Below are 125,061 nucleotides of genomic sequence, written 5' to 3'. Positions count from 1 at the left end.
TAATGTATTTTCCTTCCTATAAATATTCATCCATCAACTATTGATATATTTGATATCATTTATTAATAAGGCAGTTACATACTGGACCCAGTGTCAGGATGCTTATTTTACAGAGATCACAAAGATGAGATGCTTTCTGCCTAAGTTAAGGTCTTTTGGCAGCAAATATACTCAAAGACTGTTTTTTTGTTTTTGTTTCTGTTTTTGACAAAGCTTTTTTTGAAAGTTGTATAAGGAGAGAGTAGATTTTTTAAAAGAGACAGAGAAAGAGGAAGAGAGTCTTAGGTAGGAGTTCTTAGAATGAAACCCTGAGAGGAGATTTGTGGGCAGGAAGTTTACTGCCCAGTGCTCACCCTGCGCCTTTCAGGAAGTATGGAAGTGGCATGCAGTAAAGGAAGAGCTGCTGGTATGACAAAAGATTCAGGTGGTTCTGTGAGAAGCTCAGGAGCTGAGATGGCCTTACTGAACTATTCTGAATTGTGGCAAAGGAGGCATTTCTGTGTCCTCCCATTGACCAGCCATTAGCGTTGGCTACCCCTGGACAGAGGGCATAGCTTTGGGTGAGCCATTTCCTTTCTGCCACGGGCTCTGCCCAGAGAGGGCCTCAGCTGGGCGCTTTGTGTGCCCATCCCTCCAGCAGCTGAAGAACGCCGCCCAGGGTGCTAAGAGGGCATCTAGGTGGTGCACTTCGGTTTCTTGGGCAGAGGAGGGGAGGGAAGGGGGAGAGGAAAGAAAAGAGAATGGGAAAAAGGGAAAGGGAGGAGAGTGGAGCACTCTTGTCTTTTCTTTTTCTTTCTTTTTTCTTCTTCCTATCTCTTACCTACTCTCTTTTCTCCTCCCTTCTTTCCTGTAGGGGTCTCACTATTTTTTTCTTATAGGCGAATATTAAGGGATGGGGTATTTTGTAATAATTTATCTGAGGGCAGACTTATTTCCATTTGCCTACAAAATCTGTGCTAGCACATTGAAATTCTAGAGACTGACTGGGATAGCTGTTGTAAGTCAATTTGAGTAAGAGGGACGTGAATGAGAGCCGGATCATGGCCAAAATGTTGTTGCGTTCTCTCATGTCCTTTAATAATAAGACAGCATAAAGCTGTAATATAAGTAACAATAGTACGTTGAGATTGATGGGAGAGAAACAGCCATTTTATCATGCCTAGCTGAGGCAGCAATTGACCGATTAACCCTTTAGGAGGTGCCTAGAGTTGGAAAACAGAACAACTACCTGGGGATTTACAGTCTATTCTGAGCTGCCTCTCACTGATACGCCGATTGATGAGGTCTAATTCTGGGAGAGCCAGGGTGGGCGGCATAAAATTCTAGGGGAATTTAGAGCAGCGTCACCTGTTAAGGTGTTGAATCAATTAGTAAGTTGGTAGGTGGTAATTCCTAGGCTAGGTTGAATCCAGTTAACAACGCCTAGCAGTTGTTGGAGGTTATTAAGAGTTAACAGTTCAGGTGGACTGATTTGGCATATTTGAGACTGAATTGTCTGGTGAAAAAGAATGTGCCCTAGGAACTTCCAAGGCTCAGATTGCTGGACTTTTTCAGGGGTAATAATTAAGCTGGCATGAGAGACTGCCTCTTTTAAGTAAACATAGGTTTTGGCTAGTGCTTCAGAGGACGGAGCAGCAATTAAAATGTTGTCCATATAATGATATATTATCAAATTAGGAAACTTTTCTTGGACAGGTTGTATGCTGGCAAAGAGTCGGGCTGTTTAACATGCCTTGAGGCAGAACTTTCCATTGAAATCTCTGTAATGGTTGAGAATTGTTAAGAACCAGAATGGAGAAAGCAAATGGTTCCCTGTCCTTTTCAGCTAGGAGAATGAAAAACAGCAACCTTTTAAATCAATGACTAAAAGCGGCCATTCCTTAGGAAAAACCCGGGGATCCAATCTGGCTTGCTCTTCAGGAGGGTCATATTGACTGGTCCCAAGCAGTGTATTAAGCCATACCGGGTTGCCGTTCCTGTTGTTCTCTATGGCCTGTCGGTGGGGCAGCGGTCAGCATATTCTGAATGCCACGCAGCACACTGAGCTGGGGTCAGAACAGTCCTCACCAGGCGATCCAACACAAGGGGCTATTCGATAGCCATCAGTGATGGCAGAGATAAGCCCCAAAGTGTAGGGTGACTGAAGCCCATTGTCTTTGATGCTCTCCTTTAAATCTTTATATATTGTAAAAGGCAACGGCTCATGGACAGGCTGTCCACGTTACCTACTGACAACTGGAAAGGCTGGCAAAGCTTCCCAGTCTCCTGCCCCTGCTGCTTCTCTAAGACATTGCTGCGTTGCAGGGGTGGTCTGAGTGAATGCCGGAGGAGACTTTGCTGGAGGAAGAGGCAAAGGTGGTAGATCCTCCGGCACACTGTCCCCAGTCCGGGTGGGAGGAGGGCTACAACAGGAGCCGTCCTTCTCTGTTTGTGGTGGTGGCTCCCTGCAATTAGACTCAGTACTCATGCCTGCATTTGCCCTATGGGCCACTCCCTTTAAGTCTGAGCTTTCCTGATTACAAGGATTTCTAATGTGAATAGGGACAAGAGCTCTTCTTTTTAGGCTCCAAGTTAATAAATTCTGATATCCTATAGAGGTCCCATTTTCCTGAAGACATTTCAGTTTTTTGCATGATTTTTTCCCCAAATTTCTAAATCCAGAGAACCTTTATCTGGAAACCACGGACAGTACTTCTTTACTGTCTGCAATAAGTTGGTTAAAGTTTTCTCTTTAACCTGACATCCTGAAGCCTTAAGAAGCTGCTGAAGCAGTTGAGAGTAGTCTTCTGCTCCCTAGAAAGTCTCGAGCCCATTTTTGCAGCTCGGGTGCTGTTGTTTTTGTTTTTACTTTCGCCTTCTCTCAGTCTCCACACCTTATCTAATCTTGTAAGCGTTCTCCCATTAACTGCTAGGGAATGAGTTCAGTGTGGTGAATCAAAGTGTGCTGCTTACAAAAAGGACTTCCAAGGGTTTAACCCCTTGGTTAACCCTAACTCTCTTACCTGTCTCGGTTTCCCTGCTAGGTGACCAACCCTTATTAGCACATCCCTGAGTGAGCAAAGTTAATTACTGGGATTGGAATTCCCTGTGAGGCCCCTGAACGTTTTAGGAATTAATCCCAGACACTCCTGTGAAGCCCTCACTCACATAAGGACACCCAAGTGGACCCAGAGCCTGAGGACCCTGAGCCCAGCAAGGCTGTGTTTCTTATCTTTGGAGCCCAGCTGAGACCAGAGCACTCATTCAAATCCTGACTATTTAACTATTTAATTGCTGGAAACTTCATAATTATGTTTGGAAGTGGAGGGAGAGGAGAGAAGAGGTCTGGAAAAACCAGAACTTTTTGCTCCAAGCTAGATTCTTGCTTTCTCATCTTGAGTACTAAACCTAGGTGGGAATGTGCCGCAGGGATGGGACTGGGAGTGCTTTTACAGTGTGCCTCTCGTTGCCTGGACTTTTGCTTGTGGCTGGAGGGAAACCTAGGGTTCTGTCCTTGGCCACGTCCAGCTTATCCTTTCATGGGAGACTTTACAGTGGCAAGCGCCCTTACAGCTTTTAAATGTTCGACCTGTGCCTGCTGAGGTGGCCAAATTCTTAAGGGAGAGAAAGAAAGATCCTGCAAGGAGTGTTTGGATTCAAATTGAACTGTCAGGTGTTATCTGAGGCAGAGAAAAAGCAGGACAGAAATTAAATGGGCACAAAGATGGCCCTAAAAAATGGGCACAAGAGATGGCCCTAAAAGAAATCCTTTCCCCTTGAAATACACACACCCAAACTATAACCAGTCAAGCGATGGTGTGGCTGAGTCCTTACCGGGGATGAAAGGCCTGCCGAAACTCCTATCCAGTAGGTGTGTGGTCCGTGACAAAGGCTTGTAGCCACTTAGGCCGATCCAGGTCTCGAAGGTCCCTGTTTGGGAGCCAGCTGTGGTGGGGGAGGGGCTCTGGTTCCACAGAGCCGCTCCGGTTTGCCACGGATGGGGAAATAAATTGTATCAGACACAATTCGCCTGTCAGGAGAAGGGGCTGGTGATTTCCTCTAGTGGAGAATGCCCCGAGCCCTTCCTTAGAAATAGAAATTTTTTGAGAATGATATGCTCATGGGTATACAGCATGCATGCAAAGCCTATCAATTTACATCAAAAGACTATAGATAATAAATTGAAGAAACACAGAGCTTTGTCTTAAATCAAGGTCTGTCAAACAAGTTGGCACCAGATGCTCATCAAGGCAGAGTTTTCAGGGTTCAGAAATTATCTCCTTGTTGTGAAGTAAGATACCTGGTTTTTCCTTATCAGGGCAGTGGGAAGCAGAGCAAGCTTCAGTGGATACAGTGTGTTCTTTTGCAGGGCTACAGTTCTCAATGCCTCACAAAGTGGTTCCCAGTATGGGTACTGACTAACCTGAGAGCATTCTTAGCAAAATAAGTTTCAGAGGATTTAATGCATTCCTTTTCCAGGTCTAATTGTCCCCGGGAATTGCCCGATCCAGTTCAGGGCTGTACCTGCCTTTAGATTGTTTCACTGACTGGCCAGGCAGCTGGGCAGAGCAGCCAAGAGAAAAGGAGACTTCTTATAGATAGAATGAGGACTCCGGCCAAAACAAAGCTGAGAGGGAGGGTCTTTTGCCATTTTTCCATGTCCCCCAAGTCCTTTCTTTATGGCTCCCATGAGACTGTGACTGTCTGAGGTTGCCCCTGCCATTGAAGGGTTCTACCCATTGCTGACTAACCAGCCATCCTCTGGGACCAAGCAGAGGCAGGGGCTGTGCCCCTGCCAGGGAAACAGGTTTTGTCTCCTCAGTGGCCTATTTTCCAAAGGCCTCCTGGCTCAGCTCCAGCTTTGGGGCCCTCTCGCCTGCTGGCAAGGCTACAGTTCCTGAAACCAGGTAGGACGGTTCCCAACACTTTCCTTTTCCCCCCTCTCCTTTCCTTTTTCCTTCCTTCTTCCCATTCATAGTTTATTCCTGAGAAGTAAAATGATGCTAATTAAAAGGGGAGGAGGGGCAGGAGGATCATTATGTCCCAGCAGAAATCTTAGCCAGCAGCCAGCACCCATCAACCACCTCCTGTGTGAATGAGGCCATTTTGGACTTTTGAGCCATTTCAATTGTCCTCTGACTACACCCGCTTCAGTGAGCACAGGCTAGAGGACAGCAGAGGAACCTCCCATTAGCACACGGAATTGTCAGAAATAAGAAGCTGATGTTGTAAGTCACTAAGTGCAGGGTTGGCCTGCTGCACAACAAAAAGGATCAAAAGAGGAGCCTCATGTATCTGATGTTCAACAAATAATATTAATCATGTTATTAATATTAGAATGTTAATCTTCTAATATTAAATTAGAATAAAGTGGAAGGGAAAATTAGAATAAAAATTCTCAGGCCTGCAAAGGACTGCTGTGATCCGGTAGAACACGTAGCAGCCGGGAAGATTTTCTGCTCCACTCCTTCACCCTCCTCACTCTCACGCGGTCCCCACCCCAGGCTTCACCCCCACACAGAATGCAGCCTCAGCTGGATGCATCCTAGAGTAGCTGAGGCTTGGATCATTCTTGTCAACTCAGATTTATTTCTTTTTAATTTGATTTCAGCATTGATAGGGGATCTTCTGTTGGCTAATATCTATTGATTCAAGTGCTTTAATGAACTGACTCAAATTTTTAATATCCCTGGGATCTTCTATATCAATTAATTATATGACTAAGTTGTGAGTGAACAGGGCGGGTAGCACATGAGGGTCATGTCTTTTTTGGTCAAAACTGCTAAAAACTCAGCACGGTATGGGCAAATATGCTCTTGAATCACCCATCATGAAATGGGCAAACGTGCTAAAAGAGTCTTAAAAAGAAAATCACTGAAGCCGAATGCAGCCTCTCACAACAGCGCCAGCTGGTACACTGATACAGATGGGTTCCTAGAACACTCACCTAGCAGGGGAAGCCTGTACTACAAGGGGCCCGCCCTCCAGAAGGTAATTCCATTTTGGGGGTGAGAAGGCATATCCACCCTTATCAAATCTAACTGTATAACATGGGAATGCAGCACAAACAAAAGAGCAAGATGAATAAAAAAAAATCTAAACATGTTATATTTTTAAAAATGTTTATTTTCATGTCATTTGTAAAAATGTAACAGTAGTTTTCACTTCTCTGTTCCAAGACAAAGAAATCATTGCAAAATGAACATTATACAAGGCATTGTGCCTTACAAGGAAGACATAAAATGTCCAAGGGAAGCTTCAACATCAAAATGTTGACCACCTAATGAGACATCGTTTCAATAAATAATAAGTGACATTCATTTAAAAAAGTACAAAAATAGATGCGCAACACCCCTTCCCCGACTCTAACAAGTGGTTTCCCTGTGCCGTTGCTTAGACTCCCGCTCCCACACCTGGCCTTCCACCTCTGGCACAGTGCCTGGCACTTAATGTCTGCCAACAGATACTAGTTTAATGAGACACTTGACACGCATCATCTTCAAATAAATAACAGTCAGAACTGCGTTACGTGTGCTGAAACACATTCACACCTTCCACACCTTTAAATACTAACTTGTGAAATGTTAACATACAACCTTTGAAAAATAAATACACATATGAATAAATAGACCTCCAATAAATAAAAAACAGCCACACACAGTAATCCCTTTGTAGTTGTTGCAGGAAGCCATTGTTCCCTTCTTCATTTGCAGTCCCCTAAGGGCAGGGACCTCCTTTCAGGAAGTGCCACCAGGAGCTTCTCCTCTCTAGGTCAGTTGGTGCTGTCCCTAAGGGGAGGAAAGGGTCACTGTTACAGGTGTTACAGGAAGCTGCTCTCCTCTCACGCAGGCCCCTGAAGCTGGCGGCTTTCTCCCTGGAGACCCTGACCCAGCCCTGTGCCAGGAGAAGGCCCCGCCGGACCTTCTACCCTGCACAGCAGAGGGCTCGCTTGCTTTTTGTTGAGAGAAGTGAGCCTGTGGACTCTCCTTTGTCGCACTGGGCTATACACTACATGCATGACCTCACTAGTTCTCTTCCAATACAAGGAATAGCTACTCCTCCTACTCCTTCTGGCTGAAGCTTTAATGGGATTTCAAAATCACCTTCCCAGGGGTCCTAGACTTGATCTGAAGGTGGTCTTGCTGCCAAGGCCCTGCTCTTCCCCATTAAACTGCCCAGGCCCACACTGTCCCAGACCAGGGAGTCCACGTCTCAGCTCTAAAGCCAGTGAGAGACTGAGGTAAACAGGAGCAGGAGGCAATGTGGCATCGTTGACTACATATACTTCTTCTTTTATGAAGACATATTCACCCACACTCATTTGAACAAGGATGGAAAGCGCTGGAAACATCCTGTGGCACCAGAGCACAGCAATTACCTTGGTACCAAATCTAATTGTGAAACAATAATGATTTTCATTCCTTCAGCTAAACCCTGGGTTTCCCTGATATAACTTTCAGGTGCTGATGCCAGTCTCTGTCCTCAATGACTCTAGTCACATAACTCACTTGTTTAGCATCTTTTCGATCATTTTCTTCACCATGGGGGCTTCGGGGTTGAGGCAAGCTTTCTGCCCATTCTTGAACGTGGCTCTGCAGAGAGAAGGGAGAACCCACGTGAGACGGGAGATGGGCTGGGGGTCAGGGTGGGGGCATCTGGATTGTGGAGGTGACAAGGACTGTGGTAGCAGCTGCAAAGCCTCCTGGCACTTACATGACTTCGGTTTGGGCGCAGTGGGCTCCTGGGGACGTCACCTCCACACTCTGGATCTGCTTGAAGGGAATTCGCTGCGAGGTCTGCAAGCACTGGCAGCGAAGTTCACTGGCCACGGGCGCCCCTGCGGGGACAACAGACTCGGTTAGGGGAGCTGTCCCCCACGCTGCCCCACGCGTCGTCCCCTGTCCCGCCCTTGGGTCCCAGGGCCCCGAGTCTCACCTGCAGCGCCCCGGCAGGCGGCGACCAGGAGCAGGAGCAGCAGCGCGGCCCGGAGGAGTCCGGGGGCGCGGGGGACGGCGGCGGTGGCGGTGCGGGCCATGGTGCTCAGCTCGGAGGGTCGGGGCGGCGGTGCCTGGAGCGCGAGAGCTGGCGGGAGAGCTGGCGGAGCGCGGTCTGTGGCTCCCCGAGCCGGACGAACCCCTTTTATCCATAGTCGAGGAGGAAAGTTGGCAGCCCCTGATCCCGGGAAATTCCCGGACCTGCATTTCGTACTTTAGTCGGGAAGTAAGAGACTGCCCCGCCCCTGGGGGGAGTCGGAAGTGTGGCGGGTGCAGGGAACTGCTGGGGCCTCCCTTGCTTGACCGTCCGCGGGAAGCGGCGGACTCTCTTTAGGCTCAAATCCCCAAAGCTGGAACGGGTCGCCGCCGCGCTGGAGCTGCTGTTTGGGGGAAAGCACCGTGGGCGCCCAGTGACCCCAGTGCGCGGGGCAGGGAGGGCCCACCTTACACTGATAGAGGCTGTGCCTCATACTTGGGGGAGAGAATTACTTCTCTCAAAAAAGCCTTTGTTGGAATTAAAGCAATTGGCGGGAAATGGTAGCCTCTGATAGCTATCCTCTTTTTTTTTTCTTTAATGTAAAATATTATTTTATTTTTATTAAAATATTTTACGAATGACTACATGTTCTAACGGTTCTCTGGAAATGCAATATTTTGAAGTTTGGTTTTTTATATTTTTTCAACTTAATAACTATATATTATAAATATAACTGTTAAACAATAAAGTGAACATATTTCAAGAGAATACTATTCTGAATTTGGATCTATGTATGCAACCATTAAACCATCAATCAGCACAATCAAAATAATGAATATATCCACCATTCTGGAAAGTTTCCTTAGCCCTTTTATAATCCCCTCCCACATCGTATCCACTTGCCTTATGTTGAGGCAATTACTGATCTTTTTGTCATTATAAATCATTTTGCATCATTTAGAGCTTTTTATAAAGGACTAATGAAGCACGCATTTTTGGCTGAGTTCTTTCATTCAGCATAATTATGTTTTCTTTTTTTTTTACATATTTATTTTTCAATGAAAGTTTACATTCAATATTATTCTGTGTTAGTTTAAGACGTCCAGCATAGTGGTTAGAAAATAGTGTTATTTTCGGAGTGGTCTTCTGCCCTGTGTTTCAAGTGCCTGCCAGGCTCCACACATAGTTATTGCATATCGTTGATGAAGTTCCCTTTGCTGTAATTTATATCTCTGTGACTACTCTCTAACTATCACTTGGTACTTCTCAATCCCTTCACCTTTTTCACCCAGCCCTCTAACCCTCCTCCCATCTGACAGCTGTCAGTCTGTTCTCTGTATCTATGAGTCTGTTGGTTTATTTTGCTCTTTAGATTACACATATAAACGTATAGTGTTTGTCATTCTCCGTCTGATTTATTTCATTTAGCACAATACCCTCTAGAGCCACTCATGCTGTTGCGAAAGGTAAGATTTAATTTTTTTATGGCCAAGTTATATTCCATTGTATATATGTATAATATACATATTTTTAATCCACTCATCTAATGATGGGTTTTGGGTCTGCTTCCAAATCTTGACTATTGTAAATAATGCTGCAGTGAATATAAGGATGCATATATTTTATTGAATTAATGTTTTTGGTTTCTTCAGCTGTATTCCAGAAGTGAAATCACTTGATCATAAGGCAATTCCATTTTTAATTTTTTGAGGGACCCCCCACATCATTTTTCATAGTGGTTATACCAGTATGCATTCTCACAAACAGTACACTACAGTTTTATTCTCTTCATCTTGAATTTGTGTTTTGCGCATTTTATCCACCTCTTTAAGAAATGTATTCTTTAAATATACATCTGTCATCTCAGATTAAATATAATAATGTTTGTTTTTGAGCTCATAAATCACACTTTGTGCCTTGGTTTTTTGCAGTGACAGCTTGGGGTCAGGCGAGGCGGAAACCACTGCAGAGGTTAATTCAGTGTTTATTTGGAGATAACAATGTTATAATCCCTCATCTTCTCTCTCTTTGAAATTCTGGGACTTCCCAAACTCTCCTAATGCCAGAAGCAACACTTTTTGTTGTGTAGGAGGCTTTTTTCATTCATGACAGCAATTAAAATCTGTGAGGGGCTGTGGTAGGCTCAGGAAGCCCGCTTTTCTAGCGCTGTCCACGGGCAGAAAAGACTATAGACATCAGAAAGCAACTCCTGCCATTACTCCTGTGAGCAGAAAACAGATGCATTTTTTAAGTTTATAAATACTAAATTACTAGAATATGTCAATCCATGTCATCTGAATTTGTCTGCCTCGTGAGGTTCTTTCTTGAGAAATAACTGTCAATGTACTTTAGATTTCTAAGAATATCTATAGAGCATTTCAAAATCTGTGTACCTGAAGCCTTCTCAGTGAATACAGTTGGCCCTCTGTAGTACTGGTTCTGCTTCCTTGGATCAACAAATTGCAGATAGAAAAATACATATTTTTAAAATGTTGTTGTCTTTGCTAACAATTACTATATAATTAACCTACCATGTTTGTGTCTGTACTGATGTGTATAGACTTTGTTTCTTGTCATTATTCCTGAAACAATGCAGCATAACAACTATTTACACAGTGTTTGCATTGTATTCAGTATTATAAGTAATCCAGACATGATGTGAAGTATGTGGGAGGATGTACACAGGTTTTATGCAAATACTATACCATTTTATATAAGGTACTTGAGCATGGTGGGAGGGGCATGTCTTGGAACCAGTCTTCCATGAATATGGAGGAAGGAATGTAATTCGCTTTTCACCATCAGCTTCAATATTTCTTTTAGAATTAAACTGTAGATGCTTTAAGTTGCTTCTCCATGGTAGAAGCAGACCTCTGGGGTGGGGAAGATGTTCTGCCGGTGCTGCTGTGAGAAGGCCAGACGTGCAGATGTTCTGCCTCAGGAGCACAGAGAGTTTGGTAAGGCTGTCAGCTACAATCTCAGCTACACACTTACTTGCAATCTAACCACCTGATCATAGGCAATTTATTGAAGTTCTCTCTGCTCTTGTTTTTTCTCTGTAAAAGTGAGCTAATAATAGCGTTCACCTCGCACAGTTGTTATGAGTATTAAAGGTGTGAACATTTGTAAAACATCAGCAAATACTGAGTGCTATATAAATATTTGTTAAATAAACACAACAGAAATAGTGTTTTTCAACTTGACTGTTATGGACTAACTGTTTATGTTGAAGCCGTACACCCCACTGTGATAGTAGTAGACAGTGGGGATTCGGGGAGGTAATTATGTTTATACTGAAGTCATGAAGATGGGACCTCATGGTGGGATTAGTGCATTTATGAGAAGAGAAAACAGAGAGCTTATTCTCACTCTCTCTCTGCCATTTGAGGACACAGCAAGAAGACAACAAACTACTTGCAAACCAGGAAGGGCAGCCTGACCAGATCCCCAATCTACAGACACTTTGACTGTGAGCTTTTCAGCCTTCAGGACTGTGAGAAATAAATGTTTGTTGTATAAATCACCCAGCATATGGTGTTTTGGTATAGCAGCCTGAAGTGATTAAGATGTTTAGCTAAACAGAAACACTCTGTGGTGAACCTTTATGCAAATAGAAAAGAAGTATTTTCAAGGAAACATTTTTTCATTTATCTTTAACATTTTTCAGCATTAGGAATTTTGCAAAGTGGGTACACCTGTATTCTTTGGGGACCTTAGAATATATTTTTAAAATGCAATGCTTGTTTAAAATTTTAGTTTCAATTGTTTCCCACAGAAAATGGGAAGAAAAGAAATTCTCACCAATCTATTTATGGGAAAATATTAAAAAGTGACTGTCTCTCTTCCTTAATCATCAACAGCTGGCTGCCCAAGCAGTAAAAAGTTCTAGCTGTAATAATTCCCAGATACAACCCCAGGTATTAACATAAGCAAATACTTAGGGACAGACAGTAGGATTTTGATTTTTCTACAGTAGTAGGCTTGTTAAAAATCAACCTATTATTTATGGAATTATCTACAATGTGACACCTAGAATTTGTTTAATCAAAATCATTAGCTTTCACAAAGGAAATAAAACTTTTTTTCTTTTATAAGATACCACTTTTCATGATTTAATTCATGACAGTCCCAAACTCAGGAAATTTTAAGAGCACCAGTGCTATGAAGCCTATTGTGACAAACAAATTGCTTCTTGTTTTATTTAACAAGTGCTGAGTGCCACTTTTATATGCAGAAGCTATAAATGCATGCAATCACTAACCCAATGAAGTTACTTCTAAAAATAGAAACTCAGTTTATTAAATTCCATTGTACCCTTTAATTTTTAGTGTATCTTTCATATTTGACTCATACAATACGTCTTCAAAACCTAGGTTTTGTTCCATGGTTCCATGGTGAGCACTGACCTAATTAACCAGCAAGAATGAATAGGTATGGCTCTGCTTTATCCTGTCTTGCCTTGAGGACTTTATTGACGTCACTGTCACCCTTCCCTCCTCATTTCCTAACAGTTATAGTTTGTTGTATAATGGTTTTTCTCTGTAGGGAGAAAATGAAGATGCCTGAACATGTCACCAGATTTCAAGATTGCCCATCCCTCTGTCTCAGAGCACTCAGTTTAGTATCATTGTCAACCTACTTTTCCAATCTCCACTACATCTGCAGTTTTTACCTATATGACACCCAACCTTCCACCTACTTCTTATAACACAACACTGGTTTTCCTTTGGAAATGCTTATCAGTCCATGTAATTAAGATAAGATGGCTTCGGTTCTGAACTCAGGACAGAGAGTCCATGACCCTAAGGTAGAGTTGGCCTCTCCTTCCAGCCTGTACCCCTGCCCAGGCCAAGAAGGGTTCAAAGTGGCTGAATCAGAGACAATGCCGGTGTATAGGATTGAAGGGAACTGAGAGGCTCTTACATCTTGCTGGGATTGCTAAACTGGTCAGATAGAAGCCCAGAGACTTGTCATTGTCTGGGGAGAGCCTGCCTGAGAGTTGTGCTGGCCTATGCAATAGGATCATTGGGGACATTATTTGAATACCTGAATCTAGCTTTGCCCTACCTAATCCATTAACTTTTGTTGTTATATAGCAATAGAGTCTCTTACCTTATTAAGCAGTTTGAGATCACTTGCAGTGAAAAAGTCATGAAAAATGCATCCCATTTTTCATATTCCTGCTAAAATTATCTATCTAACACAGATTTTTTTTTTTTTGCTATTTAAATCCTTCCTTCCCTTCTTCATCTATTCATTTGTTAATTAGCATTTATGAGTTTGGGATCAAGTTAGGTTCTAGGAATACAAAAAGGTAAAGGATGTTTTCTACTACCACCAAACAGTCTAATAAGAAAGGCAGACCTGTAAACAGAAACTTATAAAGTAGCCTGGTAAATCCCATGATGGACTATGCCCAGGATATGACAGAAACACAGAGATGGGACACCTAACCTTGCGTCTCAATGGAGTGTGCTGAACTTTTAGACAAGAACTTTAGAGAAGTCTCTGGGGGTTGGCTCCCCTAGAGTTGAGTCTTAAAGAATGGATGAGATTTTTCCAGGTGAATGAGAAGATTGAAGAGTGGGAGAAACACTCCAGAAAGAGATGACCAAATGAGCAAAGCCATAGTGGCAAGAAGGAGCATTGTGTCTACTAGGAGCACATGGAAGTTTATATATCGGAGGCTTAACTTACGAGGCAGGTAGAGGGGAGAGATGGAGGCACGAGTAGGAGTAGGGGACAGTGGGGAGTAAAGTTTGCTTCTCTAGAGGAACACATCAGAAAGAAAGCAAGTTATGATAGTAAATTTCAGAGTGAGATTTGATGGAGGCTGGGGTACAGTGCTTTGAAATCACAGAGCGGAAGACAGATTAGCCAACATTGTTGATAACTAAGACTCAGTAACCCTAACTCTGTTTATGCTTGGTGATTCCTTTGCTTTCAAGGTTTGCTGCCACCCACACAAACCTAAACACTGGTACAATCCCTTTGATGTGTCTGACTTGATGAATAAATAATCAACATGGTTACATACCGTGTTTATTTTCTTATTTTTTTTTTACCCTAAAGAGAAAGTTAAGACAGGCTCTCAATTACCAGATATGCTGTACTCATTTTAGTCTTATAAACATTGTGATTGACAAGCTTTTCAGGTTTTTCAATTTGATTTTTTTTTTTTTTTTTTTTTGTGCAGGGGGAAATGCAGTTTACATTTATTGTGCTAAATTTTCCTTTCCTGACTGTAGCACTCGGTTGTGGTTCTGCTGAAGAAAAATTCTTACCTGTCTGCAGGGTCTTTAGTGGGTTGCTTGTTAGCTCGGGAATTGGTAGTCATTGTTGTTTGATAATGATATGTGTCCTGAGGGTAAAGCACCAAAGGAAGGGAAGGAGAGGAATATTTCTTAGATCCCAATTCTGTCTCACATGCACTGCCTGAGCTTTTCATAATGCCACTTTAATAATTTCAAGAATAGTATGAGGTTGTTATCATTATTCTCATTTTATAGAAGAGGAAAGTGGGATAGAAGACCTCAAAGGTGGAGTTAAAATTCAAACCCCAAAACTGACCCAGAAGCCCATTGGCCCGAAGCTGGTCTTTCTCTGGCCAAGGAAAGAAGTGATTGGGGGAAGAAAGAAACCATGTAAATCTTATTTCTATCAGTGTGTTTCATTTTTAAGCCTTCCTACAAAACAATGCCCTTTAAAAAATATATAATCTAGCTTATACTAGGTACCTAACAGAAATGTAGGGGCGACAGCCACTACTAGCCCCAGAGTGTTGACAGCCCAGAGACTTTCCTACATATTGCACCCAAATGCTTCTGAACTCCAAATGCTTCACTTTATGAAGTGTCCAGAGACTTCCCACGCTAGGTCAGATGTGATAATTAGACTGAAGGTAAATGACAGGCAAGGTGCATAAAGGGCCTAGCTGGTCTAAGCATCCTATCTCTACAGACTCTTCAAGTATCTTGGAAGGCACTAACAAGGACCTTGTCTGCCAAAGCTTGGCTCTGCCATCAAGAGACTAGAGCAATGCTTTTAAGCTACAAGTCATAATATATTAGTAGGTCCTAAAATCAATTTTGTAGGTTTTATTTAGTATTTTAAAACACAATGGAATTTCATACAATAATATAAAATAAGAAGAGACTATATCATAATGCATCATATAGAATTAGCTTATTATTTTGTGACGCTTCTGTTTATTATATGCATGAATAACTGTGTAAAATTAAATTCTTGATGCAAAAAATGTAGAAAAAGAACTTCCACAAGCAAAAATATCCCTTCAATGATTTTGTTTTATTGATTGAGGTTGTGACTAGATAATAAGTGCCTAGTTTGTAGGCGTTATCTGCTGAGAATTTCCACTCAGAAAAAAAGGTTGAAGAAATGCCATTTTAATTTCATCACTCCCTGAAAGTTTGCAAAACAGAGAGCTACAGTAAATTGATGTCCAACCTGTCTTTTTTCCAGCAGGAATGCTGGATTCTGATACTTTTGCTGATAAGGATGATAGCTTCACAATGTTCTCAACAGAGTTCATCTAAAAATATTTGAACAAAGCAAAATTTGCTTTGGCCACTTTACTTACTAATTATATCCAACTAAGGATGTTTTTTGTGGCAGTAATACAAAGGGAACTAAAGAATAAAGTAAAACCATAATACCTTACCACTTGTACACCACTTTCCAGTGTGCTACCTTTTTAAAAAGTTAAAGTACTTTAATTTCAATTTTAACACTTTTTGCTTATTTTCACCAGAACACCTCTGCGAATCATCTTATTCAGCTTCCCAGATTGTCTATGATAGTACAAAGAATAATAATAATATAATAATTACTAATAACCATGAACGTTTAGTAAAAACATACCATTTTATATATGAAACAGGGCTGAGATTGTTGTGTGTATAAAAATCTTTGTACAGTAACCCAAGCAACCAAATAAAGATATTCAAAATATACTCATTTCAAAGATGTGGAGAACAAGGCATATGTACCATGCTAAGAAATTTGGATTTACACTAGGGGCAAAAAAAGAAACCTTGAATGTTTGTACATAGATGAGCACATCATGATATTTGTATTTTAGCAAGGTAATCCTTGTGGTATTGAAGATGAAATATAAAAAGGAAACTCAGAACTGGGGCAAAACTCTTTGAGAAATGATTGTCTATTCTCTCTCCAGTGTAGCTCTGCCCCATCCCTCACATATACTCCATCTGTGGGGAACGATAAACTCTGCCCTTACAGAGTTATGCATGGTTATGCAGTAAACATACATTGCTTATTGATGCTTGAGTGTGTTTGCATTCATTTCTCCCTCTGTTTGCCGTTCTGTTTTTCTCTTAACCACTGGTAAATTCCAACTCTTCTTTCAAGATCAAACTCATCTGTTGGCACCTGTATGAAGCAATTACTTACATGCCATATGCCGATATGAGTAGCATGATATGGTGGAAAGATCAGGTGGTTGAGAATCAGTCAAATTTTCTTTGCCCCTTACAAGTATGACCTTGAGCAATTTCCTTAAGGTTTTAGAGATTGCTTCCTCAATTGTAAACTGGGAAAAGCATTACCTACCTTGAAGAGTTATTGGGAGGATTAGAAATGATCTTTGGCATCTAATAAGCACTTATGAGGTGGTATAATTTATGATTATGGGGGTAATGGTAGAAAGAATGGATAAGTAAATGAAAGCCATATGACACTGCAGGTGAAAGGCAATGACTTGTGGGTATTTTCATCAGCCTTATTGAAAATTTATTTACCTTTAATGACATTGACCATTTTTAAGTGTAAAATGTTATGAAAAATATAGTTTATAACAACACCATACACATTAAAGATTATTATATTCTCTTGAATAATTGACACTTTATCATGCGAGATGACTCTTTTTAACTCTAGCAATATTTCTTGCTCTGAATATATATAGACACATATGGTATGTCCAGAAAGTATCCAGCTATGTAATATGAAAAATAGAGACACTTATTGAAGACATAAGATACAAGAAACATTGCACATAAGACAATGACACCTCAGTCCCATTCAAAGTAGTCACCCTGGGACCTCACACAGTTCTCCTAGCATCTCTTCCACTGTTCAAAAAACTCTGCAAAATCCTTTGTTGGAATCTCCATCAGCTGCCTCATTATATTTTCCCCAATCTCATCAATGGTCTGAAATCTCTTTCCTTTCAAAGGTGATTTTAGTTTTGGGAAAAGCCAGAAGTTGCAGAGCACCAAATCTGGGCTATAGGGGAGCTGGGTGATCTGATGTTTCACCAAAAAACTGCAGGAGACATGATGTGTGAGCAGGTATGTTGTTGTGAGGAAGTTTCCAATCACCAGTTGCCCATAGCTGCAGCCTTTTTAATCATCCAAATAGTTTCTATGAAGGAATGGTCATGCTTGAAGCAAAATCTGATGCAGATTTATTTCTCTACTCAGTCATTTTTTAATGCGACGGCCACAGAGTACACAAGCTCACTCAACTGCATCTACTGCCCCCACTGACTAGTACAGTGAAGCTGTCATTGTTCACACATGTACATTCCAGTACATTCTCCTTGGCTGCCAGGTAACATTGATGTTGCACAAACTCTTCTCATTATGTTAACAATGGTTGGATTTTTCCCAGGCAGACCTTGTATATATAGTCATACAGTTTTACCTTTTTAATTTGATTACTGTTAATATGATTACTCTTCAATATGTTTATTTTTAAACTATTTGAGTCTTCATATTTAAAGTGAGTTATTGTAGATAGCATATGGGAGTTTTGCTTTTTTATGTAGTTTGATAATCTAGGCCTTTAGTTTGAATATGTATTCCATTTATGTTTAATATGATTCTCAATATAATTGGGTCTATATTTACTATCATGATATTTTTTAGTTTCTTCACCTGTTTTCTTTCTTTTTTATGTCTTTTCCTGCTGGTTATCTTTGGATTGAGTATTATTTTATTATTTTATTTATTTTCTATCATGCCTTATTGGTTATACCTATTTTTTTATTGTTCTAAGATTTATCAGTGTCTACTTTAATATAAGACAACTTCACAAATAGTGTCATGATCTTACAACAGTATAGTATCATCTCCCTCTCCCAGGCTTTGAGCTGTTGTTGTCATACATTTTATTTCATCATATGTTGAAAACTCCATAATACATTGTTGTTACTTTACTCATCTACGTATTTTGTATTCTAAACGTCTTTACTCTTTTTGCAGGTCCAAGTTTTTATTTGATATCATTTTACTTCTGCCCGGAAGACTTCTTCTTCTTCTTTTTTTTTTTAACATGGTGCGCTGCTGACGATTAATATATTTTTATTTTTGGTATGTCTGAAAAAAACTTTTTTCACCATTTTAACATATTGTTTTTGAGTTTAGAATTCTAGGTTAAGCACCTTTCAGAATTTTAAAGATGCTATTTTATTGTCTCCTGGGCTGCATGGTTTCTGATTAGAAGTCTGTTGGCATATTGCCTTTACTCTTCTGTTCATAGTTTGGCTTTTTCCCTTTGGCTCCTTTAAGTTCACTCTTTTGTCACTGCTTTTTTTTGGGGGGGGGCAATTCGATTACAATATGTCTTGGTTTAATTTTATTCATTTTCCTACAATGGGATTATTATGGTTTTTGATAAAATTTTTGTCAGATTTTGTCAATTTTTGGCTAGTATTTCTTAAAATATTTTTTCCTGGCTCCCTCTTGCCCCCAACATTTTCTGAGGCTCCATTTCTATGTATGTTAGGCTAGATGGTGTTGTTTCATAGCTCATGGATGGTCTCTTCATTATTTAAAGTTTTTCTTTTTGAAGAATCAGTTTGGATAATTTCTATTGCTATGTCTTCCAGTTCACTATATTTTTTTTCCTGCAATGTCTAATCTGATAGTAATTCATTCAGTGTATTTTTCATTTCAGCTATTGTATTTTTAATCTCCAAATGTTTACTTTGGATAGCTTTTATTTCTTCAGTTTCTTTCCTCATCATGCTCTTTCCTTCTATTTTCTTGAATATATGGATTATACTAACATAATGGCTTTAACATCTTTGTTTAGTAGTATCTGTGCTATTCCTGTGTTTGTTTCTACTCTTAGTTATGGTGATGTTTTTCTGCTACTCTGTATATTTAGTTTTTTTTTGGATGTAAAATAGTATAAATTTTATTGGGTATGGATTTTAAAGTACTTATTTTATATTAGTTTTAATATTTTTGTACTTTATTCTGTAATGCAGTTAGGTTCCCCAGGATCAGTTTGACCCTTTCAAGGAATTCAGAATACCCTTTGGACAAGGATTAATTTGACCTCACCACTGAGGCAATACTGTTATGAGAACTCTACCTTTGAACCTGAAGTGTCCTTTGAATCCTTCAAGACAAATTTTAATCCTCTAAGATATTGAAGATGATGATATTCTCTGTTTCTGATATAGGATTTTATTAATTTTATTACATTTAATATAAGTATATATAAGATAGACATAGAAAGCAAATAAAAAATCTTTTTTTACAAAAAAGATTACAGAGAAATTTCTGTACTAATATGTTTATCTTAGGTGTAATCCTTTCTCCCCAGAAGTCATTTTTCTCTCTCTTGTATAAATACTTACCATAAAAATGGATGAAAAATAGGCAAAGGTTTACTATACAAGAGGCAGTTAGTTTTATTGTATTCTGTGACAGTTACAACAAAAATAAAGTCGAATTAGGGGTAATATTTAAATTCTGAGCTCTCAATTTGCCCTTACAGAAATTTAATCTCTATTGTCCTTCAAGTTACATTCTTGAGTCTTCAAGCACTGGGCACTGAGTCTGAATTTTGCTGCATAAACTTAAGAATACAGGAAAATTTAAATATCTTTATTTTATTTAAACAGATTAAATCTGACCCTATGCCTTCATTCCACCATAGTGAAAATTATTCAATCTCAGTCATTATTGTGGTTCCCTAATCACACCTCTCGGTAATGCAAAGTCGCTAAAGATTTCTGCAGAGCCAAGCATATAGGAGTGTCTCTCTGGACTTTGACTTAAACTTGCTTTCTCCAAAAGGACAAACATTGGCATGCTCATTTGAAGTATAATGCCGTGCAGCTTTTTCCTATTTGGTAGCACAGAAATGTTTGCTGAGGTTGGTAATTCTAGTGCTTACTCGTCTCCTCTACAGAGTACAGTCATTCTTGCAAAGTCCTGTTATCTCCCTAGAAAGAGAATACTAAGAAAAGTTACAAAATTGTTCATCATGGTAGGGTGTAAAACACCATGACAGCCCATTTTCCCTTCGCACTCTTCCATCTCTGTGGTATCCAGGAAGGAACTAGGTGGAGATGGAGGGTTGATCATGAGTTCAAAAAGAAGGGGACACCCTGAGAGTAGTGATAAAATGGGAACAAAAGATTAGTTACTTTGAAACAGAAAATGAGATTAGAGGTAGCCAAATTGTGGGATAGAGACTGGGAGCTACTTCCGTATTCCAATCCCCTTCTCGTTCTATATTTCTTTTTGCTTCTTTTGTGGGACATGGACTATATAGTCTCCTCTCCTCCACATGAGGGCTACAGCTCTAAGGTTATATATACATTAACCAGTGGACTCATTTATTATACAGTGATCATGTTTCCAAGATTGAGTGAGGCACTGATATCAAGAAATCAAAATTTCTTTACCTTTCTTCATAAGAGCTACTGGTTGAGCAGACTTAAATATCAACAGACAATAATAACACAGTATTTATGGCAGACATTTTATGTACATGAAGACTTAGAGATAAAAAGAGTAAAATCCTATCACTTACGTATAGACTTTAAATTCTAAAAAATAGGCTAGACAAAGAAAAAAATTGTATTGTGTTATGGCCAATTCTACATGGGGTCCAACACTGCTCTTACACTTGAGAAATAAGGGCCCACATCCTTAGCCAAAGCTTCAGAAAGTCTCCCTTCACACACATACACACACACACACACACACACACACACACACACGTGTTCCAGAGAACATGGGCACCTCTGTCACATGAGGAACCAGAGCTCAGTATAGACATCAAATGACCTTTAACATTTTAAAAATCCTTAATCCTAAATATCCACTCTCTTGACTACTAAAGTTTAGTCTCAAAGCTGAGTGTCCCAGGGTAACACTAGAGAAGCAAATGAATAATAAAGGTGGTGTCTGGGCTCCCTTCCATTCTGCTGCCCACAGCCTCCCAGGAGGAGCTGGAGGTATGTTAAAAACAAAAGATAACAAATAAACAAAAAACAAAACAAAACAAAAAAACAAAACAAAACCAGAATTTTTATATGGGACTTGACCTAAGAAGTTTGAGAGAAATCAAGAGCCATGTACTGTTGTGATCAACAATTTTAGAGCCCTCTTTTCAGAAATTAGTTAATAAGCACAACTCTAAGGAATCTATTCATCTGCTGTTTTCTCATTTATTCTGAAAGCTCAGTGTTGAGACTATTTATCATAGGCAACTTATTACAGTGTTTGAACATAATGTGAAATTAATGGTTCATTCTTAATCTAAAAAATGCTTTAGAAAATTTATTGATAACTCATACCACTACATTAGCAGAGTGAAACCTCCAAATTAAGTTAATAATAAAACTACCTAAGAATTAATGATTCAAGTAGATCTAATTTGGCCTGACTGTCTATAGAGCCCAAATTATGTGAAAATTTCAATTATAGAAATTTAGAAATTGATTTTGCTGAAATGAAGCCAGTAAAAATAAATTGTATATCATAAATCATAAGTTATGCATGTCTTTATTTTGTGTGTATCTAAACATGGCCTGTACAATAACAGTCCATCCAGATATATAGAATTTAATTATTTTGTTATCTTTGATATTTGGCTGACATTTATCATGTAAAATCCATAGCTTTATGTATTTCTAAAATGTCATTAATATATATTTATCAAGGCATATTTGTCAAAGTAGGAGGATAAAACTATCTTTTTTAAACATTCTGTTAGCTTGTTTAGAAAATTTCAAACATTTAGATGGAGAATGTAGCCCTGTTTTTGAACTCTCCCTTAAGACCTCACAATTGTTAGAGAAGGACCTGAGTTCATAGATATTAAGAAATGTATTTGGAAAAGAATTTTTGGGAAGGCAACTTTGAACAGATGACTGAGGGGATGAATTTTGTAAAAAAATTTGAGTATTATAATAATATTATTAAATTTGTGCTCATTTTTTTACTCCCTGAGAGGACCACTGATTTTTGAGAAAAAAACTATTTAGTTTCTATTTATGTTTTTGTCTACACACAGCACTTATTTTATAGTGCTTCAAATCCAATAGTGCTTAATGATTTCAAATAGGATGATCTTGGAAGAAAGAGTAATGAAGTATAGATATAAGTTTTAATGGTTAAGTCAAATGGAAAACCATATTACGGGATAAAATATATGCTTTTTTTCCAAGTATAATTTCTTGGCCAATTAATAAGGTGCTATTTTAATGATAATCAGTTCTTGATAACATAATGTGATATGGTTTTGTTAGGAAAAAAACAAAAACAAAGAATTATTGTCTTGCTTTCAGTGTTTCTTCAAAGTATCCTTGAAAAGCTGCTCAATGGGAGACTGGCCTATTTTTTAGTGGTTTAAGAATCTGACTATTTACTGTTCAAAGACAGTGAATTTGGTCTAGTTTTAATCAAGTCTCTTTCACTATCAAAGTAAAAACCATTGGTTAGTTACTTCAGTTTATTGAAGTACTTCCAGGTACAAAAATTTCAACAGCAGGAAGTTTATTTCTCAACTTGCACTTTTTACTCAAGAGGCACCAACTTGCTCATAACAACAGGACAATTGTCATTTCCTGTCAGGAGACTTGCATAGTTAGGTCAGACATCTGAACTGATCACCATGTGTCAGGATTTGTATGCAGATAGCTGAGCCCTGTGTTAAATTCATATGAACACTGTTACTGTATTAAGTAGAGAAGAATCCAGACCTTGGAGCAAGAATGTGGAGTCAACATGGTCTTGTTAAGGGCATCTTTGGTACTTAACCTTTGGCTACAGCTTCTCTCTGACTGAGCTGCAGCAGGAAATGCTGCTTTGTGGTTTGAACAAGCTGTGGGACTCATGGCTCAACAAACCAAGATATAAGCAAAATGAAATTGTGTTGCACAATATACATCACTTAGAGCACACAATACTGGAAAAAACTTCAATGGTATTCAGCCAACAGCCTCAGATCTGCCAGCCATGAGTCCCCTAAGAGGAGCAGAAGTGAAACAAGATGAAATAATCTGACCTTGGCTGTAAAGAACAACAGGAAGCCTGCAATCCCAAGGCTATGCTGTTTCCCTTCTATTGAAATGGCTGGGCTGTGACAAATTTATGCAAATATAACATGGAAAGTAATTTCTCGAAGACAACTTCTTCGTGCCAAATGTTCTCTGGTTTTCTTTGGCCCAGACTATGGATAACATTGGCTTATTTAGAGTCTAGCTTCTCCAATTTCCCTGCAAACTAAGGCCAGGGAATGTTTACTTCATAGAAAGGAAGGCCAAGGCCCTACAAGCAGAGCTTGGAACAAGAGGCCCCAGGGCAGGGGGGGAGCACAAAGCTGTTTCACTGACATTCTTTCTATTTCTTTCTTTCCCATGGCTTCCTGTCTCAGAGTGGCTAGGGTTCACCTAAGGAATAGAAATTATATTAAATCCTAGGAACAGAGATGCCTGAAACTTAAAGTGTATATCCACTTGATTTTATTCAAGCTGCCACTCAAAACATTTCTCCTGATGAACAGGATATGAACACAGACTCCCTAGAGTAAAGCATAGTCATAGTTTCATTAAAAGAAAAACACAGAAATAAGTCCCATGTAATTGAGCAGTTATCATCCCAAGGGTCCTGTAGTCAGTTATGCTACAAATCTGGGCTTGCTTTTTTTTTTTTTTTTGAGACAGAGATAGAGAGACATGTAGGCAATGCTCTTGAATGCTGGGTGAAGCCATGTGACTCCAAGTGAGGGAACAGGGCCACTCTTGAAGAAATCACAAAGCAATGTGCATATGCCACTTAGAAAATCATAAACTGATCCAGGTTGTGTAGTGCCTGAAGCTCATCCAAATATAGAGCTGCTCTAAAAGAAAAAATACAAAGTACAATGTAAGCTTAGGTGCAAAAATGAACATTTAGATTGAATAAGGAAAAAAATAATAGAAAAGTACAAATATATAAAACTAAAAAAATCCCACAAACAAAAAAAAATCCAAAAAATAGCATTTGTTTATTAAATAACTGCCTGCAACACCTCTAAAATATTTTTATTTTACATTTTGATTACATACTTTTGATCTCCTCTTCATGTAAAAATAAGTTTAAAGATAATCTTCTATAAAGAAAATATGTTTATTTTTTATTTTTGGATAGTTGATCAAAATTCGTTTTTATTATGGTTAGCTGGATGCATAAGGACGTGACTTCACATTTGGATGTACTTACTATTTGCCATGCTACTGCAGCTGCATGCTTTACAAACACAGGGATCCTGATAGAGTCTATATTACATGATTCCAGTCAAATAGAAAAAAGAAAAGCATGAAATGCTGATAATCATATACCTTGTGTTATTAAGTATATCCCTGAAACGAGAGAGTCTGTTTTGTCTAGGGTTGATGTGAACTGAATTCTCTGCTTGTAACTTTTTATTTTGATGATTGGAAGAATTTTTCCCAGGCTCACTATGGGTCTGTGTGTTTCCACCTTTTTTCTCCCATACCTGCGTCATTTGGTGCTGTGTACCTTAAGATGTGTTCTGATTTCCTCTTTAGAAAGCTGGGTGAGTAGGAACGGTAAGCAAGGGGATATTCCTAGAAGCTATTCCCACACCAGGATGGCTAGTAAAAACAGAACCACTCATAATGTGACTGTGAACCAGTAAACATATATTCTGAAACCTGAAGTTAATTAAAAAATTTCAACTCAGCTTTTCCTTAGCTGAGGAAACACATATTTCAAAAACACAGTTCCATCTACAGATGATATATTATAGATTTGTGCACCTGAAACCTACATAATTTTATTAACTATGTCAGCCTAATAAGTTCAATAAAAAAAAAAAACCCAGCTACATAAATGTCCAATACAAGAAGTGTAAAAAAGGGATATGGGAGTAAAGGAAATAAGCAATCGTATGAATTTGGTTAAAATATATGACTTCAGCAAATTTTATAAAAGTATGACTTTTCCTAGTACCCCTCTCAAAGCCTTGAAAAAAGGCTGAATTAGTGAAGGATCCTGGAGCTTAAGCTAATTAGCTTCATGATACATCCATCTATAGCTGTGATGAAGTTCTCATGTATCTGAGCGGCATCATTGCTTAAAGCCTATGAAAATGTTCATCCTATGTTTAAGTTAATAACTGTGACTCTAATAACTGATAACAGTGACAAATGTAAGAGGACCCTGCAGTACTGTCAAAATGGTGAATCAGATCTAGTTCACTGGAGTGATTTTACAAAAAGTTCCCATTAGTGTAGGCTCATAAAGATTTTTCTTTCCTTGCCATTAAAGTGGTTATTTTGCATGAGTCATAGACATTTCTTTCTACCTTTTTGGATTTTTACCCAAACCATGCTTGACCCTGCTGCATTAAAATTTTTGCACATTAAATCTTAATTCATCAAATTCATAAACTAACTCTCATTTCATTTCTTCTTTTGTAGTTCCTAAGCCCAAAGTTAATGAGGCAGATTTTTTAATAGATGCTTTATCCTTAGAGTAACAATGACCTATTATTCTTTTTCTCTTGAGTCATCTTTGATGGAAATGCTGGGAGAAAGGGATTTCAAAGGGAGATTCTGAAATCCTTGGGAAATTCCACAAGTAGAAAAGACTTTAGGCCCGTGTCAACAAACGACGTTGTCCAGATTAGTGAGTCATGTATCAGGCATGCCGACATAGAATGGATCCACCAGAAGAAGCTGGCCCATGACACAGGAACTCCTGACTGCTGAGCCAGAATCACCGTGAAAGTCATCCGCTCTTCAGTGGATTTTTTTTGAACGTTCACTCTGTGTGAGAGGCTTGAGGTTCAAATTCAGCTCCTGTTGTTAAAGGGTAAAAAGCCAAGAAGTTACTTAGGAAAGGTACACTGGGCTATAGGAAGGCTCACAGGCAGGAGAAGGCAGACCTGGAGATCTGAATCCACATGGTGAGGTCGATGTTGAAAGGATGAACTTGCAGGAAGTGGACTAGGCAATGTTACACTTGGGAATACTTCACAGAAGAAAGTAGAAGGGGAAATAGAAATTACTGCCAGGGCAATCATGAAGCAGAAGTACTGACTGATGTTAGGAAATTCCAACATCAACAGAAAGTGAAACAGTGAGGGCATAAAATTGGAGCATGCACACAACACATGAGATTGAAATGAAACGTATCAAAACCTTAACAGCCATAATCTCTACATAGTGACAGGACAGGTAATTTTTATTTTCTTTTTTGTACTTTTCTATACTTAAAATGAATCCTATTTGTAATGCAGAATATCTTAAGAAGGAAAGAAGGTTGGAAGAAGAAAGGAGGAAAGGAGGATGGAGGGAAGAATGGAAAGAGATTTCAAAGCTGTTGAAAAGATACTCAGTGGTGTATGGGAAGTAAGAATCGTCCTGTAAAGAAAGAGAAAGTTACGGTTCCTACAGAAGCCTCTTCAACTTAACCCGTTGTCGAAGTTTCTACAAAGCAAGCATTATAGGCTATGGCCCTAGGTTAGATGTATAGTAGATAGGAGATGTAAACATGAGGTGGAAGCTGAGGTACAAGTGTAATTAAACCGTGTCCTCACGATTGTTCATTGGTTCAGCTATGGCTGCTGAGGTGAGTAGAAGGGGAGTATGTGCTGTAGGAAGGCCCCAACCTTTGAGTCTGATTTCTGTGGCAGAGGCTGCCCTGCTGAAGTCGGATCCACGGCTGGCCACCCAGCTCTGCCCAGTCCCTGTCCAGCCCCAGGCTCTGCTTCCCCAACTCAGATCACTTGATGTCCTGGTTATTGGTATATGTTGATAATTTGAATGTTTTGAACAGAGCATTGTAGTAAAGATCTAGTCATTAGCTACCTTGGCCATTGCTTATTTTTTTCCGAGTCCTTGGAAAATAAACTATAATAATAGTAGTAATAATGATAATAGTGACAATGTTAATAAAAAGTGGGCAATACAATGTACTTGCCAATGGAGCTAGGAGTAATATCAACAGCTCGACTGTCAAATTTTTGGGGTTGTATTTTTCCAGGAAGAGTCAGAAGGTAGCCTGAAATTCCATGCAATAAGTTCCCTTCTGAGCTGGCTCAGTGCTTGCGGAGCAGGAGGATGTGGATATACATGCTCTCCATTTGCTTTGCCTCATAGTGAGCTATTTAATATAGATTCCACCTATTCCCCCACCCCAAACACACACATACATGCATACATATACACATGCTTTCCACGAGCAGCTGCTTACTGCTGCACTGAGCTCTAGAAAGGAGGAAAGATGACAGATGAAAATAAAGTATTTATTGACTATAACTACTATAAAGACTCTTGGACAGATTTACTGAGGTGCAAAATCCTTTGAACTATTATTTGTGCATATGGAACTAGGGATAAATACTTTTATATGCAATGAAAAGGACACAACATCACCCTGAAACGTGGCTGCCCCAAAGGAATCTAATCACGAAGAAACATCAGACAGATCCAAACTGGAGACATTCTGTTCCAGAATAAAGGAGACAAAAGACATTTGGCAACTAAATAAAACACACGATCCTAGATTTGGATCCTGGAATAGGTCTCTCTGTCTCTGTGTGTGTCTCTCTCTCTCTCTCTTTCCAGCTATCATCTACCTATCTATACAATTATCCATCTATGTAAAAAATATTATTGGGACAACTGTCATAAATTGCATAAAGCCTGTAGATTACATAATAACATTGTATCACCATTAGTTTCCTAGTTTTGATTATTGTAAATCTGGTTATATAACAGAATCACCATTTTCTTAGAAAATACTGGAAATTTGGGTAAAGTATATTCTAGAATTTTTTTGCTTTTTTTGTGTAAAAAATAAGTTTAAAGTTATTTCAAAATAAAGTATTATAAAAGGGATATACATTTATACAATCAACTTGAGAGCTAGGTACTGTTATGGACTGCATGTTTATGTCCTTCCAAAATTCATATGTTAAAATCTAATCCCCATTGTGATGGCATTTTGAAGGTGGGCTGTTAGGGAGTGACTAAGTCATAAGGGTAGAACTCTCCTGAGCAGAATTAGTACTCCTGTAACAGAGACCCCAGAGAGCTCTCACCCCTTCTGCCACCTGAGAACACAGTGAGAAGAATGTCAACTCTAGCTAGGAAGAGGGTCCTCACCAGACAATGAATCTGCTGGCACCTTGGTCTTTGACTTCCAGTCTCCAGGACTGTGAGAAATATATATATATATAAACTGTTGTTTAAGCGACTCAGTCTATGGTATTTTTATTATAGCAACCTGAACATAATAAGACATGTACATTGAACAAAATAGTAATTATACTAAGTCAGGTTAAATTGTAAGCATGCTAAACATTTGTTAAGAGACCTGAGGATGTTTGTTTTTCTCAGGGTTAGTTTCAAAGTGCAGTGTGGCATAATGGATTGTGTGTAATTGCCAGTAACACAGTGTAAGAATGAGAGCCCACAAACATTTAGTGTTGCAATTATATAAATGCCTCAGGAGCATTCCAGCCAAAACAAGTCCTCAGAGACAGCTAAGCGTACCAGTGCCAACAGGCTGTAAAATGAAAAGGACCTAAAGTAAGTATGAGTCTCAGGATGACCATTGATGCGTTGCTTTCTTGGCAGCTTTATGCTGTCTGTATCACCCAGGAAGGTAGGCCCCTTCCAATTAATAGATTTTTCTTTTGTCCAACTACAATCCTCAGAAAGCAAGGTTAGTCAAAATGCTTTGTATTTGAACAAAAATATCTCTGAATTCATTTAATGTTGACAGGGCTGCGCACTGACTTCCATGGGCTCTAGATCCTTTTACTTTTGCGGGGCTCTCCCATTGCAATTTTATTTCTGTTTGAGGCAAAATTTGGAGATTTTTGTGGGCCTAATTTTATCTTTTTCTGCACACACACACACACACACACACACAACTTTCCTTCACTCTAAAGCTTTACATTTTTATCATTTGAAAAATGTAAAATATTTTCATGGGCTTCTAAAATAATTTATTCTAATATTACTGGGCCTACTCTGCCTAAAGCATGTCAACCCTGATTGGAATCAGAGTTTTAATTATTTGAACTTTAATACCGCTGAGGAAAGTGTAATATTTCAATTGATCATAGGCACTCGGTTGCTAAAAACCAGACCTTGTTCTATAACATGTACATTCACAGTCAGAATATTAGCTGAATTTTATAAGTCAATGTATCACTATATATACTTTATCCATTTATGTTATATTACATTGGAAGCCACAGTTGAGAATTATTGGCTATTTACATTAACTATGTAACCCATACATTTTCACTCAGCATCCTCTTGATGAAGTCCCAGAAAACTATCATTTTCTCTCTGTGCTGAGGAACCCTTGATAGGTCTTAGACGCTCCTGAAACTGTGCTCTTTGACAAAATGTGCTTTAAGCATGTGGTTTCTGTACTTGCTTTCTTCCCTCCTATTAACATTAATGGGTTTATTTTAAAAATAAGACACCCCTGTGAAATAGTTACATATTCCTATTAATTCTTTCTGATTGTAATTTTTGTTGATGAGCTCGTAGCTTATCTCCTGTAAAGGGCATTGCGGTGTCACGGAGGTTTCTGAAAAATCAAATAAAAGAAACAGTGCCATGTAGGGGCGCAATATTAATTTTAAAAGCTGCAAATATTAGTCTTCCAACTGGATGTTATTCAAATAATCAGTGAGAATCATTTTAAAAGAAGAGACATTGATGTCAAGGGTGGGCCACAAATTATTTTTTATTTGCAACAGCCAGTTTCCTAAAATTAAGACCTTGTCAACAGTTCTCACCATCATCACAGTAGAGTTTAAAGAGGGTCTGGCGGAGTTGTGCCTTTCAGTGAAATGAGTCCTTCCCCTTACTGTGCCACCGTTCCCGTTGTGCCCTGTGTTAGTGCAGTGCATTGATGCTAGAGATGAGGACTGAGTCTACTCCCCTCCCAAACGTGTTCAAGAATTAAAAGTGATTCAGAATAGGCCACACTGTAATACTGAGAAATCATGTAAGTTCTTTTGAAAGTGATTACTCTTTTGGTTTAGGCAAAAAATAGAATGTCTAAGGATGGATGTTCAGTGGTGAACAAAACAGCAAGAAAAAAAAAATCCCTGTCTTTATGGAACTTAACATGGTACAGATGTCTGTTTAGTTTTACCTGTTGTGTACCCTAACTTCTGAATTCCATAGCAATGGCTTCATTTATCTGATAAAGTAAATTCCAAAAAAATCTGGGGAGATGGCTAACCTTTATTCTGCAAAGATAATCAGAGAAGCAAGAGAAAGTTTCTGAAATAAGAACTAAATTTGAATTGGGTATTAGTGTGACTGAAACAACTCAAGGTGCTTGTTGGCTAACCCTAGTAACCTGATCCAGGTAACCTGGGAAATCCTTTTTTTTGTGACAACTGGGTTCAGTGGCCTTTGGCAGTGTGAGATGCCCATGGCTTCCAGGAAATTGTGAAAGAAAACCCTGCGGGGATCATTTCAGTTCACCACTGAATCCAAAAGACAATGGTTTCAATGACAAAGGAGTATCTAAACCAAATGAAGAATTCATCTCTTTCTTTTTTTAGTGTGAAACTCATTCATGAAGAGACCACTGCTTGCGCCTGCAGCAACAATGGGTGCAGAAGGCTGTACAGATAGAATGGAGGAGGTGAGTTGATTTTTCTCAATTAAAATTCTTCATTTATCATCTCACTAATAAGGAAGACTCAGACAAATCAGCTAATCTGATGAAACTGCACTATTTTTTGCAGCTATTTAAAAGGTTTCTTTCATGCATTTGCCTCTTTCTTGATGGAAATAAAAAAGGGCAGCAATAGCAATTTTGCTTTTTTAGTAACTGAAAATGTTAAACAAAACAGTAAACAAAAAAGAATATTAATTTCTCAGAAAAAGCACAACAAAAGTTCCTTTATTCTTAATTTGTTGTTTGTTAGTAATTGCTTGTAGGGATTTTAAAGCCCCTGGAGATTGTGGTCCCCAGGAAAACACTGGTCTGCTTAGAGGCTCCCAGGGAGCAAGAGTGGTCCTACAGATCAAGGTGAAGCTGCAAGTCCATCTGATTTATCTTGAAAATCAAGCCACATCATTGGCGCTACATTCTATTTGTTAGGCAAGTCATCAATATCAACTCAGATTTAAGACAAGGGGAATTAGATTTCACCTTTCACTGGAAAGAGTAGCAAAACGTGTTCAGCCACCATAGAATTGAAAACCAGTAGCCCAAACTCCCCATGCTGTAGATGGAGGTGCTGTGATAAGCCATCAATTTAGAGGAAATGCAATTAACTCTAAACATGATGCTAAGGAGGACTTCGGGAAAGCTTTAAGTAAAAAACTTTCTTAGAGACTTGCCACATTACTTTTGGCCTCATTCCTAATAAAGAATACTTTTAGTTGTCTGCTTAAAAAATACTTTAGTTGTCTTCTCAGGAGAAAGCCTTTAATTCCTACTTACTTTTCGTAAGGGCAAGGGGGAAAAAAAAACAAATTGTCAAGTGGAGTGGTAAATATTAAGAAATCCCATGAAAAGGGAAGTGATCATTGCAAATACTCTGCTTTATGTGTTTGCTGTCTTCTGTCACCAAGAGAATTTCATATTGCAAGCCCGGCTGGGGTGTTACCAAGAAGGAAAGCAGCACTTCAAAACATCTGAAAAGAACTTAGATCATTGAAGAAAGTGTTGTCACAGATTGGCTTCTCGAAAAGCAGATCTGATGAAAAAGACTGTAGAGAAGTTGTACAACATGCATATAGTTAATGCTACTTTACTGTTTTCAACAGGATTGAAGTGGTAAATTTTAGGTCATGTGCTTTTTGCCACAAGTAAAAATAAAAACCCAGAAAGTAGATTGTGGGATGATTTTGGAGTTCAAGACATTTATTAAGGATCCAAACCTATGAAAAGAAGGGAGAGGGAGCAGGATTGGGTAGAGGTGAACAGCTGAATTGCTTATGCAAGCCCCACGACAGGCTTAGAGAACCCAGCGGGACAAGCCCCAGAGCAAATATTGTTGTCCTACCTAGCGTCCACCTTTGTACTCTCACTAGGCTGCTGGATGCAGGCTGCCTCAGGAGGGGTGTGACATTGGTCAAGGCGGCTCCAGCAAGTTCTTAATTGAAGGGGGGTCTGGACAGTGGAATGCCATTCTCCTGCCATTGTCGAGATAGAAAATACAATGAAAAAAAAATGACTGTACTTTTGCAGACATCGCCTGAGATCCATGAAGGAATAAGACACATGACTTAATGGTATTTTGAGTGCACAGAAAATGGAATCCAAGAGTATTTAGTATTGACTTTAGCTAAAAAATATCCACTCCTCTGTTTTTACACACAAACACACAAATCCTCATTTGACACAACATAGTTAAAGGTCAAGAGAATAAGTGACAGAGATATGAGTGACAAATATATTGTTTTTTAATTCCTACACTATTAAATTTATTCATAATATCAATTCTTATGGCTTTCTTCCATATTTTTTATATTTATATTCTGTTTTTTTGTGAGTTCTTTTTATAAAAACAGAGCCTCTAATCCAACATATGATAATAAGATGAAATTAGAAGCTTAAAAATGTACTAAAGAGACGTTATGTTGATTCAGTTCTTAATGTTTTCATGTAATTTTGCGCTTTCATATAGTACAACTTTTTCATATTTTTATTTTTATTTTTTTATTTTTTTATTAATAGACCCAGCAAAATTTATTTTAGAAGTGCCTATGAAAAGTTTCAAAAGGAAAGGCAAAAAGGAGACATTATTAAAAAACAGAGCAAGAACAAGTGAATATGATTAAATGTTTATAATGTGTTAAAATATATATAAACTCACCTTTATTTTGTATATAAAAAGAATACCTTAAAAAGAATCATACAAAAAATAAAAATAAAAGTATGGACATTTTATCAGGAAAATGCAAAAAAAATAAGAAGGATAGCATCAAGCGAAATATAATTCAAGCTCTAAAAGGGTTAAATAATACAAAAATATGATTAAATGTCCAATATCATAATTCACAATTAAGTTAAACTGTGAGATCATACAGCAAAGTAGAAAGATTGATAAAGCAAGACGAAACAAGCAAAATCTAATAAGGACAGGAAACATTAAAATGCCACCTCTAGACCCAGACAGGCTAAATTTGGAAAAAAAAAAAAAAAAATGTGTGCTTGATGACGTAAACAGCAATCAATGAAATAGATTTGATGGATATAAAAAACTTTTACCTAAAGATATAGGACATATCTGTATTTTTTTCATTTTTAAATTTTTTTTTATTTTTTCAAATACATTTGTCTCTGCCAACCCCCCGCCTCTTTCCCTTGCCCCCTCCCCCCTCCCTCCCTCAGCTCTTCCCCTTTGGTTTTGTCCGTGAGTTCCTGCTATATGTTCCTTGACTTTCCCCTTCCATATTTTTAACCAGAATATTTTGAGGTTTTCAAAGATCTCACTCTCACCATGAACTTAGACAAATTCTTATTCTCTATTAACCTCATTTGCTTCATCTGCAAAATGGAGATAGGATGTTATGCACTTCATAGGATCATTATGAAATTTTTTTAAAGATTTTATTTATATATTTTAGAGAGAGGGGAAGGGAGGGTGAAAGAGAAGGAGAGAAGCATCCATGTGCAAGAGATACATAGATCTGTTGCCTCTCACATGCCCCCGCCTGGGGACGTGGACCACAACCCAGCCATGGGCCCTGACCAGGAATGGAACCGGGGACCTCCTGGTTCACAGACTGGCGTTCAGTCCACTAAGCCACACCAGCCAGGGCACGAATGTTAAATGATATAATGTTGTAGGTGGTTTTTGACAGTGGCTGGCACAAAGAAACAAGTCAATATGTGTATGACTATTTCGCGATACTGGTAACTCTCCTTTCATTAGTAAAAATTAGCCATTACCATATGCTAAACTTTTGCAAAAGATATTTGTTGAACAGTAATGATTTAGTAATGGAAACCAAAAACTCTAATCCCAGAGTTCTGTCTCTGAGAATTTTCCAAATCTGTCACAAGATGGCCCCAAATACATATCCTTTCTGACTCTGCACTTACATAAAATCAATAAAATAGCAAGATGATGTTTTAGCAAAAATCCCTGGTAATAAGAATCCAAAGCGTAGGTGGTTCACTTAGTAAGCAGCTCCATTTGGCCAGAATAAGAGAGAAAAGCAAGCTTCATATATTTAAAATAAAAAAGAAGGCTGTTAAATGTGTCTAGACATGTTTCTTCGAGGCTAGTTTCAAAGGAAATGGTAAATAAATCATCCTATTGATGCTGAACACTGCAAGTGCATGGCCTAGCATGTTTGAGAAAAGCCTCTAATCTTATACCTTTCCCCTATTTTATAAATTGGTTATTTAGCAATTACTTTCTGGCTTTGCCTGAGTACTTCTTTCCTCTTTATCCTCTCCTACTTGTTATACACAGAAAAACAATGGATTGTAAATGATGTAAGACCCTGGCAGAGAAGCCTCAGATTAAAGGTTTTATAAGGTCATGACTAATTCTTTACCTCTTCCTCTTATCTCAGAATCCTTGAAGTCTTAAGATGGAGCTTCAGAAAAAATTTTTTCCTTATAGTAAGAAATTCTGTCCAGGCCAGTTACTCTAATACTGGAAGCAATGTTTAACAGCTGATTGCAACTAATAGAAAATATTTGGGTAAATAGTAAAAGAGTTAGTACAGAGGACCCGTGCATATAAGATCTACTGTATGTAGCTAAGAGTCTTAGCACAACAGTCAGAAGTTTGGTATTCTAGTTTAACTAAATGGTAGTGTAGGTTGAATAAGTCTTTTCAAGAAAATCATGCTTAGTTCATAGAGGTTTTTGTGAGAATTAAACAAGATATCATGTAAAATGTTGAACATTTTGTTGGGAATATGGCGGGGACATAATAGTACATTTTATTACCATCACTGCTTTCACTCACAATATCATGGGATAATGAAAGGAATTCATTCAATCTCCAATGGAAAGACCCAAAAATATCCCTGCGGATATTGCTCAACTAATTCTGAACTAAGCCTTAAGACCCAGCTCAAAATGATGCGATATCTTCCATGTTTGTTTGTTTTGCAGACAGACAAGGCGGCCAGAAGTGTAGACAGGCAAACGTTGCCTGGAAGAGTGCAACCTGGAATTTAACAGGATGATCTGACTATAAACTTTAGCCAAAAAATATAGAAAATTATACTTTCTGTGAGTTTATAGACTTTTCAAAGTAAATAAGAGACCTGATTTGATTGTGTATACTCTGTCACATATTTGATTTTTTACTCAGGAAAAGAAGCAAAAATAAGATGGAATTGTGAAATTTAGTAATTAACAGAAGTCTTTCTTGCATCTGTCTTGAAAACATAAACATAACATTTGACCATCCAATTGTAGTGTAGAGAAATCACAATTCATAATCAAATGTGACTGGCCTTATACTCAAAATTGCCAGCTTAGTATTTTACATGAATTGTTAAAATTCCATTCTCACTTGATTTATGGCAAGGGGTTTTGCAGTTAGCCGTCAGGACCAAAACCTGAGATAGGATTTATAACACTAGTTGTAAGGCGTGTGTTTGATATCCTCCTTGCATTTTAGAGAAAGTTGTTCAGTGCTTATTTCCCAAGATAAATGTTATTAAGACACAGCTTATTTTATCAAGAATATAGTTGTATGCCTAACACATTTCAAGATGGATTCAAATGCAATATCTACACATAATCTTTTGAAACATATTAAAAACTAAATTACACTGTTAATGACTAAAAACTGAAGTGAAGATTAGCATAACTATTTATATACATACATACTACATACATACATACATACATAGTTAATTATGTGTATATATATACACACACCAGGCACTCTCTTGTATATTTCTATATATTATTCCATCTAATTTTAACAACAGTGTTATTATCTCTATTTAACGTATTAGAAAACCAAGAGCTTAATACATTAGGTTAGTGATTTCCAAAATGTTGGCTATGTACTATTTTATGATGCAATATTTAATACACATGAAAGGAACATTTACCAAAGATGGAAAGTGTAAAGCATAATGAAAAGTATAATAAAAATGAATGTGCATGAATGCATACTGTAAACATCAAAACTAGAACTTTATTTCTATTATCAAATTTATAGGCCCTACTAATCTTTTTTCTCTCTGTTTCCAGAGTTAATTACAACCCTAAACTTTGATTCATTCTTACAGTTAGACATGTAGCTATTTTTCAAAATCAGCCTAGACATTAATTTATTGATAGCACTCTTTTAGTTTGTATAAAACTGCATCGGTGGTTTGGGAGTCATAGATTTAATATAAACACTGGAAGCATAATTCTAGGATTTTATACTTTCTGCTCAGAATTCATCAGTTTGTTCTGTTGTTTTAATTTAGTACTTACATGTGATTCTTGACAATCGCATATTTCTCCCTGACTTGATCAGAAAAACTCAATTTATCATTATACTTCAAAATAGTTTTCTTAAAGCTGTCCAACATTTGAGATTAAACAAGAACAAGATAAAAGGCACTTTCTCATAATTTTTTACCAGTTTTTTATTGTGCCAATAGGAATGTGGAGAATATAATAAACCAAAAAATGTTTTCCACTGTTTATTATATCTCAGAACCAGCAGATCGCAGAAATCTCTTCTGCTTTTACTTTGGTTACTCTTGCAATATACCTGCTCCTTGCCAGGCACTGGCTATAGGCTTGATGCACATGTCATTCAATAATTTCTAGCTGAATTTTTGATAGAATTGATTATATGACCCTTCCTTCTCCTAATCACATATTTATTAAGCACCTATTAAGTGCTGGAAACTATACTCGAATCTGGGGCTTCAGATACGAAAGGCTGCAATATGGGATGTTAAAAGATTATACAATATTAAGATAGTATTAATGTATTTATTTTTTAATTCATTTAATGAAATGTTTACAAAAAACAAATAGAATACAGATGTAAAAGAGCCCTAAAAGAGTTTATGTAGGCAATGTGGGTATCTGGAATTCTGGATTATGACCCTTTGTGACAGGTAGTTGCAGCCCCGAGCGGGTGTCAGTGGAGGATTGAATGTTGGGCACCCCATCTCTCCTCTGTCATCCCTTATTATGGCCAACAGTCTTCATACACTGAATGATACAGGTGCCCAGCACTTTAATGAAGGCTGGGGAGCAACTGGAGGAGAAGTATGAGGTGAGCCTGGTGTGGCTTCTTATGGCAGAAAGTATGAGAGTGTTAAAAAACAGAAGACTCTGTCAAAAGGACATGGGGCCAGCTTGAGGAGTAGTCCTCATGGAGAAAGGGAGATGTGAGCAAAGACCTCAAGGAAGTGAAAGATTTAACCAACGAGATACCTGGTGGAAGAGAATTTCAGGCAGAATAAACGTTCCTGAAATGAAGGCATGGTTGCTGTATGTTTAAGGAAGAGTGAGGAGCCTAGTGGGGCTGGAGTGAGCAAGGAGGGAATAATCAAAACTGCAACAGCATGCAAAGCCTTGTGACTAATTTTCAAGGACTTGGGCATTAACTCTAGGTGAGTGGCAAGCCAATGGTGGATTTTCAACAGAACAAAGTCCTGGTCTGGCTTATACTTTTGGAGGACCCCACAAGACAGTGTTGTCAAGAATAGATATAGGTGAACATACATGTCAAGTTACCTGTTAGGAAGCTATTGTAGTAAATCAGGTGACTGAAGATTCTGGCCCAGACCAGGAGGGTACCAGTGCAAGTGGTTAAAATTTGAGAGTAGAGCCAATAAGATTTCCTGTTATGTTGGATGTGGAGTGTGTGAGAAAAGAGAGAATTGAGGATAACTTTTAAGTGGGCTTGTAATAATATTCTAGGTGGCAGGTGCATGGATAAAAACAATGGGACTGGATGGCTGGCTTGCACTCAAAAGATACTTTTGGGGTAAAATAGATAATAATTGGTGATACAACTTCCATTTTTATTTGAAATGCAGGTACTTATCAATTTAGTGCATATTTTATACTGTCTTCTACCTTTATTTCAAAAGCCTCTCCATAATTAATTTCATCCTATGGATAACCATATACCAGTTGCCTTATTTCTCTTTTTCTGAATCATCTATTTCTTGTGTGCATTCTTGATGTGTTGCATAAGAATTATAAAAGATAAATATTTGAAACTACAAATCCTAATATTTTTAATGTATTTGTAATTAATAATGAGAGGAAGGGAGAAATGTGCCCAAATACTTGTGTTTGTGTGCAGCAGTAGTAGTAATAGTAGAAGTAATAATATACAGCTTTTTAAAATTAACCTTTTTCTTTCTTCCTTTCTTTTTCAAATTGGGGATAAGATTTGACTAGGAAACTAGGATGAATTGATAGGGTGTTTTGTCATTTTCATACTAACCTGGACATATTATTATAAGAATTCACTAGGCAAAATTTTAAAGTCAGAATTGTGAAACAATTTTCCTTTCTTTCACCTTCCCACCTTTATTCCCAAGCTTTGTTGCCCTCCACCCACCCTTTATCCCTACACAATCCACTAGAGCTTTGTCACTTTGTCATTCTCTCTGGTAGACCAGAGCGTGCCTTCCAGAGCCTCCACATCTCCTTCCAAATAAAAATCACCTTACCTCCCCCGTGCCCCAGCTTCACCTCCACCTCAGCGCTGCAGATCAATAAGGAATTGACCAGTTACAGTGCTTGATCCTAAGAAAAATGAATCAGCCAAAACATTTTTTAAAGATTTTTTATTTTATTTTTAGACAGAGGGAAAGAGCGGAATAGAGAGAGAAACATCAATGTGTGGTTGCCTCTTGCATGCCCCCTACTGGGGACCTGGCCCACATCCCAGGCATGTGCCCTGACTGGGAATCTAACCACTGACCTTTTGGTTTGCAGGCCGGTACTCAATCCACTGAGCAACACCAGCCAGGGCCATGAGCCAAAGCTTTTATCAAAAATCTTGAAAGAGAGTTTACGGAACAAAAAGCCATCTCTAATAAGATAATATGTGGGGGTTATATAGCACCCAAACAATGCACAGACACAAGCCCAGACTGTCTCTTTCTCTTTCACTCTCTCTTTCTCTCTGTCTCTTCGGTGCTAAAATATTGCTAAAAATGAGCTTTGTGGCCACATGCAGTTATTTGCTCCCATACCCTTTCCCTCCCTTCCAACCTATATTTTCATACACAGAGCTATAAGTATAGGATAGGTTTATGTATATGTTATAACAATTTGCTCTTAAGTGCCATTCTTAGCTCTCTAGAAGTATCCTGTGGATTTGTGCATTGTTTTATCTGGAGAAATGCATCTTTGTAAAATTTGAAGGCAACATGGTCTTGACTAGGTCAGAATGAAGGGGGTGTAAAGAACTAACAAACCCTTCAGTACTTTAAATAACTTTGACCCCCTCACCCAGAAATAATTTACTCTCTCTGTATCAGAATTAAATTATTACATAAAAACAAGAGAGATCATTCTTTCTTATTTTGTAGTCAAAGAATATTTCCAATTATATCAAAATAAGACAACTAACAGAAGTGTTTTAGATTATAAACATAAGAAAGTACAGCGGAATTAGGCGCATTTCTGATTTATGTATCAAGGAGGCTCCCAGTGCTTTTAACTCTGTTTCTCTTAATCTGGGATACAGATAAGTGCTGATGGCCCCATGAGAGAGATGGAGAAACTGCCTAGAGGATAAGAGGTTTCTCAACTTAATGCGTAGAATCATGAAAAGGAATCAAGGGCCTCTGACTCACAGCCTGTGTTTACTAAAAGAAGACCACGTTTAAAAGTTTAAATTCATAGCCAAATACCCGCAAGCACAACTAACCAGAAGGACTGTGAGGAAATCAGCCATGTGGGAAAAATATGTAAAAGCTGTAACCTCTTGTACCAAGAGTTAAGCATGTCCCAGAATTGTGGCGGTATCTTAACTTTGTTTACTGTAATGTAAAACTAAAGAAAGAAGGGGCAGAGCACTGGGGATGGCACTATCACCATCCTGAGACTAAACTAAGATGCGTGTTTTGGGGTAACTTGATAATTCCTCCTAAAAGCAACATAGAACCAAAGAAATGCAAGCCAATGGACTTTAAATTGGGCAGCTGGATAACGGGAAGCTAAAAGATTTTACAATCTATGGAATACCCAGAGAGAAAAGTATTTTTGTACACAAAATATTTTTTTGCCACACTCTCTCCCCCCGCCATTTTTAGAAAGAATTGCCGTACTTTTCAGTCTTTCCAAATCAGAACCCGAGACAAGGCCTTGTGTGCTGGTAGTTCACTTGTGAAGGGATCCAAGACACCAGAGTGAGGAAGTGAAGTAGAAGAAGGAACTGTGGAAAGCCACGACAGGTAAGTGTGCCTCATGGATTTGCTGCTGTGAGCCACAGGGTTTCTATTTCCTGGAAACTACTAGGAAGCACACAGACTGCCTCCTAGGATTGTTTGTCATAAAGGCCTGGAGTCTGGAATATGTAACTACCAATTCTCCTCATCCAGTGGCTGGTTCCCCAGGAGCACTAACTCCCACCCCTACTTGCAGTTGTCCTTGCCCACTAATCCAGCAGATTCCCATTACCTCCAGGAAAGTTATGAAGACAGAATGCAGACAGGTTCCTGGTCTCAAAGTGGGCTGCTACCAGTGCAAGGTCAATCTGAGACGGTACGGAACTCGTCTACACAGTTGTGACTGAAGTTAGGGGTAAGTTCGGGGTGTGTGATGTGGAGAACAATAAATGCATATCAGAGGCTGCCCCTTGCACCACTCAGAGATTCACTAGACCACCAGATAAGTTCACTTGGTCACTGAGTCTTAGTGGGACAAGCCAAATTCCCTACTATTGCAACCAGTCCTAGGCCATAATTGGTATTTATCAACTCCCCACTCCACACTTGCTCTAGATTTTTGTTATCCTTGGTTAGAAACTGAGCTGATTTCATTTGCTTACCTGGAGGGATAACACAGACCTTCAGCCCTGAGGGGTTTTAACTTTTAGTTGTCTTGCCATTATTTGGCCACAGTTGTTGAAATTGCCCATTTTCTATTTTCCCACGACGTAGAAACACCACAAGTCTCCATATGTATCAGCAATGCTAACTCCTCATGATAATCAGGGTCACTTATATCAACCAAGATTGTAACTCTTGTTTATCTGCTGGTCCATGAGCATGAGGAGTCCAAAGTGACTAGAAGGAAGTTGGAGTTTCAGGGTCAGTGAAACACTTTGGTGGGTGCTGGTACCAATGTTCCCCTTGGAATCAAAATTTTGTCAGTTTTTAGCACTGTGAGTTCTAGAAGCACAAAATCTGCAAGGCAGCTGCTGGGCATGGTGACTAGAAAGCTGAGATCTACTTCTACCTGCTATTTCGCAGATCCTTGTATACATTCTAGCACCATTGTAATGACCATTGTTTGAATACATGGACCACATCCTGGAGGATAGTGCCCCTGCCTTTGAGTGTCATCCCTGAACTGGTGCATTCGAGCTAGAATATGATGTTAGTACTTACCAAAGCTTGTCAATATTGTCACAGAGAGGAATGACATGGTTTAGGTCAGAAATCTACTCTACTCCACTATCTCCCTAAAACTCTAATTCTCCCTTCCCCTAAATCTCTTTTCTCTGTTAATTCCCAAAAATTTATTTTAAGAACTTTAACCCTGGCTCAGTTAACATTCTTCTCAATTCTTTTATCCATCTTCTCCTTCAGTCTTTAAGCTTCAAGTGACTTTTCTTGGATGAGTTTACCACTCTTGCTAATGAAAATGAATCTAGGTTTTAGTTTTAGCTGCTTCCAACCAACTTAACAAAGATCCTGAAATACACTGACTCCACCCTTAGGTGAAAGAGGAAAGAGGAAGCATAGAGAATATTTACTCTTCTCATACTTATTTACATTGAACAAACTTTCAAGTATACAATGAATTCTTATATAATTTCTCTTCCTATCAAGGAAATCATTCGTCAGAGTAAGAAAAGGAGCATCTATGCTGGTTCTGACCTTTTTCTGAGTGTTCCATGCTGCTCTGTCCTACACTGTCTTTGCAGGAATGTTAATTTCCTGCTTTTTCTATTTCTTGGTCTATATTATTAATCCCTGATAATTCTTATTCTATAGTTAAATTTTTTTGTATGATACACTTTTTTTTATTGTTCAAATACATTTGTCCTCATTTTCCCACCACCACATTCCCCTGCCCCAGCCACCCCCACCTCCCATCCCAATCCTTCCCCACTTTGGCCTTGTCCATGGGTCCTTTATACATGTTCTTTGATTTGACCTTTCCCCTTCTTTTCCCCATTACCCCCGCTTCCTTCCTTCTTGTTATGGTCTACGGTCGGTTTCTCTTTTCTTTAATGTTACTGGTTATATTTTCCTTGCTTGTTTTGTTGATATTTATTAATAATCAATCTTCAATTATTGAACTGTCTTTATTTTTTTCTTATCTTTAGAACTTTTGCTTTCCTTCAATATCATCTGCAAAATATTATATGATCCTTTTATCTTGGGAAATAGTTGTGTGATTTGCAACTCTGTTTCTCTAACCTAAACTCTCTATTTTTGGGTGGGAGGAGAGGGGCAGGAGGAGGGCTTTGTCATGATGAGAATTCTCAGCAGCCTGTGACAATATGATGTCTGTCAGTTCCTTCAATTCCTACTTCGAGTACAAGCTGGAAACACATTCTTATTTCACAGTGTTACACTCTTTCCCTGGGTCACCATTAAACACCCCCTCAAAGCATTAGTTAGGGTCATTGTTATTTTATTTCTTCATTCTCAAAACAACGTGGGCTACTATTGCTAAAGCCATCTATTTTTTATTCCTCAGAAATCTTATGACTTTACTGAGGGTGGGTAAAAATGTATACTAGGCCTTTGACAGTATTTCTGGCCTTATAAAAACATATATGGGGCTAAGTGTTAATAAAAAAAAGACTTATTCTTGTGATACCACATTTCTCCTCACAAGCAAGAGCTTGAATTGAGGCCACAATATGAAGAAGTTTCTGTATTTTTTTATAACAAAAAAAAGTGAATGATATTGTGGGAAAAAGCAAAGGGAAGGGAGAGAAGTAGAGAGAGAATTGAAGGGTATGTGACCCTCAACTCTCCACTAAAGATGTTTCTTTCTCCTTTTGGCAGCTGAGAGAATGGGGGGAGAAAATGTAAACAAGGTTGAGAGAATGGGACTGAGATTGGCTTGTATCTTAGAGGAACATTTGGCTATTCCAATGAGTGGCTATGTTGAGTTGTTTTTCTTTTGTATTAGAACATCGGCAGAAGTTTCACCTGAAGTGAGTCAAAGCTCCTTATCCTAATTCTTTAGATTTTGATTTTGGAAATTTCTACTGCCAGTAGCCAGATTGAAAGTTGAATATTGGAATAGCTATACGAGTTGTATGGTTGTCCAGCAGGGAGAACTTCCATGTGATTGAGCATAATTTATCATCAAATTCAAAATAAGGGCAATCCCTGGAGATGCAATTAGGGAGGGTCCACAGCAGCTTTAGCTGCAGTGCTAATATTTTAGTTCCTAAAGGGAATGGCAGACATACTATTTATTAGATTATTTTTATACTGCTTTGAATTTCTGAAATATTTCACTATAATTTTTAAACTAATCAATTGAATAAGAAAAAAGAATATACACTTTATGATTATTTATCTTTCAATACTGAGGATGTCTTATTAGCTCTACACCCACTTGTAAAAAGGTAATCAGTACAACAATATGATAGTTCTTGCAAAGGCTTTATGCAAGCTCTGTTTTTCATTTACTTAACAGGAAGGAATTATTGCATGATTGAGAAGAGGTGTTATGAAAGGATATTTTTAACATATCCTTTTTTCTCATTTTATACATTTTCCCCCAGCTTCTAGTCCTGATGTGATAGGGGAAGCCCATACAGCATTTTGAGGGTTTAGAGCTTAGATGAAATATTTAAAAGAAGTGAGATTTGAAACTTCCCAGATGGAGTGATTTTGCCCTCCCTTCCCCACCTGACCTCCTTCAAGGGACTTTTGGCAAAGTTCAGAGACATTTTGATTGTCATGACTTGGGAAAGAGGGTACTGTTAGTATCTATTAGGGAGAGGTCAAAGACACTGCTAAACATCCTACAGTGCACAAGACAGCTTCCTGCAACAAAGACTTATCTGGTCCAAAATGTGAATAGCACTTAGGTTGAGAAACCCTGTTCTAGAGATAAGAAAAGTTTTGCTGGTGTGAGGATGAAAGGGATTGAAGGACGGGAGGGGATCATGACAGAGTAGGTCCTGGTGGGTTCCAGAGAGGGAGGGACTCTGTGCTTTCCCAGAAGAGTGTTGGAAAAATGGTAAAAGCCCAAATAGATTTGTGAGATCTGATAAAAAGCAGTTTACTGAAGAAATCTGGGCAAAGGAGGCTTCAGATCACCTCACAGAGCATGGAAATACGCATCAGCAATGGCATGGAAGAGACAGAATGATTCATCTCTTCTTGATCCTTTGCCAGGAGCTGTGGAGAGAGCCATATACCTAACGGCTTTAGGCAGAGAGGAACTGTGGATATAACATGGATGCCAAGCAGAAAATTGACAATAATGTTCAAGGGGTTACCCCTGTAATCTCAGTTCTGTGTCTACCTCCTAATTTAGCAATTATCCTTAGAAAAGGGAAGAACCTTCTATCTAGTGAGATTATATGTGTCCACCACCCTTGTGGAATAGGATTAAGAATAGGAAGTCAGCTGGACTCCAGAAAAATAGATATATATCTTGTATACTTGTGTTTATAGACTAAAATTTTATCCGCTTCACCATAAATTGTGTTACTTAATTGATGTTTTATATGAAAATTAAGCCAATGCTAATAAATGATATACATTTCTTCAAACACTAACCATAATCCCTTAGCAGTTCCACAGACCCCAGATCTTACCATTCTCTGCCTATATGTACAGATGTGCACATTTCAGGTAACAAATGGAGGGAATGAGGCTCTGCAGTTACTAGTAATTATGTTTTCAGGTAGAGTCATCTCTGGGACTCTCTAAAAAAGTTGCATTCTTACTTCCATTGAGATGTGTATTGGTAACCATTAGCATAGGTTGTTGCATCTTTAAATTAGGGTCATTTTGCATTACCAAAGAATAAAAGTCTAACGTAAATCATGAGCTTTTCTAACTACCCTGTGTCCCTGTGGTAATTTCAAAACACACTCTTGAACAACCACAACATTTTTTAGCCAATAAAATGGTGGTTAAGAAGGTTAAATACCCACAGCCACAAACCACTAACATATAAATATTTTAAAGTTATGTGAAAGTCCTATTTTTTAAAATATACATAAAATTAGAAAACAAATATATTGTGTAAAAATCATTTACTCTCTGACTCTTCCGTGAAATGTTCAAGGCCATCATTCATTGTTTTCAAGAAATGTTCTTCTGAAGGAGATTTTCAGAGTTCCAACAGATTTATTATAATGACTTTAAACATTCTTTGGCATTTGCTTTCATTGATGTCGTAATACTGAAGAGAACTTTTTAAATGACTTTTGTTAATATGCATTCTATTGTATTGCTTACAGTTCACTGATGTTCAGATCCCAATGTGTCTGACGTCGGCCACACTTGTGGGCACTTAATCAGATTCCTCAGGCTGTGGCCTGGTCTCTGGTATGGTTATTTCTATTGCCTAATGGCTGGCTCAAATTTCTACATATTTCATTTAATTATACAGATGCAGGCCTTGAGCAAAACCAGATTAAAGACATGGACTATGCTGTTATTGATTTGGTAGGTTTAAGGAAACAACAGAAAATGATGAAAACACTGAATCAGCAGCAGAGAACCAAAAATAGCAATATAATCCATAACCCCCCATATAATATCTGTAGTGAGTTGTTAATACAAAGTGATGAATGATCTTGATAATTATTATAAAATTCTGATCTCTAAGTGTGAAAATATGTATTATAAATAAAGAAGATACAAGGAATCCAATTCTTTGAAACCACTGGAATCATAAATGAAATGAATTTACACCTGAAGCTAATACAAAATAATATTGAATGTAGATTATAATTGAAAACATTTAAAAATTAATAAAAATAAAATGAATTTCTGTACTGAGTACAATACTGATTTCCATCCACAGAAGCAGATAGGTTTTCTTTAGAATATATTTATTGTATATTTTTCATAAGTCAGGAAAACTTGGGGATTAAAAAGACACAGTTTTTGTCATTCAAGAGTTCACAGTCTAAAGTGAGAGAGACATGATATAATGCAGGTATTATGTTGCAAGGAATGATAAAAGTACTACAAATAGAATTACATACTTAATAGCCTTATTTATAAAATGGAGAAATTTAATATTATGTAAATTAATATTGGGTAGATCAATATTATCCAACTCTTAAAACTATTGTAATGATTGCCTGTATTATTATAAATACAGTGCTCAAAATAGTGTTTGAGACATATTTCATATTGGCAAGTGTTAGCTCTTGTTATCATTATGAAAACTCTACTTGTCCCTTTGTTCCCTGGTTCTTGTACAGTAGTAGCTACCATTAAGTGAATGCCTTCTATGTACTACCCCAAGTAATATTTCATTAATTCTTCCAATATCTCCATTGAAGTGTCTGTTATCAATCATGATTTATAAAAGGGGAATGTAATGTTCAGAAATCCAATAATTTATCCAACGTCAGCTCTAGTAAATCCAGAGCTGAAATTATGTCTATGCTTTTTTACCAATGCATGCAGCCCTAGGGACAGAGGTTACCATGGAGAACGTAGATGAAACTGCTTAGTTCTCCAGCAATATTTTGCTTTGTGAGATTGGCTCTTCCAATCCACTTTGCTCCCTTTTGGATTAAAAAAAAAAAAAAAGAAAGAAAAAAACCTTGAAATTGAGACCTACTATAACTTGTAAGGCCCTGGAAAAATATCCAGGTTTAATTCAATGCATTTTTTAACTATTTTGTTTTATTTTTATCGTATTTTTTCCCATTACCATTTAGTCCCCTTATATTCCCTCCCCCTCATGTGATCACCACACTTTTGTCCATTACCATGAGTCCTTTTTCCTTTTTGCTCAATCCTTCCATTCTCTACCCTCCCCTCCTTAGCTGTCATGTTGCTCTTTCTCTGACTCTGTCTCTATTTTGCTTGTTCAGTTCATTAGATGCAACATATAAGTGAAATCATGTGGCAATTATCTTTCTCTGACTTAGAATGATGTCCTCCCGGTCCATGCATACTGTTGCTAAGGGTAGCAAAGTGGGAATAGAGGGAAAACACCTAAACATAACAAAGACCACATATGACAAACCCACTGCCAGCATTATACTTAATGGGCAAAAACTGCAAGTGTTCCTCTTAAGATGGGGAACAAGACAGGGATGTCCACTTTTACCTCTTTTATTCATCATAGTACTAGAAGTCCTAGCCACAGCAATCAGACAAAAAGAAGAAATAAAAGTCATCCAACTTGGAAAGGAAGAAGTAAAACTATTCTTTCCTTTATGTCCCTTGCTTTAGGAGACATATCAGTGAAAAAATTGTGGCATGGGATATCTGAGAGTTTCCTGCCAATGTTCTCCTCTAGGACTTTGATGGTGTTGCAACTTATATTTAAGTCTTTTATCCATCTTGAGTTTATTTTTTTGTGTGGTGTCAGCTGATGATCCAATTTCAATTTTTTGCATGTAGCTGTCCAGTTCTCCCAACACTATTTGTTGAAGAGGCTATTATGGCTCCATTTTATGGTTCTGCCCCCTTTGTCAAATATTAGAATAAACAAGTGGAACCTCATCAAAATAAGAAGCTTCTGCATGGCTAAAGAAAACATCAGCAAAATGAAAAGGGAGCCAACTATAAGGGAAAATATATTCGCTAATGATACATCAGATAGAGGTTTGATCTCCAAGATATATAAAGAACTCACTTGACTCCACTCCAAGAAGACAAACAATCCAATCAGAAAGTGGGCAAAGTACCTGGGCAGACGCTTTTCCAAGGAGGAGATACAGAGGGCCCAGAGGCATTTGAAAGGATGCTCAGCATCACTAGCCATCAGAGAAATGCACATCAAAACCACCATGAGGTACCACCTCACACTGGTCAGAATGGCCATCATAAACAGATCAACAAACAACAGGTGCTGGCGAGGCTGTGGAGAAAAGGGAACCCTAGTCCACTGTTGGTGGGAATGCAGACTGGTGCAGCCACTGTGGAAAGCAGTGTGGGATTTCCTCCAAAAGCTGAAAATGAAACTGCCTTTTGATCCAGTGATTCCCCTGCTGGGACTATACCCTAAGAATCCCAAAACGCCAATACAAAAGAACCCATGCACCCCAATGTTCCTAGCAGCACAATTTACAATAGCCAAGTGTTGGAAGCAACCTAAATGCCCATCGGTAGATGATTGGATCAAAAAGTAATGGTACATATACACAATGGAATACTACGCAGCAGAAAGAAAAAAAGAACTACTAAACTTCGCGACAGCATGGATGGAACTGGAGAGCATTATGCTAAGCGAAATAAGCCAGGGGGCAAAAGACAAATACCATATGATCTCACCTATAAGGGGAACCTAACCAACAATACAAAGATGCAAGGAAAATAAGACCAGCAACACTGAAAGGAAAAGAAATCAACAGAGACAAGAGGGAAGGAGGGAGGGGGTGCGGGGACAAGGAAGGGAAGGGGCAAGTCAAGGAACATATAGCAAGGACTCATGGACAAAACCGAAGGAGAAGAGCTGAGGGAGGGAAGAAAGGAGGGGGCAAGGGAAAGTGGTGGGGGGGAGACAGAGACAAATGTATTTGAAAAAATAAGTTTAAAAATAAAGAAGTAAAACTGTCTTTATTTGCAGATGACAAACTGTACATAGAGAATCCCAAAGACTCCACCAAGAAACTACTAGAACTGATAAATGAATTCAGCAAAGTAGCAGGATACAAAATTAATACCCAGAAATAAGGAACTAACAGAAAGGGAAATTAAGAAAACAGTCCCATTCATAATTGCTTCAAAAAGAATAAAACACCTAGGAATGAACCTAGCCAAGGGTATAAGAGACCTGAACTCAGAAAATTATAAGACACTGAAGAAAGAAATTGAAGAAGACACAAATAAGTGGAAGCTCATACCATGTTCATGGATAGGAAGAATTAACATCATTAAAATGTCCATACTACCCAAAGCAATCTATAGATTCAATGCAATTTTTATCAAGAGTCTTATAACTTATTATACAGAACTAGAACAAATATTTCAAAAATTTATGTGAAACCACAAAAGACCTCTCATAGCAACAGTAATCCTGAGAAAGAAGAACAAAGCCGGAGAAACCGTGCTACCTAATACCAAACTATATTATATATTATAAGGCTATAGTAATCAAAACAGCATGGTACTGGCATAAAAACAGACACATAAATCAATGGAACAGAATAGAGAGCCCAGAAATAAACACACACTTTTGTAGCTAATACATTTTCTAATATTTCTTCCTTTTCTACAGCCAGTTTGTAGAAAAGATTGTGCTTGTAGCCCTTGGTGAATGGAAGAAAGTTATTTGAGCATTGTGCTTCCCATATTCAATGCTTTGTAGAAAAATCTGTGTTGCTAGGTGAATCACATTTATAAAACATTATTAATGATCTTAATTTATTCCCAAATGCTAAGCAATCAGGATAGTAGCGGACAAATATGATCCATGAGGAACACTGATGAATGAAGTTAGAGAGTCAAGACATGCTTTTCTTGAGAAGGGAATACATTCATGGCCCTGTCCAGCCTACCCTTCATCAGTTTCCTCCCTATGTATTTCTCAATGTAAACTAAATGTGACTAAATTATATTTAACAATACTCAGCTCTCTTAATGAATGGGCAGCTGTATTTATTTTCATTGTGTTAAAACCTAAATATGTATGTGTATATATGTGTGTGTATTCACACATATGTATGCATAACTAAAGTAATGAATAGGTAATGAATAGCTAAAATCGTTAACTATGTGCCAAGATTGGTCTATGCACTTTACATGTCATTTAATCTTTAAAGCAGCTCTGAGATAGGTGTTGTTATGATTCCATTTTCACAGATGAGAAAACTGAGACCTCAAGAATTTTAAGTAAAACACCCAAGACCCCAAGGCTAGTAAAATAAATGAAATTGTAAAGAGATTAGAAAAAACAGAAGCAGGACAGCCAAATGCAGGTCTCAAGTTTTTAAGCATTCTGTTAGACTGCTTCCCATGTTCTTTAGAAAGTTTGGAAAATAATGAGAAATAAATGTTACCCATAATTGTACTGCTAAGAAATAATCATTGTCTATATTTTAAAATTTTGTGTACATATAGGATATTATGCTGGTGCAAAGTTTTCATATTTTTATTGATATATTGTAATGTACAATTTAAAAATATTATGAATTGCTTGCATATTATGCTTTCATTTTCTATGGCATATTGTTATTTATTTAACTATATAATAATATACATTGCTCTCATTTTTTACCATAAAAACATTATAGTGATATTTGTTTGTAAAATTTTTATTCAATTATTTAAGATTATCTTCTAAGGTATATTTCCAGAAGTTTAATTCTCATGCCAAAGACATGATTTTGTTTTAAAGTTTCAGACTTTTTTGAAGGAAAATGTATTTAGAACTTCCCACAAGACTTCCTATTTATTCTTTCTGCCTGTGGACCCCTTATTTACTCTTCTGTAGTGGCTTTTAACCCTGAAAAATTCTAAATTTCCAGTCATGTAAAGAACAACTTAGTTTCCAAATGTAGGCCATTTTGCCCCTGAAATGCAGGCTTTGGATTCTTTAGTGCTTTCTAGACCTAGAATTCTATCTGTGCTGCCACTTACCCCAGAAAGTCTGGCTCTTCTTGGATTTTTCTGGTCTCTATCTCCAAGCTTTCACATTCTTTCTGCCTCACAATATTATTCAAATGTAGGTTCTACCTCCTAGTTCAAGCTAGTTCTACTGTTTCCTAGCTTCTCTGATGGCTGAAGGCTCTGTTTGGGAAGGCAGGGTGGAAAGGGAGAGTCAGAACAAACAGTCCTTGCATTTGAGGACAGCTGCATGTCCTCCTCCTAAATCCCCTGACTAGCCCAGAATGCTGGGCTCTGTGGTCAGGCTTTTGCTTGGAATTGTATAACATATCATGTCGAGACAGGAAGAAAAGGGAAAATCTCCCAGTCCACAAAAATGTCTCACAGGCATAATCTGAGTAGAAGCCAAGATCCTAAAGATAAATAGGACTGGGATTAGTGTCAACACCATAACTCAACACTTCACAAAGTCACTGTGAAGAGATAAGCCCCAATTTTCAGTTCACTTTGTAAGCAAAAGATAGGATAAATAACACAAGTTAGTTAGCTGGCAAACAAATCCCAATTTTTTAACGAAAGGTCTCGGAAGAGCTCAGTGAGTTGCAAAGACGATGACCGTGAAAGCTTACAGAAGACCATCAAAGACCAGCTGTATTGTCCATGATGCCTTCCTGTTTAGATGAGATATTGGTACTAGTCTTATAAAAATAGGAGTCAAAGGAAGTAGAATCCTGTGAATCAAGTTCAAGACTAGGAAACAGGAATCAGAAAACCTGGGGTCTAATTTCAGCCTTGACAATGACTTTACATACTTGGACAAGTTACTTCAACATTTTGTTTCTCAATAGCAAGTGCCAATTATGTGGAAATTTACATTACAATTGCAAGTGCTGACTCTGAGGAAAATTACGAAACAGTCTGTCCAGGTCAAGTTCATCTGGAGAACAGGTGAAAGTAAAATTAAGTCATTGTTCAGCTTACAACCCATGTCATCTTTTAAATGTATGCATATGTGCCTTAATTTTTTTAATTTATTTTTATTTATATGTGTGTTTTAATATTCATATTTATAAGGTTTTCAAATAATGGAAAAACAGCTCTGATATTCTAGCATATAACAGTTAAAATCATTCTAAAATGTTGGCCAAATATAAATGTTCTAAAATTTTGGCCAACTATAACAGAGAACAAAGCCTTGTAAAAACATTAATTGGTGACAACACACCTCTTAGATTATTCATTTTCCGAAAAAAGAAAATTACAGATTCATTCTGTCACCCACACATTTACAGGTTTTTGGAATCATGGAAAAGGAAATTGTATCTTTCAAAACACTTTTTGACATTCATCTCATTATGGGTAAAATTTCTTAGCAAGAAAAAGTCCTGGTTGGACAATTTCTTTGCTAAGATAGGCATATATGAAAAGATCTCTAAGGATCTAGTAAACCAGTGTGAAAAATATACTGAAAAAGGAAATTCAGATATTTTTGCTTGACAGAGAAATCAGATAATAAAATATTAGCTTGCAGGCCCAGGCTTGAATTTTGTGTGATCAGTTTCCAACTTATATAAATAGGTTATATTCTAAAAAATTTTCTAATCTAAGAAAATTACTATCAAAATGTTTTTCCCTAGAAATAATGTTTAAATGATGGATTACTTCACAGAATAACCCTTGTTCTGGCACCTCCAACACACACACACACGCACACACACAGACAAACTTACACTCTTTCTAATCTTAAATGCGAAGCAACACAGTGTAGCACAAGTTTTGTGAATAGAACATGGAAATATCGACCAGTAATGGTTATGGTTAAATTAGTGGCTTTAAGAAATTCACTTAATTTCTATTAACATTATTTTACTCATTTGAAAATGGAAATAATAATGATTCTCTGGTAGGATGGTTAATTATGAGCATGAAGTAAGGCAAAGTAAACAAAGGCCCTTTTTCACTGTGATATCCTACAAAATGTTAGTTATTAATGTACTCGTACTCTGTGGTTCAGCTGCCCTTTGGATTTAGTCACCCTGTGTAAACTATGTGGGAAACTAAATGCTGTTTACAGTGTATCTAGAGAGGAATGTGTATTATGCAGCAAGAGGGGGCTGCAGCAGATCAAATGGTACAAAGCCCTCGGCTGCAGTGCTGTCAGCCAACCATCTAACAAATATTTCTTCACTGCCTCCCCTCCTTTTTCCAGCTGTAGTGATTGCTGTTTCCAAGAAAACAATATACTGTGTATCTATTCTCACATCTCTGGTGAACTCATAACCAGTGTTTACCATATTTTCCTCCCGATTTTCCTAACTGCCTTGACTCTGTTCTCTACTTGTTCCATGCAGATGAGGTTTGTATCTTTTATTAGATTCTAAACTGTGTGAAGGCAAGACCCATTGTGCATCTGTAGACTTGAAGCACCCAGCAAAAATTTAGGCACAGAATCGATGCTTGACAAATGCTAGATGGAAGGCAGAAAGGCACTTTCCCTGTGAAGAGAATGCTTTCATAAGGCTAGAAGGTGAAAAGGGCTTTACTACCTCCAAGGGTTATTAGTAAGGTTAGAAGGATTGCACTGAGTAAGAAGGAAACGCAGTAAGATCCAAGCCACAGGGAGGAGTGGTAATGACCACATAAAAGATTCATGAGCAATGAGACTTCTTGAGAAGCAAGTCATTTGGTAAAAATGTTAAGAAAATGCAATTTCTCAACAAACAGTGCAGTGCCATAAATCGGAAGATTTTTAAAAATACAGTTTTTTTTAAATGGGAAAACAATATAGAATCAGGTAGCAAGTTCATTTTCCAGACATTCCATACTGAATAAATATAAGAAATGAAAGTTATTCAGGCTGAGGGTAGATTGCTAATTCCTCTTGTCATCTGAACCACCTATAAATGATAGATAATTATCTGTTTTCTGAATTTTGAGCTGTGTTGGCTCAGCTAAAATCTGAAATCACAATTATAGAATCTAATATTTTTGAATATGTGCTATGTGCCAAGACTATTTCATCTGCTTTGTGTGAATTAAAATATTTAAGTACTGCATTAATGTAACAATTTAGGAAGTATTAAGAAAATTGCAGCTCATAAACTTCAAATAACTTGCCCATCACTGTACTTTTCACAAGTGGTAGAGTCTGGGTATTCTGTGGCTAATTTCTGTTAGGCGTTAGTGGGAGTCAGCAAAAGGTCTGGCAAGTGAATGGGTTCGATTAGTTCGGTTCTACTTTTGTCCTTTTCTGAAACCCCTAACTGATGGTGCAAAAACAGTGCCTCTTCTCCTGCCTGGCTTCTCACCAAGATTGTCTTTGAGACTAGATATACCCAGGCTGAAGTCAAAGTGTGTGACTTTCTTCTCTTGGGGCAGATATAAGAGGGAGCCCAAAAATGATGCGGTGGGGTGTGCAACTGCTGCTACATGCTTTCTGCCCACTTGTCTGACTACTGTGTGTAAATTATTTTGTATGATCTTCACAGCAACCCTCGAGGTGGGATGAATGCTAACTATCTCAGGAAGAAACAGAGTGGGCCTAGTTTTAGAAAAATGCCCTCATTCTCACTCTTTTAATGGCAGAACAAGAATTCATTTCTAGTTTACCTGATTCCAATGTCTGTGCTCTTTGCACTGTATCAATTGCACTCTGAGGGTTGGGAGTTATCAGGGGTAAAGAGTTACGGGATTGCAAGTTCCTTGAATGAACACATTCTGATAATAAAATCTATCTTTTGGGAGCTATCATTGGGCTCTTTGCTGAGCACTTTGCATGTTATCTAAGTTAATCCTTCTTAACTCTAGGAAATATTAATGAATATGGCTACATGAATACATGCATGAACAAGAAAATGAAAGTATTGAATCCATGTTTAGTTTTGAGGGGAAAACAGAAGAAGTTCTAAGTGTTATTGAACTACATTGAATCTCTTAGTAAAATAAAAATTATTTCTGTATTGCTGCATGTTTCGGATAAGAATGCAGCAATATTTTCTGGTTTTGATAAAACTGAACAATTGTTCAACGAGGTGTTGATGTATAGTTGTTGCTTAGTGGTGCTTTATAAAGATAGAGAGCGTGTTTTTCAAGCCTTTTTTGAACACAACTCAAGACATTGATATTAGATCTTGACTCCAAGTTCTTCTTGTTATAATTCCTTTCCAATTGACAGTGATTGACAGTGTACAATTTCTCTTTGAGGTATATTTAAGAGTAGCAGAGGGAAACTCTCATCCTGATAATGTTTTCCGTCATAGCTCTTCTCTCTCTTAGGATACGCCCTGTCTATATCCTGGTTCCTTGCCTTAGTTTTTGCACTCTGCTCTGTCCAAATGCTTCTCCATCTTCCTCCCATGCCCCATCTCTCACCTCACACCCATGTTCTCAGTCACAGAGTTCCATCTAAACTATTCCATTCTCCACAAATTACCCGCCCCCCAAAGAAAAAATTAATTCTGGCACTTAGGCCTATATCATACCGCTTTCCTCAAGCCATCCTAAGTCTCCATTAAATTCCTTTAGCATGCCCAGCTCTTTCCCATGTTAGGGCCTTGTGTTTTCAGTTTACTCTGTCTATGTGTTAGACACTTAGGGGAAACCATAATTTGTTTTCCTTTTCACTTTGACTATAACTGTCTACTGAGAAACTACATTTCCGAGTTGCCCTTTCATCCACATGTAGCCATATTACTAAACTGAGTGGCTATAAGTGAAAATGATTATCCCATTTAACCCTCAACAACATGTAGAGAAGGCGTTAATACCATCATTATTTCACTTCACAAAGAAGACAAGGCTTTCAAAGTTTTAGAAGCTCAGTCAGTTAAAAGTTTATACTTTCAAGCTGAGACTCTTCTATGCCCATATATTTCTTGTTATTTTGGTTTGCAGGAATCAGGTGTAAAAATTCAGGCAGTTCTAGGACTTCTATAATTGAGACCCATGTCCTAGTGACTGACAGCCACACCGAGGCAGGCCAGTTCCATGATAGCCTGTCTGAACATCCAGCTGACCTTCCTATATAAGGGCAACTTCATGTCATCGGTTTAAACTTCTTCCTAAATGTGCATCACCTTGCTGGCTGGAAACGGTGACGGTGAAGCAACTGGAGAAGTCCACGGGTGGGGATGGCAGGCTGCCCTTTCAGCCTGACTCCTATGTGACTTGACTGAGCAGAGCCTGACTAATGACCCAAGGCTGTTAAGTGACAAAGAAATAAACTTCTGTACTGATGAGTCATTGAATTTTAGAGTCTATCTACTGATCATTATCTCCAACTAATATACCCCACAGCACTTTTCAGCTAGTAGTAAATAAATGCTATTGGTACTTCAGGTCTCAGCTTCAATACTCCTTCCTCAGAGAGCCTTTCCAAAGCTCTGAAACTAGACAGTTTTCCTTGTATATCCTAACTTAGGACCCAGCTTTTTTCTCTTAGAAGTCTCAGCACCATCTAGACCTCTATTTTACTTTCTTGATTATTTGTTTCCCTCACTGGATTGTAAGTTCCATGAGTTTAGGGACCACACCTGCTTATTCCACAACGTTAACACACTGTCTGGCACTGACCTGACATTCGATAAAGGTTTAAGTAAATACAGCTCCTAGTAATAATTAGGAAAATCATTGTCATGTATTGAATACTGAGATTTTGTAAGAGTTGTACTGTTTTAGATATATCACTTCATTAAATTTTCTCAATGATATATAGGGAAACTACTTGATAATAATATAATTGTTCCATTTTTCTAGGATAAAGTAGGTTTAACAAGCTTCAATCACTCAGGCAGGGTTGCACAATTCAAAGCTTACATTTTCAAGTTGGGACTGTGTTCTGTGTTCCTGTATCTCTTGATATTATGGTTAGCAAGAGTCAAGTGCACAATGCCCAGGCAGTTTAATCGAGAAATCCAGGATTTCTACTTATCGAGATTCAGATCCTAGTGAATTATGACCACACCATAGCAGGCTAGTTTTAATAATAACAGGCCTTAACATCCAGCTCACCTTCCTACATAACTGCAACACTTACCTTCTTGTCTGTATGTGATTGCAACAGCAGCACCATTTATAATTTAAAAACTATCCTCTAAAGCAGGGGTGTCCAGCCTTTTGGCATCTCTGGGCCACACTGGAAGAGTTGTCTTGGGCCACACATTAAACACACAAACACTAATGAAAACTGATGAGTGAAAAAAAAGGTCCGTGCCTAGTTTTCATGATATCCACCACCACAAATAAGGAGAAAAGCCCCACCTAATAAACCTAATTATGCAGCGACCCTTTCAATAATTTTTTAAAATTGTCAAGCAGGTTCCAAGTTTGTCATCAGCAATATAGAAAATATACGTATCTAAGTAATAAAATGTCATTGACTTTTTAAATATTTTTATTATAAAAGGAAAAGAGGGCAGCATAAAACCAGTGGGATGTTTGACACTGTATTGAGAAACTTGTGCATCAGTATCTGGTTTGATAGAAGTAGTTGTAATTCTCAGTGAGTTCTCAAGATGCTCATCAGATATTTTGGTTCTAATTTTACTTACAATGTGTTTCATCTTGAAAATAGTTGCTCGCAAATGTAGGTGCTGCCAAATAGCAATGACATGAATAAGGTGTGATTGTGAGACAAGGGATATTTGTCTCTGGGATGATAGGACCTATCAAAGTCCAGTAAAGAGACATGATCAAGTTTTTCTTTAAGTTGAATGTCAGATTGCAGTTCTATGCCTTCCATTTGAAAATTGGCAGGCAACCTATTTTTGTCAACTGAAAATGGAGTTGCAAATATAGAAATGACTATTATTTTCCTGGAAATCTTGAAATCTGTTTTCAAATTCTTGTACCAAATCTAAAAGCAAGGCTGCATATTTTTCACTGTTCACGAGACTGTGTTTAGCCAATACGTCAAAATGCATAAAATTGTTTGCCTTAATTTGAGCTTGCCACAATTTCACTTCCATGTGGACCACTGTTATGGTTTGAAACATGCTATTGATAAGTTGATTTTCACCTTGAAGATGCCTATTTAACATATTTAAATAGCAGTTAAATTAAAAAAAACCCAGCTAAATCTGTAAGCCAGTTTTCACTGTCAAGTACCAGCACAAATTCGTTTTTGATATCATAAGTGACTTGATAAGATGTCACAAATCATAAAATCTTCTCAACATTTGGCCTTGACTTAGCTATGTTACTTCTGAAAAGTAAATGATGTTGTCACAGTCAACATCAATACTTTTAAGGAATTCCTGGAATTGCAATGATTCAATCCTTTGGCTCTTATGAAATTCACAGTCTTGATGATTTGCATGAAGTTATATTTTCAAAGCTTTTGTGCATAAATTCTCTTGATGTACTATGCAATGATACTTCACCAAACATGAGTTTTGGGTGGCAATTGAATCGTTTTCTATTAATTTTACAAGAGAATTTTACCTTCCATCACTGGGGCACCATCAGTAACTATACCAGATGTGTTGACAATGACAAAGAAAGTCACTTTAACATATTTTTTACTGCTTCATATAAATCTCTTGATTTATTTGTGTCTTTTAATAGCACTAAAGAAGCCATTTCTTCAGCGACATTATATTTGTCATCAATACCTCTAATAAAAATGGCAAATTGAGCTGTGTCTGTAGCATCAGTGCCACCATCCATCACCAAAGCATGAAACTTCAAATTAGCAACTTTACTCTCCAAACTTCTTTTGATAGATTTTCCAGTTTCTTCAATTCACCTGGCTATAGCATGGTGAGGCAAACATATTTCAAAAATATCCCCTTTTTTCTCAGGGCAACTTATATCTGCCACACTTTCTATACATTGCTTAATACACTCACCAGCAGTAAATGGTTTTGATGTTTTTGCTATGAAACATGCTACCACATAGCTAGCTGTTACAATGGAATCTACCCAAGATGTAACTATTTGAAAAAAATTTTGTTGAGAAGACAGACTTTTTTTCAGTTCTGCTATTTTGTCTTTAAGACACAATCCTTCATATGCATTGAATTTGGCAGCATGTTTTTGAATATAATGACTTTCCAAGTTACAGTCTTTGAAAACTAGCACAAATTCCCTACAAATTAAGCAGAGTGCCTTACTGTTTGCCTGAACAAAAAAGTAGTCATCTGTCCACTTTTCACTGAACAATCTTTCATTCATGATTTTTTGTTTTGGGGGGTTCTTTTTTCTTTTGAGATGTTGTAGAAGCCCTGCTGGGATTAAAAAAAAATAATAATCGATAAGGGACTTTATGTAAGTTTATTATTAAAATTAATTAACAGAAAAATAGAAAGCAAGGTTTGGGCCTTTCCACAGCCCTCTTCACTGCCAATGCAGGGTAAGGCAGAGGTCCAATTGTAAAGCATGGCAGGCAATGTGTGAGGCACCACCAATGTGAGGAAGTACCTGCAATAATCAAGTAAGAATGCTTACCAGAATTCTAAATAGCATTATATATCTAATGTTGCAATGGTAAGTTGAAATATCATTGATAATCGCTACCTCACTGAATCACCAGAAGCACATGTAACATCTGATAGTGTCAATTCTACTGTCTGTGCTTGAAAAATAACACACTAGAAGACGCACACCATCATAAAACTGAAGCCAAGCATACATACAAATAGTGAGACCTTACATACATCTATTTTAGGTGACATTGTGACATATAATCACAAAAAAACTCATAATGTTTTAAGTAAGTTCATAATTTTGTGTTGGGCCACATTCATAACCATCCTGGGCCGCATGTGGCCTGCGGGCCCTGGGTTGGACGCCCCTGCTCTAAAGCCTGTGTAGTTAATTCAAGGTTTGTCATAAAGTAACATTGTTTTGAACTGTATATAACTCTCAAAGAGGCAACCACAAGATTTTTTAAATTTTCTTTTTTTTTAAAATCAAAAATTTGATCTGGAATTTATTCATATTTCAGTGTTAATAATAATTCTCTTATTGCATGTTTTTTGTTAACAAACCCCTCACACACTACACAAAACCAAGCCAAGAGTTTAATAGTGAGCAGGAAAAAAAAATCTATCTAACTGTAAAATAACTTGTGTGAAAAAAAGATCAGGAAAAGCATTAAATCGGGAACCAGGGTACTGAGAATCTAGGTCTGCACTGCCCAATATTGTAGCTGTCACCCACAGTGGCTCTTTACATTTTAATTTAAATTAAATAAAAATTAAAAACTTAATTCCTCAGTTACATCAGCCACTAGCCACAGTTTAGGTGCTCACCAGTCACATGTGCCTAATAGCTTCTCTATGAGACAGTACAGATTTATAGAACATCTCCATTATTACAATAAATTCTACAGGACAACACTATTCTAAACCAGTAATTTTTTGTTTTTGAGACACTTAAAATGCTTAAAGTTTACTGAGGATCCCCAAGAATTTTCTTAAAAATATGAATTAAAACTAATAATATTTATTGAATTAGAAACTAAAACAGAAAATATAAAATACCAACTTATATTCCATTAGCCACCAGAACAATGAGATCATCATAGATCATTTAGTCTCTGGAAAACTCCATTACACACTCTGAAAGAACCAGGAGGGGAAAAGCCAATAACAACTGAGTGTTGTGAAATGTTTTAACCTGAAAAACACCCTTAAAGGCTCTCAGGGTCTCCTAAGGGTCCCAGATCACAATTTGAAAGCCACTGGTCTAGATTCTACTATGTCCTTCCCTAGTTTTCACGTTCCCTTTTCTTCTAAATGCTATGGTGCTTATTTTGCCCAAACAAAGATAAATGTTATGCCAAGTGTGAACAGTTTGCAAAGTAAAATAAAATGCTCTGATTTCTTTATCAAACCAGGCTTCTTTGAGAGGAAGGAAATGCAAACAAACTCTTCTACTCAAAGACTAATTCTAACTGAATTGAGGCCTAACAGCCTAATATGATGAATACATTAGCTATGGTTAGAATTAGGTGAGGCTTAATGATTTCCTTGCTTTTGCCCCAATAGATTTTCCTAAACATATATGAAAATCACAGTGGCTCAAACTGAACAGCCTCAGGCAGCAACTTGATATTTATACTTTGAATTCTTCCAGCAAAATTTGTGTTCATCATGTTAGATAGGACGTCTTCAAAGATCATTTTGCAGTACAAATAATATGTTCCAAAAATATCAGTCTTGAATCTGATCAAGACCATTAGAGTTATTCAGAATGTTTGGTTTTAGATAAAATAGTCCTAGGTTCTTCCTGCTTGGTCCTAAGAGTGATAAAATATTACACAATGCTATAAACATCTTGATTTTTAGAATAAAGACTTTCTCTGTCAACATATTATTCCTAAACTTAAAATTAAATTGCTGATAAAACACATTATAATACTTTAACCATAATAGATTTTGCAAAGATGTCTCTGGGATTTTGTAAATGCTCATTCTGGTAATATTCTGAATCTGGATGATTTTAATGATAAAAACTCAAGAAATATTCCACAGATTTTACTGGCATCTGTGATTCAAGTTACCCCCAGCTATGTTGCCTTTTTTTTTTCTTTTTTTGTCAGTGCTTGATTTGAGGGAAGCAAGGGAATGAGAGGAAAGGAAGAATTCCCCACTGCAGTGGTAAAGGGTAGAGCTAGTTGGGTCAAACATTTCACCAAGTGCAGTTGTTGCCTCTTCTGAAGATTTCCTGCTAGTCATTGGCAAGAGAACTTATAACTAATCTCTTTACTCTGAGAGTGAACAAGTCTTAATTTCTTCTCTTTTAGATGATACCAGTTCATCTTTTTGTCTAGATGAGCTGAGTATGTATCCTGAGTGTGACCTTTGAGACCACCAGAGGAAATTTTCCAAGTGATGCTATTTGGTTGTGCCACTGGATTGACCTGTATTCATTTTCCACTCCCTTCAAGATCTGAGTTGGGGCTGCCACTGAAAGCCGTGGAATATGGAGGACCTTATTTGTATATGATCTTAAGAGAAAGAAGTCACCCCTGTAGATTCATACCAGCCAGACTCCTTCTTGACTGTAAGTCCAACCTCAGAATGAGCCAGAAATAGGTACAGTTTTCCTATTATGGATCTGGACCTCGTCTATTTATGTCTTCAGCTTTGCTTTGGAACTATCTCCTTAAGAAAACCTCACAAATGTATAATCTGTTATTGTGCCTGGGAACACACAATGCTTGACAGCATATGGTTGTTTGATGATGCAAAGAGTTAGGAGATTGAAAGCTCCTTTCATATATATTTTTTTGATAATAAATTCTATCTTTTAGTGAGCTATCACTAGGTGCCAGGTTCTTCACTGAGCATGTTGTATGTTACCTAAATAAATTCTGCATAACTCTAGGAAATAGATACTGTTATTATTTATAATTCACCAAAAGAGAAAGAATCTCAGAAAGATTAAGAAACAATTTACCTGGAATTGGACACCAGGTTATCTGTTCCCTTATCTCTTCCTCTTTTCTTCAAGTGCCCTTTGTAGACTTAGCACAAACCAGGTGTTTTTTTGTTCGCCTACCTTATGCTCATTTTTTCTTCCAAAGTATATATGTATATGTGTGTGTATTTATATGTATATATGTGTGTTTACATGTATATATACTTTATACAAAGTATATAAATATGTGTGTAAAAACATTTATGTAGTGCTTATTAAATGTCAAACACTGTTCTAGACCCTTGACATGAATTACTTCATTTAATCCATACAACAACCCTATGAAGTAATAATCATAATCACCCTGTCTTGATTTGAAAAGAAAGAGAAACTCTGTAAAATGTTACCTATATTGTATCACTGCAAATTATAATCTCTCTAGCACATTGCGATAAATTAAATCTGAGGTCTTCTAAAGAACTCTTAAATAATATTTTATCTTATTTCTTTAAAGATGTTTTAGATCTTTTAAGATTTTATTTATTTATTTATTTTTAGAGAGAGAGGAAGGAAAGGAGAAAGAGAGGGAGAGAAACATCAATGTGTGGTTCCTGTAGTGTACACCCTACTGGGAACCTGGCCTGCAACCCAAGCATGGGCCCTGACTGGGAATCGAACCAGCTACCCTTTGGCTTGCAGACCAGCACTCAGTCCACTGAGCCACACCAACCAGGGCGTTAAATAATATTTTTAAAATCATTGTGAGCAGAATTAGTCCCATGTTAAAATTTGTATTCCATGTGCACCAAGTCTTGCTTTGGCTTCTTAACAGCATGTTTTCTTTCTAATTGGTGACTATGACATCTCTGTGCCAGAGAGGTTTAGTAAACATCCTTTCTCCAGGGCCAGTGCCATTCTCTTGCAAAGATTTCAGATCAAGGTGTAGTTCAAACTTGTTAGACCATCTCCTTCTGCACTTTTACAAACTCACTAGCTCCGAATGTTATTCTGTTCTCTTAAGGCAGTCCATACTTCTGTCATGCTTCTTCATCTAATCTTTGTGGATGGAGATTACTGGCAGTGGAGGTAACATGAGTTTCTTGTTTTATGCAAATGATTTCCTCCCTTTTCCACATCATTTCATATATTGTCATGCAAGTTTGGCACTCGGTCTTGCTTGACCACATCTGAATAGAATTATGCTCCTTGGAAGCCAAATTTCTTCTTTTCCTGTGAACTAAAGCTCATTTATGTGTTCTGTGAAGTAACCTGAGGCAACATGTTTATTATCACAAGTTGAATTAATAATGATGATTAAATGTTACAGCAGCTGAGCCCTTTAGTTTTTGCACATTACTTGATGTAAACTCTGGTTAAGTGGAATGTGAGGGAAAAGGCTTGGGGACTTTTTTTATTGCTCAAGAAGATTCCTTGTGGCAACTGAGAAATGTGGGAAAAAACCGAAGTGATTGTTCAGTTGGTTTCTCAAGCAATACTTTGAAATCTTTTTCAGTTAAATAACTCTGAAGTGCATGGTTTGTGCAAAGCTTAAAGTAGTTGCTTCAGGGAATGATGCATGCCACCTGCCATGAAGAATTTAACATGATAAAACCCTGAGTGCACTCATGCATAATAGATAGGAGAGGGTCAGGGAGGTGATATATGGTTTTATTTATTTATTTATTTATTTATTTAAAATGAATTAATTTATTTTTTCAAATACATTTGTCTCTGCCTCCCCCCCACATTTTCCCTTGCCCCCTCCCTCCTTCCCTCCCTCCCTCAACTCCTCCCCTTTGGTTTTGTCCATGAGTCCTTGCTATATGTTCCTTGACTTGCCCCTTCCCTCCCTTTTCCCCTGCCCCCCCCTCCTTCCCTCTTGTCTCTGTTGGTTTCTTTTCCTTTCAATGTTGCTGGTCTTATTTTCCTTGCATCTTTGTATTGTTGGTTAGGTTCCACGTATAGGTGAGATCATATGGTATTTGTCTTTTGCCCCCGGGCTTATTTCGCTTAGCATAAAGCTCTCGAGGTCCATCCATGCTGTTGCAAAGTTTAGTAGTTCTTTTTTCTTTCTGCTGCGTAGTATGGAAGAAATCACATGTGTATGAGATAAACAAGAAGAGCATAGTGAAAACAAATGGCAGAGCTTTGAAAACATGGGTAAACTTTTCTCAAGTACAGATCGGATTAAGACTTCTGGTTTCTAGTGATGTCAGGCTAGGTTATTGGGAGTCACAATCCTGCAGAAAATAAATAAAAAAGGCTTGATAAAATATTTTTAAGTATTTTAAAAATTGCAAAGCCCAAAATACAATTAATTATTAGATAAATATTTGCAGAAAATCAGGAACTCAGAAAATAAGTGGAGCATAGAAGAACTTTTTCCCCAAAGAGTTTGATTTGTTAATTCCCCAAAATATGAACTTTAATTTTGACCTCCCACATATAATGGCCAATCCAACAGAAGACTGCCTTCAATAAGCTCATAACTCAGGAGGCTGCACAGACAGAATAAAAAAAAGAACCAAGTGTAAAGTAGTCCTCAACTGTACTTCACATTGAATGGTTAAGTCCAGGTAATTTTAAACCTCAAATTTTAAGATTTAAGGTGGTCTTGGACTGGTAGTGATTTGGAGCACAACTCGATTTGGAGAAAGAATGAGCAGCTTACAGGAACTCAACATCAAGTTCAATACACTTTATTTACTGCACATAAGAATATGATCACATCCATGTAGAAACTGAGTATGTGTGTGTGTGTATTGATGGTACTATAAAATGACACTCTACTTGTAGCTTTCACCTTTTTAAAAAAAAAAAAAACTGGAAGTGCTAATGAAAAAGAATCTGCCCACTTTTGTAATTTTCTCAGAATAAGATACTGGGTGAATATTTAAGTCAAGAATATCCAGTTTACACATCTTTCTTGCCATGAAATAGTTCCTCTCAAAAGTATTCAACGTTGAGTAATGAGTCCTTCCAAAGAATTTCCATTTTGAAAATATGCAAATCATAGCTAATATCCTTTAAGAACTTGGAATAAAAGAGCAAGTTTCCTCGGAAGGTATGACAGACATTTCCCCTCAATTATTTGGACTGTTGTGAGATGTCACATACCTGGTGCATTCAGGCTATAGCCAAGATCATTAGCCACTTAAAATATATGAGTGTAAAATATAGAATATTTTTTTTCTTTCTGTCTCCATTGAGGGATCATCTCCAACTTTCTGACTCCTAAATGCCGGACTGTGCCCAAGTCCATTCTGTGACCTCTTCTCCCTTTATCTACAGTCAAGACCTAGGTTAACTCATCTAGTCCTGCAGCTTTAATTACCACTTGCAGGATGAGTATGCTTCCATTACTGTCTCTACCTCTCACCTTTCCTCTGAGCATCTGAACAGATGCTGCAACCATTCAACAGTTCCACATAGATGTCTAACAGGCATCTCAAATCCTGCTTGTCCAAAAAGAACTATTTATTCTCCAATACAAACTTACTTATCCCTGGTCTTTATTTAGTAAAAGGCAACACCAATCACTCTGTTGCTAAAACCAAAATTGTGTTGCCTGCCTTGATCTTTCATTTATTTTCATGCTCTGCATCAAATCCATCAGCAAATGCTGTTGACTCTATCTTCAGAATATATTACTCCTTCAGTATTCCTCACTCCTCCTGTTGTTAATCCGTTAGTCCAAGCCACCATCGCTGTGTGTGTCATATTTACTGTAATAGCCACTAAACTTGTCTCTTTGCCTCCACTCTTGCCCCTGTACCCTCACTATGCTCTACAACCAAGGGTGTCCAAACTTTTGGTGTCTCTGGGCCACACTGGGAGAAGAGTTGTTTTGGGTCACACATTAAATACACAAACACTGATAAGCAAAAACAAGTTTTTATGTAAATTTATGATTTCGTATTGCGCCGTATTTATAGCCATCCTGGGCCATATGCAGCCTGCGGGCTGGGGGTTGGACGCCCCTGCTACACTCTAGCTGGACTGATGTTTTAAAATGAAACACAGTATTTTACTCTCTTGCTCTTAGTCTTTCAATGACTTCCCAGGACACTTGGAAGAAAATCTAAAATCTTTTCCATGACTGCCAAGTCCTTTATTAGGGTCTCTGGCTACCTCTTTGGCTTCATTTTTGAGACTCTTCCTCTCATTTATTCCACTATTTCCACCTTTATTTTCTTATTCCTCCTCAAACTCACAGCTCACAGTTTCATTCAGGAACTTTGCTCAATGCTCTTCCATCTGCCGGGAATGCTCTTCCACCAGAGAGTCACATGACTTACCCCCTCATTTTAATATGTTTTCTGTTCAAATGACACCCCTCCTCGTAAAATTCTTTCTGGAATATCCTAGGAATTTCCTTGCCCATTTATTTTTCTTCTTTGCCCCATCTCATTTTTCTGATATAAATATTAGACTATATTGTAATATAACCTAATATTATGTTATATATTTGTGTATTTGTTTTTGCCTTGTCTTCCTTGCTACAATATCAGCACCACCAAGAGAGAGCTCTCTATATCCTCAGTTTCTAGACATAGGCCAAGAAAATGGACACTCAACATATATCTGTTAAATTATTGAATGAATGAATTAATGAATTTGAGTGAGTGAATAAATGAATCAATGCAAGTATGCCAGATTGTTAGGTTACATGGAATGGAGTGTTTTGTTTTTTTTTTAAAGATTTTATTTATTTATTTTTAGAGAGTGGGAAAGAGAGGGAGAAAGAGAAGGAGAGAAACATCAGTTTGTGGTTGCCTCTAGCACACCTACCACAGGGGACCTGGCCTGCAACCCAGGCATTGTGCCCTGACTGGGAATCGAACCGGCAACCCTTTGCTTCACAGTCTGGCGCTCAATCTGCTCAGCCACACCAGGCAGGGCAGAATGGAGTTTTTAGTTACTAATAAACTTCAAGCTGGCTTCATTCCCAGATAGTGAAAGAATCTATTTCCTCTCCATTTTCTAGAATCTGGCCTTGGAAACTGGTTAGACTTCAATAAAAGCTGTTCTTTGTTCATTTTACATAAGATTACCAACTCTCTTCATCCTATTGCCTCCACTGTGAGGATAATAACAGAACCGACCTATTTCATAAGATTGCTATGGAGATTAAGTAACTTAATATATAAAAGTCTTTAAGACACTGGCATATATGGTAAGTGTTCAATAAGTATTATTTATTGCCATTAATATTATAGTTGTTACTTTAAATTTAGAGTTTCTTCCTATATTTATTTTCACCGGTAATGGGTTACTCTCACTTTCTGTATCTGGTATATGGAAAAATTCATTAAATGTTACTATTGTGTTTATTCCATCTGCTATAAGCTGTTCTGTCCTCACTTTACACAGAGGTCTGGGGCCACAAAAATAACCTGGTTCAACCTGTGAGTATGCCAAAGTGATCTTAATGATTATGGGAAAAATTCAATTTTTCTATTACCCTTAAATTTTTTGCCAAAACATTAGAATCTCTCTTATTATCAGTTATAAATGTATAGGAAATAAAAATAGTGAAACTGAAGCTCATTTAGTACACTGTAATTTTAAATATTATAAACACTAAGTGCAAACATTTTATTTCTTTGTAAAAAGCTTTTTAGGAGTAGTTGAAACAGTGCTTGTTTTCTCATTGTATAACTTACTTTTTTCGACACCGTGGCTGTTAGATGCCTAAATTTGAATCTGCATTTAACATTTTACCCTTTGCACTTTCAATCTCATGAGATATCTCCGAAATGACTTAATTTTATTTATTTATTTCTGCCTGCGTCAATTCCTTTGCGATATCCTCATCCTTTTCATTACAACTACCGTCCTCATTGATGTCCGCAAGTTCATCTTTGCTATGTTCCTCTGGCTGCATCACTGGCGTTTCCGCAAAGGCAGCAGCATCAACATTCCGACAGTGAGCTATTTCTTCTAGAGGTCCGTTTACATTTGACTTGAATTTCACGTCTAGATGTATCATTTTTCACTAAATTCGCTGCACTTTGTTTTCTGCTGGCCAATTCCCTTTTCTGGTGATCCACTTTGGGAAATATGTGTGTTTTTACTATGGGGAAGACAGGGAGGCATCCCAGCTTCACTTGTGGCTGTCTGTGTGTGCACCAGTAGCAGACGTGCAGTGACCAATCACACTGACAGACTTTGTGAGAAGTGCTGTGATTGGTTACTGATCACGATGTCCATCTGCTATTTCTATAAGGATTTTTACAATTGCTTGTATTTGATGATAATAGCCTAAACCAGGGAAATAGTAGTGAGAAGCTGAAGATAGTCAGATTCTACATATTTTTAAGGGTAGATACAACAGGATTTCCTGACAAAAATAATATGCAACATGTGAATAAAGTAAGTAAAAGGAAGTCAAGAAAGCCTTCGAGATTTTTGGCCTGAGCAATTGAAAGGATGAGGTTTGCGTTGACTATGTTGGAGAGAGTTGTAGGTAGATGAGGGTGCTGTGCATGTTAGCGTTGAGAGATCTTTTAGATATTCAAGTGGAGATGTGGAATAGAAGTTAGATATACAAGTCTGGAGCTCAGGAGAGGGTCCAAGGGTGGGGTTAAAAGTTTGGGAGTGATTGACCCATAGATGACATTTAAAGACATGAGATTGGATGAAGTCACCAAGATTTGTTCTTTTTCTTTTCCTCTGCTTTTAATTTCCTCTTCTCCTCTACTCATTCTGATGCTTCTGAATTTTCTAGAATTAGAACAGGAATAGAAATTACAGAGAAAGAGCAAATTTTTCTTTCTACTTAATTGGTGCTGTTTGTGGCTCTTTCTTGGTTGATACTGGCTGGTCATGCATTATTTTATCCCAGGCTGCACGTTAGCTTTTGATGAGATTGTCAGTTAGTTCTCCAAATATCCTTACACAAAATATTCTGCACCGTTCTATTCTTTGATGGAGACAAGGTGGGATACAGATGCCACCTAACTTTTTATGAAACCCCTCTCCCAATTCTCTCCCCATGGCACTATACCTCCAGCTTCCTTCTGCTGGTGTGGTTTTTTTTCCTTCTTTTTATCTAACAGGGAACCCGTTTGTAATGTCTCTTAAAGATGACTTATGCCATTATACTTATAAGTAAAATCTTTACACATGATAAAACAGACTGGAAGAAGGTATACTAAAATGATGGCAGTAGTTATGTTAATATAGTGAGGCTTAAGTAATTATTTTCTCATCTATTATCCAAAATATATTATAAAGTGGTTAAATGTCTTTTTCAGTGAAAAACTATAGGTATATAGCATTTTTGTATACAGATGCATATTCTGTATACAAGTATATATAGACTTTTCATGTAAAATACAAAATATTGATGTACATAAATATTTAATATAAAATACAATATATGCTATTTACTTAATATATATACACACAAACATAAATGCATATAATAAACACACACTCATATATACCTATGTTTAAAGTTTAAAGTGACATTTATTCTTCCCAGATGACACTACCATAATATATTAATGCATTTTAAAACATGAGCTACTTTAAAACATTCCCAGTTGAAAAGATCTTTTAAATATAGGTTCATTATTCTTAGATGTGGTGTATATGACCCATTCATTGAGACGCTTGTGTTCCAGCACTCCAAAATTAGAGAATATATGTTTAGGGGAGGAATGCATAGTAGGAGGCAGATTTGTTATCTCTTATCTCAATAAATTCCTGTGTAGCAAATTTTGGGGAGTAAATGGAATCCAGCAGGATTTTTTAAAGATAAAAAGATGACTGTAGAAAGTCTTTTGAAAAACTGAGTTATCAGGCTGAAGGTGGATCTCCTGGGGGAAGGAAAACTGTAGCTTATTTTCCAACACAATCCTGCTGAAGAACTATAAGGTGTCAATTAATATATAATGATGAAGACAACAAGAATAATAGGAATTAAGTTTTGCAAACTGTTTAGATGTATAGAAAAAAACAAATGATTTATACATCTTAACTGAAAGAAATAAAAGAATGAGCTTTTACAACAATATTAGCATGAACAATAATAATAATAAATAATCACTACCATTTACTAAAAGCTTATTATATGCCAAGTGTTTATGTTAGCACTTTACATGTATCTGTTATAGCAATCTTGTCAGTGGTGGTGTGGGGTTGGCTAGTATTTTTCTTCTTATTTTACAGAAGCTGAAGCTGAGTCTCAGAGAGGTTTAGTAATGCTGCCAAGGTGCATAAGTGTGCACACATGTGTACACATACTTGAATTAGGGGAAAGATATACTCAATTCTTAGATTGCAATGTTATACTTATATCAGTTTTGCCCAAATTAATCTAGATATAAATTATATTATATTACTATACTAATCTATATTAAGTATATTAATTTATAAATATAATTTCAATAATACAAGTATTTTCCTTTTCTTTGGAATTAGACAAATTGATTCTAAAGTTCACATGGAAAAACAAACATTGTAGAAGAAGCCATGAAGTCATTGAAAATGGAGAGTTACAAGAGGATGATTAACTCTATCAGATACTGAAGAATATAAAGGGATGAAAATTTTTAATTTCTTTCTGTAGTATTTATGTTGCAATTCTATTTTTCAATATGATTTAGGCCATAAATATTTTTATGCCATTCCTAGTCACATAATAATCACCTATATATCTGATACCACTGCTGTTCTTTCATTTTTATTCAGATAGCATTGATTTATAACATTATACAGGTTTCAGATGAGTGATATAATGAACTAAATTCACAGAGAGATTAAATATATGCTAGAGAAGGCATTTAAAACCATGGGGGAAGAAATAAGGAAATAAATGGAGTTGGGAACAAATGGTTAACCATCTGAGAAAAAGATAAAGCTGAATATCATCTGACTCCTTATACCAAAATAATTTCCAGATGGCTGGAACATCTAAATTTGAAGTGATAAAAGAGTTTTGGAATGGGAAAGAGCTATGGAAGCAAAACAAAAAAAGATGCCTTTAATAAATAATTTCATGAATTAACTATACTGAAAAATAATATGTTTTGTGGGGAAAAACTGAAACAAAATTAAAATACAAAGGGGAAGTAGAAAATAAATATTTTGCAATTTATTTTGCAGGAAAAATGTTTGTTTTGTGTATAAATATCTATTACAAATAAATGGTAAGACCAATGTTCAACAGAAAAAATTTCCCAGAAAGTAAAATATAAATGGCTGCAAAAAATTGAAAAGAATCCCAGCATCTCTCATTAGAGAAATCCAAATTGAAACAATAAAATAGTAGTTTTCACCTATCATGCTGACAAAGTTCAAAAAATTAACATACAGCATTATCATTAGGATGCTGAGAAATAAGCATTTTCACAGTCTAATATAGGGAGTTTAAATTAATGCAAATTCTTTGGAAAAGTTTTAGCAATGATTATTAAACTGTAAAATGCACATATCTTTTGACTCAGAAATTTCTATTCTGTGAGTTTATCCTATAGATATACTTGCATAACAGGTACACAAAAATAAATACATAAATATTCACTAAAACTGTGTTTATTGTACAGAAACATTTGGAAACACCTAAATGTTCATGAGAATAAACTGGTGAACTAAACAATGGTATGTATTTGCACTACAATACCCTACTCCCCCACCCCATCTTGAGTAAGGAAAGAAAACAAGGAAAGAAGGGAAAGAAGAAGGGAGGAAGGAAGATGTTCTGAAATGAAACCATGCTCCCATTATGTCATAAATATGCTGATGCATGCAAAGAACATTTCTAGGACTCTAATGAATTATTGGTAAAAATCATTACTCCTAAGGATATAAATTAGATAATTCAGGGTTTGAGTTGAGAGGAAAATTTATTTCTCCTTTTTTCTAAAAAGAAAAACCAAAACCCTATATAACCCCTAACATTGTTTGAATTTTTATTATGTATTGTTTTTCAATAAATATAACACATGGACCTATTTGATGTTGTAAGTTTTGGCCAGTGGGTAAGAAACTGACTGACTTTGGGTGATGGGCACAATGCGTATACAGATGATGTATCATAGAATTGTACACTTGAAACCTATATGATTTTATTAACCAATGTCACCACAATAAATTCAATTTTTAAAAAAATTAATTGAGCTTTACATGTATGATATACACAGAATGCTGTGTGCACACTATACTTCAATTTAAAGGGTAAATATCAATAATAAGAATGGTAACAAAATCATATTTCTGTGCAAAAAATAGCAAATTGAATAAAATCATGTGATAGTAAGAGTGTGGATATTTTTTTTTGACCAGGTTGTCCCAGGAGTATCATAATTTGAATGACTCCAAGAGAACTGGGTTACAGCTGCATTTTCACCAATGTGTTTTGTGGAAAATATTAAAAATAATTAATAATTTTCATAACGGATCTAATTAATGGTCTTTCTTAATTATCGATTGATCCTCCTTATAGATTAGGGCTCCATCTCACCTGGTGAGATTTGCATATTAGAACAATCACTTTGCAGTGACTGCCTAAGACCGATTGAAAAAGGGGCATCCTGGAGTCATGGAAATTGGTTAGGAGGCCATTTCAGGGATACAGGTAAAAGTCTGAGAAGGCCAGAACTAAATGGGTGGCAGAAGAAAGAGAGAGGAGGATTAAATGCAGGTAGAAAAGGGTATAGAAATGGCAGGACCTCAAACCTGGCTGGTTGGGAGACAGAGGGAGAGGGTCGATCTATAATGACCTCAAAGTCCCTGGCTTAGGCAGCTGGATGAACTGCCATGTAATGAAATATTAAAACAAGAACAATGGATTTGGTGAAGATCATGGTGCACCTCCTTCTCCCTGAGCTCCCTAACCCTCAGGACTGAGCACTGTCATGGATAAACACGTGTGTGCTTCAGGTGGTTCATGGTGGCGAGACGCTGGGAACAATTCTTTTTTGGGGGGGGGGGCGCGGAACAATTCTTCTCAGCAGTTAACAAGTGTGGAGCCTCCAGGGAAGAGAAAAATCACCTTGTGAATGGTGAATTCTGGAAGGAGATTTGGCTAAATTAAAATGATAACGTATTTTCATTCGTGCCAAGAAGAAAATGTAGAAGACAAGCATCAGTCCAGGCCAAGATTAGCGCTCCTGATGAACAGTAAAGGGAGGCCGGTAGAGCTGGCAAGGAGCAGCAGTCAGGATGTCTTACCCTGAGGAACTACCGTGTCATGGGGCAGAAATGCACCTCGCCCAGCAATGCACAGAAGGGTCTCTTTCTGGAGGTTTGATGGCTCAGCATTCCACAGAGGCTGAGTGCAGCCAGGGTGGAGCTGGCTGGAAGGAAAGCAATGGAAGAAAATGGAGATAACAATCTTGGCACCATGCCTTGGCTCTGGCACTCGCTGGTGTTATAATCTTTGGCAAGGCACTTAAATTTGTGTTGACTTAAAAGCATCCTCTGTGGGAAAAAATGAAGTGCATGTAATTCTGACATCCTGTGCCTCTGAGGAGAAAATACCCTAGATTGGAGGGGTATGGGAGGGCTCCATGGAGGAGGTGGTATACAAACTAAAGTCATTCTTCAGATCTTAGTTCCTTTAAATGTTAGGTTGGGTGAAGAAAGAGTAAGAAAGAAGGGCAAGGGGATCCAAGTAGAGGAAACAGTATGAATAAAAGCTTTAAACCAAGAAATACCGTAATACCTTCAGGAAGACTATATGTAACTGGCAATGATTTCTAGAGTGTAAATAAGTGAAAGAAGTTGACTTCTTCAGTCCCTGCAATCATCCTCTGAAGTATATATTAATGTTGACTTACAGAAGAAGAACTTGAAATTCAGAACAGTTACTTGTTTGAAATCCCCTATCTTGTAAGTAGATGCACTAGTAGGGTCTGTGTGCTTCAAATCCTGTTTCAACTATTAATTTTTATCATTTCCCCACATTAATGTATTTAGATGGGTGGGTGGGGGCAGCAGTAATGAAGTCATAATTTTCTTAATGTATTCAGCAGGTTACATTTTGAAAAACTCTTTCAAACTAAACAAAAAAATACAGTGAAAAATGTAATATGTATGGAAAAATTATAATATGTATGGGTCATTAGCTATATAATGATTGAGCCACAAACATAGGGGAGCAAAATTTTCTTGTAAAGTCAGTTAAAGAAATCAATGAATCACTAACCCTTGTTTCTTCTTAGTAGCTCATGATATCCTTTACAAACTGTCTCTTATTTAGGCATAATTAACACAAGCCAAATTTGGTGGCCCTAATTATTTATTACAAATGTATATTATAAAACCACAGCAATTTGATTTTCTTCTACAACTAATTCACCAAGAGCAATTCCATCTTAGCAAAACCATGTACGTATTTGTGGAGGCCCCTTTCGGATTTGACCTTTCCTTGAATTTTTCTTTGGAAGCACTGGCCACATGGTAGGTCATGCTTACTTGGTCCTTGGTCTTTTCTTTGTATTTTGGCTCTTGTGGGTTGACTACAATGTAGTTGAGTGTGAATTTTATTTTTCTATCCTGCTGAGATTTTATCAAGCTTCCCGAATATGGGGGTTTCGTCTCAATCACTATCCTTTCAAATATTTACTTCTCACCCATTCTCTTCTCCTCACTGTCTAAACTACTTTCAGAAATAAATTGGATACTCTTCCACTAGCCTTGAAGTCTCTTAACCTCTTTTTTGTATCATCTATATTTTTATCTCTGCTGCAAACTAGATGCATTTAAAATAATTGTCTCTGTAGTTGAATCTAGTCCACTGTTTAAGCCATCCAAAGAAATTTTACTTTATATAATATTTTTTTTAAATTTTTAAACGTTCCTTTGTTTTTTAAAATTTGCTATTCCTTTCCCTATTGTATATTTTTCTGGCTCCCACCAATCTTCTTGGTTTCATAGTATCTTATCCTTTCCTTATGATTCAATTCTTTCTTTGATGTCAAATTATTTGAAAAATACTTATAATGGTCTCCTTGTTGATGTTAACACTTTCAATTGAGGGATGCTGTTTATTGTGGGTCCTAACTCTTGTTTAGGGTGGATGGTTTCTCTAGAGTTCTATGGATTTGGACCACAGGCTCATCTTCAGAACAGTTTAATCTTTGAGACGCCTGTGGCGCCCATCCAGCTGGGACAGTTTTACTTAAATTTCTGCCAGACATCGATGTGGAGCCTTTCTTCGCTACCTGGGAGTTCCCAGACCCTACAGGTATTATAATGGAACTCCAAGCCTGCCTGAAGGTAGACTCTTAGTAGAGACTTTCCAGGGGGAAATTTTTTTGTTCCCAATCATTGTTTAGGTTGAAGCAGACATGCTTCCTTATCACAAACCTGTGATTTTTATTGAGTGTTCTATTTTTATTCAAGGATCTTTGTTACAACTTGCTGTCTTACCAAGTGTCACAATCAGGTCATCTGTCCTAACCTAAGATTAAACATTAACATCTAGGTTATTGATAAAACTACCTTCATCCTCACCCTGCACAACTTAAGTCACTTATCTATGAAATTTCTTCTCCTACTTTCCTCTTTCATTTTTAAGGGGTCTGGGGGAAGATCTTGAGTTTTTTTTTCCCTACTTCCTGGAGAATTATGCTATTCATCTGGAAAGACTTTTATCTAGTATTTCTAGGTGATTTGTAATATAAGGGTTTCTAAATTATTTTGTCTAAAAAAACAGAAAAATGTTTTAATAAATAAATAAACTGCCTTCTGAAACCGAGAGTGCCATACTTAGAGGGCCCTCAGAGTTGAAGAGAGGCCCCAAATCGCCTGCCTCTCCCTGGGGTGGCTCCTGGTGGCCATGTCTCAGCAGTGTGATCCCACTCTCCTGTCTGCAGGTGTCTAGATCATAAGTGGTTCTTTGACTCAACTGTGTTAACTGGATTCTTTTCTCTTGAATGGTATTTTATATTTTAAAATGCTCTGAAACTTCTACCTGAGGTTCCAAGATAGTTCTTTTATTAAGCTCAGTCTCAGAAGAGCTAATTGTTCATGTACAGCTTAATAACATAATTATTATTTTTGCCATGATCCATAGCAGTACAATTTGCCTCCTGCCTTGGTGGTTTGGTCTGTATACTTGTGGATAAGACAATGTAAACAGGTACCATAAAACTGGCTGTATAACAATGGCAACATTTTATGATATTTCATGCTAACTTTCAAAGCAAGGGATTTGTTTCAATTTTATTAACTCCTTTTAGCAATCCTACAAGGGATAGAGAGAGTTACTTTGTTTAGTTTTGTTTTGCCATGTTTTCACATTTACAACTGAGTACAGAGATGTTCAGATGCTTGCTCAGAATCACAGAACCCAAATCTTTTCTTGCCTAGGTCTCTTTGTACGCATCATCTATGGAAAAGGTAATAGTTTCTCTTGAGGAAATGTGTTTTCTCTTTCAACTTATCTGGCTTTGTTTTCCCTCTCACATATGCAGATGCACACATGCAGTGATATAATCCTTTGGCAGCCCCTGACAAATTCATTCATTAAAAATCTCTCACTTCTCTGGAAACCATTTCTGCATTCTACAGTGGTGGGTCGCAGGTGGCTTTGTTAGCTCTATGTGCTCATGGTCCCTTGGCCACAATTCATTGGGCCTGTGTGGATACCTGAATCATTATGGCCAATAAGATTTTCTATCCAAAAAGCTGGAAATTTAATCTTAGGGGAAGCAAGTTACTTTTTGTGGACAACTTGCCAGAGACTAGCGGAGGAGAGAGAAAGAAAATTAAAAAAAAAACCCCAACAAACAAACAACTCAAGCCAGCAGAGAGAAGCAAAGACCCAACAGATGTCAAGAAAATTCCTGAGGGATCTGGTGCTTATGGACTGAATCCCTTTCTGCTACATCCTGAATGTCTGTGCTCCTCCAGGGCTCACATGTTGAACTCCTCCTCTCAATGTGATGGCATTTGAAGGTGAGGCCTTTGGAAAGCAATTAAGTCATAGAGTAGAACTCTCATGAATAATACTGGTGCCCTTGAAAAGAAAAGCCAGAGAGCTCTCTCTTTTTCCACCATAAGAAGACAGCAAGCAGATGACCAGGAAAAAGACCTTCACCAACAACCTGACCATACAGGCACCCTGACTTTGGATTTCCAGCCTCCAGACAGCGAGAAATAAATGTTTGTTGTTTAAGCCAGCCAGTCCATGATCATTTCTTATTGTAACCCCAAGTAACTAAGACACTTTCTGAAGAAGCATTCTTATTCATGGACTCCATGAGAATATCACTCACATTTGTTTTCAGAAACGGTAATAAAAATGATGTTTATTCACTTATTATGGTGTTACACATGCAGAAATTCTAACAAGTTCAATAATGAGACCATTACTTTAGCTATGTGTTTCCCATCTCTTCTTCCTGTGATCTTTCCTGGGTCTTGATGGTCATAAATTTCATCCCCCTCTTCTCACAATTTTTACATCTTTACAATTGCATAGGATGGATCACTTCTACTCTTGGCTCATCTGTTATCTGTTAAGCCTGCTTAATTTAAACGTGAATTCTCAAAATTTAAGAAAATTTTATTATACAACTGTATGGCTTCCTATTTCCTTCTTCTTAATGCATTCTTATTTTAGATCTTATAATGAATGAAAAAATCCTCTAAAAGAAGTACTTTAATTTTGAACACTGTAGATAAATAATCTTACTTTACACTGAGATCCAAAGTTGTGGGTGACTAAAATGGAGTGGAGGTTAAGATCTTTGGAATGCAAAAGTTTGAGCATTGTGATCAGAGTGCTGAGAAGTTAATAAAAAAAAATACTGATGTTATTAAGGGTGATATTAAAGGATGAGGTAGAGAGAACACCAGTGGCCAAATGTCAGAGTTAGCTAGGAAGGTAAGTGGATGAAAGGGTTGTAGGGGACTGTGTGGAGGAGGTGAAATATTGAGCCTAGATGGGAAACCTCTTACCTACTCTATGAGTTTTGTGGACTGCTTTTCTTACATAATGGAAATTTCATCACTTTTCTCTCCTTTACTCCTCTCTCATATTGCCAGTCACCTGATTGAAAACAATCTTTAGGTTTGCAGCATAAATAGAGAAAGCAGTTCATTATCATCATAAATTAGCATAAATTGGTGCTACTTTCAAATAAAATTTGGAAGAATGCCCAAGCTCACGAGGAAACCAAGCGCTCTTGATATCCACAGGATATGATGCTCCTTGTGTTTTCCATCAGTTAGGGGCACTATAATATAAGCAGAGTGACGTGTAACTATACAGACACACAGGATCACCCATGTGTATTCCCTTGTAAGAAAAAAGAAGAAAAAAGTCCATGTATTTAGTAAACTGAAAATGAGTAAGAGACACAATTAAATACGTGTATGATCTCCACTTCTCCCATGAAAGATGAAAGTAAGAACAAATGAAAGTATATAAAGCCCCAACATTAGGTTAATTATCCAGAATGACATACCTTATAGCTCGTGGATCTGGAACACTAAACCATAGCTATAGGATTGAAAAGTCCAAGGTCCTCCCCCCCACATGACATCATTCAACTGCTAAGGGGACCTTTAGGTGAATCGTAAGCTTCACATCCTCTTAATTTGTTTTCTGTTTTATTTTCAATTAAAAACCCCCACAAAATTTAGGCTTTTTTTCATTATGATTAGTCAACTCTTTCTTTATACCACTGCTATGACTTAAAAACCTAAAAAGAAAAAGAACTTTTTTTATAAATTTATCCAAATACATTCCAGTTATCACCTGCCAGCCTCCATTACACCTGCTTCAACAATCAATTTGCAAATTCCATTTGGTGTTTAGTTTCTAGAACTGTTATCAGAAATACATTTTTTTCCAAAGGGGGGAATTTTATTTTCTTTAAAATTTCTTTCATCACTCAATGGGGGAAAAGGCAGGGCAACTGTAACTGAACAATAATAATTAAAAAAAGAAGTACAAACTGGTAGATACAAAGTGGACATGGGGATGTAAAGTACAGTGTAGGGAATATAGTCAATAATATTGTAATAACTATGTATGGTAGCAGGTGGGTACTGGTCTTATGAAGGGGGATCACTTTGTAAACTATATAATTGTCTAACCACTATGGTGTACACCTGAAACAAACATAAATAATATTAAATGTCAGTTGTAATTGAAAAATAAAAAAGAATATGCTATTAAATAAATTTTAAAAATTCTTTCATCAAATGAGTCTATTACCTGTTTAGCTGGGTTGCATAAAACAACTTTTAATAATTTTAAATCATTTTCATATTCAAGGAGGGTATTTGGATATCATGTTAAATAGAAGGTGTGGACCAGTGGTTCCTAAACTTGAGCATGCATCAGAATCACCTAGAGAACTTGTCAAAATAGACTGTTGGGCTCACCCTCAGAGTTTCTGATCCCGTAGCTTGGAGATAAGAACTGAGAATTTGCATCTCTAACAAATTGCCAGATGATGCTAATTTTGCTGGTCTGGGGACCACAATTCTAGATTCTCTGGTACAGACTTATTGTAGTTTTATTGTAATTTTATTCTAATTTATAGAAGAGTTTGTATATTTTCTAAACACATAATTAAAAGAAAATAACATGAATATAAACATGAGTATCCCTGGTATTAATTTACCTGTCCATAATCTTCTTGATAACTGTCATCACCCATTTAGCCTCAGGATCCAAACAAATTAATTTTCCATCTTTCAATGTGACTCTGAAAAGAAAAGAGTGTTTTGGTTAAATAATAACGGTACTCAATAATGCTTTAAATTTATTCATTAAAATTTCTGCAACAGTCAATGCGTATGATTAAAATGAGTACGTGGTTTTCTCAAAATATATTAATCATATTATTAGCACATGACTTTTAGTCACATTAATATGTACAACTAAATTACTTTTAATCAACTGAATAAACATCTTAGATACTTTTTAGATATTAATCAGCAAATATTTATTGTTCTTAGGATGTTCAAGGTACAGAGCTAGACTCTGGAAAATCTGTGTAAGTATAATATCTTCCAGGCTGCCAGTTATCAACACCTTACTATATATTTTATAATTATATCAATGTAAATTTGTTAGTTTTAAGGTTTTTGGTAGGCCTCCTTTATTACTAGGTGAGACAGAGCATAATTTGCTTATTTTGCTTATTTAAATTAATTCTGTAGTTTTCAACTGCACTTTACAGAGCCAAAAAGCTCTACACCCTCGAAGTTCATTACATGAAAAACAGACCATGTTACCACACTCATGGCTTAAGTAAATAATACAATTTAATATTCAGTTATGAAAAACATAATGATAATAGTATAGCAATAACTCCTCAACAAATTACAAATACAAGGATAGCCACAAAACATTGTGAATAATGGTAAAAACTTGAAAGTATTCCCTTTTAATACAGAAACAAGACAGGGTACCTGCTACCACCACAGCCATCTCAGCCACGTTAGAAAGACAAAAAAAAGTATAAGCTTTTTCAGAAAAGGAAAACTAAATTGCCATTATTCCCAGAAGATGTGACTACCCAAATAGTTGATGGTTTTTAATAATAAAAAATATATAAAAGGTTTTTGTAGAGAAAAATCATACAACTTTGAAGACATTACAGAAGACCTCCATAAATTGGGAGCTAGTCTGTGTTCTTGAAACAGAAAACTCAGAATCATAAATATATCAGTAATTCACAAATTAATCTATAATTTCAAAGAAATTACACTCAAAATTATAATTTAATTAGTACAAATTTACAGGCTGCTCCTAAGATTTAGAAGGAAGAACAAAAGTCAAAGAAAAGCCACTCTGAAAAAGATGGGAGAACTAATTAATGAGACAGAATGAAGAGGTTAGAACCATCCTTACACATTGGGAGAACTCAACTTATAGCAGAAGTAGCATTGTAGACCAGTGGGAAAATGATATTTTAGTAAATAGTATTGGAACTATTGATGAACTATATACAATAATAAAATAAACTTCGGTAATTTCATCACATCATATACAAAAATAAATTCTGGCCCTGACTAATGTGGCTCAGTGGATTGAGTGTTGGCCTGCAAACCAAAGGGTCACTGGTTCGATTCCCAGTCAGGACATATGCCTGTGTTGCGAGCCAGGTCCCTAGTAGGAGCCATGTGAGAGGCAACCACACATTGATGTTTCCCTCCCTCTCTTTCTCCCTCCTTTCCCTTCTGTCTAAAAATAAATAAAATCTTTAAATTAATTAATTAATTCTGAGTCCATTAAATTTTTAAATACCAAAAAAAAAAAAACCCTAAAGAATTTAGAAGGAAAAATAGAAGTATATTTTTATAAACTTTGTGAAGACAGAACACTAAATCTGCTCACCAGAGAAGAGTATATTGCTAAACTCACATTTATGTTAATTAAGAAAACACCAGACTAAGAATGAAAATATGAACCCCAAATTGAAAAATGAGCTTTTTTATTCATAAATCTGACAAAGGATTAATATCCAGACTATGTAAAGAAAATCTGTGAGTCACTGGGAGGAAAGATAGTATTCAAATAGGAAAAGAAGCAAAGAAGTTGATAGCATGGAAAAGGGAATACAAATGCCTATAGACATTAAAAAATATTTCAACCTCATTAATAATAGATAAATATCAATAAAAAAATAAAAGATACCAATTTCTACCTATCAAGTTGACAAAACCAATTATTGGCCAGTATGTGAAGCAACATATGATTAAATCAGGAAGGGTGTCCATTGTAATAGCATGGCAATACCTAGTAAGGTTGAAGATGTGAACACTCTAACCTCTGCAATAATTTTTAGATATTCTCACATACATGAAGCAGGAGACATAAAGTGTTGATAATAGTAAGAATCTGGAAAGAACTCAAATATGCACAAATTATCGATTGGATAAAACCATTTTGTATTTATTTATTTAATATTCCTACAATGAATATAATTTGCATTGAATTAACTGTATCTAAGCACATCAAAATGCATGTATTAAAGAATATAATGTTGAATAATAGGAGCAAGTCACAAAACAATACATTAAACCTAGAGTTCAAAAGCAGGCTTAGTCCATTCCAGCTGCTATAACAAAAATATTGACTCAAACAACAAATATTTATTTTATTTCTCACAATTCTGGAGGCTGGGAAGTTCAAAGTCAAAATGCAGGAACTTATGGTGTCTGGTGAAAATGTACTTTCTGATACATGAATGACCACCTTCTTGCTGTGCCCTCCCACTGTGGAAGGGTAAGAGAGATCTCTAGGATCTCTTTTATATGGGTTCCAATCCCATTCATGAGGGTTCCACCTTCACGACCTAACCACTTCCCAAAGGCTCTTAATATCATCACATTAGGAGTTAGGATTTCAACATATGAATCTGGGGTGTAGGAATACATTCAGTCCATAACACAAACAAAATTAATAATTGTTTTATGTTTTATACATTGGTGTTAAAAATTTTTTTAAACAAGAAATATCACTGTTTAAAATGGTAGTTACCTTTTGGAGTAGGGTGAGTATATGATCTGAGAGTTGTATTGGCTTTCTATACATAACAATATAACACAGACTGGGTGTCTTAAAACACAAAAATTTGTTTTCTCACAGTTACGGAGGCTAGAATCCAAGATCAAGGTGTTGACAGATTTGGTTTCCTCTGAGGTCTCTTGCCTTGACTTGTAATGGCTGTCTTCTAACTGTGTCCTCATAAGGCCTTTTCTCTGTGTGCACACATTCCTGGTGACTCTCTATCTTCTTAAAAGGACACCAGTTTGAATTAGGCTCCACCCTTGTGACCTTATTTAAACTTAACTCTCTAAGACTGTACCTCCAATCAGCCATAGTCTGAAGTATTGAAGGTTGGGACTTCAACACAAAAATTTACGAAGCACAAAATTCAGCCCATAACAGGAGTTTCACATGTGGATCGGCCTAGGTAGCAAGTAAGTGGGTGTTTACTATTGCTCTTTAAACTGTACAGATAAGTATTTGTATACTTTTTTGCGCCTGTGCTTAAGTAGAATCCTAAGAGGGCCCGTCAAGTTTCTCTCACTGGTAGTCAGGAATGTGAATATGATGAAATATCAACCCATGACTATGTCAGATTACATGGAAGAAGGGATTTTGCAGATGTAGGTAAGGTTTCTAATCAATTGCCTAATTAAGACAAAGCGTGATTATTCGGGCGGACCTAATGCATGGTCCCTAAAAGCAGGGAGTTGTTTCTGCCGGTAGCAGATGTGAGAGAGATGTGAAACAAGAGATATATTCAAGAGACAGATTCAAAAGCAGCTTCTACCAGCTGAGAACAAACCTGAGCCAAGAATATTGATACTTAGTCCTACAACTGCAAAGAACTGAATTCAGCCAAGAACGTAAATAATCTCATAAATGGATTCCTCCCCAGAGCCTCCAGATGGGACTTCAGCCCAGCTGACACCTCGACTTTAACAGCTTATGAAACCCTAAGAGTTCTTACAACGACAACAAAAAATGATAATTGTGTGACATGGTAGAGGTGTTAGCTAACAGTTAAGCCACCTGGACTGCTGACCTACAGAACAATGATAATAAATAAAATAATAAGTATTTTTATTTTAAGTCACTAAGTCATGGCAAAGTGTTACTAAGCAATGAACAACACTACATAGTATAATTTACAATGAAAAAATTAATAAAATGCAGAAGTCTTTCCCAAAGGCTGTTAAGTTCTGTAATTATAGGCTGATGCTTCAGAAAGGTTGTCAAGTCAACCTCCAGAGCCATTAGACCACAGTGAACCTATTGTATGTTTCAATGTATAATGGAGAGATTTTCAGACAATTGAGATTATCCATGTATCCTTACAGAGAACCATGTATCTCTGCTTATTGTACATGTTCACTGACTTCAAAGTCCACTTAGAAGATTTCATACCCTACTCATGTTCTCCCTTGAGAGCCTTCTTTTTTTTCTTTTTTTTTTTTTTGCAGAAGGTGCATGATATTTTTAGAGATGAGAGCATAAACACTGGGCAATTATCTCCCCTCTCAGCCTGGTCTCCTGTACTCTCAATTTAGTACATTTGTAAGCAAATGCCCACTTTGAAAAGCACAGTACTACAAATGTCCAAATAGATATTTTTTTCCCCCAAAGATATACACATGGTCCATAGATGTGAAAAGGTGCTCAACATCTCTTGTCATTAGGGATGACAAATCAAAACCACAATGAGCTATCCCTTCATACCTGTTAAACTGGCTGCCATCAAAAAGACATGAGAAAACAAGTGCTGGCAAGGATGTAGAGAAAAAGGAATGTTTTTGCTTTGTTGGTGGGACTGTAAACAGGTACAGCCACTATGAAAAACAGTATAGAGGGTCTTCAAAATATTAAAAATAAAACTACATATAATCTTGCAATTCTACTTTTGGGAATATATCCAAAGAGGGGAAAACACTATGCTCAAAAGGATATCTGCTCTACTATGTTCATAGTCCCATTATTTACAATAGCCAAGACATGGAAACAACGTAGGCGTCCACTGATGGATGAATATAAAAAGATACGTGTGTGTGTGTGTGTGTGTGTGTGTGTATCTCACATGTTCTTTTTACATTTATGTGTGTTTCTGTATCAGATGTATATGATAGTTCTTAAGAGAGGATATCTCAAGAATTCTCATCACAAGGAACAACACATTTTTTTCTTTCTTTACTTTCTCTCTTTATTATATCTATATCTATTTTATTGAATCTATATGAATTGATGGATAATAACTAAACTTATTGCAATAATCATTTCATAATATTTCAGTTCAAACCATTATGCTGTACACCTTACATTTATGATGTATGTCACTTATATCTCAAAACAACTTGGAAAAAGTTGAAAAAAAGAAAAATTCAGTATTAGAGGCTTCCATTCTCTTGCATATCTTCACTACTTACATAATTTCTTTTCTGCTGCAGTAGGCAACTTCAGGGATCAACTGAACATTTGAGATGAATTTGGGAGGAATAAAGTCAGAATGGGTCTGAACACACTGACATCACAACTCTTGGCTCTCACAGGGATCAACTGTGGGAGGACAGAATAGCAAAACCTTAAGTAAGAAAAAAGACAGCCATGATGCTTAATTCTTCACCTGAAATTTGAAATCAGTGCAACAGGACAGTCAACATGCAAAATAAGTACTGAGAGAAATATCTAGGGAGACAATCACACTAATCATCTACTGTGCTGATGATCAATGAACATTTATTGAGCATCTTCTATATTTGAGAAACTGGTAATTATACTAGGGCAATAATTCATTGCTTAAAAGTATAACTTATTTAATAGTAAAGTCAACTTGATTTCCTAGTATGAAAAGATGTAAACATAAAGATTTTGTGTGAATTCTATCAGTTAAAGGTAGTGATTTCTATATGCCTGTCATCATTAAAATGAACACCCTAAACCTATTTGTTATAATGTTCCTGCTATTATCTCTAATAACAAAAGCACAGACCATTACAGTGATATATTTCTAGAAAGTTAAACAGATTTTTAAAAATTAATTAAGAAAAGTTTTGACACTCTGAAACCTAAATATATGTTCTGCTTAGGTATTGATTTCACACTTTCTATATTTTGACTAATGCCAAATACAATCTCATTAGATCTGGGATCATGTCTGAAATTTTCTACTGCCTAGAAAGAAAGCACAAAAGGAATGGTCGGCTTACCAAAGATACCCAGGACAAGGACGGCCAGAAGTAAGAATGTTCGTGAGCTCTCAGCGGCCATGACTGTGCATGACCTTGATCCTTGTCTAAGTGGTAGAATCAACACTACAGCCCTCTTTTATGTGCTTACTGTAGCCCTGGGAATTTTTTGTGGTTCTTGCATTTTCTCCCCCCATTGAAGAATGAGAGAAGCAGTTTATAAGTGTCATGTTTGTCACTTACAAGCCAAAAGGGAAGCTGGGTTTGTTTTTCAAGTTTTGTTTAATTTGGGGATTGGGGTAAGATGAGGGGAATTTGTTAAATAGAAAAATGATTGTGTTTTTTCCTGAAGGTGATGTAACTTTGTAATTGTGAAGGAGTCAGGTCCAGTTGCAGTTAGTGGTGACTTGGAGAATGGAATCACAAGAATATTTATATAGCTCTTCAAAGGTTATACTTGTGCAAAGTAGGAAACTAAGATGCTTTTCCACAGCAAGTACTTGGTTTTGACTTTTATACTTATTTGCATAATCCAACTCAAGATCATAAAATAATCTGCCAAGCTCTAACTGTACATACAGTGTAGATAACCTACGAAGAAACTGAAGTTCAGACTACACTAACCCTTGTCCTCCAAAGAACAGCAAACAACAGTTTACCTTTGGTTTGAAAGCAGCAGTTTCAATGAGCTTGACAGGGAACTAACAGGGAACTATGAACTTCATTTTTTTCCTTAGGATTTATGAGAACTTAATTATACCATATTTACTACATTTTTTTTCATTAACAAATCAAATTCTAAAGTATTTGTATTTATTGCCTAGTGCTGCCATAACAAAGTAACACAGACTGGGTGGCTTAAAAACAGAAAGTTTGTCTTCCAGTTATAAAGGGTAGAAGTCCAAGACCAAGGTATGCAAGGACTGCGAGTGAGGGAGGGAGCTATTTAAGCCTCTCTTCTTGGCTGGTTGATGGTCATCTTCAGCTTCACATGGTGTTCTCCCTGTGAATTTTCCCTTTTTACAAGAAGACCAATCATGTTGGATAAGGGCTTGCTCAAATGACCTCACTTTCATTTGGTTACTTCTGTGAAGACCCTGTTTCCAAAGGAGGTACTGGGGTTTAGGACTTTAATTGATAAATTTTGGAAGGGGACGTAATCCAACCCATAACATTTATCTGAAGAATCAATAATAGCCTGTTGTGGGGGGAGCGTGTCGTGGGGCGCTCCTAGATCTGAGGGTTACTGTCTCAAGCCAGCTGAGGAGGGAGCGGGGCTCTGAATCCCGCAGAGCCCATCCAGGGGTTGTCACAGATCGGGGGAATAAACACAAGTTGTCGCAAACATTTCTCTCTTTGCCAGGAGAGGGGACATGGCTCTTCCCTCTAGTGGAGAAGGCCTGGAGCCCCCGTGTCCAAAGGCTTTTATTGAGAACCCTATGCACAGGGGTATGGATGCAAAGCTCATCAATCAATGTCAAAAAGCTATGTTTACAGAAAACAGACAGAGATCATAGATAACAATTGAAGCAACACAAGAGATCTGCCTCAGGTCAGGGTCTATGAATAATGTAAAGTTCCTTCCCAGTATGAGCCAGTTATTATAGCTTTTGAGGGAAAAACAAAGCATGCTTCCAGGAACTTACTTCCAGGCCTGATTTCCCCCTGGGAACTGCCCAATCCAGTTTAGAGCTGTACCTGCCTTTAGTGTTGTTTCAAGCCTAAGCCATACTGACTAGGCAGAGTTGCCAAGAGATAAGGAGACTTCTTTCAGATAGAATGAGGACTCTGGCCACATCCAAGCTGAGCCGAGAGGTGCAGGTCTTTTTGCCCTTTCTCCATGTCCTCTAAGTCATTGACCTGCTGCCCATACTAGCCGTGTCTGCCTTAGGTTGTCCCTCTTCTTGAGAGATCCTGCCTGTCTTTGACCAGCCAACAATCACAGGGCCAAGCAGGGTGATGTGAGGGAGGCAGGGACTGCACCCCTGCCAGGGGAACAGGTTTCATCTCCTCAGTGGCCTGTTTTCCTAAGGTCCCCTTGTTTATTTCTAGCCTTGAGGCCCTCTCACCTGTCAGTGGGGCTACAGTCCTTGAAACTAGGAGGGACAGTTCTCAACAGTAGTTCCTAGATAAACCCAGCCTAAATAATAAAGTAATTTTTCCAATTCTCATTGAGCATGTCTTACCTGACAGGGCCTTTGCTGGACACTAGGTATTTAAAGAATAAAAATTGAGTTTCTTTTCTTGAGAAGTTCACAGCCTGTTTGGATAGACAGACATGTTAGTAAATTAAACAAAAAAAGGTGATCTGTGTTATACTAGATATGTACCTGAGGCACCCTGAGGCAGAGGAGGGAAGACTTGGCCAGAGGAGGGGGAGGGGGAAGACTTCACAGGGGAGGTAACATCAGATTTGTTAAAGACGAAAGGATGCTTATCATAAGAAAAGGCTGATAAATGTTCCAGACAGAGATATGTACAAAGAGGAACAATTTTGTTGAGAGTTCTATGGTTTCGATGTTTATGTCTCCCCCAAATCCAAATGTTGGAATCTTAACTCCCAAAGTGACGGTTTTAGGAGACAGAGCCTTTGGGAGGTGGTTAAGTCACAAGGGAAGAGCCCACATGAATGGGATTAGTGCCCATATAAAAGAGACTCCACAGAGCTCTCTACACCCTTCTGTCCTGTGATGACACAAAAACTAGTCTGTGATGCTGACACCCTGATATTAAACTTTTAGTCTCTAGGTCAAGGAGAAATAAATTTCTGTTGTTTATAAAAGCTACCCAGTCTGTGGTATTTTGTTACAGAAGCCCTTAGAGGCTAAGGCAATGACCTTGGCATGTCAAGGAAGGAAAAAATAATTATTGCAGTCTCAGAATGAGGTAAATTTTAACTTGTCAACATTCAATTGACTGATAAGACCTTGGTGTTTATACAAACCAAAAAGCCGCAAGTAAGTTAGAAAAACTATTCAGACATAATCTTAATTTCTTTGAGTCTCATTTTTCTTCTGTACTAAGTAAAGGTCATAAATGTTATCAGCATTGTAAATATTGTGATGGTAATAAGGAAGTATACAAAGATATGATAAGCAATGTTGAAAGACTCAAAATAATTTCATTTTTTAAAACTTTAAAGACAAGCTTAGAACATCATGGTAGGTGTTAATAAGTTTGTTAAACAGCTGATGATAAAAGATCTGGGTAATTCTAATTCTAGACCTATGCTGGAACTGGAGCAGAATTAATTTATAATTAGGTCTAGATTGTTCAAAATGCTCAGATTGTCAACTTCTAAGATTTTATAGACAATCTATTTTATTACTTTAAATTTTCACAAGCCTGAGACCTATACAAAGATGCAAGTCATTTAAAAAATCTTATTTTAATTGTAATCTTATGTATCATTCTTCAAAATATTTATCTACACTAATGGAAATACACTATAATGTGATAATAGTAATGATCATTTATTGAATTTTGCTTTGTATCAATACACCTTGATGAACTTTTTGTATATTATCTGGAAACTTTACTAGGCATGTTTCTATCTTATAGACGAGGAAATTAAATATCTCAGAAATGTTAAATAATTGTAAAAGGTTAAAAATAGCCACACATTCTTAATAGCTGCTCACTTCAAGCTGTGGAATCTATTTCCCAAATGCCTTGACTCTCTGCTGACCTTATGACTTGCTTTGGCCAACAGGATGTGGTAAAAATGATGGGGATACTCCAGGTGGGAAATACAAATAACCTAGGAGCTTCCACTCCTGCACTCTTGAAATGCTGTTGTCACCAAAAGAAGATAGAAGAGCTCATCTGATAGACACATGATGCTCAACCAACAGCTAACAACAACCACCAGACATGTAAGTGAAGCAGTCCTGCTTAAGTCACCAGATGACTGTAGCCACATGAGTGGCTGCAGAAGAGACTATCAGAAGAACCAGCCAGCTGAGCCCAACCCAACTTTTATATCACCTAATCTAAACTGATGATGTGGGGTCATAAACCAGAATAAAATGGTTATTGTTTTAATGCACTACATTTTGGGAAGACAATAGATAACTGAGAGTTGGCAGGTCATAAAAAGTGGCTGAACTCACTTTTCACTTTAAATTGTTTGGCCACAATATTCATCATATTTCCTTTACAGTACTCAACAGTAGTTTGTGTTATGAATCAGCTGCTGGTTATTAATTAGTACTCTGAGATTTGTCCTCCAAATTTTAGAAAGCCAATCCTAGAACCAAGATTTCAAGATAATAATCCTCTTCGGCAATTATCAGAATGATTTAGTTGATAAAAATAGCCTTGTACTAAATATCAGAAAGCTAAGTTCAAATCCATTTTTAAATGAAATAGTTCTGTGACATTTAGTAATTACTTAGTGGTTTCTGAGCCTCCACAGTCCCATAAAATGAAAGAACTAATTTTTTGTATGGTCTCTCAGAATTTGAACCAAACAAACTCTTGCCTGGCTGCTATAAGATAACTTCCTCATTTTAACATTTGGCTTGTTTATTCCTCTCCAAATTATGTAGTTTCTTCTTCAGGGAACTGCTGAAAGCAAAAGGTACAATTTCAATGACTTCTCACTTTTTAAAAAAATCACTTTTAATTTGGAGAACAAAATGTCAATAGTAGTACCATCATCTTCACAGGTGAAAATTAGGTCCTGGGTGTAGGTTTGGTTGATTCTTTCCCCAACCACATCCACTTTAGGGCCTTACAAAAATGGCTTCCAGGGTTTGACTTCAACTTCAGGCAAGAAAGAAAAATCAGAGACTGATACCATACTGTTTGAGTGATCTGTGACTCTCTAATGTAAACCTAGCAACTCCTATTTCTTGATTTGAGTTGGTTTCACAGTTTCTTCAGAATAAGAAAACAAATGCAATACCTACTTGGGAAGTGAAGAAATTCATTTTACTTAGTGATGGTCAGTGTGGTTATGGTTGTGCACTTCCCTATTATCAGTTTTCCCTGCTCCACTTTACATTGTTCTCCCTCCAGATTCTTTGGTATTGTACTCCTAATAAAATAGTATAAAAGTCTTAGCCTTGATTTTTAATTTTGAGTGAATCCAAGTGATCTAATTTGGATTCTTCCAAAAGCAGATTCTGATGCAAACAGTAATATGCACTAGTTTATCTTGAAGATGATTATAGGAAGAACAAATAAGGAAGTGGGGGAATGTGGAGTAGGAAAGAGAAAAACAGCTAATAAAGTCTATATCATAAATGAGATATCACTGTAGATAACTAGAGCTAATTTTGCTATAGAAACTCTCAGAAACTTTGTACAATGCTCCTCAGTATTTTTCCACCAAGAATTCCATTTATAGCCATGCTGGAGTAAAAAGAAATAGTCCTAACCTTCTACCATAAACAACTGGAAACCTAAACAAAATATATGAAGCAATTGTTTTAGACATTAGGCAATAGTCACCAAAAGACTAGGGTCCCTGAGAAAAGAAACAAAACAAGTTTAGGTCCATAATTACCTCAGCGTTTTGCTGCAGCAATTCTGGAACACTGAGCTAGGAGAAAGACCCCAAGGAGATCACAGTGGTCTTGATGAGTTGAGGAGCCACAGGAAAACTGAGGTAACTAGAACTGAGGGAGTTGATCTGCAGAAAGGAGACACCCGTTAAGAAAAATAGAGCTCCAGAATCTGCAACGAGGTTCCATTGGGTCTCTTTGATCAATAAAAAATCACACATGCATAGGGCGAAAGTGAGCAATTCTCAGACCTCACATGTGATAGGAAGATAACTGAAGTCTGTCTTAGTGTAGAGAGATATTGTGAACACTCAGCACATTCAGTAAAGACTCAGAAGGGACATGACTTAGTCATGCAGCCCTAGGGCAAAGAACTCTTTCTCTAGACCACCCTAATAAAGCTGAAAAACAGCCTCAGAAATATCAAGTTGATGCTCCAGTAACTTACTTGCCTGCCAGAACAGAAATCAAGACTAAAGGAAGAAAAAATCTCAACACTCATCAACACAAGATTCAAAATTTCTTACGCCCAATCAAAAATTACTACACATGCCAAGAAATAAAAAAATGTGACCCATAACCGGAAGAAAAAATCAGTCAACAGAAATAGACTCAGAAATGACAGAATGATCAAATTAGTAAATAAGAATTTTAAAATAGCTATGCTCAAGGGTTTAAAAGAGAAAGTAAAAATAACATGAATTAGAAAGCATGTAGATATAGATATATGTAGATATAGATATATGTAGACGATGCAAGCATGGACATAAGTGTAGATATAGATATAGGTAGATTTAGATACAGATATTGATGTAGGAATAGATATATAGTGTACCTTCTAAAACTGTACAACCATGGGGACTGGAAAATAGAATATTCACCCATTAACTCCTGCCCCTCAGTGAGGGTTGCTACTGAGCGCATACTATCACAGGCCATCCTGCTTGTGAGCCGAGAAAACTCCCTCTGCCTTTTCCCTCTTCCCCCCTCAAATGGAGAGAGACTTCAAGAAGAGACTCAGAAGGATGAAGGAGATTGAGCGGAGAAGCTGTCAACAAGAATGTATGTTGCTCATTGCAACTGTAAAACTAATTCTTATGCAGAAGGGATATGGAGCGGGGCATCCATGGTGACGAGAGGACTAGCCCTTTCCATTATTATTTATGTGGGTAATCAGAAAAAAGAGAGAAACAGTATCTGTTGTTACATTAGATTGTCCCCAATATGCTATTGCAGGTCTTCCATCACTGCCATCCCCGAGTGTCTCTCTAGTTATTCCTAGAAGTCCTGTGAAGACATCTCAGAACTCACACAGCAAGACTCACAAGGAGCATGGGGTCAGCCATATTTTCTTCTTTCTGACTCTAGCTCCTTTGGCAACACAGCTCAGAAAACCTCAGTCACTGCTACCGTTGCTCTTTCCTGCTGATGACCTACAAAGTTGTGATGGGTCACGTAGTCTTCTTTTCTTACTTCCTTCACCCCATGACCACATTTCACATACCCTTGTGTCCCATTTCCTGACATAATACTCTTAATGGAAAACTGCTTTGTATGTGTAAAGCCTCAGGGCAACTTGGTGTGAAAACTGAACTACATACCCGCTCAATCCAGAACCGACACTGAGATAATGCCCATGAAGTTGGCCTGAGAACCAATGGCATATTTCTGAAGCCATTCCTGCAACAACTTCAGAAAGTGTATTCTGTTATTATATTCATTCTGCAGAGGCAAAATGAGGTTAAGTAAAGTCAAGAAACTTGCCCAAGATCACACAGTTAACAAGAGACATGAAATCTACTCCAAAATTTATTTGATCCTTTGAAACCTGTCTTTAACCACCATATAAACAGAAACATCTCTTTTCTCTTTTTTATGCTCCATGTTCTTTATTGACAAGAGCTAAGTGGAGAGTCCAGAAGGATCAAGACAATGTTTCAGTACGAGAAGTGGTCTTAGGTATGTGAGGGCTTTATTGTGCCCTTGTAATACTACTTGTAAATATTTTCTAGTGTCTTTTGACTTGCAATTAGGGAATGAATGGCCTTTATGGAACTTCTAGAATGGTTTGCATTTATTTACTTCTGTACAGTTCACAAAATTTTCTTTTCATTTCATTTATAACTAACTAATAAAGTTGGAGTTATGAGAGATTATTTTTAACTTTCATGTGCAAAAACAAACAAACAGACAAACCCTAACAGAGGTTGTTCCTTGCTACTTAGAGCCCTTATTTACCCAGCTACTTGGGGCAAGCCAGAACTTGATCTCAAGTCTTTAGATTGCTAATTTTGCCTTCTTGCCTCTGCTGAAGGCTTTTTCCTAGGGTTCCAGATTTCCTGAATGAGTCCTGAATCAGAGATAAATACACACCCCACACATCCACAAACAACCCTGCTTTTAAGGTTTGGAGTGTGGTTTCTTACAGATTATAGGGTCTTTCTTCCTTTGACATAGCAGTTTTATTTGTCTTGGAAACCTGGAGTGCTACTGTCAACCCGGGGCAGTACTGAATACCAAATTTCAGAGGACTTTCTCAAGCTAAACAATCTATCAGGTTCCATAAAAATTGCACTAGGAAAAGGGGGAACTAATGCACTCCTATCTTAAAACCATTCTATTTGATAAATAGACATAAAGGATTGGGATAAACATTAAACTAACCTGTAGTTCCTTATAAATGAAGATTAAAAAATTGAATCCAACTATCAATTAGATATTTTCCTGGGTGAAGTACTCAGACATTCACTTTTTCTGCTTCTACTCATGATACAAATTATTTGAGTTTTGAATGAAAAATCCACTTTACCACTATTTCTTTTTTAATCTTTTTTTATATTTTTTTTATTGTTGTTCAATTACAGTTGTCCCCTTTCCCCCAATTACTCTTTCCTCCCCTACAACAACACAGTTTCATTGCCAGCTTCATTAAACTGTCAATAATTGTTAGAAAAACCATTCAGCAAAACATTGAAATGAGAGTCCTTGTTAAGGTAACTATAAAAATGTGTTTTTAAGGAGGTAAATTTGAATGGAAAGTTAGCATGGAGTTCCTTATAAAAAAGAGCAGTATATAGGGGTGGGCAAAATTAGTAGGTTTACAGTTGTGAGTACATGAAACACAGGGTTTGTTCTTGTATTAGTATTTGTTAATATCTTTTTCTATACAAACAACTGTAAGCCTACTTTTGTCCACCCCGGTATATCAGTGACTCTTGCACTGAATGGGGAGGGGACAGCTCATGGTTGGAAAAGCACATTCTTGGGCAGGGGAGAGCCAAGGGGACTGACAGCTCTCACCAGATGAAGTTAAGCATAACTTATAGCTTGATTTCTATGGCTGCCAATTGAATGTGCAGGAGAAAAAAAATGTTGAGAAACAGTGATGTAAATCATAAGATTAGCCAGTAAAGATAGTTGCTTTTTTCCCAGAAAATGAAACAAACATTGTTTATTTTGAAATACTTTATTTTTTTTGCGTAAACATCAGTAAGTACTTAAAACTCTTTGTTTTAAGACACAAACATTGCATAATTAACACTAAACAAGGCATTATGCCTTACAAGAAAGACATGAAATGTCCAAGGGATGTCTAGAACATCGTAGTTCTTAAAGCTTCAACATTAGAAATGTTGATCACACACTGTGAAATTGTCCCAATAAATAACAACCGAAATTCTTTTAAACGGTTACAACAATAGAAGTACACATGCATTCTCCTATCCTGACAATGACCTCACTATTGCTTGGGTCCCCCGTCCTCTGTCATAGCAGCTGGCATTACTGTGGGCTCCTTGGAAGTATTAATTGAACGACTAGAGAATATATGCAAACATTTTACCTTCATATTAAATAAGAAGCAGAACTGGACTAACATGGGTTTGTCATAAAATAAACAATAAAAATAACACACACACAACTACAGTGCACAAGTAGAGTCAGTCACACCCTCAATGATTATATATGTAAAATATTAAAATAAAATATTTGAAAACCAACCAACAAATAAATAAGTAAGTAAAAGAACTCTCCTAAGAGATGCTCAAACACACGAAGCCCAATCCAGGTGGCTTTGGGAGCTGATGATTCCTCTTTTCCCTCTTTGATTTCCATATGGCACGGCCTGCTTCAGGTATGGCCACCCATCAGCTTCCTGCTTCCTCTGGTTAGTTGGAACTACCCCTATAAAGAGGAAAAAGATGATCCTTAGAAGTTGCTCAGAAAAGCCATCTGCACAGGCTCTTTCCTCTTGTCCTGCTCTCTAGATTTCAAAGTTTTCTCAATCTAGTTTTCTCCAGCCTGGCACAAAGTGGCTGTTTCTAGACTATGCGTCTGAGACCTCTTAGCTCTTGAATACTCTTATTTAGGACTGTGGGGGCGGGGGGGGGGGGCGGGGAGAGGCAGGGTCTGTGGTCCTTACTAAATTATTGGCTGCTAAGAGCCAGAACCCCTTGGGTAGGTAAGCGCCAAGGGGAGTGACATTGGATCATCTCACGTTGGGCCTCACTTAAGCCTCAGAGCAACCCCAGGTGGTAACTGCTATTGTTTCCCAGCTTTTATGGAGTGTAGATAAGCTAAAGAATTGCCCTTGAGGTATAAGGCTAATAGGGGGTCAAACCCAGATTTGTACTCGGTACAGTGTTGCTACAAGGTCCCTGCTCTTTACCACTAACTAGTCTTAGGGCCTGTGTTGCAAAGAAACGAGGGCTCTGTTTTTCTGGTGTGAAACCAAGAAAGAACCAGGGGAGGAGGGGAAGAATCCCTGCTCTTTTAACAGGTGGAAAGCTTTTTAGCATAACTGCCCAACACCAAGGAGAATTTTAAAGAAGGCAGTTTTACCCGCATTCATCTGAATGGGGATGGAGAGAGGAATGGGGATGGAGAGCCCAGGAAATATCCTTCTGGACCAGAGCAGATTAATGACCTTCATGGCAAATTTAATTGTAAGAAAATGACTTTTCACTGCTTCAGCTAAAGTCTGGGTTTCCCTGATACAATTTTCAGAAGGCAGATTCCAGTATCTGTCCTCAATGACTCTAGTCAGATAACTTACTTGTTTAGCATCTTTTCGATCATTTTCTTCACCATGGGGGCTTCGGGGTTGAGGCAAGCTTTCTGCCCATTCTTGAACGTGGCTCTGCAGAGAGAAGGGAGAACCCACGTGAGACGGGAGATGGGCTGGGGGTCAGGGTGGGGGCATCTGGATTGTGGAGGTGACAAGGACTGTGGTAGCAGCTGCAAAGCCTCCTGGCACTTACATGACTTCGGTTTGGGCGCAGTGGGCTCCTGGGGTGGTCACCTCCACACTCTGGATCTGCTTGAAGGGAATTCGCTCCGAGGTCTGCAAGCACTGGCAGCGAAGTTCACTGGCCACGGGCGCCCCTGCGGGGACAACAGACTCGGTTAGGGGAGCTGTCCCCCAAGGGCGCCCACGCGTCGTCCCCTGTCCCGCCCTTGGGTCCCAGGGCCCCGAGTCTCACCTGCAGCGCCCCGGCAGGCGGCGACCAGGAGCAGGAGCAGCAGCGCGGCCCGGAGGAGTCCGGGGGCGCGGGGGACGGCGGCGGTGGCGGTGCGGGCCATGGTGCTCAGCTCGGAGGGTCGGGGCGGCGGTGCCTGGAGCTACTGCTTGGAACACGAGAGCTGGCGCGAGAGCTGGCAGGAGAGCGCGGTCTGTGGCTCCCCGAACCAGACGAACCCCTTTTATCCATAGTCGGGGAGGGAAGTTCGCAGCCCCCGGGCCCGGGAAATTCCCGGACCTGCAGGTCGTTCTTGGGGCGGGAAGGCAGGCGAGGCACCACCCCTGAGGGTAGTTGGGGTGGGGGACCCAAGGGTGCCGCCCTGGCTGGCCTCCCGCGTGACTCGGCGGACTCTGCGATCTTCTCTTTCCGCCCAAATCCCCAAAGGGGGTGGTGGGAGTCCCCGCGACGCAGGCGCTGCTGCCTGCGAGGGACGACCATGGGCGCCCAGTGACCCCAGTGAACGGGGAGGGGAGGGGCTGGGGGCGGATCCAGGAGACCGTGCAAGAACGGTGGCACATCTTTAGGGCGAAAGAGTTGTCTCTGTTAATTAATAGACCTGGGGAATCAAGGAGAGGTGCGGGGATAAATTTTACTTATCTACCATCTATCTATCTGTAATATTTATATGTATTCCATATATATAATGAATGCTCTGTTAAAAATACCGCACTTATCTCTTGTTCCCTTGTTTTGTATTCTTAGATCACACATCGAATGTCTTCGTTTCATTTTCCATTTGGTGATAAGAGGAATAAGTGTCACAAGATGAATCCAATGTTAATTTCAATGAAAATTGAGGGCTGTTATAGGACCTCTTCCGTATCTTGCTGAAATCCCTTAGTCTTTCTGCAATGTTGAACTTGCAAAATTCCTGGGAGATCTCTTTGTTATGCGTAGGGGTCAGATTTGAACTATGACATACAGGACTGGCGGTCACTGGCGGTCAGGACTGGAGTCTAGGGCAGACACAAGGGTTCACGGTTTCTGAACTATCTCCTTGGACGAAACACCACCTGAACACTAGAGAGCAGGGACCTGCTGCGCCCTTGCTCTGGATAAATGGGGATGAACTATGGAAAGTCCCATCGCTCTTAAAGCCCCGTTTCATTTACTACAGGACCTTCAGTGTTGGTCCCCCCGTTCTCTAGAAACATTGACAAGTCTCTGTTTTCTGACCAAGAATTTCAATCTTTTAACCCGATGCCTTTTCTATTTTTTCAAATAGTAAAACATTGATTGATTCAACATTAGGTATAGAGGGTTTGAGAGTAACTATCCGGATTGGAGCCAGATCTCTTGGGGTCATGGAATACGGTGGGAGGTAGGAGAGAAGAAAGGGATGGTTTCTGGCCCAAGGATGAGCGCGGGAACAGGGCTCCAGATAGCCCAGCTCCGTGGGTCGGAGTCTGTACCCCACAGCCGGCCGCCTGGGGGTGCAGTGAAGCCGCCTGCATTTAGCTGCCACCTATCACCTACAAGTTAAAGGTTTCTTTGCCTATCCCAATGTAGTTATGAGAAATGAGTCATTTGTGTGAGCCAGCATGGATTAAGTGCCGTATAAATGTTTGTTAAATAAAATGGAAATAGCTCTTTCCAACATTGCCTACACAGAAACTCCACCTGTGTGAATCCTATAAAGAAAAAAAAACAACAAAACCACAACAAAAAACCAATGTAATGAAAGGTTCACTCCTCAGTTTTTCTTTCCACATTTAAATATTTCTGCATCAGACTTTCTAAGAGCAATGCACATCTGAACTCTACTAGGAGATGCACTTACCTGTTTTGGTTTTTTTTTTCTTACAACATGTTGACCTTTACCATTGATTTATATTGTAGTCCTACTTTCAATCACTTCATACTTAAAAAGGGAGTTTGAATTAAAGACTCTGCATCTTATTTATTGGAAATGACTTACAAAATGAATGACTATCTTCAAAAATATTCTAGTGTTTATCACTATGTTCCTGAGACAAAAACCAGGGAAATTAAAGGGACATTAAAATTTGTGTTAAGCAGCAGGAAATAAGAGATAATCTAAAGCTTATAAAATATGTGACTAGATTATGAGTAATTGAGAGTTTGTGTAGTTACTCCTCTTGCTATCAGTCATCTTCTGGGATTCGATGAGAAGCTCACCCAGAAGTAAAAAAGCTATTCTTTAAAATGTGAAAGATGTGTTGTTTTGTTTTCTAATTGTAAATTTAATACAGGCTCATTTTATAAAGTTTATAAAAGTCAGAAAGGCATAAAGACTTTTTTTCTCTAATCTCTCAAATTTTACCAGGTCACAGAAATTTTTCTTTTTTCTTCAACACACATAATAGCTAACAAGTTATAAGAGCTTACAAGACTGCATAAATATGAAGCAGATCACTTTATTTATTGCCACAGCCCATGAGCAAGTTACCTTACATCTTCACTTACCCCCAGCTGCAGCACATTCATTTTGTGCTAAGTTCCAGGGCTTTTCTAACAGTTTTACAAATATTGACCCATTCAACCTCCCAAACATCCCTATAAAACAGATCTGGGACTCTTAGGTTACAGATAAAAAACTGAGGCGCAGCAAGGCTAAATAACTTCCCTAAGGTCACAAGATACTGAGCCTGGTTCTCAAAACCAGAAAGAATGGCTTTCAACCATTATGCTATGATGGAAAGGTTCTGTGATATATGAGTAAGAACTTGCAGAGAGGAATAATTTTTAAAAATCTGTTTGTGACTCCCTGAGTCATATGATTCAAGTTTGCTTATTTTAAATGTAAATACAGCAAAATGGTCATATATTTCTATTGTTTTGTTTCACTAACAGCACAACTCTCTCCTGTGGCATTGATAGAGCTTGTTAGATTTTCTTACAGTGTCCAAATCTGATAATGGTAATAGTTATTCTACTGTGGAGAAACCCATGGAGAAATCTGGCAAAAATTTATCCCCTTAAGAAAATGATTAAGGTTAATATCATCAGTGTGATGTCAGGTGGATGTTATGTACCCCCTGGTGTGATAGGGTGATGATAAGGGTATGTCACCTGTTTGGTATTTCTTCCCCAAATTTATAAGCCAAATCTAACCATGGGAGAAACATTCTTCAAAACTAAGTTGAAGAATATTAAATAGCTGACTAGTACATACTCTTCAAAACTTTCAAGGTCATGAAAAATAGGAAAAGACTAAGAAACTGTCACAGTCCACAGGGGAAAATATGAAGACATGACAAATAACCACATCCTGGAACAGAAGGACTGCAAGAGGGCAAACTGGTGAAACACACATAAAGCCTGGAGTTAATAGCAATGTGCTACTGTTGGCTTCTCAGCTTTGGCAAATGTACGGCGGTGATGCAAAATGTTCAAAATGGCAACTCAATAAAGGGGAGACTGAAACTGTACCATTTTGCTTCTTTTGTGAATTTAAAATTATTTCCAAATGGAAAGTTTGTTTTAAAAAAAGTTTTTGTCTCTCAATCAATTTAGAATACCACCAAAATAAAATCAGTGGACATGCATGCTTTACCTGGTAGCTTCCTAGAAAGGAAATCGAATTTTTTGCTGAGTTCCTATTTGCTCAAATATGACAATCCAAAATATCTACTTTCTCAGCCTGGACACTTCATGATGTTTCACAGGTTTAAAGAGTTTGTCCTCAGCATTAATCACGCTGTCTAAATCTGCCATCTATTTCTCGGGACTGAAGAAAGAGAGAGTGTTTGCTGTACAGTCTCCAGACTTAGCCTGTAACTGACACAAATGAGGAATACATAGCGAAATTAGAATTCCATTTTCTGTACAGAAGTGGCCAAAAAATGAAGCAAATTAAGCCTGTCCAGAAGCATCCAACATTTGTAGATTGTGTAGATTTGATTCCTGGGAATGGCTTAATCAAAATCACTTGTTTTCAGAAATAAACTAAAAAGAAATTTTCTTTTTGGTCATGGTTATCTTCTTTCTAAGATGGCATTTGAATTCATTAGATCTCCATCAACCAAGATTTACAAATATTTATAAGCCCAGGGATGGATAGTATACTGCTTATTCTCCTGTATGAGCATTTGTTTTTCCAGGACAACAACTTTTGCAAGAGTTGATGGCCAGGTTTTTACATACAATCTTTGAACTCATGCAATAAATGACTCTTAAAGAAATGGAAGAATCTTTAGAATGGAAGCTTTGGGTGTTAAATTCTTTTTGCCCTGTAATCATTTTGAATCTTTCATAATTGATATTTAGTACAATCCAGGATGATCACATCTCTGGGCCCACTGTTTCCACCTACCATTACTGTAGCCACCAACTGTGTGCAAATGTGAAGTTACAGCTCCTCAACTCAGCTGTACCAGGTCTCTTTCTTCCCCAAAGTTTCTCTGTCAATACCATGGAAAATCTCTTGCCCAACAAGTAACAGGAGGCAATGAATAAATATTTCCCCTTCTTTCACGTTTTAGGCAGATGAACCCCAGTTGCCCATGCCCTCTTTTCCTACTTTACTCTTCCCAATTTTCCAGTTCTGTACACTGGGACATTTTCCTAAATAAATATGCCTGCATAACAGGCTGATGACTCAGGCTGTGCTTTTTTGAGGGCACTTAGGCTAAGACACTGCTGCATCCTGGGAAGTAGCCATGCGGACTGGCAGAAGGCAGGAATGGCCAGTGGAGCCCTGCTCTACCCCTAGCTTGCCTTCAGGACTTATTCCCACACACCTTTCATCTTTATTTCCCTAAAATAATCTAATCACTCTGGCTCTGTGGGAATAAGAGTGAAGATTCCTGAACATATTAAATTCTTGGATTAATCTACCCCTACAGGCTAAGGGCATGAGTTTGTACTAAGAACAGGGTGCTGCCTAAGGTGAGTGGGTAGGGGACCCCTTACAGAAAAAGAGGACCAAGTGAACAAAGGCATGAAAGCTGGAAGAAGTAGGGTATGACCCAAAAATAGAAGTAAGTCATTTATATATATATATTTTTTAACCTTGAGTTTCACACTAAGGCAGGGAGTGCAGAGACAGAGAGAGAGCAGAAGAACGGGCATGGCCTGGTCACTAGAGGCTCCTGCTTGTTACTCAGGAGCCATTTCAAATGCCAACTCCATTGGAAAGCCCCAAACTCCATCCAGTGGTTACCTTGGCCCTTGGACACAGATCCGGTTGTAGGGAAACATTGGTTTGCACACTCCCCTGCAGGATTATGTACTCTGCAAGGGAGATAACATATCTCATTTCTCTTTGCATTTCCCACCTCCTGTATGTATCTGGCTCATACTAAGCATTCAACATACATTTTTTGAAATGACACATCAACAAATTGTTTCAGACCACAGTTTCCTGTAACTAACATGTCCCTAGGTCAAGGCATCAGGAAACTGTCCATGGAGGATTGCAACAGCCTAAAATGTCCCTACTTTCTTGTGCCTATTTTGACTGCTCAGCTCTCAGCAGGCATAGGCGAACCCAGATGAGCCAGAGTTTGAGTCGTGTGTAAGAGCTGGGAAAGAGTATTCTACCTGGGGCAGCCAGAGAAATGAGTCTGAACCAAAGTCCGAAAAAAGTTCTGAGACTAAGGTTTGTCAGCAAGTTCAAAGAACACAACTGTAACCTGCAAATATATTCAAAGCCAGAGCGCCTGAGATGCCCACATCTAGAACAGAATGGCAGCAGTGTCTGGAATAAAGCAAAGAAAGTCCTGGTTGACTGACACAAATGGAACTGGAGAATGTTTGATCTTTACGGACTATCTGCCTCTTCATAAATGGGGGATCCAGCTAATTAAAGGTACAATATCTGGGCAGGAAGTGAAGGCCTAATAACTATTCATCCCATATCTTTAAAAAATCTATTTATGTGCGTAAAGGCAAACTGATAGATGTAGTAGGAGATGTAAGTTAGATAAAGTCCAACTTTTACCACAGAATTGTTCCTTTAACCTATCTGCTTTCTTCTGCAATGGCTGATTATTATTTTTATTTTTTTGTTCCTGGCATGATGATATAATGATATGATCATCCTACAAATATTTTAAATCATTCAATTAACACTGAGAACCATTTGATATATTAGCTCTGAGCAGGTGTTTTTTTAATTTGTATTGGTTTTTAAAAATATTTTTATAAGTGGCTTTTCATCTCTATTTTCTTAAAATTGTTTTCTGAACTTTCTGAGAAGTGGTACTCACTAGACAAATGACTTCATGACCATACAGTGTTACAGGAAGAAATTCAGGATTGCTGAAATTGTACAAGAATAAGGAAATGACAGAAAATTTTTCTTAGAAATAATCACATACGAAATTTGTGTAGGAGATGAAAACATTACTATGACATTATGATATTATGTAAACAAAGCTTAGGAAGTTGAAAGATGAGTGTGTAAACTATGGAATAAAATAGAACACAAAGCATAAAGAAGTGGATTTCAACTAGAAAAATTATGAATGATCATAAAAGCTTGATAGTGAGCTGAATGTTAATAGTATTTTCCAATGCTCATTATCCCTCAATTTTCTGGCCAGAAATATATTTGTTTTCACTTTTTCTTTCTAGGCTCTGTCCATATACTTAGGTAATCTTGGAGACAGAGAATTTGAAGTGATACTTATTTTAAAGGGATGGTTCTGCAAGTGTATACCTGAGCTAGTCCATTGACCGACATTTCTAAAGTAGCCGAGGACATTAAAGAAATATGAAATCCAATTAGATATGATGGAACTGGAAAAAGAAAGGCTTGGTGGTGTACACATCTTACATATGTGTATGTTATACATCAAATGTGACTATCCACAATCAAATAACATTTAATGAGCACATATTATAGCATATGTGTGTGATGGCGGGGTGGTAAATGGAAAGGTGAAGGACACTCAACAGATTCTTTAATAGTTACAGATGTGGTTGTAACTAAAAATTATACCAATCACTAATGGGACAAATGGCATGAGTGTGTTATGATGTCTATGAATAATTTAGTGCAGTCTCTGAGCATGACAAGGTCAGGAGTTGGGAACACAGTCTTTAACCAACTTTCTGTTGGCTGGATGCAGTGTCTAGCACCCACCTGCCTCATAGAGCTAACCACATTATCATTCCCTTCCATGCAGTTAATATTTCACATTGATTTAGCACCTGCTTTGTCAGTCTTTATTCTGGAAGTGAGGATAAAAATAGGCTAATAAGCATTATCTTTGTACCCTGATCTAAAGGAGAAAAACAAACAAGTAATTACAGGTCAGTTTAATCATATTCTGCAGAGGTATGTATAAATTGCTTTATTATTTATTCCCCAATAGAGTCTATTTTTAACACTCACTTACTGGAATAAAAAAGGCTGAATCTCCGAACACACCTGGTCAGTAAGAACTGATCATTCCACCTCCGCTTGATGGCTGCTCTGCTTTCAACTTTTACTACCTCTCAGCTCAAAACAGCATAATCCCCATGTTATGCCAACTTCAACAATGAAATAAATATTTGACAACGTTACATCAAAGTTTATTTCTTTTCCTTGTTTTCATTAGTAGATAGACAGTTAAGCCAGGCTACTAATCACCAGGTGTCTCCTATATTTTAAAAGTTTATAGATTTGCTGGTTGATAAACATTGTGATTTTGCTATTTGACTTCCTTTTAGTTGTTGCTGTGAATGGAAAATACAGCTTTGTGTCTATTGTGTTAAACTTTTTTCTTTCTTAACCAGTTATCAGCACTCAAGCTTTGGGCGGTGGTTCTGTGCAGAGGGACGGTCTGGCTTGTTGGCTGTGTTCTTAATGAATTGCTTCCCAGCTCAAGGACTGAGGTCACCACTGTTTGTAATTAAATGTTCTGGGGGTAAACTCTGAAGAAAGGGAAGAAGAGTAATTTGTATTTATTTGGTTTTAACTCTGAGCCAGACCCATATGGCATTCAATTATAAGAAAGATTTATTCCTTTCCAGAGCCCTGCGAGGCAGACAGTATGGCCTCTCTTTGGCAGATGAGGAAACTGAGGAGGCTTAGGGTCACACAGAGTCAAAACTGAGATGTGGCCCAAGACTACATTATTCAAAAACTCATAAGGCTAAAGCCAGAAACTACAAGGATAAGGAAAAGAGCTATAGGGGAAGAAGAGATCATTATAAAAACATGAATTGAATTTAATGAGTATGTTTTTTTTTCCAAGTTCTCTTAGGAAGTAGTGTATTTTCAACCCTCAAATCAGTTTGTATGAAATCCCAAGCTGGGACATGCATGGCTGATGCAGAGTTGGCAATGAGTATAAATAAGAGCCTCCAGCAGTGAAGGATGCAGATACTCAACATTCCAGGCAATGTCCTATTTGCTGCTGCATCTTCCCCTCAGAAGCTTCTCCACATGGGATTCCCACAGACTCCAACCCCAGGTGAGGCCTGGAGGTTGAGACTGAAGTTAGACTACAGGCAAAAGGATTTAACTGTCCTGCTGGCTCTGAGTATCTTGCCCCTACTGACTCCCTAAGTATCTCGGGAAACACTAATTAGAGTGTGGACTCCAGCATAGAATGTTAAAACTTGACCCTTCAGTGAAAGAACTAGAGCAATGTTTTCAAACTATGAGTTATGATACAGCAGTGAGTTATGAAATCACTGTATAGGCTTGTGGTCAATGCTTTTTTAAAAAGTAGATAAAGTGAGATAAGATAATATAGGAAACAAAATATCAGAACACATTGTACAAAGCAAGTATAAGTATTGTATTGTGAGCTTGTTTTAGGGGTATGTGTATGTAAATACATACACACATGCATATATGCGTATATAAACACACAGTGACTACACACAGTATCTATACATGTATAAGTAAATGCTTTCTCTGGCCAGGGAAAACTTATTTTATTACCCCAAACTGAGACAACAAATGCTCCCTAACTAATGTCAGTTCAATGAAGTCATTAATAAGTGTTTCCTTTATGATGGTTTACAATGGTATTTTATTGAAAATTAGCAATTCGCCTGATAACCATATTGTCAGGGCCCAGGGAAGGCTGACATAAAATACCCCATAATGGCAAATTGATTATTTTGAGAAGAATTCTCTGGCTCTCCTTTATGCCCTCAAAAGCAGGAAATATATCTCCATAACAGCTGTTCTTCCTGTTCCGGAAGGACTGAGATGTAAACTTATCACAAAAGTTATACAGTCGAGTCAAAAAGAATGTATAAACAAGTATTGTAACACCCAAGCTTTGTGTAAATTCCTCCTGAACAAACACCCAAACCAGCTTAGATTGCCTTCTAATGAGCACTTTCTTTATCTTGTTGATTGCCCACTAATTTGTTGTTTCTTTGTCTAAAAAGTGTAAAAAGATCTTAGTTCAATCATTTCTTTGAGCCTCATTTCATGATGTCAGCATCAAGTTGTGATTTTCTCCTGTGTACACATATTAAATTGTTTTTTCTTCTGTTAATCTAGTCTTGTGTCAATTTTCTTATTTTATCACTAGCCCAGCCATAAGAACTAAAGAAGGTTAGAGTAGGGGAATTCTCTCCCACTCCCCAACAATATTAAATGACTAATTTTTTCAAAAAGGAAAAGAAAATTTTTGAGTAGAGGAATTAGTTTTTTCATGTTTCCTTCTTATTTCCTCTGTATTTTTTGTCTATAATAAGAATGAATTTGTTGTCTTTTATAATGCAAAAAAATATACATGTCTTTAAAACCAACTAAATCCTCAGTGCTCTATGCACTGAAGAGGAAACTGTTTGCTGTTGTTGTTGTTGTTGTTGTTATCACAAAAGCCTTAGACAGAGGAAAAGAACAAAAAGAAGAAAAATGAGGCACAGCTTCCAAGAACAAAATAACCTTCAGTGGTTCTGTTTTTTGATAGGGTTCTTGACTGTGCAGTAACTTAGTGAATGTTTTCTGCTGACTACTTCAAGGCAGTCAAAAAATAAAAATAAGTAAGTTGAAGTACATTCAATCTTTATTACTCCATAAATGTTTATAACAGCAGGCAGCTCCAGGAAACTGCACCTGACTTGGCCATTTCACAGCAGGAATGTCCAATATGGATACCATTGCCGATAAAGGTAACAGCTTGAAAGTGTTCTTTATCCAAGGCAATTCTGAAGGGATTATTTACTTACAAAGCACCAGCACTAAATTGACATGGGAAATTTTGTTTTGGTCCTTTGACCCTTTGAGTCACACCTAGGTGTGTTGTTTGAGGCAGGCAGTAAGAGGAAAATAGGTGAAAACTATTGTACTACCCACACTCCATTTTCAATGCTTTCTCTCCCAAAGGTCATTTGATTTGAGGAAATTTCATTGCCATTGCGACCTTTCTTGCTACTTACCGCCAAGAATTGCTGTGTTAAATGACTTATTCGATACTCCAAAATGACTGAGATGGTGCATTGAGAGCAATTTTGAGAGCAAGAATAATTGTTAATAGTTACTAATTTTAAGCACAGACTATCTATGAGGAACTATGCCAGGTGTTCTGCACACATCATGTATTTAGTCCTCTCAGTAATCTATGAAGCAGACACTCATAATGTTCCCACTTTATCCACAGGAGGCGACTAAGACACAGAAGTGAAGTGACTGGGGCATAGACTGGGGTGCCGTGCTCAGGACTTTGGACCTTGAAGGTTTCATGCAGGGAGGGTGCTGTGTTTTGAAAAGATAATTCAGATAACTATGCATAAGGTGGACTGAAAGGGAAAAACACCAAATGGGCAAAAACTAGTTGGGAGACCATCATTCACTCTCCCCATAGACACTGAAGCTCTGAGGAACAATGAAGGTGCTGAGGACTTATTGGTCTTGTGTTTCTTCCTACTTATTTTTCATCTTGTGGCAGTTCCATTCCCTCCTTTGTCTCCCTGGCAAATTGCTACTCCAAGTTCCAGAGCTGGTTTAAGGAACAGTTCCTCTTTGAATGATTAGCTAACGTGCCACTAGCGTGTGTGAAAGGCAGCACAGTGTGGAAGCAAGAACAGGGAGTTGGTAGTCAGACTTATCTACTCAGCCTCTAACCAAATGCGGCCTTGAGAGTGTCCTTAATATTTCTGAGATTCTTATCTCAACATTACACTGTGAATAATATTACCTACCAGGCAAAGTGGGTGTGGAAATTTAGACAAAGGTACTACGGCACTTCATAAGCCTCTATAGATAATGTTTCTTCACGTTGTTTGTCAAAGGCTCTTCTGCCCTTTGCCCCCTCGCCCACCTCCCATGGAAACTGAATTGTACCATTCTACATTTTTTCTTAACAGTTCAGTTCCTTCCTCTACACAAACATTACCACATTATGTTGAAATGACATTAGCTCATGAGTGAAGGTGTGTAGTTTTTTCCTGCATCAACTAGATTCTGCCTTCCTGCTGAATAATGGCCCTGCCCCCTGAGATGTCCATGCTGTAATCCCTGGAATCTGTGAAAATATTACCTTATATGGCAAAAAAAAAAAAAAAAAAAAACAACCCAAAAACAAAACAAAACAAAAAAAAAACTACTCAGGTGTGTTAAGGATCATCGGATAAGAACATTATCCTGGACAATGCAAGTTGGGTCCAACATAATCACCAGGGTGCTTTTAAGAGGAAGGCAGGGTATAAAAACAAAAGCGTCAGAAATAACAACAGAAGATGAGGTTGGAAAGATAGAGGAAGGGGCCACAAGCTGAAGACTGCAGGTCACCTCTAGAAGCTGAGAAAGAAAAGGAAATGGATTTTTCCCTTGAGCTTCCAGGAGGAATGCAGCTCTGAGGACACTGAGTTTAGCTCACAAGACCACACTTGGACTTGCGACTTCCAGAAATGTAAGATAATAAATCTGTGTAACTTAAGCCATTGGGTTTGTTGTAATTGATTACAGAAGCAATAGAAAACTAACACACCCATCTCGCAACATGTCCTTTCTCTTCAAAGTATAGTAGTGTCTTCCTAAAGCATGAATAAAAATACCACCTTGCATCTCTGCAGGTTACCACAGCTGCTTAACATATAATCTCCATATTTCCATTGTTAAGGGATTCATAGAACAGTGGTAAACTGAAAATAAGGTTTCATTGAACCTGAGAATACTGAGGGAACAAAAATCCATGAAAGTATTTGCATGCTTAGAGCAATGCTCATAGTATACAAATGGAATGTAATATGTATCAATTCTCTAGATTTGCCAAATGCAGAATTCATAACAGGCAAGACGTGGATATGAGAACTGTTCTTAATATTTCATTTTTGTGAAATGTCGACATTATCAAAGGACCAATAAAGAGTACAATAGTTTAATATCATTCTCTGGAAAATATTAATATATTTCCATTAAGTAGTAGAGATTCTAGTTTTATTTTCATTAATTTTTTAATGTTGGGTAGAGATACAGTATAAATCTTAAGGAGAGAAAAACAGAGTCTGATTTATTTAATGTTTTTTACAAAGCAGTCCAGTAAATCTTCAGTGTTATTAATATTTATTGACATAACTAATTATAGCATTAATATGTAAATAAGCAGCTCATAAATAATGTAATTGTGTAAATAAGCAAATATGCCTCAGCCAACATATAACACCAAGCAAAACCAGTGTTTATTAAACTAAGCCTTCCTTCCAAATATATTTTTGCTTAAAATTCTGGAGATTTTTTTTCTTATATGAAGTAATGATGCTTTGCTCTATTAAGAAGTGTTTTGAATGTACCACAAGTTGATTGATTTTCTTTATGTAGAATTTGAAGGATAATAAAACATCAGATTTTTCCACAGATAGATCGAAAATGGAAAGAAAAAGGAACATACATTATATAGTAAGTGTATTGACTTAGGCAGCTCATAGTTTTCTTTCCATAAGTTTCTTGATTATTTTCCTGTAAATGGGGGCGTCAGGGTCCAGGCAAGTTTTTCTTCCCTTCTTCAGCGTGGCTCTGCCAGGGAAAGGAGAGGAGGCCCGCCCCTCAGTTACTGGGTTTGATCACAGGATTAGGCTCTGGGTGGGAGGGGCAAGAGGCAAAGGTGGAGGAAGCAGAGGGTGGGCGCGAGAAGCAAGTGCAAGGACTCACATCATTTGGAAGGTGGGGCAGTGGGGTCCAGGTCGGATCATCTCCAGGCTGACGATGTACTTGGGATGGACTCGGGAGGTGGTCTTCATACACACGCATTGCAGATCCCCATCTCCTTCTTCAGGGTCTGCTGGGGAAGGGGGTGGGGGTGGGAGTAGGGGAGACGTGAGAGCCAGGGAGGGGGTGGTGACTCCTAGCATGGCTCCTTAGGACTTTTACTGGGTTCGGCCTTCATTTCCTCGTCCACAAACCTCAGCAAGAAGTATTGTCTAGATGGTGAAGCGCATGGGACAGCGCTCGGCACCGCGCCGTGCACACTTAACTTGTGCCCAGCAAAACAGAATGGATGTCAAGGGTGGTTACAGGTTCCCCCGCAGCCGCGCAGGTTCCCGGCCTCTCTCCTGGACGCCCCCCACCTCCACCCCGGCCCTACCTGTTCCGCTTCTGTTCTCACCGCTGGCGCCGGCAACCACAGCTGGCAGGAGCAGCAGCCCCAGGAGGAGCAGCAGCCCGCGGACGGGACCGGGGCGGGCGGCACGGGAACCCACTCTGAGGCTCATGTTGCGGAGGTGCCACCAGGAGACTAGAGTACAAAAGGCAACGTGAGCTGGCGCTCTGCAGACCAGTGGTTCTGAGACTCTCCAGGGCCGTTTTATCCCCACTATCCGTCCAGTCCGGAAGTCTGGGTGGAGGGTGTGATGCTGCGGTACATTTGCCCATAAGAGTTGGGCTCTGACCAGCCAAGATTAGGGGAACAGGAAAAAAGCTTGTGTCATCTGACTTGGCTGCAAGCTGGTGGCAGGATCCACACCCCAACCGGCTTTCATATACATGCACATTTGTGGAATTAGAAACAGCATTTGAACCTTATAAAATATGTGTTCTTTGTTATGTGTAACAGTAGAGCTCCCTGTAGCCACCCCGTTGCAATTTACAGAGCATGTTCCTTCAGGGCTGACATAGTTTCTGTTTCCTCCCCAACTTCCAATCCTTATCAAGATCTGCTCTTCTGCTGCTGCCTTTCTTGTTGATTACCACTGAGTTGAGTCTAGTGGCAGTGTGTGTTAAAAGTCTGTAGTTTGTACTTGTTTTCTGCTGCTAAAAGGCTAAATCTGGTCTCGAGGTGATTAGTTCTGAATTTCAGCTGATTGTGGAAGGCTTCCTTGGTTTCTTGAATGGGATTCACCAGCTCTACCAGCCCATCATCCAATATACTCTAAAAAGCAAGGCCTATCATCCTTGATACTCTTACTCTGAGAAAAACAAACAGACAAACACAACTGTGAAAGTAATACTTGAATGCACTCTTTTTGTAAAACATGATGTCTGGAAGTTTCTTTATTCTGCTCAACCAAGAAGAGAGGTGAAGAAGGAGAATTTCGAGGCCACATCTTCCAGTGCCCGCTGTGGCCTGGGCGAGTACCAGTGACAGGGTGAGATGGGCTCCACTGTTGGCAGGGGCTGTGAAGCTCTCGGGACACAGAGCGCCTGGGAGCTGTGTGCGGGGGAGAGGGTGGAGGCTATGCAACAGAATCCTGCGCAGGAGAGGTTGAAAGATCATTATGGACCACCTTCCCTTCCCTGAAAAGGAATGACTTTGGTTCTTGATCAGGGAAAATTACACCCTCATTTCATAGCCAGAGGCTCTCTGTCACACTGATTAACAGTAGCACAGGTCACCAGGAGCCCACTGGAACTAGCTGGCCCCTTAATGCTCAGCAAGAACAGTCTTCTGCAGGGATATGCAATTTAATTCCTGGATCTAGAGTGTTCTTTCTCTTACTCCCACACCACCTGCTTTTCAGCTGGCTAAGTCCTACTCATATTTCTGGTGTCAGCTTAAATATTACTTCCTCAGAGGGCCTTCCCTGACATCTGGAGCTAATTGTGTTCCCTGTGGTTGTGCCTTGTGGCACCCTCTGTTTTCCCTATTTCTCACAAATCATGCAAACGCGTGCACACATATCATGAGATATATATGCTGTATGAGGTGAGATATATATGCTGTATGAGGCGAGAGATCTTAATGTTTATCACTGTCACACTGGTGGCCTACAGGGACTCAGTATAAAGTTACCAATTTAGTAAAGATAATGAATGTAGAAACTAATGATGATGAGACTTTGACTGGTTCATGTATCTATTTCTTTGTGCAGTTGGATCACACACCTACATTAATGTGTCACAGGTGGCTGTGATTATTAGACAACTTCTCTGCCTCTCCCACCAGACAGTGATTGCTCTCTGTCAACTCTATGAGATAAGGGATATTATTATCCCATATTAGAGATGAGGAAACTTAGGAACAGAGAGGTTAAGCCACCTGGCAAAAGTGGCAAAGCTAGCAAGTGGTAGAGCTGAGTCACCCAGTTATTCTTTCTGTAAAGGACATGCCTTCAATCAGATCATATCTATCTTGTAAGAATTATTTCTTCTGTGCATGTAAAACACTTATTATACCTGGTATATTAAAAGTTATTCATAAAGTTTAGCTCTTATTATAGTTCATTGAAAATGGAACAGATTATCAGCTAGTGACTTTTGTTGGTCGTATTGTGAATACCAAAGTGTAAAAAAGAATAAAAATATAACAAAGACCCCTACAATAATTCTGTTAAAATTAATGTGTGATAACAAATAACAAAATTTGATTTTATGCTAATAGTTCTGTAAGACTACTGTGGGTGTAAATTTAAGGGATAAATTTAAGAAATAAATGAAAGTTCTGTTGATTATAAAATAATAATTAGTAGTCTGGTAAAGTTTTAATTATTGTACTTATTTGCAAAGTTGATTTTAATATTAAAATTTTAACCCTGTACAGAGCAAATGCAAATATATACAAACATGCCAAGGTAAAATATTTTATATCAAGTATACTCTGTGTTATTATTACTCTTCTTATTGTAGAAAATACTGAAGTTTTTGATAGAGTTTGTTACTGCTTTTTATCTTTTTTTTACTTACTAGTATTAATATATATTCACTTTCAAGTAAATAACCACTGCTTACAAAACTTACATTCTACAACTTTATTAATTTTAGGGTTTGAAAGCTAAAATAAACATTAGAAAAATCTTTCAGAGAATTCTCTTAAACAAGATATCCTAGGACTAAGACAATGAAAAACTCTATTAAGTCCCTAAATATATTAATAAGATTTACTGAGCAAGTGCTCTATACTGGGCTCTATGTGATTCCTAATATCATTGACCATTATGAAACCTATCAATCATCATGGGCGTGTCTAGTTTAACAATAAAGTAGAGCAAGATAAGTTAATACAGATGTACTTGGAAAGACACTTTTAAATAAAGAAATGCAAAGTATAGTACCACATTTAACCAAGAGTTAGGGAGTAAACCATATATTTTATTTTGAAATCAGCCTTGCTTACTTCCATCTTCTCTCTGTCATCTATTAACCAGCTTTCTCAGAATAAAATGTGATTTTTGAGAATGGAAAACATATCCAAAGTTTTATACAGTATGAATAAGAGTCCTGGATAAACAAAAACTCTAGAAAGTCAGTGCTTCAAACCCCTATTCTTTCTGAAAGATAAAAAGGGTTGACAGAAAATGAATAGATTAAGCAGCTGACCTATCACCTTTCAACATTTTCTGGACTATTTTCCTGACTCTGGGAGCTTCTGGATCCAGGCAGATTTCCTTCCCATTCTTTAACTTGGCTCTGGAAGAGAAAATAGAATTATTTGTGTATCTTGGCCTATCGGAAGGGATCCATGGGGCTGAACAAAATAGCATCAGTAGCCATAGAGGCAGAGGGCTTCCCTAGTGAGTTAATAATACAGAAGCAGGGACTTACATCACTTCGACTTTGGAGCAATGGGGTCCTGCCTTGATCACCTTCACATATTGGATGTTACTAGGATGAATGCCAGAGGAGTTCTTTACACACATGCAGCGAAGTTCAAGGTGCATCCTCTCACCCACACCCTTAGTTGGGATAGAAACTGTGACACTATTAGTGGTCATGACTACCTTAAGAATCTTATCTGTTGTCTGATTTCTTAATCCTCTTCTTAGGGAATTGGAGCTCCCTCACAAGGCCACTGTGAATATGATCTGAAGTACCCGCGCAGAATGCCTGGCACTTGTTAAGTGCCTCCTAAGCGTAGTTCCTCCATTTAGAGTTATTAGTATAATTTCCTGCTACAGCCCCAGGAGCACCACGCCAGTTTCCCCCCAGACACAGCTGCAGCAAAAGCAGCCTCAGCCACAAGGAAGCAGGAACTCCACTGTCAGCCTTCCCTAAGGTTCTCTTACTTTTTCCAGTGGTGGAGGGAACCAGCGCAACCAGGAGCAGTGTCAGTGGCAGCAACACCTGGAAGCTGCAAAGTGGGCTGGCACGGGCATAGGAGGAGGTGGTGCCGGGTCTGGAGCTCATGGTGGAGAGGACTGAGCTGGAGTCGCTCCCAGAGCCCGGAGACACGTCAGCGTGAGGGCGGACGGCTGCCAAGGAGTCTGCAGCTAAGGAGCTTTTCAGCCCTCCTGATGTCTTTTATACACACTCCCTCAAGGCCAGTAAAGAGAAAAAGGATAGGGACTGGGGCGGGGGGGGGGGGGGGGGAGAAGGAATGAGAGCATGTGGTGATATACGTATAAGGGTGGTCAAGTTGTGCTCAACCCAGATAAACACCAGGCAAGTCAAGGATCCTGCTTAATTTTATTTTATGTATTATTTCACAGTCCCACTTTCCCTTTCTCAATATGTATCCTCCCTACACGTACTTAACACTGCACATAGGTGAGAACTAGACTAAAATATTACGTATCTTTTCTTTGTGTAATTGTGTAATATGCCCTTCCTTTCCTATAATGTAATTTATATGAGGCCTAATAAATAGTTTATGAGTTCCTGAAAACATAAATATGTGACTCTGTGAAAAGAGAATTATATTCATTTTCTAGTTGCCTAGGAGAGCTGATGTTCCTATCCTGGTTGTTGGTAAATGTTGGGATTTATTTGCAGTATGTGGATAAAATGAATTAATTACCATCAAAACCTCACTTTGCATATTAGTTTATGGGGATTTTTCTGTCTTTGAAATATATTATTTTTTTTGTAATTTTATTTAGAAAGTAGAAGCACACTTATCCTCCCTTATGTTATAAAATAAACTATTTGTTTCTGCCATCTGAATATACCCTAAAAAGCAAGGCCCAGCATTGTTATTTCCCTTTTCTTTTTAATCTAACAGAGAAATATATAATTTGTTAAAGATTCATACACTGCATGTGGAATAAAACATGCATGTTTCTCTTCATTGTTACTCCACATTCCCATTCTACACTGGTAACCATTGATAATAATTTGACTTTAGTGTTCTATTCTGTCTGCATTTACATATACACATATACCTATATGTAGAGACACACACAGAATGCCTAGAGATATACCTATATACATAGAGGTAGATATAGAACTTTTTTTATATAAATAGAGTCATTATACAGCTTTTGACCTTGAAAAATATGTGTTCAGCATCTTTTCACGCCACCTCAATGTAGTTTTGCCCCATTCTCTTTAAGGGCTATGTGACACCTTATGGCACTGGCAAATGTCCAACCTAAGTCTTATTAGTGATTTTAAGGGTGTTTTCAGTTTGGAGCTATACAGCTTGCAATAATATCTTTATTCTTCAATTCTCAGACCCTAATTAAGGATTTTGATCTCAAACTCCACTTGATATAAACCCCCACAGAGATGCAGAGGTGGACCTACACATCACAGACTGGCTTATATATGTTAGTGTCTGGATCTCTGCTCCAAATATAAGACTTGCTTTCTCAGCTGGACTTTACACTTTTGAAGATGTAGGTATGTCCAATGTTTATTTGAATGCCTCATGTATCCTACGGCATGTAGGGTCCTAAAGATGCTAGTGAATAAATCAATGAATGTCTATCATATGAAGGAGAGTTTCTCTTTGCTTTCTAATCAGCTACAATTCTCAAACCAAATTCCACATGGCAGAAAGTACCTGTGGTATAAAAAGGTGATTTGGAAAGCTGAGCATAATAGATATGGTCCTGGGCACAAGTTGCCTTCCTTTTACAGCTATATACAAATCTCACACCATATTTAAACTTCCCATTTTCTTTTTGCTTAATTTTTATGCTTTTAAAATTCTAGAAGAAGCTCTCAAAATATTAAATGTACAAAATTACTTTCTATAAAAAGAGTGACTACAGTAATTAATTTTTCCAAGTTTTTAAAAAAGACTTTTAAACCAATTTTCACTGTTGTTTATCAGTTATTGACAACTACTTAAGTTTTTAGTTCCTGTTTCTTAATGTAGTCCTTATTTTTCTCCATCCATTTGCACTTTTTATCACTTATAGTCTTTCAATAGAACATATTAAATTAAAATGATTTTCCACCTCTCCCAAACCATAAATTCATAGTTTAAGGGAAGGCTTAAGGAAAATCTTGCGCTAGAAATTAGGATCCTTCTAAGGGCTAAGATGCAGAGTGAATTGTGGAGAGAATCTTAACAGAAAACAGACTACGGAAAGCAAACTTCTTTCTAGGTCTTCTTGAGTGATGACTTTATAGCTTTTTGCCAGCATTAAAAATCAGATTTTTTTTTATTCAAACATAAGCTCAAAACCATATCGAGAGCAAGATATAAAGGTTTTTAACATTCATTATTCATAGCATTTTTCCTTTTTTGTCCATCACAACACCCATGATGTACAATATTTACTGGTTTCACTGGACTCAAATGCAGTCCAATTTTTTTCCTTGATTCATTTAGCAAGGTTGCTGAGAAGTTTCCACTCCTTTTGGGGAAATGATATTGAAAGTCTTTTGAACTAAAGATGATTTTTGAGTGAGTCGGTACCAAGGAAGAGGAATGCATGTAGCGCAGGATGATCAAGTCATTGTCTTAATCAACAACTGTATTTTGTCACAAGATTCATTGTCAAAAAGGTTCATGAGGAAGTATTAACAAATTTTTTGAGTCACTAAAATTTTACAAGCTTACTAGTCAGCATTTGAGGTGAATAAACTTTGCTGGTTTTTATTTGTTTAATTAATTTTTGATGAAGAATTGAGTATGTTCCAGGCATTACAAAATTCTCTTCATTGTATGACTTAGTCATTAACTATTCTATTTAAAAAGTGACACCCCAACTATTTGTGCAAAGTAGTCAGGAATAAAAACTAACCTACTTTTACTACTACTGTTGCTGCTAACTGCTATTATTATCATTTGCATTATTTTCTTTGAATAGAAACACAATACAAACACTAATAAACTAACTGTACAGAAATAAGTAACAAAATTTTGAAAATGCTATTCAATTAAAAGAAGTTAGCTTTTAAAATTATAACCTATATGAACGCTAGAAATTTAGTGTCAGAGGTTCTTGTGTTTAAAAATAACTTGAGAGCCTTTTTATAAATATTACATTGTCACACTGGTGAGTTTTTTATTTTTCTTGACGGTAAGTTACTTTATCTCTTTTTCCCTTAAGTCACTGTATAAATAGCAGAGTCATTCAGGAAACGAGCAAGTTTTCTAAAATTCGAAATGGAATTTATATGCTAGCTATTTTAACAGAAAACATTTAGAGACGTTGGAGGACCATTCCATTGAAATTAATGGGCAAAAGTAGGATTACAGTTGTTTGTATAGAAAATAATACAATAATTAATAAATAATAATACAAGAATAAACTCTGTTTTGAGAGTACTAACAACTATAGACCTACTTTATATATTAACTCTGCCTGACATAGAATATTTTAAACTGACCTCTCCCAAGTATGAAGAAATTAGCTATCCCCTGCAAATTAGTCATGAAAGCAACTGGTACAGAAGATCTCAGGCATAATAAAAATTTGGATCTGTTCGTTAAAGCACTTAATTCGATAGATACTAGCCAACAGAAGATCCCCTATCAGAAGTGCTGAAATCAAACTTAAAAAAATAAATCTGAGTTGACAAGAATGATCCAAGCCTCAGCTACTCTGGGATGCATCCAGCTGAGGCTGCATTCTGTGTGGGGGTGAAGCCTGGGGTGGGGAACGCGTGAGAGTGAGGAGGGTGAAGGAGTGGAGCAGAAAATCTTCCCGGCTGCTACGTGTTCTACCGGATCACAGCAGTCCTTTGCAGGCCTGAGAATTTTTATTCTAATTTTCCCTTCCACTTTATTCTAATTTAATATTAGAATATTAACATTCTAATATTAATAACATGATTAATATTATTTGTTGAATATCAGATACATGAGGCTCCTCTTTTGATCCTTTTTGTTGTGCAGCAGGCCAACCCTGCACTTAGTGACTTACAACATCAGCTTCTTATTTCTGACAGTTCTGTGTGCTAATGGGAGGTTCTTCTGCTGTCCTCTAGCCTGTGCTCACGGAAGCGGGTGTAGTCAGAGGACAATGGAAATGGCTCAAAAGTCCAAAATGGCCTCATTCACACAGGAGGTGGTTGATTGGTGCTGGCTAAGATTTCTGCTGGGACATAGTGGTCCTCCTGCCCCTCCTCCCCTTTTAATTAGCATCATTTTACCTCTCAGGAATAAATAATGAATGGGAGGAAGGAAGAAAAAAGGGAAGCAGAGGGAGAGAAAGGAAAGAAGGGAGGAGAAAGGACAGTAGGTAAGAGATAAGAAGAAAAAAGAGAGAAAAAGAAGAGTGCTCCACTCTCCTCCCTTTCCCTTTCTTCCCATTCTCTTTTCTTTCCTCTCCCCCCTTCCCTCCCATACCCTGCCCCGGAAACCATGGTGCACCACCTAGATGCCCTCTTAGCACCCTGGGCGGCGTTCTTCAGCTGCTGGAGGGATGGGCACACAAAGCGCCCAGCTGAGGCCCTCTCTGGGCAGAGCCCGTGGCAGAAAGGAACTGGCTCACCCAAAGCTATGCCCTCTGTCCAGGGGTAGCCAACGCTAATGGCTGATCAATGGGAGGACACAGAGATGCCTCCTTTGCCACAGTTCAGAATAGTTCAATAAGGCCATCTCAGCTCCTGAGCTTCTCACAGAACCACCTGAATCTTTTGTCATACCAGCAGCTCTTCCTTTGCTGCATGCCACTTCCATACTTCCTGAAAGGTGCAGGGTGAGCACTGGGAAGTAAACTTCCTGCCCAAAAATCTCCTCTCAGGGTTTCATTCTAAGAACTCCTACCTCTCTTCCTCTTTCTCTTTTAAGAAATCTAGTTTCTCTTCATACAACTTTCAAAGAAAGCTTTGTCAAAAAAGACCCCTACTCTTTGAGTATATTTGCTGCCAAAAGATCTTAACTTAGGCCAAAAGTATTTCATCTTTGTGATCTCTATATTATAAGCATCCCGACACCAGGTCCAGTATGTAACTGCCTTATCAATAAATAATATCAAATATATCAATATTTGATGGATGAATGTTTATAAGAAGGAAAATACATTATACATTTTGATAATGTTACCACATAATTGGTAAAGACATAGTAGAATATGAATGCATTGATTTCAGAAGTTCCCTAGAAAAGAATGGCAGAAAAAATTATTAGAAGCACTGAAAATTAATCATTCAAGCATAGGTGGAAACTATGGATAAATCTAAAAGCAAAAAACAAACAAAAAAAAACCCATTGAACTTTCAGTCTTCTCATTTATCAAGAGGAGTTGGAATTAGGAGATTTGGGAAAGGAATTAATATTTATCAAGCATCTATTTTGTTCCAGGATCGCTCTTAGTGCCAAAGAGATAGATATTACTGTACTGATTTCACAGAAGAAAAAGCTGAAAGGGGATGGGGATGTTAAAAAAAGTTACCAGTGTCGCCCAGCTAAATATACTCAAATTAAATTTGAAACACAATTGTCTGCCTTTGTACTGCACCACAAATTATAAAGAGGTATCACTGGCCTCTCTTCCTGGAAATGAATCAATTATTTTTCTTTTGATCCATCTCTAAAGAGTCTCAGAAACAATCATCATGCTCACTTTACATGGCATAGGAAATTCCTCAATATTTAAGAAACAGGTCTCTACACCTTGTAGAAACAAAATTTTACACATAAACCCTGATCCTATGTTATTGTTTCATTTTACACATTTAAAGTGTGAAAAACCCTTCCCAGAAATACCATGATAGTTTTGCTTACTACAAGCTACCTGTGACCGTCAGCCAAAATCAGAATGATGTGCACTTCCCTTGTCTTCTTCCATGATTCGGTCAGGAGGGCAAACTGAAATGCCCAGGTGCTCATCCTGTCTGGTAAATTTCTCAATCTGTAACATCTGGGAAGGATTTTGACGTTGTACAAGATGAGTTACCCACAGCAATTCTTTTCCTTATGCAAGAATTAAATGTATGATAGAAAAACAAAGCCACTAGTCATATTTAACATAGAGCCTGTTGGACCTTCAGAAATTGAAGGATTATGTGAAGGAGCCACACCCAGAGGGAAGCAGGAAAGTCTGGGAGAATAAAAGACATTCATTATACATTGAAATTGTCTGGATTAGGGCAGTAACGTAGAGTCAATTTTAGCTGACACATTTAGTTCCCTGTGATTTAATATATAAGAGAGTTTTAGGCAGATAACAGAGTGGAAATAGTATATCAGGCATTTGTATGAGGAAAATATTAAGACATATCCCTAAAAGTCAAACATTAGATTAATTTTTCCCACATGTGTTAGTCCCTGGGTTTGCTAGTGACAGGATCCAACATTGGTGAGTACAAACCATCACTGAGGTTTTTGTTTAGGTTATGCTTCAGTAATATATTGTGATTTATCTTCTTTATAGAATGACCAATTACAGTGTGAACATGGCAAGTAGAATTGCAAGAATATTACAAATAGGACTTATTCTAGGGTTTATGAGTAAACTAAACTTATAAATCTTGTTTTTAGGAAAGATAAAGGCCTTGAATAATGATACAGAAAAGTATACCAGTGATTTTTATTAGTTTACAAACCATATATTTCACCCACCCAAAGGGTATTTAATATGCTTTCATTTATTATTATCAGGCACTTATTCAATGAGTATGTTGGGGCTGATATGAAAAATCAGACACTGTTTAAAATACTGAAATTTATAGTTTAAACATTTATGATAGTTTGGTTTGCTTTTTTGGTTTCCCCCAATGATCAGTGTATAAATCATAGGTGGCAGAAACACTAAAATGCATCAAAATCGATGAGTTCAAAAACTGTTCTGAGCAGTGGAAAAAACATCTCAATAGATGTATTACATCAAATGGAGAGTACCTTGAAGGTGAATGAAGTTTAAACATGTAAGAATAAATACACCATTTTTATAAATAAGCTCTAGGGTTTTTTGGGTCCCCCCTTCATGTAATATATTAATGCAATTGGGGGGGGGTGTAGGGGGGTGTGTATATGTATACTAATTAGAATAGTCTTTTTCTTTTTTGTTTTCTTTCTTCTCCTAAGAATGAGCTAGAGACTTGTTTAGCCTAGATCATGCATCTGTTTAAGCACTTACTATGAGCTGAGTAGGCACTGTCCTAGGAACTGAGTTGAGCATGATGGACCTTGTCTTTGACCTGATGGAGTTTACAATGAAATTAGAATAGACGCTAAATAAGTGACCATATACATACTTGTATAGTCTCTATAGACATGTTGGTGACAGAATGTTGTTAAATAAAACAACAGAACTTTATGAGAGAATATACAAAGGGCCTTAATGTGGTGACAGAAATAGTTGGGGAAACCTTAAAGGCCAGATAAACTGACTTCGAAGGAAGAGTGGGAGCTAGCCAGGTGAGTGAGGCGAAGGTGTTATAGTTGGGGGGTGGGGGGCAGGGCTGCATATACCACAGGTCTTATTTGATTACTTGGAAACAAGGAGAAAAGAGAATAAAGAAATTAAATTTACCCAATCATTACCATGAAGGAGGTTATCGATTTTAGGACATCGACAACCTGAGGGTCAGGAAAATTTATTAATTCATTAAGCCAGTCTGTGTCAGGCATGAGAGATTCAGAGGGAAATGAAATATAGTTGATATTCTGGGAGAGCTCTTAGTAAAGTAGGGTAAAGAAATCTCTAAGCAAGTAAAAGCAATGCCATATTTGCTATTCAAATAAATTCCAATATCTAGAAGGTGTTATGGGAACATCAGAATAGAAAACTTGAATTCTGCTGGGAGTGTCAAAGGAAAACATTGTGAAGGAGGCATTGTTTGAGCTGAGTGCAGAAGGAAGCATAAGCTTCCTCCTAGAGGCAGAAGAGGAAAGCCACTTCCAGGTAGAGGCCTTAGCAAGTGCAAAGGCGTGGACCCAGGAAAGATCCAAGCACCTGACTGCAAAGACGGGAAGGAAAAGTAAAGTTGAAGGAATAACCAGGAGTTGGATGAGACTGAATATAATTCACCATGCTTTGCAATTTATATTTTGTCTAGGAAATAGGAAGCCAGCTGAAGATTTAAGGTAAGGAAGCCTTACCTATTGGTGTTTTCTAAAGAATCCAGAGACTTTTGGTTCTATGAAGGGGTAACTGGAAAGGCTGAACTAATGCAATAGCATTAGTTCTCTAATGCCAGAGAGGAGCCAAAGAGGAGCATACTTAATTTTCAAAATAAGGTTGAATTAAAGAAAAGTACAATTTTTACAACAATATAAGAAGGAAGAAACAACATGAATAAATTTTTAAAATCTTTTATTTTTTCCAAAAAATGAAAAAAGTACTATAAACCAATGGGACACAAATTTAACATAGCAAATGTGATACAACTGTAATTCTTTATAATAAAATGGTCAAAACCTTTAAAAGTTACAAGATAAGCATTTAAATATTTTAGCAGTGCTGTGCAGTTTTTTGAAAACTAAGTGATGAGTTTATATTCAGATAGCTCAAATATATTTGCAAGACCTTCAGGGTACAGTTCATTGATAAGTTTGTTTTATTCTTAAGAAAAACCCAAAGTAATATATTTCTATAAAAAGTAGCCATAATGAATTTACCTATTTCTTACCTTCTTCATCCAAAGAAGATATTTTGTGACTAAAATTATAGTGCTCCTAATAAAATAGTTGATAAATACAATATAAAAATCAAAGTTTAATGAGTAAGTCATGACATTATGCCATACTGAGAAGACATCAAATGTCTAAAGTTATAGGAAAGAATATATTACTCCCTATTATAGAAGTTCAACATTTAAAAATTCTAAATAAGGATGTATATTCTGGAATGATAACTGTATGATGTGCCCAGCATTCTAATGCAATATATCTCAAATAGGGTCCCAGGGTAAAGAGTAAGGAAACTCTCTAATATGTTCCTTAAGAAACAATACTAAAATAGTTACAATTTCATAAGAGTGACACAACAGTTTAACCTCATATATAGCATTCTAAAGAAATACCATTCACATATTAAATCCACAACCATTTCAGTAACATTCTAGGGAACATATTCTAGAAATTAATTGCCTTGAAAGAATAACAACCAGTGATTCTTGACTCACTATTAAATCAATTGCCAAAGATTTCAATAGCCTAGCAGATAAAATAACAGCAAATAAACACTAGTAAATACTACATAAAATACTTCATAAGATGAACAGAAAGTTGCAGAGACAAACATAGGTCCCTCTTCCCATCCCTTCCTCAAAGTGGGAATTCATGGTGAAACCTAACTCAATAGAAGAAATTAGCCCGTGTTATTTTTGTTTCCTCTCCATCCAGGGATCCCCAGAAAACTCCTCTGCTGAAGAACTGGGCAGTTTTTCCAATGCACGATCCTTCTCTTAATTTTTCTGCTTTCCACTGTTGAGAAAAAAAACAATATAGGTTAAACCAAATTTCCACATTCCTGTATACACTAACTAGTTTGCAAAACACAGAGCCTAAGGTCAATAAAGAACAAAGGGTTCTTTCTTAAAAAAGGGTTTTTAAAGGGTGGATGCAAGGTCTATACTAACAAAATAAATACATCTTAGTCACGAGTTCTGTATAACCACTTAGGCTGTTACATGCAAGATTGTTGATAAAGATTTTCCCAGGGCATTCTGGAACAACTTACCCTTTTCTCCTGAACGACCTTTTTATATCAAGAATGGGCTGGGAAGTAGTAACCAAACCCACGCAGAGAACAGGGACCTTGCAAAGGCTACACTCCAAGAGAGATTTAAACAACCGCAAAGATCAAAGTGACAGGTACCTGCTCAAAATTTTATGGAAGATTTTCTTGACCAAAGGGGCTTCTGGGTCCAGACAGATTTCCTTCCCGTTCTTCAAGGTGGCTCTGCAGCGGGGTGGGGCGGGGGCGGGGGGGAGGAGAAAAAGAAAAAAAGAAAACGAGGATGAGCCCATGAACTGCAGGGGCTGCAGACCCAGGGCAGGGTCCCAGTGGACACCGCAGTGCATGAGGACTTACATCAGTTCCACTTTGGGGCATTGCGGACCTGCGGCGATCACCTCCAGATTACTGATCATTTTGGGATGAACCGTGGTAGTGATGCTTAAACACACGCAACGCAGCTCTGTCATTAAGACCGAGGAAGGAGCAGCTGGGGCAGAAAGAGAGACACTGTTATAGGGGCGTGTTGCTGGAAAAGCTTTTCCCCAGTCAGCTTGGATCGGGACACCTCTCCACCCCCAGTGCGGGGCTGGGGCACCCCACTCTGCCAGGCTCGTCTTGCGGGCTGTGGGCTCTCACCGCTGGCCAGGGGCCTGGGCGGCGTCAGCAGCAGCAGTGCCAGCAGGACACAAAGAGACCCCGAAGAGCCGGGCACGCGGGCAGCGCAGCTGGGCAGGAGGCTCATAGCGAGGAAGAAGGCACGGCGAGAGGGCGCGTATTCAGGATGGAGGCTGCGAAAGGAGTGAAACAGCAGAGCACTGTGGAATGACCAAGCCCCTGCATCCCTTTTATCGGCATTTGTCCCTTCCCCCCCAGACAGGAAACTCAA

General features: G+C 37.8%; 5 protein-coding genes and 1 long non-coding RNA gene across 10 annotated transcripts; 1 reads left to right on the top strand and 5 right to left on the bottom strand.

Annotated features, from left to right (window-relative positions):
• Nucleotides 1–6,118: 6,118 nt before the first annotated feature.
• On the bottom strand, nt 6,119–8,076 carry LOC129083875 (C-X-C motif chemokine 2-like). Its single transcript, XM_054589907.1, has 4 exons — nt 7,915–8,076; nt 7,693–7,816; nt 7,488–7,571; nt 6,119–6,767 (listed from the first exon to the last, which is right to left on the bottom strand). Exons 1-4 carry the CDS (start codon nt 8,012–8,014, stop codon nt 6,752–6,754), a joined length of 324 nt encoding a protein of 107 aa, XP_054445882.1. The 5' UTR covers nt 8,015–8,076; the 3' UTR covers nt 6,119–6,751.
• A 20,645-nt stretch (nt 8,077–28,721) lies between these two features.
• On the top strand, nt 28,722–72,391 carry LOC129085213 (uncharacterized). 3 transcript variants are annotated; one of them, XR_008530684.1, is made up of 4 exons: nt 28,722–28,783; nt 30,793–30,875; nt 61,842–62,101; nt 70,889–72,391. It is a non-coding gene; the product is annotated as an uncharacterized LOC129085213 (long non-coding RNA). The 3 variants fall into 3 exon arrangements; XR_008530683.1 differs by lacking the exon at nt 28,722–28,783 and adding an exon at nt 68,316–68,407 and having other exon boundaries at nt 30,700–30,875; XR_008530682.1 differs by lacking the exon at nt 28,722–28,783 and having other exon boundaries at nt 30,683–30,875.
• A 23,267-nt stretch (nt 72,392–95,658) lies between these two features.
• Nucleotides 95,659–97,197, bottom strand: LOC129083870 (C-X-C motif chemokine 2-like). Its single transcript, XM_054589893.1, has 4 exons — nt 97,098–97,197; nt 96,876–96,999; nt 96,671–96,754; nt 95,659–95,799 (listed from the first exon to the last, which is right to left on the bottom strand). Exons 1-4 carry the CDS (start codon nt 97,195–97,197, stop codon nt 95,784–95,786), a joined length of 324 nt encoding a protein of 107 aa, XP_054445868.1. The 3' UTR covers nt 95,659–95,783.
• Nucleotides 97,198–109,465: 12,268 nt separating this feature from the next.
• LOC129083851 (platelet factor 4-like) lies at nt 109,466–110,818 on the bottom strand. 3 transcript variants are annotated; one of them, XM_054589863.1, is made up of 3 exons: nt 110,582–110,818; nt 110,149–110,278; nt 109,466–110,013 (listed from the first exon to the last, which is right to left on the bottom strand). In XM_054589863.1, exons 1-3 carry the CDS (start codon nt 110,706–110,708, stop codon nt 109,920–109,922), a joined length of 351 nt encoding a protein of 116 aa, XP_054445838.1. In that variant the 5' UTR covers nt 110,709–110,818; the 3' UTR covers nt 109,466–109,919. The 3 variants fall into 3 exon arrangements, with proteins under 3 accessions (XP_054445838.1, XP_054445847.1, XP_054445855.1); XM_054589872.1 differs by having other exon boundaries at nt 110,149–110,275; XM_054589880.1 differs by having other exon boundaries at nt 110,149–110,275; nt 110,603–110,818.
• A 2,663-nt stretch (nt 110,819–113,481) lies between these two features.
• Nucleotides 113,482–114,627, bottom strand: PPBP (pro-platelet basic protein). The gene is made up of 3 exons (XM_054589850.1): nt 114,435–114,627; nt 113,974–114,121; nt 113,482–113,838 (listed from the first exon to the last, which is right to left on the bottom strand). The coding sequence occupies exons 1-3, from the start codon at nt 114,553–114,555 to the stop codon at nt 113,736–113,738; spliced, it is 372 nt and encodes a 123-aa protein (XP_054445825.1). The 5' UTR covers nt 114,556–114,627; the 3' UTR covers nt 113,482–113,735.
• A 5,666-nt stretch (nt 114,628–120,293) lies between these two features.
• Nucleotides 120,294–124,917, bottom strand: LOC129087481 (C-X-C motif chemokine 6-like). Its single transcript, XM_054594427.1, has 5 exons — nt 124,812–124,917; nt 124,530–124,662; nt 124,314–124,397; nt 121,629–121,689; nt 120,294–120,410 (listed from the first exon to the last, which is right to left on the bottom strand). The coding sequence occupies exons 1-5, from the start codon at nt 124,915–124,917 to the stop codon at nt 120,294–120,296; spliced, it is 501 nt and encodes a 166-aa protein (XP_054450402.1).
• Between the last annotated feature and the right edge of the window lie 144 nt (nt 124,918–125,061).

Source organism: Pteronotus mesoamericanus, unplaced genomic scaffold, assembly GCF_021234165.1.
Source record: "Pteronotus mesoamericanus isolate MK-2021 breed Mesoamerican mustached bat unplaced genomic scaffold, CSHL_Meso_final contig_130, whole genome shotgun sequence".
Lineage (NCBI taxonomy): Eukaryota > Metazoa > Chordata > Mammalia > Chiroptera > Mormoopidae > Pteronotus > Pteronotus mesoamericanus.
This window is presented reverse-complemented; position numbering and strand designations above follow the sequence as displayed.

Coding starts and splice junctions, on each gene's coding strand:
- LOC129083875 (XM_054589907.1), bottom strand. CDS start 8,014: ATGGCCCGCACCGCCACCGCCGCCGTCCCCCGCGCCCCCGGACTCCTC. Junction 7,817..7,914: donor CGCCTGCCGGGGCGCTGCAG/GTGAGACTCGGG, acceptor TTGTCCCCGCAG/GGGCGCCCGTGGCCAGTGAA. Junction 7,572..7,692: donor TGCGCCCAAACCGAAGTCAT/GTAAGTGCCAGG, acceptor TTCTCTCTGCAG/AGCCACGTTCAAGAATGGGC.
- LOC129083870 (XM_054589893.1), bottom strand. CDS start 97,197: ATGGCCCGCACCGCCACCGCCGCCGTCCCCCGCGCCCCCGGACTCCTC. Junction 97,000..97,097: donor CGCCTGCCGGGGCGCTGCAG/GTGAGACTCGGG, acceptor TTGTCCCCGCAG/GGGCGCCCGTGGCCAGTGAA. Junction 96,755..96,875: donor TGCGCCCAAACCGAAGTCAT/GTAAGTGCCAGG, acceptor TTCTCTCTGCAG/AGCCACGTTCAAGAATGGGC.
- LOC129083851 (XM_054589863.1), bottom strand. CDS start 110,708: ATGAGCCTCAGAGTGGGTTCCCGTGCCGCCCGCCCCGGTCCCGTCCGC. Junction 110,279..110,581: donor TGAGAACAGAAGCGGAACAG/GTAGGGCCGGGG, acceptor CCCCTTCCCCAG/CAGACCCTGAAGAAGGAGAT. Junction 110,014..110,148: donor TGCCCCACCTTCCAAATGAT/GTGAGTCCTTGC, acceptor TTTCCCTGGCAG/AGCCACGCTGAAGAAGGGAA.
- PPBP (XM_054589850.1), bottom strand. CDS start 114,555: ATGAGCTCCAGACCCGGCACCACCTCCTCCTATGCCCGTGCCAGCCCA. Junction 114,122..114,434: donor TCCCTCCACCACTGGAAAAA/GTAAGAGAACCT, acceptor ATAGTGTCACAG/TTTCTATCCCAACTAAGGGT. Junction 113,839..113,973: donor TGCTCCAAAGTCGAAGTGAT/GTAAGTCCCTGC, acceptor TTTCTCTTCCAG/AGCCAAGTTAAAGAATGGGA.
- LOC129087481 (XM_054594427.1), bottom strand. CDS start 124,917: ATGAGCCTCCTGCCCAGCTGCGCTGCCCGCGTGCCCGGCTCTTCGGGG. Junction 124,663..124,811: donor GCCCAGGCCCCTGGCCAGCG/GTGAGAGCCCAC, acceptor TTTCTGCCCCAG/CTGCTCCTTCCTCGGTCTTA. Junction 124,398..124,529: donor TGCCCCAAAGTGGAACTGAT/GTAAGTCCTCAT, acceptor ACCCCGCTGCAG/AGCCACCTTGAAGAACGGGA.